At 45.5% G+C, this 127,766-nt stretch overlaps 2 protein-coding genes, 2 long non-coding RNA genes and 1 pseudogene across 6 annotated transcripts; 2 read left to right on the top strand and 3 right to left on the bottom strand.

Moving 5' to 3' along the window:
• Positions 1–25,268: 25,268 nt before the first annotated feature.
• Positions 25,269–38,709, bottom strand: LOC146759780 (uncharacterized; annotated as a pseudogene).
• A 19,110-nt stretch (positions 38,710–57,819) lies between these two features.
• LOC146759779 (uncharacterized) lies at positions 57,820–62,852 on the bottom strand. The gene is made up of 7 exons (XR_014932048.1): positions 62,475–62,852; positions 61,171–61,329; positions 60,763–60,905; positions 60,082–60,280; positions 59,240–59,376; positions 58,653–58,991; positions 57,820–58,012 (listed from the first exon to the last, which is right to left on the bottom strand). It is a non-coding gene; the product is annotated as an uncharacterized LOC146759779 (long non-coding RNA).
• Positions 62,853–62,858: 6 nt separating this feature from the next.
• On the bottom strand, positions 62,859–72,817 carry LOC146759778 (maternal embryonic leucine zipper kinase-like). 3 transcript variants are annotated; one of them, XR_014932046.1, is made up of 7 exons: positions 72,623–72,817; positions 70,723–70,882; positions 70,257–70,363; positions 69,684–69,811; positions 65,161–65,319; positions 64,242–64,462; positions 62,859–63,720 (listed from the first exon to the last, which is right to left on the bottom strand). XR_014932046.1 is itself a non-coding variant. In XM_085509656.1 (4 exons), exons 1-4 carry the CDS (start codon positions 69,846–69,848, stop codon positions 63,663–63,665), a joined length of 603 nt encoding a protein of 200 aa, XP_085365782.1. In that variant the 5' UTR covers positions 69,849–70,227; the 3' UTR covers positions 62,859–63,662. The 3 variants fall into 3 exon arrangements, 1 of the variants encoding a protein (XP_085365782.1); XR_014932047.1 differs by having other exon boundaries at positions 69,684–69,808; XM_085509656.1 differs by lacking the exons at positions 70,257–70,363; positions 70,723–70,882; positions 72,623–72,817 and having other exon boundaries at positions 69,684–70,227.
• A 37,376-nt stretch (positions 72,818–110,193) lies between these two features.
• Positions 110,194–112,526, top strand: LOC146759777 (uncharacterized). Its single transcript, XM_085509872.1, has 2 exons — positions 110,194–110,455; positions 112,221–112,526. The coding sequence occupies exons 1-2, from the start codon at positions 110,423–110,425 to the stop codon at positions 112,524–112,526; spliced, it is 339 nt and encodes a 112-aa protein (XP_085365998.1). The 5' UTR covers positions 110,194–110,422.
• A 2,026-nt stretch (positions 112,527–114,552) lies between these two features.
• Positions 114,553–118,582, top strand: LOC146759776 (uncharacterized). The gene is made up of 2 exons (XR_014932045.1): positions 114,553–114,742; positions 117,181–118,582. It is a non-coding gene; the product is annotated as an uncharacterized LOC146759776 (long non-coding RNA).
• Positions 118,583–127,766: the final 9,184 nt, after the last annotated feature.

The raw sequence follows: 127,766 nt of genomic DNA, 5'->3' as shown, positions 1-127,766 counted from the left end.
CCCAAACTCTCTCACTTTCCAAACTCTCATCATTACAAAAACTACTAACATCCTATTTCAGTTTCACCTCCTTCTCTCCAGGTGTCCAGTGCTAACACTGGGATTTCAGTTTTCCTACATCTCTGCACATGAAGGCTATTCTCACTTCCATTGCCCCCTCCTCCCCACCTCCCCCCTTTGCTGCTTACAGCAACAGTCTCCATACCCGGCTCTCTCTCACTCCAAGAGTTCTTGCAAGGGGGGGGGAAACAATACAGGGAGTTGCTCTCATACCAGCACACATAAACTCACTTTCTCTTTAACACTTTTTCCTTTGTACACGATTTCTCTATTTGTACCTTCAGTCACACTTCCACACACCCTCAATTATACTTTCTGTATACCAATAGCAATTACACTTTCTTATACCATCAAAGCAGTTTGTCCCATTCCCTTCAAAACCCACGTATCAAACAGTACAATTTTTCAGTTTCCACAAACTAAAATTCCACAATCTTCCACAAACTAAACAATTACCCTTCAGGTACTGAAAGGCTGCAATGAGGTCACCCCACAACCTTCTCTTCTCCAGGCTGAACAAACCCAACTCCCTCAGCCTGTCCTCATAGGGGAGGTGCTCCAGCCCCATGATCATCTTCCTGTCCCTCCTCTGGACCCTTTCCAAAATCTCCATGTCTTTCTTGTACTGAGGGCTCCACACCTGGACACGGTACAACAGATGGGGCCTCACAAGAGCTGAGTAGAGAGGGACAATCACCTCCCTATCCCTGCTGACCACCCCTCTCCTGATGGAGCCCAGGATCCCATTTGCTTTCCGGGCTTCCAGAGCGCCCTGCTGGCTCATGTTAAGTTTCTCATCTATCGGGACCCCTAGGTCTATCTCTGCCGAGCTGCTCTCAAGGACAACTCCTCCCAGCCTGTACAGGTGCCTGGGGTTCTTCCGGCCCAAGTGCAAAACCTTGCACTTTGCCGTGTTGAACCTCATTAGGTTCACCCGAGCCCAGCTTTCCAGCCTGTCAAGGTCCCTCTGAATGGCATCCGTTCCCTCCACCGTATCGACCACACCACTCAGCTTAGTGTCGTCAGCAAACTTGCTGAGGGTGCACGCCATTCCCTCATCGATGTCATTAATAAAGATGTTAAAGAGCACCGGTCCCAAGACAGACCCTTGAGGGACGCTGCTCGTTACCGGCCTCCACCTGGACATAGAGCCATTGACCACCACCCTCTGTCTGCGGCCTTTCAAGCAATTGCTTATCCATCAAGTTGTCCACCCATCAAATCCACTTCCCTCCAATTTGGAGATGAGGATGTGGTGGGAGACCATGTCAAAGGCCTTGCTCAGGTCAGGTAACTGACATCAGTCACCTTCCCTTTGTCCACCAACATTGTCACTCTTTCATAGAAGGCCACAATATTAGGTAAGTATGACCTTCCCCTGCTGAAGCCGTGCTGGCTGTCTCGGATCACATGCTCATTCTTTATGTGATTGAGCATGTTGTCCAGCAGGATCTGTTTCATGATCTTCCCAGGCACAGAGGTGAGACTCACCAGCCTGTAGTTCCTTGGGTCCTCCCTGCTCCCCTTCTTATATATGGGAGTGACGTGACCCATCCAGCTGCAGCTCAGCACAATGCTGCCATGCCATGTGCAGGGTGCCTTCCATCCAGCTGCAGCTCAGCCCAGTGCTGCCATGACTAGTGCAGGGTGCCCTCATTCTGCAGATCAACCCAATGCTGCCTTGCCATTTGCCATGTTCCCACCCTCTACAGCCCAGCCAATGCTGCCATGCCATGTGCAGGGTGCCCCCCATTCAGCTGCATCTAGACCGAATGCAGCCATAACTTGTGCAAGGTGACTTCAGTCTGCAGCTCAGACAAATGCTGCCATACCATATTCATTGTACCATCCAGATGCAGCTGAACCCAATGCTGCCATGACTTGTGCAGGATGCCCTCCATCCATCTGCATCTCAGTCCAATGCTGTCAAACCATGCGTAGGGCACACTCCAGATGCAGCTCAACTCAATGCTGCCATGCCATGTGCAAGGTGCATTGCAGCTGCAGCTCAACAAAAATGTGCCATGTCATGTGAAGGGTACCCTCCAGATACAGGTCAACCCAATGCTGCCATGCCATGTGTAGGGTGCACTCCAGCTGCAGCTCAAACCAATGCTGCCATGCCATTGGCATGGTGCCCTCCTTCCAGCTGCAGATCAACCCAATAGTGCCATGTCATGTGCAGGGTGATCTCCATCCAGATGCAGCAAAACCCAATGCTGCCATGCCATATGCCGGGTGCCCTCCAGATGCTGCTCAACCCAATATTGTCATGCCATGGGCATTGTGAACTCCATCCAGATGCAGCTCAAACTAAGGCTGCCATGACATGTGCAAGGTGCCTTCCATCAAACTGCAGGTCAGTCCAATGCTGCCATGCCATTTGCAGGATGCTCTCCAGATGCAGATCGACCCAATGCTGTCTTGCCTTGTTCAGGGTGTCATCCAGATGCAGCTCAACCCAATGCTGCCATGCCATGTTCAGGGTGCCCTCCAGATTCAGGTCAACACAATGCTGCCATAAATAGTGCAGGGTGCCATGCACATGCAGCTCAATCCAATGCTGCCATGCCATGCGCAGGGTGCCCTCCATCCAGCTGCAGCTCGGCGTAATGCTACCATGCTGTGTGCAGGGTTCCCGCCCTTTGCAGCTCAACCCAATGCTGCCGTGCCATATGTATGGTGCCATCAAGCTGCAGCTCAATCCAATGCTGCTATGCCATGTGCAGGGTGCCCTCCGGATGTTGCTCAACCTACTGTTACCATGCCATGGACATTATGAACTCCACCCAGATGCAGCTCAAACCAGGGCTTTTATGCCATGTGCAGGGTGCCTTCCATCAAGCTGCAGGTCAGTCCAATGCTGCCATGCCAAGCGAAGGGTGCCCTCCAGATACAGGTCAACACAATGCTGCCGTGACTAGAGCAGGGTGCCCTCCCTTTGAAGCTCAATCCAATGCTGCCATAGCATGTGCAGGGTGCCCTACCTCTGCAGATTAACCCAATACTGCCATGGCATGTACAGGGTGCCCTCCGTCTGCAGCAAAACCAATGATGCCATGTCATTTGCAGGGTGCCCTCCATCCAGCTGCAGCTCAACCAAACGCTCCCATGCCATGTGCAGGGAGCCCTCCAGTGGCAGAACAACCCAATGCTGCCATGCCATGTGCAGGGTGCCTTCCATCCAGCTGCAGCTCAATCCAATGCTTCCATGCCACGTTCAGGGTACCCTCCCTCCTTCTACAGCTCAACGCAATGCTACCAGGCCATGTGCAGGGTGCCCTCCAGCTGCAGCTCCACCCAATGCTGCTTTGCCATATGCAGGGTGCCACACCCAGGTGCATCTCATCCCAATGCTGCCATGCCATGTGCGGGGTGCCCTCCATCCAGCTTCAGCTCAGCCTAAGGCTGCCATGCCATGTGCACTGTGCCCTCCAGTTGCAGCTCAACCCAATGCTGCCATTTCTTGTGTAGGATTCCCTCCATCAACATGCAGCTCAACCCAATGCTGCCATGCCATGTGCAGGGTGACCTCCAGATGCAGCTCAACCCAATGCTGCCATGCCATGTGCAGGGTGACCTCCCTTTGGAGCTCAGCCCAATGCTACTATGCCATGTGCAGGGTGAACTCCATGCAGCTGCTGCTCAGCCTAATACTGCTATGCCATTTGCAGGGTGCCTTCCAGTTGCAGCTCTGCCCAATGATGCCATGCCATGTGCAGGGTGCCCTACCTCTGCACCTCAACCCAATGCTGCCGTGCCATGTGCAGGGTGCTCTCCAGATGCTGCTCAACCTACTGTTTCCATTCCATGATCATTGTGAACTGCATCCAGATGCAGCTCAAACCAAGGCTATTATGCCATGTGCAAGTTGCCCTCCATCCAGCAGTTCTTCCTAAAGCTGCCGTGCCATGTTCAGGGTGCCATCGATGCAGCTCAAGCTCAACCCAATGCTGCCATGTGATGGGCAGGGTGCCCTCCAGGTGCAGCTCAATCCAATGCTGCTATGCCATGTGCAGGGTGCCCTCCATCCATATGCAGGTCAACCCAATGCTGCCATGCCATGTGCATGGTAACCTCCATCAACATGCAGCTCAACCCAATGCTGCCATGCCATTTTCAGGGTGCCCTCCAGATGCAGGTCAACCCAATGCTGCCATAACTAGTGCAGGATGTCATGCACATGCAGCTCAATCCAATGCTGCCATGCCATTGGTAGGGTGCCATCCTTCGAGTGGCAACTCAGCCTAATACTGCCATGCCATGGGCAGGGTGCCCTCCCATTGCAGCTCAACCCAATGCTGCCATGCCATGTGCAGGGTACCCTCCATCCAGCTGCAGCTCGTCATAATGCTGCCATGCCGTGTGCAGGGTGCCTGCCTTCTGCACCTCAACCCAGTGCTGTCATGCCATGTGCAGGTTGCCGTCCATCAACATGCAGCTCAACCCAAAGCTGCCATGCCATGTGCAGGGTGCCCTCCAGATGCTGCTCAACCTACTGTTGCTATGCCATGGACATCATGAACTTCATCCAGATGCACCTCAAACCAAGGCTTTTATGCCATGTGCAGGGTGCCTTCCATCAAGCTGCAGGTCAGTCTAATGCTGCCATACCATGTGCAGTGTGCCCTCCCTTCTGCAGCTCAACTCAATGTTGCCATGCCATATTCAGGGTGCTTTCCAGCTGCAGCTCAACTCAAAACTGCCATGCTGTGGGTAGGCTGCCCTCCTGAAGCTCAACAAAATGCTGCCATGCCATGTGCAGGGTGCCCTCCATCCAGCTACATCTCAGCCCCATGATGCTGTTACAGTGTGCTTTAAATAGTAGTAGCTATCTAGTACAAAGACTACTTTGGTCTCTTGTGTGTGTGATAAAAGCAGAGATGAGACAAACGTCCCATTTCTTCTGCAAAGGCTCAAGATAGAAAGGGATAAAAAAAAATTTGTATAAAAATATAACTGCAGATTTCCCCTTCTTAGAAGGACCTCCCACTGACTATATCATTGTCCGTCTCATGTAGGATATTGGATTCAGGATCTATAGCAGTGAGCTGTGTTAGTATTGAATCTCATTTGATGTAATAAACCTTCCTTCTCCCTTACCCGCTTGGTCTTTCCAGTCCTTTTCATATGGTTGTAGCCCCCCCATAGTTCTGACCATAGAAGGATGCATAATTCACTGCCCTCTCTGTGGCAACATGGGGACCTACATGTGCTATAGGAAATGCAGATGTTTGTTTTGCAAATACAGCTCCTTCTTCCCCCCCATTATGCACGTATGTCGTATGGCCCATTTTATATGTTTGCTATTTGCTTGCTGTTGTTCTCCATAGGTGGACCCATTTACAGTGAACTTTTTCATCAATAAATATTTCTATTGAGCAGACTTAAGATCTGGAATTATTTCAGGGTTTTTTTTAGTGTACGAAATACAGGTTTGGAAATAAGCTCTCTCAAAATGGGAGAGAAGAAAACGGGGGAAAGGATTTAATCTGTAGTGGAAAAGTGCATCATGAATGGTTGTCAGTGGACATTTTCAAGGCTGTAGGAAAAGGAGGACGTTAAAGCAGAGAGTAGAGTTTCAAATCTTGCAGAATTAACTGTGTAGCAAAATCAGTGCTTCAGGAAGAGGGAGCTTTCAGAACCTGTCTTTAATTTTCACATGGGAGCTTTTCTTGCAGGATGCGATGAGGGCTGGCGTGTCTCTTGGAATGTATACGGATAGCAAACTCGGTGTCTATGGGCTCCAATTTCCCCAAAAGAATTTAAATAAACCTTTCTCAAGCCAATCCGAGCTAACAGTACAGTAAGAAAATGTGCTCTGTGTCTATATGGAGCTTGGAAAAAATGGAATTTTTCTCTGATGTGTCAGGCAAAGCTGGCTTCAGTGAGTGTGCAGATGTGAGATTTTGCTTCAAGAACTGGAAAAGACTGAGGCTTGACTGCAGGCAGTAGGCAAACCAGCAACCCTTTTCAGTTTGTTTTAAGCATATGATGTGTGTAGGTCTGAAGGATATTAAGTTGATAAGAATTTTATGGCAATGGGGTGCCTGGTGAGTTCTGGGTTCTAGCTGCAGAAAGAGCTGTATTGTGAATGCAACTCCCAGTTTTACAGCAGAGGCTCCATGAGATCAAGCCAAAAGGAATGTCCTCACCAGAAGCCAATTAAAGCCTGTTGTAACGAGGAGATCCAAAGATATTATATTAATCTGTAAAGTATGGTAACTAATGGAGCAACTTGAAGATAATATGCCGTGGCCATGGGAATTAGGGTAGCCAAATCCTCTACATCAATGCCATCAATATACACCAAGAGAGGTTCTAAAATTCACCTGCCTCTGCTGTAGGTTACCGACTCAGAGGAAGCAATGAAAACTTGGATCCCAGTAATTTCCAGCACAGTTTTTCAGACCATTGAAGTACTATTATTCCTACTCGAGGAGATTTGTGGACAAAAGCACCAAATCCCATCCCCAAACACAGTAATTGTATTTTGAGTGCCTCCTTCAGTCTCTTATCAATCCCTTTGCCTTCATAAGGGGTGTGCATTTCTTGATCCTGAAAGATGCAGTGTCTCCTAAAGCACTGCCCAGCTGTGCCAGGCAGTGGGAAAGGTGAGAACTGTTGTTTTGAATTGTAAAATCACCCTATTCATAATGCATGAAAGGACCTGTGCCACCGCATAGTGTTTCAGTCCTCCTGCAGCTCTGGAAAATTGGACAACTTCATAGTCTTTTATGAAAATATAATGTATCTTTGCTGCCTTTTGAGTAGTAAATTATGAATTTGAAAGTGACAAATATTAGCAAGCTGCCTTTATTGCTAACAAAACCAAAAGAGAAAAGGAGTCTGCAGAGCCTTAAGCAGAATGTTTAATAACTTTTGTGATTACTGTTTCCCAGAGGTGATGTGTATAATATGTACTTTTCCTCTTTCATTTTATCAAAACACTTATGCTGGAGACCACTGTTGTGTCTCTGCATTCCTGAACTTCTTTGTCAATTAGGGGTTATAGAGGTTTGAGCAAGCACAGTAAAAGCAAAGCTGTGAAGGCTTCAGCATCCTTTAAAAGAGAGTTGCACTACTTCAGCTTGGCCCAAAATTATGTAAATAAGCAGTGAGGTGCTGAAAGTCTGCAGTAGCAGCTGTGACAGAAACATTTTGCAGATGGATGGTGAATAATAGTAGATCATGCCAAAACAGACTCCATCTTCGGGGTATTCAGGTAGAAGAAAATTCATTTTCGCTGATGGCTTTGGTATCTTGACATAGAGACATTCATAGGATTTTATATACAAATTGATTGTTGAATAAAATTTCAAGAGATAGCATTCTTAACTTCAAGTATAAAAGCAATATTTTTGGACTTAGCACACAGAGTGCAGTTGTAGTTGATGTGAAGGAAGAACAGAGGATGGGCAGCAGCATGTGTGCTCCTGGGACAAGCACTCAAGGAGCTCGCCAAGGCTGTGGTTCTCAAGTCAGTGATAACAGGATGAGGTTGCAAGATACATTTAGGATGATATCATGCAAACAAGGAACATTTCTTTTGAATGAAAACACCAGAGCTGGAGCGAAAGCTGAGTTCCCACTGAACTAAGGAATGGGTCCCACAGCTTCTAGACTGAATTACATCTATTTCTTTGCATCTGTTTTTGTAAATGCAGAAAGAACTGCTCAGAATGGTTTAACATCAAGGAACCAATGCTGCAGACTGTTATCCATGCTTGGATGAATGCTGGTCAAGGATGCGGATCAAATCACCAGCAACCATCTACTCTGCAAGGCCAAAGCCAACCATAAAGAACAGCTGCGCTATGGAGAAAAGGAGGAGTTTTCATCCTTTCATCAAGCTATCAGTTACAGAACACAAATGCAATTAAAGTAAGTATTAAAAGAGTGATCCTAACTTTTGGCATTGGTAAATAGCTCAGCTAAAGCAGTGCACATTTGCTGTTATTACGTAGGTTTGCTGCGAGGTGGGTTCTAGGCAGCATCTGGATCCAAAACTGGTTGGTTCCTTGTAACAAAGCTCAAGCTACAGTCAGACAAACGTATTGAAACCTAGTATGAGCTTTGCTGCCTGCAGTTTGGGGTGGGCTGTCTCCAGTTTCACTTCTCTTTAATATATGGAAAAGTATTCAAACTCTGAGTGTTGCTTTGAGGGTAATCTTCACCATTCCTAAAGACATCTCAAGTGCATTGAAGCACCTACACTTCCTGGTCTCCAGCTTGCTCCCTCTTTACTCTCATCCTGGCTTCTCTCCAGTCATGGCTTTGTACTGCACTTCATAGCACCTCTGAGTGAGAAAATGTATTCTAGCTTCCATCCTAAATCTGACTTCATCACCCTTTTTTTCCCCCTAAACTTCAGTTTTTTTCTGTTTTGGTTCTTGGGTTCCCTTAAACATATAGGAAGATAAGTGGAACATGTTGTCAGTCTAAAGGTTTTCTGCTCTTGGGTAAGGTGATACAGTTTTGCCCACTGACAACTTGTCTTATTGGTAACCTCATAGTTTGTGTAATCAGAAAGCATAGTATTAGCTTCACAGACTCAAAGCAGAGAACAGATGCCTGAGAAAGGGAGGTGGAAAGTCACTTGAACTGTTTTTATTACCGGCTGTAGAAAGCCCAGGAAGGTTCCAAATTTGGAGATGGGAAGTAAGACATGATGCTATTTTTATTTGCCTGCTGTCCTGAGAATAGAACAACCAGTGGAATGATGCCCCAAAGTCATTTCTGGTACAGATGTACTTATGTTGTTAAGATCTACTAAAAGCCTGGATTTTCAGTGCTTAAATTCAATTGAAAATATGCCTAGGGACTCAAACTGCACAGACTTGCTGAGAAGTTTGTTTTGAGGGAACTTCTTCGTGGGATGCTCTCTCATGGAGCAACCCCCAAAATATCTCATAATTTTAGGGCAAGGAATTGCTCTAAGTCATCACAGAAGCTCTTCGGCAGCACAGTTTGGTGCTGGTGATAAAATACACATAGCTTTTTCATCTTGAAATATTTGGTATTTTAAAAAAGAAGACAGTGTTATTTACTTCCCCCTTTGTCCCCCCCAGTGGATGGTGTTGCTTATGTGCTGTTGGCAGATGGGATGTGGATCATTTTAATTAGATTTTATTGGACTGTTATACGGCCCATAATTGTGATCATTACTCATTTTCACTGTGGTTCAGATAGATCCTCTATTTAGACATGATGATATTTTGATGAGACAAGACCCATGTAACTTGTTATGTTCGGGGCCAGTAGCCAAAGCAGTGGAATTGGGTGTTTTCACACCATAAAAATTAGAGTAGATTAATAAAGGACGTAATGGTCAATTTGTGTTTCTAATTGTGCTCAGACTGCGTATGCTATGAGCAGAGTGTCTCCTTGGGCTGCTGGGTTCTGCTGCAGGCTTTTGCAGCCAAAGGAAGGGAGATGTGGCAAGGGGACAGGGGTTAGAAGCAAGGTCTGAGCTGCGAATGGATCCATGATCCAACAGATGCTTTTGTGAGGCTGTGTCCTTTTCTCAGATAGGACTGTCTGCTTACCTCCACTCCATGGTCTCCTTATTGCTTGGTGATCAGAATCAGCTTTCGTCTCCTGGCTATCCAGAAGCACAACTGGCATTTTGGATGTAATACTTCTGGAGTATGGAGCTGCCTCTCCTTTTGTGCCCTGAGGAACGCTGGTCATACATTGGCAGGGATCATGGTTCAAGGATGTTGGAAGAAAGATGTAGGTTTTGACATCTTCTGACCTCAACTACACTGTGTTTGCAGATGTTTGTGTTGGAGAGTTGAAAGTATTGGGGACTGTGGGCTTTGGGGTGCAATATTAGCAGCAGCTGATGCACAGATGTTAACTGAACTGCAAATATCTCCATCCCAGTAACAAAATGGTGAATATAGTTCAGTAAAGCAATCAGCCACCTCCCTCCAGCTGCCTGGTTTGTGTGTAGAGCCTTTCTCTACTTTTACTTTATCTGTCTCCTCCTCCTTTTAAACAGGGGATGAAACAAAGCAGAATATTCCAACAAATGGATACAGCTGACTTAAAGATCACTTTATTAGCCATTATGCTCTTGTTTATGGTCAATGATTGTCTTACGCTTGAAAAATAAGTAGTGCTCCAAATAAAATGCTTCCTGTGAAGAGTCAGTTAGAAACTCAGTCGCTTCGTTCTGCCTAGTGGTAAATATTCTAATTTATTAATAAAATGCCTTTTTTTTCCTTCTTGGAATTGGATGAGCTCACCCTAGAACACTGTTTTTCTCTTTCATTTAGTTCTAATAGACTCCAAATCAATGTTACTGTATAGGATGAGAGAACCTTTCCTAACAAGAGAATAATAGTCACTAAATTCTGGTGTGAATTTTCACAGAATGAAAGCGTACTAAAATGGATGAAACATCATGTTTCATTTTCTCATGCTGATTTTTCAAGTGAATAATTGCGAGCCATGATTAATGTCACCCCAGAAATCTGGCATGCTTATTTGTGAACATATTAATGAGTCTAGTTTTATTATTATTCAACCAACTCTAATGCCTCAGTGTGAGCCTTACATTTCCCAGTGTTTCTATCCTTATCCTTACAGAACTTTTTTTCTTCTCATTGGTTTTGCAATCCAGATTTTAAAGGCAGTAACTTTTGGCTTTTCAGGACTTTTAACAGTCCCCTTTGTGCTGATGGTGCTATGGCAGAAACTGCTTTCCTTGTGCCATTTAATCTTAATGTATATATGTGGGATAGGCAAAATAATTACACTAAGAGCGCTGGATGAATCTTTTATTTGGTTCTTAAATGCTCAGATAAAGAACATTACTCATTAAAACTGAATCTGTTGGGTGGAAAATTCATGCACATTTTCGCTGCAAACCAACCAGGAAGCCTTTCCGAGTTGAATGTTTTAGGGGAGTGAAACATGCATTGGTTTTGCCCTTTGGTGTGTATACAGTTTGAATAGACAGTGATGTTTTTGTTCTCTTATCTCAAATACATGTTGGGAATCGGAAGGGTAGAGCAAAGGGGAACAAAGGTGATGTAAAAATGCAAAATAATTAGTCACACTCTATGGAGATGCGAACTTTGGATTCTTCAGCTTGGAAAAGGAATCTCTGCTGTTATAGAAGTGAATAAAAGCCTGAGCTGCCAGGAGGAAACATGTAGGGAGAACCTGATCATTGCGTTTCTCACAAGAGAAAATGAAAGACATCATAATGATTTATCAGGTTGCAAATTTAATATAAACAAAAGATGATACTTTTTTCATATGACATATGGTTATATTAAGGAGCTGTTTGCCATGCAGTAATGGGAGATGGAAGTTTGCCTGGGTTCCGGTATCCTGATACATGGGAATAATGTTACCACTAGATACTGAATATGTTGTTACGTATCTTGCTAAGGCTGCTTGACTTGCTCCTACTTTTTGTTTTTCCCAGGCTGGCTGCTGGTTGGAGGAAGGTCACAGAATCAGATGGGCTTTTAGCTGCCCCATTTCTGTCATTAATTGTAATGATTTCAGGAGGGATGTGAAAAGGATCCCCCAAGGCCTGACATCTCATTGATTTCCCCATCAGTGTACCAAAGGGTCCAAGAAGCAGTTATCTTGGAGGTTAACACCTTCAGGACTGCACTTGCTGCCACCTGGATGAGTTTGTTCCAGCAAAGCCCCGCTGAGGTCTTTGAGAAATACTTGCATGCAAGTCGCTGCAAAATCTGAGTTCATTTCTGCATTGCCAAGGATGAAAAGGGGAGCATGTCTCAGAATGGCAGAGAGGAAGGTAAGGAAGAGGGGACTGTCAGCAGCAAGAAAAGTCCTGCTTTACCTACCGAGAACAAATCGGACTAGGAAATATCTGGCAGAGTTCACAATAATTCAGACATTGTCCCAGACCTTAATTGCTGGCACAGGCAACCGTGTCTTTGGTAGGAGGGAGGTGGATCATGTCTGTGTGCTCCATCTGCTGCCTGCAGAGACGGGAACATTCCAGGCCAGGTGTTGCTGAGCATTGCTCTTGTCTAGCAGCAAGATAAGTTTAATTAAAGGGCTAATTATTCCCATTCTGGAACGGACCTATTCGTTGTACTTGCAATTGCTTTCTAACTCTCTTCCTCTGGTGTTCATGAATTATACATTTATCTTCCATTGTCACATTACTGACTTGTTTTGCTTAAGTCTTTGGTGTGTGTGAAAATTGGAAACAAAGGGAATTGGCGAGACTTGAGTTTAGGTGATACTTCATTGTATCACCTAATAATCACCTAATAATCACCTAATGTCATTCATGACATTTGTCAGCACAAAAAGGCACTTCATGCTGGCTTTCTAACTTTCTTGTGCAATAGGTATTTTACAGTTGTGGTAACGAAGGGCTCCTATCAGTGGGGAATTGGACCCAGATGTTTGTGTTCTGCTACAACTGTTAAGAGCATCAGGCAAAACTTTTCTTCCAGTTCAACAAGGAGTAACCCACTGATGTCCAAAGAGCTGCTGGATTTACTTCAGGAAGGCAGTCCACTGGAATATGTCTGATTTGAAGTGTTATTCTTTTACATTCAGTTTAAAGTCTTTAATGTAACCTATGCTTGCTTTCTTTGGCTCCGCGGGTCATGCAGAGCTTTGAATCTTTGCACTACTAGTAGCAGATGATAGTTTTCTCTGCCAAAATGTTACAGACTTGCTCATTAAGATGCTGTGTTCTTGTGGGTTACCTTCCTTTTGACATTTTTGGACATTACTCAAAAACAGCCAGTCTGGGTGAAACATTGGTTTAGAGCCATACCTTCCTCCTCACTCTTTGGAAACCTGCTGTCCTTTTGTAGGGTCCACAGAAAGGATGGTCATAGATCACCCTGTTGACAGTGCAGAGCTATTTGTTGGAAACAGGAGTAATTCAAGTCAAATCTATTCTGAAAAATGAGCAGCTTAATTGCATTTTCACTCTTTTCTACCATACAGTGAGGACTTTGGTTTCTGCACGTCCTGGAGGACTGGAAAGAGAGAGGGAATCTTCCTGTGCCTAGTTTTGTACCTATGACATCTTACATTAAACATAAATGACTACTTTTATCTAGAGCAGGAATTTTATTTCATGTCTTTTTAGGCCTTTTGTCAGTTAAAGCTTTGAACCAGGTCAAACCTACATGTGAGATTTTTCTCCCTCCACGTAGCCAAACTTCAAAAGACATGTTACTCACCCCATTTTAGTGTTCAAGGCTTGCATTAATTAACCACGAAAGGCATCTTCCATTCCTTTTCCTTTCTTTCTTTTCCCTGGAAGCAGTTTTTATCTTAATCATGGAGCCAGGAGAACCATCACTAGGATGGATAAGGATATACACACAGTGTCGGTAACCTGAATATAATCTCTGAATATTCCATGACTCTGTAATGTCTGTCATGCTGGGATTGAGCCCTGGTGCTGATGAACTGCCTGGGGCACTGTGTTGCAAATGCATTCTTTCACAAGATAAAGCAAAGCGGAGAAAACCATATAATGAATTCCAGTCATGTAACATTATGGACTAAGCAGAAGTGCCACTCCTTTACTAGGATAGTTGTAAGAAGACATTTTTGAAACCACATAGCTCAAATGATAGCAGCCACCAGCCAAAACCCCAAAATATTTCTGCATATGAAACAGGCACATGTGGAATACATGGAAAAGCTACGGACTGGTTTATAAACTATATTTGTAGAAAGACCATGAAATTGGAAAGTGATAGCATTGCAAAATATACTGCAAATATAGTTTTGTCAGAAAAACTAGAGGGAGGATTTGGATCTGAGTGTTGATCAGAAGAGCCACAGTGTGGGCAATTCTGCACAGCAATCTCTTCTCATATTTAATGCCATGGAAGGGAACAAGGGACATTCAGTGTCCTTTGTGAACAGACAGGATCTGCTCATTGACTCCGCTGTTAGTCCTTTTTCCCCTTACACAAGAGGAAAACTTGCAAGTACCCAAATTTTTTGCTAACTACTGAGGACAAAAGGGGATGAAAATAATCTGCAATCTCTTGAAACCTATGCAAGCTATCTAGGATATACAGCACTGTGACAGGGCATAACTAAGCTCTGAGATCTCCTGTCTAAGTTTTCAATGTAAATACGTCTAACATGCATCCCATAAGTACAATTGAAGGCTGGAGAGAGATAAAACCCCAAACCACAATTAAACATTTTTGCACCACGGGAAGACTGGAAGATGTAAAATGGTGGCAGTGGGGCTCAGACTTGGCAGTATTTATGTGAGGAGACATTGATTTGTTTCAGCTTGTGTTTTGAAAATACGGTGTTTCAGCAGAGGTTTATTGTTGATGCATTTGTTGTGAAACCAAAGAAAACGTACATGAAGTTCTTGTCAAAACCATCATGGGAAGGAAAAGGGCAGCCAAAAGTCGAGGAATGGGCGTTCAGGGGCTTGTCAGAGAAGTCAGATGTATTTGAATGTATGGGTCCGAGAGAATCCACCCAAAGGTGAATTTCAGACCTGTGGGTTTGAAGGAACAAGGTGAGAATCTGAAAAATCAGCATGGGTTTATGAAGGGCAAATCATGCTTGAGCAGCACAGCTGCCTTTGGTTAAGAAATAACTGAATGGGTATAGCACAGGACAAAGCGGCCCATCTTATTTATGGAACTAAAACCATAGCCTAGTGCTGGCAACAGTATGGAGCAGCAGGTGGGATCAGAGGGCCCTTCCAACCATCATTTCCTAGATTTTGTGGGTTGCTGAGCTGAAGCAAACGAGGAGCTGTGAAAACATTTGTATGACTTGGTATGGTACTCAGCTATTCAGTGCCATGAGGAGCTATTAGTTTTGGGAAGAGTTCTAGTATATACATTTCTGTAAGAAGAGAGGTTTGTTCCAAATGTTCATAGGAAAAACCAACCTTCTTTAATAGAATGCGGTCAGAGAAAGAGTTTATAATCAGGAAAGAAACCTGGCCTGTCATGGGTCAGCAAGGACCAAAAGCTAGGAACCCAGATTATTTATATTACCAGTGTCTTAAAATAATTTAAACTTCAGTCAGTTTTCAAAGCTTCCAAAAACATTAATCCACAACAATGTAGAACTCAGAGATCTCCAGCTTTCATTTCCACAGCCTGTGCCACTCAGGCTGAGCTGGGTGCAGAGAGGCCAGGGTGTGAGCAGGATGGATAAATGCTGCCCTTATCCACGCATCAGATCCTGCATGTAGAAATCCTTTGTATTCGTTATTCATGAATGCAATATGGCATGAGGATCCATGATCTTTATGGACAATGAATTCTGAACTCCCTGGGAGAGGAGAATATTTGCCTGTAGAAACCCGAGTCCAAGAACTGAACGTGCCCAGCTGGGGAAAGCACACACAGAAATAGTCTCTTGTTTCTGGCTGCAGCTCATACAGGCAGATCGCTTATTTACCTCATCTAAATATTTGACCTTTATGCTTTTTGGAAATTGTATTTTTTTTTCTTTTTCTTCTTAATTATGTGGAAGGAGCACCTCCTTTCAGTGCTCTGATGGACTTCTCTATAAATAGCCCCTCACATCCCAGAACTTCACAATGAAACCTGCAGCAAAGTCAGCATCCTGAGGACTTTTTAAGCCTGAGATGGGAACCACGTGGAGTTTAATCATTAATCACCAGCCTTTAATTAACAGCTCTGGGCTTTGAACAAAAGGTGCTTGCTGCAAGGCTGCTGAGGGGCCCTGAGCTCTTCTGTGCGCTTTCATTTGAGGGACCCAGTGGCATTCCTAAAGGGGGCTGTTGGAGTAACCTTCTCCTTGTGGGAAGGGGTCACGCTTCCCAAGAAGAGCAGATGTTTGTGGCCCAATCTCCATTTTCACAACTGCCCTGCTGGCAGGCTGGAGGTCTGAGATGGCTCAGTGCAGGGATGCTACCAGTTCCCTAAGCCCTACTTTGCTCTGGAAAGGACTTGAGCATCTCCAGAGCCTTGTTGCCTCCATCAGGTGAGGTGGGCTTTAACCAAAGGAAAGAGGAAAGTTGCTCCAGGCTTGGAAAATTTTATAGGGGAGTGTTCAAAATTGAGCACTTGGGAGAGAAAGAAAACATTGCTATAAAAGTTGACTCAGCCAATATTTTCTACATTCTTGCTGCTGTGATTGAAGATATTTGTTTTTAATATAGGTTTCTCCCATTTGTAGTCTGGCTTTCCTGTAGTAAAAACTAAAGGGCAGATCCTCAGCTGATATAAATTGGCTCCACTGAAGTTAATGGAGCCATGCTGGTTTGTACCAGCTGAGGGATCTGGCTTGTGCTGCAGTGCTCCATACCCCCATTATCCTGCCATGATTACGATACTAATTCAGTAAAATGGCTTCACAGTGTAATAAAACCAACCCAGAGCATGGAAGATGAAAGGACTCCCTTCTCCATTTGACCTGGTATTTTTCAACAGAATGTTTTCCCTTATTTTCTCTTTTGTTAGGAAATGCTCTAAACTTTTTGCTTGCTTTCTTGCTTTTTGGCTTCAGCACGAAGGCTGTGTGTGTGCAGAAAGCATGTGGCACATGCAGTGGTGTGATGGGTCAGGGCACAGTGTGCCTCGTGCAAGGGAACGAATTGGTTCTTCAAAGGGCAGGGCTGATCCTGCAGAGCAGCTAAAGCCCTGAGCTAACCTTGACTCCTGAAAAATGGGAGTTATCATACTCCAGGGCAGAGCATTGATCATTTTACTCATTCTCTGCCCTGTGTAGTTTTTCTTGATCTGCCTGTGGTGGAAGACGCAGCCCAAGAAGCTCAATAAAGCTGCATCCACTTCTGTCACAGGGGAAAAAGACATGTTGGTGGCTTTCCTCCTTGTGATCAGCTCTTCAGCTATAGCAGAAAGGTGAGCAGTGGGGAGCAGGACGAGCTGTGCTATCTGGTTGCTTGGAGCTGTTGAAAACCGAAGGGAATAAAGAGACACAGAGATCTGAATAAAGGCAGACAGATGCATGGCTGGATCCCTAGGATGAAATGTTTTGTTTGCCACAGCGCAGCTGAACTGCACAGAGGTTTTGTTCTGAACCAGGAGGGAGTTTCACAGGGATGTTGCTAAATGGAGGCAGTAAATTTAACTTTAAAGGGCCGTGAATGGAGGCTTTTGGCTAAAAGCTGAAGTGCTGTTACTTTTTACTGGGCCTGTTTAACTCCACTTGGAACAGGACAGTGTGTTTGTCTTATAAGGCTCCTGGAATGCTTGGCCTGTGTGTCCTGCTCCTGGCAGAGTAGCAACGAGCCATAAAGGTGAGTGTGTGCCAGCCTGGCCCTTCTGTGCTAAAGGAAATACAAACAGATCTCACCTGTGGCTTAGGGAGAGCTGTGGGTGTAAGTGCTGGGAGCAGGGCTGTGCCATGGCAGCACAGTTTTAACTGTCATAATAGCTAAAGGGTTCAAAGGCAGTCAAAATGTCCAATGTCCAGAATTGGCAGGTTTGCTTGAATCCTGCTCCCAGACCTGTGCTAATCCTCTAATATCATTGTAATAATCCTGATTCAAAGAAGGGTTTTCTTACCAGCTCATCATTTCGAAACAGTCTGAGCCTTCTTGTAGTATTATCCAATTTAAAACTGTTTAAACCTTCTGCTTCTTTTAGGGAAAAACATGCGTTTTGCACCAAAGTCTGCTCAGAAGCAGCAAAACCTCTCATGCTCATATCTATTAGTGTCTCGTTGCAAGCAATTTTAAAACATGCCCTGTGTTTGGATTGTGTTTGAGACTCGGTTATTTGTTGTGGGTTTAGCAGACTGCAATCACCCACTTAAGGTGGAACTTGGCCACCTTCATTCCTTTCCTCCCAATGCTAAGGAAGCATCCAAAATTCTTGTATTTGGCACAGGTTGGCAGTGGATGCTGTCCCAGACTGAGAGGACCATTCCTCATGTTGTGCGGTTGTGGTCTGAGTGTCTTGGCAGTGGGAAGCTCTGTTTACCAAGAAAGATGGACCCAAGCTGCCTGGCTGAGGGGACAGGAGCATGCACACAGGCCTTACCTGTGGGGTAAGTGCACCCTTTTCTTGCATTAATTGGAGAAAAGAATTAATGATCTGGAAAGCTCTGCAGAACACAGGTGTCTGTGTCCTTAACCAAGCATTGGTGGCCAAGTGATGGCTGTGCAGAGCCCAGGGAGCCTCTGTGCCCCCAGTGATTGAGCACTGTTCCTGAGAAGGGGAGGCAGAGCTGGAGCAGTGGGTGCGGGCAGCCATCACTAGACCTAATCAGGCAAGGAAAAGCTTTGGAGCATATGGACCCCAATGTGTGGTCCAAGTGCAACAGCTTGGTGAGTGTCCTGCAGGGAGACTTTTACTAGCGCTGCAACAATAATTCATCACTGCCTGAAGGCTTGATGGGTCTGGTACTCCTTGTCTTAATTGACCTCGGCTGGAGACCTGCGTTTCAGTCCAGCTTAGTCACAAAGGACTTGGTCTGTACCTGGGCCTTAAAGAGGATATTTATCAGAAAAATCATATGATTAATGGAACTGAGTGATGTTCGCTTGAGAGTGGATGGGAATTTAATTAACAGAGTAGGGATTTTGGCAGGTGTGAAGTGCTGAGATCGATGATGTCTGGGGGACAGAGCACCCCAAGCCCCACTGTTGTGCAGCCATAGGCTGGGAGCTCAGGGTGGGGGGCTGAGAGAAACACAGTGCCAGAGTCTGGGCTTGTATGTGGGTAACACATGGTGTGCAGCTTGTTAAGCCCTCACACCACAGTGCCCAAATTGCCATTGCTGCCAGCCCTCTCAGAAAGGGCAAGGATAAAAAGGAAGCTGATACCCCCAAGTAAATGGTGATGGAGGGGGAAGAACAAGTGAAGAAATAATCAGAAAACTCCCAAAGCTTACTTTCTTGCCTGCTTCTTTTTCCCCACTCTTTTTCTTTTTCCCTCCATGTCAACACCAAACAAGACAGGACTAAAATTAATGGGGAAAGCAGCAATTAGCAAATTAGGTTAGCGGTGTGTTGCAGTGTGCCATGGCTGCCAGGTGTGAGGGGCTCTGGCAGTATATTTATTAATGGCTGTCAGAAAAGTGACACTTTGATGAATGAAGCTGGGTAATCGGCACCCTCCGACAGCGAGCACTGAGAGGCCTCAACATGCTAAACTGCAAAATCAAACCTTTTTTAACCCCCATACAAAAATACAACAACAGAAATTGCTGCAAGAGGAGTGTGTTTTTCCATCGGGGCTGGAATTCATGTTCTCCCCTAAATACCTCCTTTCTGTAACTTGCTGGGAGGAGTTGTCAGCATGGAAGGTTTTCCCTTTCCTTCAAATATGGGCCTCAAGAGTTTATAAATGCAGGCAGCTTAAAAGTATGTTTTGTTTTGGGTATATATGGCAACCCTATTAAAGGCAAGGGTCCTGTGCTCGTGCTTTTTGGCCTTTGCCCTTTAAACATGATGGTATCAGTAATCTACAGACTGAGATGGTGTGTTAGGTATCGTTTTCTCTTGACTGGTGGTCAGCACTTCTCCTCATTAGTGCCACTGATGTGTGATGTCCAGGAGCCCACGCTGCCTACAGGAAGAGAGAAAATGCAACAATATGTAAGGTTAAATGTGTCAGATGAAACTTCACCTGCAGCACTGTTGCATACTGAAGTTTCCACTCTTGATAACCTCAGCTGTGGGCATCTCCCTTCTGATGAATGTGTGTGTGCTGCGGGACATCAGCTGCCGTGCTCCCAAGTGAGCATGGCTATATGGTATAATGGCAGGGTGCATTGCTGGTCACTTGGTGAATGGGAATTCAGAATTACTGGCCAACAAGATGTGAGTTTAGAAGTTCTCTTCAGGAAAAAAAGACCACAACAGAACTGTACTGAAGTTGTTGAGGAGATCAGCCCAGCTGCTGGGATAGCATCTGGATTAAAGATTGCTCTGCAAAATGCTGCACTATGTGAAATATTTCTTCCAAGTTTTCAGGCTTTGCATTGCACGCCGGAGGTAAGTTCTGTGCACTGCTTTGATAGCTCAGCACAAGGTTGCTCAAATCCCCCAATTCCATAGAGAAATTGAATACCTTTCTACAAAATCTTGGTTCTGGGTTTGGCCAGCTAAAAGGACTGTGTAAGTTTTGATTAAAAACATGAGAATCAATGTAAGTCATATCCCAGGCATTCATCTGGTCTTCTAGTTTGAAATGAAGCTGAGTGATCTGTGTGGAGTTACTTGCCAGGATCTGTGGGCTTGTTAAGTTTGAATTGGCTCTTGTAGCAGATCTGAAATTATTCTCTTATGCTTTAATAATTGTATTTAGTTTCCTAATTTGGCCGCTGAGTTTATCAAAAGATAATTGAACTTTTAAAAACATAATCTGATCGGGCTGTAGGAAATACTTTAAAATAAACTTCTTCTGAGACTTTGATCTGTTTTCACGCCCTCTCTCACGAAAGCAGCCTGTCTGCAGGGCTCCAACCTGCTGAGGTGCGTGTTCCTAAACCAGGCAGTTCTTGAGCAGAACCGGGTTGCTCCCTGTATGCAAAGGAAGCCAGCAGCTCCCTGCCAAGACAAACTCTGGCTGCATGGACTGCTCCTGGGTGCAGCCACCTGCCTGCATGCTCTGCCTGGGTGCAAAAATCCCCTTGTAAATGATTCCAGGGAGCAAGAGAAATGGCTCTCAAGTCACTTCAGTTTTTTGATACAACTAAAATTGTTACTTAAAGGTCAGAGTATTGTTTTCTTGTGCACTGAGAAGGGGATCAGTTGCCTTGCATGGAGCTGTGGGCTCAGTTCTCCTGGGCAGTTTGGGTTCCTTGCGAGCTGTGGTTTCAAGTGATGTGAGCTTTCCTGCCTTCTGCTGTTGGCTTCCGTCGAACAGGCATGTTTTCCCTTTTTGGTGAGACTTAACCCAATTCCTGAAGTTCTTATAAGCAGTTCCTGAGTTTTGGGGGTAATGGAGTGTGGTTCTCCAGTTTCAGTGATAGCATGTAGAAGTTTATGGGCCCACTGCAGGCCTGTAAACTCAGGTTTTCCAGGTCCTACATTAGCACATTAACTACTGGGCTGTTTTTCCTGCTCACCTACCTGACTTCCTTCCTGTTTTAAAAAGGATTTGCTGCTTTTCATGTTCTCCATTTTATGAATTTGCAAAGACTTCTGTCATTGTATAAGCATGCACCAAACAGTTTATTTTCACTTACTTCAGTGCTTATGGTTTATATTTACTTCCCATTGACTTGCTCAGGACTCAGCCCAGGGAAGACCTCTGACTTTCCTCTTGGTCTGTGACATGGCTGGGAGGCTCCCAGCCCAGCAAGCAATCACTGCACCAAAGCTCAAGGAGTAAGCAAATATGAATGATTGTCCAGGCTGAGCTTGTCTTGGTTTTTAAAGGGGAAACACTGCTTGAAGTTCCCTCTGTGAGTGCCAGGAGGGTGAAATCACCCACTGCTCACTGTGGCTCTGCTGCACAAATGGTCTCTAGGCACCTGCAGTGCTGCCCCTCACAGCTCTGTCCATCCCCTCCATATAGACATGAAGGTTTGTCCATGACTTGTTCCACCTGCACAAGCTATTTTCTGATTCCTTGTCACTGTCAGCTCAGTAGCGCTGTCATTTTCCAGATACGTGGTGTGTAATTAATGAGAATGTCATTTCCAGATTGTTTCAAAAACTAGATTCAGCATCTGAGAAATTATTTCACTCAGTGCCTTAAGATAGCTCGTTCATTCAGAAAGCTATCTTGGCTGCTTGATTTGAGGGGAGTTGTGGAGGGAAGCAGCTGTGCTTATATTATTAAGGACTGCCAGCTTTGAACTCTTCATGCAGATGCAAAGCATGGGTTCACGTGCTGCCAACCAGGCAGCTGGGTGACAGGGCAGGGGAGGGATGTGCCCAAATTGCATCAGCCCTGGCCATGACAGCCTCATGTCTGTGTGTTGTGAGGATGGTCTCCTTGTGGTGGTCTCTGGGGGCAGCAGTTGCATGCTGCAGGGCTGGAGGGATAGGAGGACACATTGTAAGTTGGCTTTGTCCACTCGCTGCCCCTGGGGGCTCACCAGGCTGGGCAGAGGTGTTGGCCAGGATATAAGTATTTTATTAGATCTATTATTTCTTTCATGGGGGCAATAAGTCTGCTTTACGTGAGACCTCGAGTGACTCTGTATGGAGCACAGAGATTGGTTTTAGCCACCTTTGCTCCCCAGGACATTGCTGTCCAAAGCACTGGAAGACTGTGCCCAGGTGCAGGCTCCAGTGATGCATGGCATATAGCCATGGCAAGGGCATCTCCCTTGGGTTCTTACTAAGAGCTGTGTTTGGGGCTCATTTAGGGTTATTCTCTGCCATTTTTCTCCTGAGCAAACATCTCCAACTGTGGCCTCTCCACTGAGGCTTATATTGCTCTATACTTTAATTTTATTTTGCTGTTTGTAAAATGAGGGGTGAAGGGAAGGACTTTGTCAGCAAATGCTTCTTTGCCTCCTTCCTGCCTCAGTGGGTTAAAGCAGCATTCCCCCAGCTGATAATGCCTTCAGGCATTCCAGCAATGCTTTGCTATGAGCTCTGCAATGCCCCTCATGTCCTACAGGCTGGCCAAGGCTTTGCCTCCGTGTGCTGGGGTGGGTTTGTGTTTCTACGTTTTATATGTTTAATTTTTATATATTTGAAAGTAATTATTGGAAAACAATGAAGTGGTTGCTTCCATCAATTTTCTGTGGTTATTTTATTCCCAATAATCTTCAGGTGCCTCTTGAATGGGTGAGATTTGCACAGAGCTAAGCGTGTGCATGTTTCCGTGTTTTCTGTGATATACGGAGCTCTGGTGCTGCAGCTGCCATTAGTGTTAATGGGCTAAAAACCCCCCACATCAAGCTGAGAATACACTCCTGCTAATTGTGTACCAGCAGTCCCCTGAGACCTCTGTGAGAATGATGCATCCGAGGATAGGCGCTTCCAATGGTAGGTTGCTTTGGGATAAATAAATAAGGGGCTAAAGTTAGACGCTGGGTCAGTGCCAGCATTATAACACAGGGAAATCGGCTAACGGCCATGCCAACCTTTATCCTCTTGGTCCTGGCCTGGTCCACTGCTGCACGGTACCATCTTCTGAGCCATACATCACTACTCAGCCTCACCTTGATGTATGATGCCCATAGATCCTTATAGCGGGAGTGCACTCTGATGTATTGCGCCAATACATCATGGACAGGGATCGCCCAAGTGATGTATTAGTGCCCTGAGAATGTATTACTCAAACGCTGGTATTGTTCAGGGATAAAGCCAAGCCAAGGAGTGGATTCAATTTAATTACAGCGCAGATGATAATCCAGAGCCAGCAGCACTTTGATGCTGAGATGCTGGCACCCTGTGGAAATATGAGTTGCGACTCTGGTGCTGTTGAGTCACATCGCAGTGTGCCATGAGAGGAGGTGCCGTATTTTAAGGGAATGGTCATTTTTCAGAGAAATATAGGTGGACCATTTCAAGAACTCCATGGAGAGCAATGTGGCTGCGTGTAAGAACTCCTGAGCAGCAGAGAAGGGACGTGGTGGTGCAGGTGAGACACGGGGACCTTTCTGGAAGGCTCTGAATCCAACCTGCTTGCAAATATTTCTGTTGTTTTTGGCAGAATGACATGATGAGAAATTTGGAGAGATGATTCTGTAGTTTCCTTGGATTGTCTTATATAGATGCCATAAAAAAAACACCTGGAGAAAAAACACTCAGGCCATTAAAAGCAGCCCTGATTATTAAGGGTGGGAAAACCACCTAATGATGCAGTCAAAAAAAGATGGAGAGCCAGGAGGAGGAAGATGGCAGCAGTATTTGGCTCATGTTCATCGTTCTATATCTATAAATGAGTGCATTTTCTAACAAAGGTAAATACAGTTTTGCAGATGAGACGCTTTCAGCACAAACAGATGAAGTGACTTGTGCAAGGTCACATAGTGAGCTGGTGGCAGGGCCTGGAAGAGAATCCAACTGATCTGACTCAGTTCTCCTCCGACATCCCTAATTTTGGATGCAGAATGGAGAAGGCTTAGTCTGCTGCACAGGAACAGTGGATGCTCCCAAGAAAGTGAGTTCCTTGCAGAGCTCCTCAGTTGTCCTTCCCTGCCATAGCCATACCTGCAGGTAAAGCAGCACAAATAGTTTTCTGTTAGTTGGCTGCTTAAAATACAAGAGAGAGGCAGTATTATTCAGGAATTCATACTCCTTCTTGCAGCTCCTGAGCTTTCTGAATTTGGAGAAGAGCATGTGGTGATTCTGAGTGTGTTCACAGAATCACAGAATGGGCTGGGGTTGAAAAGGCCCAAAATGCTCATCTAGTTTTAACCCCCCTGCTATGTGCAGGGTCGCCAAGCACCAGACCAGGCTGCCCAGAGCCACATCCAGCCTGGTCTTGATTGCCACAACCTCCTTGGGTTCCTTCAGGGCTCATCCTTATCGTGCTCCAGGACACACACCAATGTCCCCATCTATGTGTGACCTAGGAAGCTGTTGAGTCCTCCTCTGTTGTGTGGCCTCCTCCTGTGACTGGTTCATCACCACTTGTCAGCAGAGCCCGTGGTTCACAGTCATCCCTATCGCCCTGTGATAACCATAGTAAACATTTCTATAAACAGATTTTTCTCCTGTCCAAGTCATCTTGCTTACTCAGCTGTTTTATTTTTAATAGAAAGGCATGTTGATGCTAAGCAGATTTTTTTTTCTTCTTCTTCAAATCTCTATTAAACATAAAAAGATGCTGTGTCTGAATAAAAAGAAAAGGTGCCCATTAGATATTTTTAAAGCTTCCAAAAATAGTCTCAAGTCTGCGACAAAGATTATTGAGTGGGAATATTGCAGACAGTGGTTCTGCAATGGAGACAATCATGGCTCCATGCGCTTTTGGCTGGGAGCTACAAGGAGGGGGACTCGTAGGACAAAGACCTCAAAAGGAATGAGTTTACTGAGGGGCTGCTCTTTAGATGGTGAAACCACAGCACTGCACAAGTAGTTCTGCTGGTGATCTCATGTCTCTTTTCCCTTCTGGGTTTGCAACTGCCCTTTGAGGCTGGCATCTCATTGCTGGAATTCAGTCTTTGCTGGAGACCTGCAGCCCCACTGCGAGAAGCACTGCTGTGCAGTACAGGGGTGACAAGGGAAGGCAGTGAGTTCTCTGTCTGGAATTTCTGAGTATAAAGGCAGAAGGAAAATGGACTGCTGATTTTTGCCTTGTAAGCACAATTGATGTTTGACTTGAAAAAAAGTATAACTTGGGTTATTGTTTCTGCCGCTGCACCCTCGGGTCAGAGCACTGCCATATAAGCAGTTGGTTCAGAGCAAGAGGGGAGGCAGAAACTTGGAGGGGAAAGAAGCACATGGGAGTGGAGCTGTCCCAGCAGGGTTCCCAATGCTTTCTTTCTCTCCCATCGTGAAGGCTTTTGTTTCCTTACTTGTGGCAAATGCCAAATCTACCGCTTGTGCTTTAATGCCTGGTGAGAGGGGAGAGGTCTCCAGAGAAACCATGAAAATGGGGAAAGATAAACTGGTGATTATTGAAATGACAAAATATTGCATTGGTGAATGCTGAATGGCTTATATGGAGAAGAGAGCGTTGCAGAATGGAGGGAGCTCTTTTATTGTTTGCACTTAGGAAAAAAAAAAAAGGGATAGTAAATATTCGCCTGCATTGATCACACAGTGAGTAGTTTGCTGTGCCAAAGCAGCCTGCATCAGTGCTCAGGGTTAGTGCTTATTGCAGGTGAACTGCCCATGCAAATGGTGGGTAGTTTGGAGGAGCACAGGTAGTTTTCATCCTGTATGGGCAGACACGAAGGTTGGTTCTGGTGGGCTTTGTTGGCCCTCAAAGCAGAAAAGGAACAAAATGGGACTGAGCAGTGGATAAGGATTTGAGGCTCAGTTCTTATTTCTCCTGTAAATACCATGTATCCCCTCAATAAAACTGATTTATGGCTTTTAGCCATGGTTCCTCACCTGTAAAATTGGGATAAATACTTCCTTTGTGCCCCATTTATTTACATGGTCGTCTCTTCCTATCTAACACCGCGCTTGGTGCAGCGGGGCCTCCTTCCTTTCTCAGCACTCCATGTGGAATTTATATTGCAGCAATCCTTGTAACTATCAGCAAAAGAAAATTACTGCAGACAGGCCTGAGGTCCCAGTGCTTCAGCTCTGCTCTGATAGTGCTGCTGGCTGTGGTTTGGTGGCTGTCCCCTGCCCGTGGCTCTCAGCGTGTACCCACAGCTGTCAGTGTGAATGACAGATTAACAAATGCACAGTGGCTTTGTTCCTCACTGTGCTGCCCCAGTGCCACGCTGGGTCTGCAGTGCAGAGGGATGCATGGCATTGTCTCACCCACTAACACTCTGTCTGGTAACTGGCAAAAGCAATGCTTTTCACCCGTTGCAATGGGTGTGCTGTAGAAAATGAAGACCGTAGGGATGTGAGGGTCTTGTTTAATTTGTTTTATTTCTTAATCCAAGAGTAAGAGAATGCAAAACTTCCAAGCTGAAAGGCTTTGTGCTCTGCTTGCTCCAGGAGATATTAGTGAGGGATCAGCTGGGTTCACCAGTCTCCACAAGGTACCTTTGTTTATGGATGAGGCCGTGCAGTTGGGGATCAGAGGTTGTGCATAGCTGCTGTAGAGCACGCTGGGCTGCAAAAAGTCGGGCACCAGAGATTAATTTCTTGGTTTCTTAGAGCCAAGGTTTAATAGCAGACCTGGGGAGGACAGTGATTGAGCTCACAACCAGCAGAACCTATAGTTCAGGTCAAGTGAAAGGAAGGAGCTAAGAGACTCAGCATGCTGCTTGCAGGAGGAATTCTAATGGCTTCATGGTATGGGGTCTGCACAAGGCATACAGGAGCTAGTGCCCGGGCTGCACCATGAAGCCTGCACAGCCCCGACCCCCTGCTCACTGCCCTGCTCTCAGCTGGGCATGGAAAGAATAAATCTGGAAGGGAACAAGAGAAAACAGAAAACGCTGGCAGTTTTTCAGTAGGGAGAATGGTGTGTTTGAGCTGCAGTGGAGAGGGACAGCTTTTGGTTCTAACTTTTTGAGTTGCATACTTCAACAAACAGTGTAAATTTGGCAGGATGAAGGCTGGGTGACCTATTCTGGCTGGATCGAGGACTGATTCTGAAGCTGGGATTTAACTCAGCTCTGACATTTCATGCTGCTATTCCATTCCACTTCAGTTTCAAAGTTTTCAGACTTTTTTTTTTTTAAAGATGTGCCCTTTATGTAACTCATTTAATTGTGTCTAACTACACGGTGATTTTTTTCCCCTCCCTACCTTCACAAATGCGATTGGATATACATGTAGATCTTAACTTATAGCATATATTACAGTAGGGGCAAGAGAATCTGCCTTGAGCTTTCATATTTATCCTGAATAAGGCTGTACCAACTGGTTCTGCCTTAAATTCTCTACCTCAAAGTCTCCTGGTGTTCTGTTTTCTCAGGAAGGAAACAGGTTGCACTGAACGCAAACTGCGCGGCATGGATTTACTCGTTAGACACAGATGGGATTCCTCTATCAAAGTACTCTTGTGTTGTCTGCATTCATTACACTCACTAGAAAAGCTATTGACATGACAGCATTCTCCTGTTAGGTTTTTTCCTGCTCTTTTAGAAGTGCCTGTTGGGTTGCAGTGGCCTGAAAATGCAGTGACCAAGATTAGAGGTTTGGACCTTGAGAGCCACAGGAGAGGAGCTTTCAATGTCTTCTGTATTTGTTATGATCAATTCATAGTGACTTGAGTCTGCAAATGAAGACGTTCTTATGAAATGTTTTTGATTTTATGCATTTTGATTCTGGTATTAAGTAGTGTGAGAAAAGCAAATCAGTCTTTTTGTTTGGCTGCTGGTTTAACGTCCAGTTCACATTAGCAGGATGCAAGGAATCTGGATGCTTGTTTGGAAGCCACTTATGAGATGTTCAATTTCCTTCTATGGAAGGAAATACTGGAGAAGACTTCTAATCTTATGATTCAAAGCATGAATCAGTCCCCAGATTGGATCTGTGCCTGCAGCAGTAAAAGGGGCAGATTGTCACAGGGTTGCTGCTTTGTTCTTCTCTGGAGCACCCTGTACAGCTGCTATCAAAGGCAGAAGAGCAGCATCAATGGAACCTGCTCTGCTCAATGCAAGCTCTGAGTCTGGTGATTTTCAGCAGCATGTCATCTTAAATATATATATTTTTTCTTTTCTCTTTCTTTATTAGTTTCATGTTCCAGCTGACTTCCTCCAAGAGAGGAACATGCTTTCCCATCAGAACTACCTGAAACACCTGAGTTCATTGGGACTGGAAGAAAACTGTCTCAGAGACAAAGATACACAGCTTCCCTGGATTGCTGGCTACATGCCTGATCTGAGGTCTGTGGTCATTTACTTTGCAATGGATTTTTCACTTTTCATTTGCCTTGTATAGGTATCACCAAATGGTTTATGCTTTCTGCTTTGCACTGTCTTTTTTGGGGGGAAAAACTACACAACAGCTCTGCACACTCCTTGTGCTGATAATCCCTGATGTGGCTGAACTGAAACAACACCCAGCCTGTGCCACTTAGCTGCTGCTGGACAGGACAATGCAGTGATGGTGGTATTTGAGGGAATGATATTCTATCACAAAGGGAATTTGTTACAACCATAATTTTACCAACACAAACGCAGAGAACAGCACTGATCTGAAAAGCCAGAGCCCTGCCTGTGAGTGAGCACAATCTGCAGATGGAGAGAAGCAACTTTCTGATTTCACTGCTAAACTTCCCCTCCTCAAACCAAAACAGTTTAATCAGTCAGATTCCTGTTTAATGAGTTGCACTGCTGCCTCTAACCAGGACAGTATCTTAGATGATGGAAATAATGGTTTCAGTAAGACTTACTGTGATCTCATTACCCCATAGATGGCCTGTGTACGTTCTTCCCCTGCCTCTACCACTCACCTTCACAAGCAGGACCCCAAGTTTGAGACTGAACCCCTCTGGCTGTGTGAGCTGCCACATGAAGGTGCTTTCCTGCACACTGTCCTCTAGTTGCTGCCATCAAGCAGTTGGTAAAGTCTGCAGCTTGCGGACAACTTTTCTTGCCAACCATGCATTACAGAGGGCTAATTGTAAAAGTGGTGCACCTGCTGGCTCCCTTGGTGGCTGGAGCCAACAGGAAAAAAAAAAAAAAAAAAAAAAAAAAAGTAATAGTAATTTATTAATGATCAAGTCACAAATAGTAATGAAAACAATAGGAGCATCTGAAGGAAGCGCTGCCGGGGGCAGAGGTGCAGGTGCTCTGTGCCCTGAGCAGGCTTGTCGGCATTTTTATAAAGCTACTTTACAACCCTTATTAATTTCCTACTGCTTTCTGTGTACCCCCTGCCCCTTTGCAAATGTTTTGCCTGCACGACAGGCTCAGCATTTCTTGTTGTAGGTGATAAAATAGCTGTCACCCTGTGGAGGGAGAAAGGAGGCAAATAAAATAAAATCAAATAAAAATGTTAGGTCCAGGGAAACAAAGCAGAGGAAGCAAAGCATTTCGGAGCAAACAAATGAGTTCTAAGGGAGACGCTGAGTCGGCACAGGGAGAGCGATGATGGGAGCTGAGCTGAGGAATGGGGAAAGATTGGGGATAGCAAGAGCTGGAGGGCGAGGGTGGCTCTGCTGAAAGTGAGGCAGGGCTTTGTGCATGGCCCTGGGTTTCAAAGGAGACTGTATGTACAGCCAGCGCCATCCATGAGGAGTTTGGGATCTGAAAATCCCAGCCGTAGTCTGAATAACTGCACTGCATTGGCAAGGTGAGAATTTGTTTAAGTAAGGAGAACAGAAGGCATATGAGCAACACCAGTTCAGGTGACATCCCCATACCAGGTGTCTTAAGTAGACATGGTAGAGATTAAGTAGACATTAAGTAAAGATGGTCGTGCTGTATCTCAAAATACAGTTTCTATATCCATATCAGAATCCATGCTAGAGCTGATAGAAGGCAGATAGAGCAGACACCAACCAGCCCAGTGTTGTTCTTTGAGCCGTAGGTAGGGTCTGCAGTGCTCCTTAGGGGTATATCTGCTAATGTAATATAGCAGTTTAATTCAGCTTGCAACAAAATAAAGCTGAACTAAGTGGAAAACTCTAGAGCTGCGATGGCTTAATTGCTCATACATGAGTCTTTACTATGCAATTTGGAAACTTTAGGCCATGGGAACTTGCTTCTGTGTTCTTGAGCCCATGAACTGCCTTAGTCTGTGGGTCTAACAACAATCAGCTCATAAAATGCTGTGAGTGCAGATTTCAGAGGTCAGCCTGAGTCCGTACCCAATCCATGTGGCTCCTGTGCCCTGCATTCGGCGCTCCAACGAGGTCAGTGAGCTGTCGAGCACACAGTCAGTGCTCTTTAAGCTACTGTGAATCTACCCCTGCTTTCTCTTTTCCCTTTTCTCATTCTCTCCTTGCTCTCACACACCCCCAAATCACAAACCCTCACACCAATGCCAGAAGCCTCTGAGGCTGTCGTAAGCCTGCAGTTATCTGCATTAGGAATAAAGCTGCCATTTTTAAAGCTTTTATACTTTTTATTCTTAACTCCACAGGACCCAGGAATCTTTTCCTGAAGTTAATGTGAATTCAGGGGGTGCGTGTTTTAAGAACTGAGCTGGGTCCTGTAAAAAAGGTAAGAACCAGCAGTTGGCAATGCTAATTATTGCCCGGTGATTTGAGGGGACCTGCACAACGTGCTAACGTGCCTATGATGACACACAGCATGATACATGGGGAAAGGTGAAGGCAAGGCTCGTATATCCCCATAACACTGAAGGCATATTTCCCTCTCTAATAACTTACAAACAGTCACCATTTGCTGTCTGCAAAATTAAACTCTCATCTCCTCCAGCCTGCTGATCTGGTGCACAGATATAGGATTTTAAGCTTCTCTATTGAAAAATGTCCCTGCAAAGCTGTCCATCAGAACTCCCGCTGCTTTCCAGACAGTATTATTAATAAGTTCTTCCTATCAGAAATGGGACCCTTTTAGAGCTCAGATAAGGTTTTTTTCCCTGTTAACCAGCTGGGCTGCTTGGCTGTGGACAAATGCCATGATGAATGACGGGTCAAGGATGGAGCAGGCTGATTTCTCTCCGAGCCTGACCTTGTCTCTGGTGTGACATCTGAAATGACAGGTGCATTAAAAAGTTATTTATGTAGGGGAGCTGCGATGCATTGTACCCTTTGCAAGGTAGCACCCAGTTTTGCAAGAGTATTAGAATAAAGGCTGCCTCTGTGTCTGCTGCCTCTTGTACTGCTGGCTTTCTGTAAGCAGCTGCTGTGAAAGCAAGAGGAGAAGCACGGAGCGTTTTTTAGTGCACAGAGGATGCTCTGGAAACTGAAAGGCAAAAAAGGGAGCAGGGTCTGAGAGCAGCAGCAGCAGACAGCTTCCCAGCAAATCACCTGCGTGTCTGCAGATTACTTGCCTGGAACAGCAGTAATCAGCTCTGGAAATGCACCTGAAGGGTTCTGGGCTGTTGAAGGGCCAATGTTGTGGATAAAATGCAGCACTGAGGATTAAATGATTTCTACTGTTCAGCTCTTTATGGCCTCAGTGCACTTGTAAGACATTCTCTGTTGAATCTCAGACTCTTTGTGAGTAGTTGTGCTGTGGCTCCCTTCTGTCTTTACTGTTGCTGAAATTAAAGGGACACTTCTGGCTTTGTCCTTCTTCCTGTAGGACACATAAGTGGAACTGTAACCATCCTGTGAACAGTCACTTCATTCTGGGAGATGAATAGTTGCTGAATGGCAAGAGATCGCAGCCTAAATCTCCAGAAAAATGCATGCAAACCCTATCAGGTTTCTATTGTCATCTGCCTGACATTGTGCTCCAAGTAGGAAATAGGAAAGGCAATAGGAAAGCTGCCTGTGTTTTGAAATCCAGAGCTTTCTCTGGACAAATAACACACTTGCTGTTGCATGGCCAAATGAGGACACAACATCCTATGGCACAGATTAAGTTGTAGAGCAGGGTTCATGGAAGAGCCCATGTGCAGTGATTTCTGCATCCTTCTGAGTGCTGATCAGATTAATGAGGACCACAGAAACATTGGAAAACTGTCGTAGTGACACATCAGTATCCTGTTAGCTTCAACAGAATTACAGCATTTGATATCAGCTCTTCCTTCCTTGCTGTTTCTCCACCCCTCCAAAACACCCCCTGAAACACTTGCAGGAGAAATTGTAAATTTCTTATTTTGTATAATGGGACTGTTAGAAGAGCTGCATGTTGGTGTGTGTCCAACTCACATTAACTTCAGTTTTGGGCTGCAGCCATACTCGAGTGACTTTGCAAGTCTTTTCTGACTGTCCAATTAAAGTTGATGCGTGCAGTAAATCTGCAGTATCCAGACAGTATTTGATATCTCCATTTTGGATCAGTGGTTGGGTCTGGGAAGTGGATGAAGCTTGCCTGAAGGCAGCATCTGCAAGTTGTTTTTTTTTCATCAGAAAAATGAATGGTCTGGTATAATGAATGATTTTGTATAATATCAAAGAAAGAGAGTATCAGCTGTGCACATCATATGCAGTATTGATTGCAAGTACGCTCATTAATTTGTGTGGTACAGGAAATTCCAGCCAAGGTTAGGAGAGCTTTGCTCTGTAGTGGAGCTGTGACTCCTATTGCCTTCAAAGAGATTTGAATCAGGTTGCAAACAACCAAAATTCATACTTCAGTTATTTCGCTATAGAAGTGTGTTGTCACAGACGACTTTGTAGACTTCTGGTAGAACAGCAAGGAAAAATGGAAATGTCCTGTCCCTGTTTGAGCCTGCTTAAGGGTTTGATCTGTACAGTTTCGCTGCTCTGGGCAAATGTAGGATGCATGGTGGAACTCTGTTCTCATTGTAGCACAACAAAAGAGAGGAGCTGGGGAGGGGAGGGAGAAGGTATGTTTTCCACCATGGCCTGTTTAAAACATTATGAGCTACCTCTCTTCCATCATGAGTCGTGGTTTAAAGCTACTGCCCAGGGGCATAAAAATCAACTCCTAACAACTTCCAGTGGGACCACTATTCCATCAGTGCTCCCATCAAATGTTGACTCCATGATCAATATTCACCCTCTTTCTTCGTTAATCATCAGTCTTCATTCATTTCTTTGTAACTTCCTGCTGACAGGGGCACTGTTCATACAGCAGCTGGTAGGGAAAACAGAACGAGCTGAACTGCTGCACGCAAGCTGTGAAGGGAAAAAGCCACAACAGTGCATTGTGTCAGCTCAAAATGATTCCTACGGATGCAGCTTTTTCTTTTCTCCTTGCCCTATATGCTCAATTTTCAATAGACGTTGTGAGGCAGGACCTTCAAACAATCCGTGGTTACTATCGCACTGCTTTACCTTGAGTGCCATTGGCACTTGGTAATTTAGAGCAGGAACTCTGCTGATGAAGAGTGAACTGTCAGAATTTGGCTTGTCAAATAAAATCTGTGTACAATCCTAAAATAGACAGTTTTGCAATTAACGCTTGCACTGTGATTTGCCAACAGGAAGCCCACTCCCAGCTTTGCCACAGTCCTCCTGAAGACCTTGTGTGTGAGACCAAACCTCTTCCCCATTGCCCAGCCTATGAGCTGAGAAGAGCTGCTGATTTCTCTATCATTCTGACTCTTTGGGCAGCTAATATTGCCCTTCTGCAGCACAGGGATCCTGTCCAAGATGCTCAAGGGGTACAAGCTCTGCACCAAGGCAATACTATTCTGCACAGCCAAGGAAGTTACTTCTTCCTCCCACTAATTTATTCCCCAAAAAGCTGCAGTAGATGCTGCCACGTTTACAAGTACACAGATATTTGCTCTCAGTGCCAGTCAATGAATGCTGCAGCTATGCAGTGTGACTGGAACACCATTGAAGATAATTCCATTTACTTGTGTGAGGGGCCCAATAATTAAATTTGGACATTATTCCTTTAATTACTACAATTTCGGATCACGGTTAGTATTCTTCTAAACTGATGTGATTTCATGCTAAATGTAGGATGCAAGTCTGTCCTTGCTCAGACCCCTCAGCATTCTGGAGTAAGATCCTGCACTGTTGGTTTTTGCAGACCTACAATATGACGTAGCTCCTGGTGCAGGAAAAAAGCATTGGATGGTTCAAGCCTTGTGATACTTCACTGAGAAGCTGTGCTGTTTTTTTAAGCCCTGTGCTATGCTTGTTCTTCATGCTAAATGGTGTTTTGATCATTTGTATTATAATAATTCATACTAATTAATTTGTAATTCCTAAATTAAGTGCACATGGGTTTCAAGCAGAGAGGTTACACTCAGGTTAACTATTGATTTTGGTCTTTGCTGTGAAGAAATTTAGATCTCATGTCTGTCAGATTTAAGACAGCCATCTTGACATCTATTAAGAGAGAGATACAGTTAAGAATCAGATTTTGTGCCTGAAAATATGCTTGCCTGGTGACTTTTGGGATCTGTTCTGCACACAGTACTGCATTCCTTAAGGCACCAACTGCTATACGTGCTGCAGTGCCACTCAGCAGTGAATTGGTGCTCTTGCAGATGCTGATATTATTAATGTCTTCTCAAAGAAACTGTGATTTTAAGAAAATCCAAGTTGAGTAGAGTCTCTATGAAATAAACAGCTGTTTTAAATACATATGATGCTTTTGCACCCTGCGGAGTAATGCTTTAAACAACCACTTCCAAACTGCAAAGGAAAATAAGGTGTTTGATTTGTTTTCGCTTCTTTCCAGCACATTTTCTTTCAATGAATAGATAGAGATTTTAACAACTTAATCATTCTGGTGGACTTGGAAGGAATTTGGCTGGATGCTACTGGCAAACTCCTCAAACCTGAGGCTGGAGGTGCCACAGTCCGTGTGTTCTGGATCGAAGGGACAGAAGGCAGCTGCTCATGGTTATGGATAGCTGGACGTATAGAGTGCTCTGAGCATCAGGAACAGTTTCCAACCATGTAGAAAGAAGAGTTTCCTTGAACATGGTCACAATCTCATGTTGCTCTTGTGCCTATAGGAGTATGAATTCTGGAGTGGGGGGAAAGATAAGACTTTGCCGGGGAAGTAAATGTTCCCATTTGCAATAAGCACGATAGATTTTGCTTATTTCCTTTTCCCTCTATTCGATGGAGAGGAGTTCGATTACTTTTGGATACATTTTCTTTTGCATAAGCTTTTCATGCGCTGTGTTTTGAGTGATGTGACCACTAGAGAGCAGACTTAGCCTAGTAACAGGAGTTAATTAGTTCTTGGCCTCTTCATTTCCTCCTGTCCCCTTTCCCCTCCCCCTGAATACACAGGCAGAGGGGGTTTGGGTGGCTCTGAGCTTGCCTCCAACGCTGTGCAATCTTAGGCCTAATTAAAACGCCTCAGACGGCCTGAACCCCGCATTAAAATTTGATGAGGAATTGATCAGCTAAGCAAACAGGAAATTTAGCTGTGTGAGTGAAGGTAATGTTTGCTCAAATGTGTAATGAGGTCCATGGGGAATATTTATGGGGACCTCAGTGACAGTTTCAGCAGTTCCTTCTCCTTGAAGTCATCTTCCCTACCTGCCCTCTCTGTTATGAGGCTGTAGGCAGAAGGGAATCCAACACCGCGTCAGCCGGGCGGTGGAAAATGGTCTGTGTGTGGCTGCGATGGTGCCATGGAAAGGTCTGCAAGAGGAGCTGTGAAACTGCAACCTGACTTCTTTAAAAACATCAGTGGCTCCATAATGTAAGGAGTTGTGTAGCACAATTGCTGGTGGAACTCCTTGCAGCGTGTTAGAAAGCAAACCGGCCTCCTAAAAGGGTCAGGTGTTGTGTTACAGCAGATGCTACCTTTATCTCCATGGACTGCAGGATAAGCTATACATGCTGTCAGCACAGGTATTTGGAGGCAAGGCGGTACGTTCACAGGGTAGGGAGCAATGCCCTCCTCAGCACATCTTATCTATTTCTAATAATCAGTAAAAGTGTAAATGCCTTCTACTTGCAGCAAACAGATAAATTTACATGCTTCTTATTTATCACTACTCTGTCAAACATAAATCAGCATGAGAGAGTCTTAACCTAAGCTGTTACTGACGGGTAAGATCACCCTCACACCTGTATCTGCAAGTCACTGCTGTTGCCCTCAGCTCCTGGCAGAGGCTTTGCAAAGATGTAGGGCTCTGCATTCAGGGCTCACACAGGCCCCGAGCTGCAGATGTGCTCGTCCCAGCCGTAGGACTTCCTGTGGTTCCTTCTTGTACCACTCGTGGCTACTTTTGACTGGTTGCAATTAAAGTTGAAGCTGACACTGTAAGGACTTGGAGCGAAAAGCAGAAGGATGGGCAGCCAACAGTCTGTGCCCAGTGGAACAAAGTAGGAAGGAGATATGATGGGTGTCTTGGTGTGAGCCCTGCAGATGGGTGAACATGGTGGTTGCAAGCCAGTGCTTTGCTTTCTAATGCAGCCGAGCTGTTCAACCTTGTGGCTTATCTGGTCTGCACTGTGTGAAGATGAATTGTCATGGGCCACAATGAAGAGCCGAAAGGACCCCGTAATAAATGTAAAGGGAGCACTTTGCTACTGAAAGGGAAAGGGGGCCTCATAGAAACCAAAGCAAAGGGTACTTACAGATAGATTATTTTGAGGGGGCAGAGGGGGAACAAATCATCATATACAACATTATATATGGTTTATATAAGTAATACAATTTATTTAGTGTATTGTTTTAAATAAAAACTGGGAAAGATACAAGATCATAAAACTGTTGGGATACCAGACCTTGTATTTCTGAAAGAAATGCATTGGTCTGGTTTGGTGACAGTGGCTGCCATTCCCAGTACGGCCATGTTTGGTTGTTGTGAGTGACGGGTGTGCACTGGGGCCAAACTGAGATTCACTGCCATGATGGCAGGGGATGGCTGCAGGATGGGGTGGGTTGTTTGCAGGTTGGGATAGGAAAGGGAAGCTGCTTACAGTGACGGTGGGAGTTTCCGTCACTGAATGCAGCATGAGAAGTTGGCAGAGCTGTAGTATTTCTTCTGCCAATAAAATCCAGGTAGGTTTGCTTAGTCCAAAGCATGTGTGTGGTGGCTTTCGCTGTATACATCTTCTAGGTGTTGCAGCAACAGCAGGGATGGATTAGTGCAAGAGAGGGTGATTTTTCTTCCATTCTGGTGGCAAAAATCGAGGGGAGCTGTATGTCCCATTTCAGGTGCACTCTAATTTCTTGACAGTGCCCAGCACCCTGTGCACCCTGTGTGTGGCAGGAGGGCGATCCCAGCCCTGTGCTCGTGGTGGTGATGTTCAGCTCTTCGATCTCTCAGCCGCTGTTGGCTGTGCTCTGTGCAGTGTGCGTCTCTGTGGTACCGGCAGCCCTGTCCTGGGCACTGTGTGCTGAGCAAGGCTGATGAGCGGGGAGTGGAAGGATGAGCTGGAGCTGCCGGTATGTTGTCCAGCGCGGTGCAGGGCAGTGATGCTGAGCGAGAGCTGAGGCCAAGAGCTGTGCAGCGCCTCAGCCTCTCTCCCGGCCGCGCTTTCCGTCCCCGTTGCCGTTCCTTGCTGAGGTTGGGCCGCCCGCTCACACCTGGGGCCCGTCGTGGTGCCGCGCGTGGTCTCCGGCGGCCATCTGCCGCTCCTGGGCCACCCGCCTCAGCCATTCCCTGTCCTCTTCTTCGCGGGGTGGCTCCTCGAAGCGGCTGCGCTGGTTGGGGTCCCCGTGCCAGGAGTTGCTGCGCACCAGCGGGCGGGGGGGCCTGGAGGGGCTGCGCTGCGTGCGCCGTGCTGGGACGCTGCGGGAGCGATGGGCAGATCTTGATCTCGTCTGCCGCCGCTCCCTGGTGCGCTGCAGCCTTCCCCGGGGCCGGCGGGTCGGGGGGCGACCCGAGGGGCGCCAGCTGAGGCGCAGCATGCCGGTGATTAACCCCCGGCACAGGGGGCAGTTGGGCGTGTTGGCCGTCCAGTGCTGGATGCACTCCCTGCAGAAGATGTGCCTGCAGGGCAGAGCGCGGACGGCATCCTCCATGGGGCCCAGGCAGATGGGGCACGGCTCCTCGTGGGCCTCCGCCGGCCACGTCCACGTCTCCCTCCTCCTCCGGTTGGAAGCCGCCTCCCGGCTCATGGCTGCGGCTGCCCTGGCGCTGTGTGGCTCCAAGGATGGATTTGGGTGAAGCTGCCTCTTGCAGAGCAGTCAGCAGCCTCCAGGCCTCAGCGCCTGTCAGGTGTCCTACCTGTGGCAGACAGCTCGTGTGCCACCGGCAGGAGCTCTGAGCTCTGGGGATCCTCCAATGGGATCCTCAGTGACTCGCAGTCCTCTCGCAGGACTCTGATGTCTCTCGCACTGGCAAGGTCTCAGTGTCTCGTGCTCCCACAGGAGACGTTCACACCTCGAGAGTCGCCAGCAAGACTCAATGCGGGCTGGGCCCGCTGGCTATGGGTAGGCACCCGGCCCACTGTGAGGTCACGGGGCCACTGTGACCCTGCGCTGCCATCACAGACTGCACAGATAGGTGGAGGTTTGCTGTCCGGTGGTTGTGGTGTTGATATTTGTGGTGTTTTCCAGCCAGAGTCCACCCAAGGGCTTTCACTGGGACATTTTCACTAACAGTGAGAATAAATCATCTATTGAAGCTAGAAATGTAACAGATTTGTGGATGTTGTTGCTCAGTGCTGTAGCTGTGATCGTGCTGGTATTTGGTAGCAGTGCTAGCAAAGCAAATGCTATCATGGGTGTTTTTCAGCAGGAAGTGAAGGGGCAGTGCTTACCAAGAAGGGATCCCTGTCTTGGTGGGGAAAGAGCAGTCCAGCTTCTCTGTTTCTCTTGTCTCCTTAATCTCTCATCCCGCCCCTCCTCTGCACCTTCCAGGACTTTCACTCACATCCCAACCTTCTCTCTTCCCTTTTTGGATGGCTTTTAACATGACTTGGGTGGAGGGTTGTGAACATCAGACTCATGTTTATAGCTTGTTCTTATTGGAGTGTGTCGTACTACTTGGGAATATGAACTTTGATATTAAACTTCTGCCTCCTGCATATCAGTTGTTAGCCATCAGTTCTCCTGTCTTGTTTGTTGGTGGGTTGTGGGGGGAATATTTTCTTTCCTCTCCCTTTTCTGTCCAGTGTACTTTGGAAGCATCTCTTAGTCTGCAAGGCCCTTGCCAACGTTGCTTCCATGGGGCTTTTCTGCAGGGCTGCTTTCCTGCTGGTCATTCTTCACGTGCCCTGGTGCCTCAGGTTGTTCCTCTCCAAGGGCAGGACTTTGCCCTTCCCCTTGGTACAATCTTGAGATTCCCCTCAAGCCATTTCTTCAGCCCGTCCGGCTCCCTCCGGATGGCTGCACGGCCTTCTGCTGCATCAGCTGCTCCTCCCAGTTTGGGATCCTGCGTTGCCCTGTGAGGGTACGCTGTGTTCCATCACCCAGAGCATCCTTGGGGCTCTTCTATGGGACTGGACCCACTTTTGTCCCCTGTGAAGATGCCAACAGGGTGGCTGCAGTTCTCCCACATTCAGGCAGAGCAGCAGAGGTATAGAGATGTGAGGAGGAACAGATGAATCTGCTTTGCATTGGCTGCATGTTGCCTTGAGTCATTTTCCAGGTGCAGGTGAAGTTGCTTCATGGCACAGGTACTACTGTCCCCCAAACACCTACAGTTGCTGATGGCCCTGCTAGCGTGTAAACATCTCATGCTGCCATCTGAGTGTGGTCACTCAGCTTGCAGCCCTGTCTCTGAGCTTCGTTTCCCTTCCTCAGGATCTGGCCTCATGTCAGGAACTCGTGTTTCACTCCTCTATCTTGTACATGTGAATTGCTACATATTAACAGCCTGAGGCTTCAATATTCCAATCCCAACAGACTTTCCTGGTAACAATTCTAAGCACAACTGCATCTCTCTGTATTCTTGGGCTCATGTCATGGCTTAGGTTGGAAAGGACCTTAAAGCCCACTCACTTCCAGCCCTTTGCCATGGCCAGGGTTTCCGTGCAGCTGCTCAGGCATCACGGGCTCCATCCAACTTGGCCTTGGAAGCCTTTGGGGTTGGGGCACCCACACTTCTCTGGGCAGCAGTGCCAGGGTCTCACCGCCCTCTGAGTAAAGAAATTTCCCTTTGTGTAAAACCTGATTGTCCCTTGTTTTGCTTAAAAACCTTTCCACTTGTCCTGTCTCTGTCTGACAGTGGTAAATGTTGCTCTCCATCCTGTTAAGCTCCCTTTAAATACTGGTAGACTTAGAATCCAGAACCAAGAGGTGTGACATTTGCTTGTAAGCATATCTGTGTGCAGGCTGACTGCCTGCATGGGCAGGTGAGCCTTACAGGCAGTAATGAGCTGCTTGTTGGGGCAGAGTCACTGCCATGATGGCAGGGGATGGCTGCAGGATGGGCTGGGCTGTGTGGCTGTGGGTTGCAATGCAAAAGGGAAGCTGTTTACAGCAATGGTGCGAATTACTGTCACTGAATTGTCTGTGTGCTGCTGCACAAAGCCATGTGCACAACAAACCCGCTCTGTCTTCAGCATGGTGCTACACTGTGCCATTTCAGTGTGCGTATTTAATTCAAGAGTAGCTGTATTTAATTCCTGTCTGCAGCAGATTAGAAAAGTTGAGGCCTGGCAAACCAATCACACTGCAGCCTGCCTCTGGTGGGAGCTCCGGCCACCCGGCCTCGTTTGTTTGCACAGGGGAAGTGTTGTAGAAACCAAAAAGTGTGCTTGAAGTTGAATCTGATCATTTGTGTTGTAGCTGGGGGTCACATGTTGTCATCCAGCTTAATGTCCGTTACCAAACGTGCTGCTTCCAGCCTCGCTGACACTTTGGCTTATGAGATGTGGCATTGAACAAAACACTGGAATTGCTGGGAGCTGCCGACTGACTTGGGTTGGAAGGGACCCTGGGATGCCTGTTGTCTGTGGTGCCCCGTAGACTCGTGCACGTTCAGTCTTATCAGGTACCTGTGGCAGCCTCTGCTATGGCCGTGCCAAGTCCACCTCCCTGGCAGCCCCACACTGCCCTGCTTGCAGCAGCAGCCCCAGCAGGGCAACTGCAGGCAGAGAGCTGGCACCCAACACGGGGGCTCTGGGCATAGGGGAGAGATGGGCACCAGGGAAGGGTTCCTACTGGAGGAGTTGAGTCTGATGGTCTGATGGTGTTGAGATTAACCAACTCTAAGCAGGCCATTTTACATAGAGTGCTGGCACCCAGTTTGGTGTTATCCATCTGAGGGTTTGGAGTCTCAGTGTTCTGGGAGTAAAGTGCTGAAAAGCTGTGGCACCTGGGTGTCTAAATCGTTTTCTTTTTGACAGTCTTAGGCTGTTCTGTTCCTAGCCGTCAAAGTCACGGTGGTGGATCTGACTGGATGGAGTTGCATCACAAAGCAGGCGTCAGCCTAAGCAGCATTAGAGACCTGTTCAATATGTTCGTTTATCATTTGCAATGAAATGTCTTTGTACCTCACAGCAGTGGCAAGTCGTCAAAGTAGGGAGGAGAGATGATGGGTGTCTTGGTGTGAGCCCTGCAGATGGGTGAACATGGTGGTTGCAAGCCAGTGCTTTGCTTTCTAGTGCAACAGACCTGTTCAACCTTATGGCATATCTGGTTTGCACTGTGTGAAGATGAATTGTCATGGGCCACAATGAAGAGCTGAAAGGACCCCGTAATAAATGTAAAGGGAGCACTTTGCTACTGAAAGGGAAAGGGGGCCTCATAGAAACCAAAGCAAAGGGTAGTTACAGGTAGTTTATGTTGAGGGGGCAGAGGGGGAACAAATCATCATATACAACATTATATATGGTTTATATGAGTAATACAATTTATTTAGTTGTTTTTTTAAATAAAATCTGGGAAAGATATAAGATCATAAAACTGTTGGGATACCAGACTTTGTATTTCTGAAAGAAATGCATTGGTCTGGTTTGGTGACAGTGGTTGCCATTCTCAGTAAGGCCATTTTTGGTTGTTGTGAGTGACAGGTGTGCACTGGGGCCAAACTGAGATTCACTGCCATGATGGCAGGGGATGGCTGCAAATTTCACTTCTGCTCCATCATCGTTCTTAGTGACGTTCTTTATGATTAGGCTGTGAGTACTTTGGGTTCTCTTGATGATGCAGGTCTCGCTTTCCTGTAAGACTTTACTATTGGGTAGTATTGGGTTTAATACTGGGTGATAAGGAGGTTATCAGGAGTACCCAGCATGGGCTCACCAAGGGGAGGTCGTGCTCGACCAACCTGGTGGCCTTTTATGAAGAAGTCACTAGCTGGGTGGACAGGGGGAGGGCGGTAGATGTAGTCTACCTTGATTTCAGTAAGGCTTTGGATACTGTCCCCCATGACATCCTTATAACAAAGCTGAGGAAGTATGGGATAGATGAGCGTACAGTGAAGTGGGTCGAGAATGGGCTGACTGGCAGAGTGCAGAGGGTTGTTGTTGGCGGTGCGGTGTCTGGCTGGAGGCCTGTAACAAGCGCCGTCCCCCAGGGGTCTGTGCTGGGTCCGGTCTTGTTCAACATCTTCATCAACGACCTTGATGGGGGATAGTGACCACCGTCAGCAAGTTTGCTGATGACACGAAGTTGGGAAGATTGGCTGACACACCTGAAGGCTGTGCTGCCATTCAGCGAGACCTGGACAGGCTGGAGAGCTGGGCAGTAAGAAACCGGATGAGGTTTAACAAAAGCAAGTGTAGAGTCTTGCACCTGGGTAGAAATAATTGCATGCACCGGTACAGGCTGGGGGAAGAGCTGCTGGAGAGGAGCTCTGCTGAGAGGGACCTGGGCGTCCTGGTGGACGACAGATTGACCATGAGCCAGCAGTGTGCCCTTGTAGCCAAAAAAGCCAATGGCATACTGGGGTGCATTAAAAAGAGTGTGTCCAGCAGGTCGAAGGAGGTGATCCTCCCCCTCTACTCTGCTCTGGTGAGGCCTCATCTGGAATATTGTTTCCAGTTCTGGGCTCCCCAGTACAAAAAGACAGGGATCTCTTAGAAAGAGTCCAGCAGAGGGCCACTAAAATGGTGAAGGGCCTGGAGCATCTCCCCTGTGAGGAGAGACTAAGCAAACTGGGTCTGTTTAGCCTTGAGAAAAGAAGGCTGAGAGGGGACCTGATCCAGGTCTATAAATATTTGAGGTGTGGGGGGCAAAGTGTTGAGGCCAGACTCTTTTCAGCAGTGTGTGGAGACGGGACAAGGGGAAACAGACAGAAACTGGACCATAGGAAGTTCTGCACTAATGTGTGCAATAACTTCTTTATGGTGAGAGTGACAGAGCACTGGAACAGGCTGCCCAGGGTGGTTGTGGAATCTCCTTCTCTGGAGATATTCAAGACCTGCCTGGATGCCGAGCTGTGCGACGTGGTGTAGGGAACCTGCTTTGGCAGGGGGGTTGGACTCAATGGTCTCTGGAGGTCCCTTCCAACCCCTACAATTCTGTGATTCTGTGAATATCATGGGGTGGTTTGGATGGGGAAAGACTACTGTTTTGAATGACCTTTTGTCAGGTCATGTCCTGGGATTCCTAGGATCCTCAAAATGCAGCACTGCTTCTGTCACTGAAAAATGGGGCCCTGTGTGGCACGGAGGGAGGGTCCATGAGTCCCTGGCCCACCTGACTGAGTATTTCCATGGTCTTAGCAAAGACATACTTACAACTTGAGAATGACAGTTAGCTGCGTTCATGGTGGCATGGCCACTGCTGATGGCCTTGAACTGTCTGAACATAACTGAAGAGGCTCAGGCTGATGCAAATCAGCTATTGAATGATAGTGTTGAAAAACTGGAAAGACAGGTGGCAGTTTTGATGGGGAAAAAACCTAATTCAATCATTCTCCTATGGAAGATCAGTAACATCTCTCTGGAAGACCATGAGGACCCTGTACAAGGAAATCTGTATAAAATGGACTCTGTAAATGAAGGCACTAAAAGGTCAGATTTTGAGGTTTCATTTGGACTAGATCTATTTGAGATCTGACTGATTGTAACCCAAAAATGAAAAAAAAAATTAAAAAAAAATGCAGGATAGGCTGGTGGGAGTGCCCTGACCAGTGTCCACCCCCCAAACCCTGCTGCCCATAATACAGCAGCTGAACTGTTGGATATAGTACAGTGGTTTAGACAGAAACCAAGAGAGCATGCCAGCATAGCTGCTCTGGTTATGGGACATGGAGGCAGAAAGTGCTGTGGTGTATGGACTGGAAATTTCAAAACTGACATCCATTACTACTCACCCTGCCCTCAGGCAAAGACTGTATGCTCTGTCCAACATAATGAGGATAGCCATTTGATCAGTGAATGATTTATGGCTGTGTGTCATATAACATGGCCAAATAAGAATGACATACCATTAAATATCAGCCTGTGGTCCTCTATGGAGGACTAACAAAATTATATTAGAGAATTAGGCATGAAAGAGGCAATCTATGAAGATGATTTTGAGAGCCCAGTCAATAAATTTTTCATCAGGAACGAGGGATCTCATCCTACAGCCATCACCTTTACATCAGGATGGGTCTATGTTATCCATACTGAACCCCCCAGTGGCCCTCAGGTGCTGTAATACAACAGGCTGCCCAATTGATGAGGAGACAAGAGTGCCTATGGCCAGATGCAGGCTCTGAATGGTGGTGGAAAGGTCAGAGAACCATCTGCTGCCATGACTTAGGCGTCCAGCCCCTAAGGTAATCCAGTCTGGACCCATTAGGGTCTTGAGACAACCAATGTTTAAAGACCAGATTAGAGCAGGAGTTCAGTTTAAAAAGATCGATGGACAGCATAATCAGGAAAAAATATCTGTTAAACAGGCCCAAGCACTGAGTATTTATAGTCCAACCTTTTCAGCCAAACTAGATGTGAATGTAACTCAAGAAGGGTCTGGATGGGGGCTCTGGCAGAGCCAGAGTTCTTTGTGAACCCCTGTGAGGTTTTGGTCACAGGTTTGGCATGGAGCAGAATAAAGATACATCACAGTTGAAAAGCATTTATTGGCTACCTATTATACACTACAGGTGGTAGAACCAGTAACTCAGATTTCAGAGGTTATCGTTAAACAACAAGGCCAGTCCAGGGGTGGGTAAAAGATCTAACACACATCTCTATGATGGGGGTGGCCCAATGACAAGCAGTGGTGCGCTCAGTTGTTCTGCTTGCCTGCTCCTCAAGGAGTTAAGAGAAATCTATGCCTGCTGCGTGTTCGAGTGCATGCGCGATGCCATGTGGAGGGCTTATCACAATAAAGATTGGCGGATTTGCTGCGTAGACCGGTCAGAACTCAGATCTGCGTTGTGCTTCCTGCGGCACCAAACGCCCAACAGTGGCAGTTCCGTGTATTGGCCAGCAGGTGGCAGCAGAGACCACGGAAAGAACGTCTGCGGGACAGACCCTGGGGATCCGTTCTCTTTTGATTATAGGGGAAGAACACAAAGATGGAAGAGGAGGGAAGGGGGAAAAAAAAAGAAAAAAAGAAAAAATCAAACCACAGCAAACAAATAAAAACTTCTCCAAACGTAGCAAACGTGAATCTCTGTCAATAAATAAATGAGTAATTGAATTGATGTCTGTTTCCCCTCTCCCCCGCTCCCCCCAACTTCCGAGATGAAAAAACACCTGTTATCAATTGGACAGATGCACACAGTGAAGCCAGGGATGGTCTGAAACGCAAAGCAGCTGAGCAGCTTTTAGAAGAAAACAGAGTAGTAACAACTTCTGTACCTACATTCACCACTCTGAGATCCTGTCTGGGTCACCCAAGGCTTGTAAATAACCACTGGGTCGGTTCTGATGTCAAGTGATTTGTTGTCAGTTCTCTCATGGTTCTCCGGTCAGTTCTCCGGTGCCAGGATCTGCCACAGGGCATTCTGACCACGGGCATCATGTTTCTACGCTGCCGCCTGCATTTAACAGGCAATGGGACTGCCCAGCATGTGCAAGGCAGCACCTCTTTCACACCACCAGAATGTTTAAGGCTGTTGGGATTGTTGTTAGCGTCCCATTAACACTGGGGCTAGAGATACCCTTAGGATTGACATTACTATTAGCATTACTTTGATGGTGCCCTATCTGGGTCATTTCCAGGGGATGTCAGGAGTAAGGCACAGTGTCAGGAGAAAAAGAACAGACTCTGTTACTTTATAAAAGTGATAATAGAGAGAGTTCATTGGAAAAAATACAACTCTTAAATAATACAAAGCATGCTTCTGATTGGATGCAGGCATCATCTAGGCTCTGATTAATATTACTCTTAAGGTAAAGATTATTGTTACCATAATGATTGTTTTTGGATTATGATCAGGGTTAAGGTTCCTTTTGCTACAAACTTCTAGCATCATTTTTGTTGTTACATTTGGAGTTAGAGATGATTTTAGAATCAGGGTAAGGGTTAGGATTAGAGTTACATTGCGGGTTAATGCTGTTATCTTTACAGCTCCTGTGAGGCTTGGGGTCTGGGTCAGGTGTTTAAAAATGAAATGAAAAAAGCATAAAAAAAATATATTGAAAGCTTCAGATTTCCTTAATCTTTGTGGGAATCATATATTGTGCAACTCAGATCTACCTCTTTATGCAGTGACTGCCTGTAAATTTGCTAGAGCCCAATATAATATGGCCTTGTGCTTTCCACTAACTCACCTTCATTTCATTTTCATTACATTTGCTTGGTAGTCAGATTTTGGTGTGTGGATATTTTAAAACAATCTAACTGACATTGGCAAAAAATTAAAAATAATAAAAAAATGCACGACAGCATCAATTGTATCAATTTTTATAGATAAGATAAAGAAGAGCAGTTTCCCTTAGTTTTCTGTGCCTCTTTACTTTCTTACCCTCTCCCCTTGTGTGAGAAACTCTCAAAGTCAAAGATTTCTAGTTAGGCAAAGATGGCAGCGATAGCAGCAGTGCTTATTCATTACTGCAATACTGCGCGCACATCCCCTGTTGGCAAGGGAGAAACTGCACACCAGACAGTGACATTAATTCTGTTCTATGCCCTAAACCCAATGCAGGTGATGCTCTCATGGCTCTCATTGGTTGAGCATCTCAGGCTCACAGACTCCTCCAGACTGTTGCTAGGATTCATTTCCATATAAGGTCAATTACCAACCTCTTGTTTTTAGGTCTGCCTTGTACTTTTCTGCGGACAGAGAAGGGCAATGTTTCCAAAAGTCAGTACATTCATTCTGTCCTGTGCTGGGCTCTACCCACCCTGTGTATTTATCTTGTGCTTGTCTCAATTCTCCCCATGTCAGAATGCCCCCAGTCTGAACTTAATTCTGTTCAGCAACTTTCTTGGTGGAAAAACTACTTAACACAGCTGTTTTACAAGAGGGTTATACATTCAGTTAGGGCCTACACTATGTACTGAAAATACTGGAAACCTCCACTGCAAAAACACAATCTACCTCTCCCATCTGTGCAGCCTTGCAGACCCAGAGCATGCCAGGTTATTTCTGCTTTCATAGCATTTCCATGCTGTAGGGTGAGCAAAAGGTTCTGCTGCTTGATTCTTCTGCAAGAGCTGCCTACCGGCAAATGGTTGCAGGGATGGAGGATGTGACAGAAAGCATTTGTCTCCACAAGAGCAGAGTTACATTCAGTGCAGAGTGTGAGAGTCAGGTTGGTGTGGAAAAGCACTGACACGCTGGGGATGATGCAGTGCTCACATGTCTAACACTCACAGACATTACTGTCAGAAGGATGGTGCTGTGTTGTGCTTCTACCTTTGGCAGCCCCTGGAGAAATGCTGTGGCACACAGAACACCTTTGTATTGCACTGACTGCTGCCATGCAGCATGGATTTAACACACCAAATCCAGAGGAGCATGACTGCATCTAACTTCCCTGAGAAAAACTACTGTAGCTGAAGAGATGAGGAGGCAGCTGCTCATCTGCATAACAAGCAGCACTGCCAGACACTGGGCCAGGTGAGCACCTCCTGCTGCAGCGTGATGATGACAGGGCTGGAGATGATCTGCAAAGCCATCTTAAAAGTGGGAGACATGAGTCAACATGGCAGGAGGACAGAGGTGTTAGGGAGCAGCCAAGGCATCAAAGAGTATCAGAAGGCTTTGAAAAGTATCACAAAGCAACAGCCAGGAAGACTGGGATTATCATGAGCAGCAACCTGGATGCTAGAGATTATTTGCTCCCATACAAAATGTCTTGCTGCAGACATCCCAAAGTCAGGCAAAATGAGAACCCAGAGCTCTGCCTGCATGAACCCCACAGCCAGAGTGTTGCAAGCTGAGCTGCCTTGCTGTTTGTTGCATTCATCCCAATCCCTGTGAATGAAGACTCGGAATGCAGCCAAGGTGATGACTGAGCATGAGAGTGACTTTATTCAATAAAAGACAGGAGGACTTGAGAGGTCAAGGGTGAAGATGGGACTCCTCTTGTCAAGATGAGAGTGGCTCAGAGCTGGTGCTGCTGCCTGGTGCCTGGGACTGGCAGCCTGACTCTAAGTCCCCATCTAAGATGCTCAGCTTCACCTCACTGATGCTGCCCTGCTCCTGCATGGTGGTGCTGCTGTTGGGGCACTCGGGCTGTGCTTGGGATGGGCAGCACTGCAAAGGCGCTGGGTCACAATCCAGGCAGGTGACTGTGGTGTCTGGCAGGCTCAGGTCAGGAGCTTCAGCAGAGCCAGGAGATATGAGAGCATGAACGTGGATGAGCCGCTCGTGTCCATCACTGTTACCATGTGGAAGGCTGTCATCCGAATTGCAGCGATTCGTGCTTAATAAGAACTCTCCATTGATGGAAACACACTGCACATCACTACTTGGTTTGGATCTTTGGGGTTGACAAGGGCTCGAATCACCTAGGAAGGCATAGAAACACAAGGGTTAGTGTCAAACATTTGCAAGTTGAATCATGAAAGGGGTTGTTGATACTTGGTAATAAAGTGGCGGCAGGAAGAAGCAAATAGGCTTCAAGCAACAGAGCCACTGTCTTGAAAGTGATCCTCATTCAGGTCCAGCTCGTGTGTTGTTTCACTGTAATCTGCTTCTTTGGGTCTACCTAGTGGGCAGCAGCACTCGAGCTGTTACTGATATCATTGAAAAGAACTGGAGACAATTGTTCTATTCCTAAGAGCTTCAAGGTGTCTAGAAGCACAAATAGAAACCAGCAGTATTTCATCACTTCACCAAAAGGAAGGTCAAACACCTGAGCTGTGAAGAGCAGTTACAGAACCTATGCATAAGATCACACCAGGCATAGTTTGTTCTAACAACAGTTATGGCACATAGTCCATTTCCTTCAATATTCCCAAAATGAAATGATGTGGAGCATTACAGGGAAAGAAACACTGCACACAGACACTATGACCCTGATTATACTCAAGCAGCAAACTTAAAGCAAGTCAGAGTTTTTGATTCCAGGATATTTCAGGACCTATCATGTGTGAAATTCAGTTACACAACAGTGCCGAGGTGCCTGCGTTTCAAGCAACTTTCAGATCACAGCCATGTAAAATAAAAACAAATTCAGTGCAGAAATAGCAATCCTGTACCTTAATACTCATGAGATTATCCATTTTTTACAGCACTCTGACTAAGTTCTAAAACTTGCTCATCCCAGTTCACTTCAGCAAGTTCCACCAATTCAAGCAACGCAGTTCTGAGATCCTGTGTATGTTGTGCAGATAGAATTGAACAGTGCAGAAATAATCTCTGACAGCTTTAATAGCTCCGTTCTGCTTACAAACTCTCAGTCCAAAACTATTCTCAGTTTTAAGGAAATGAACACCTGAAGCAGTTGGATCATCTGCCATTTGCCGCATTCTGCTTCTTGGCATCATGATTAGCACAAAGGGTTTTCTGCTGTCCTGCAGAGATGGACAAAGTCCTGCTTACAAATGGACCAAGTTTCAGTGTACAGCAGAGTTTGTACCAGATTAAAAAGCCACGTCATTCAATTCATGTGCTCAGGTTGTTATGCACTCCCAAAGGAAACAGAACTAACTGTTGGATTCTGAAGGCAATCTGTGGGGTCCTACATTTCCTCCTGATTCTGGAAGAGGAAATTCTAATAGCAAATGCAGAACTTTGATCTTTGTAGACATGAGAAGAGCTGGCATTTAGGAACATTCATTTCAGGGAAATCAAATGATGTGTCTATATTTTTACTACAGATAGTATAGGGAGCAGTCAGTTGAAGAACCAGATACAAAAAATCCAGCCCATTGGCAAGAAAATACTTCTCCTTAAATTCTGTATGCTATCATGGTACAGAATTAGGCTACAGTGCCACATAGGCCAACCAAGCGTAGAACCAAATCCACAAAATACTGGTAGACAAAGCAGCAAAAACAGGGACAATATTCAGCAGACAGGCCTTTCTACCCACAGCTCAGCATGTTCTGCCATCCGAAAAGCAAGGCCTCTTGTCAAGCTCAGCTATTTCCCTTCTCAGTGTATTCTAGCACCACTGATACCCACTGGTATCCTCCTGTAGAGTGCCATCATATTGTCATCATCCAAAGGAAAAACCCACACAGCAGAGCATACAGCACTACACCCATGCTCCAAATATCCACCTGAAAAACAAAAAGACAAGCTTACAAACCTGAAGCACCTCAAATGGCTTCCTGACAGACTGGATTGTCTGCCCTTGCCAAAGCCCACATATAGCCCATGAAAAGCTGGCTCTTTCCCTCAGGAAAAAAAGCCTTATCGTCCCAGAGAAAGCATATAACCCTCATTCAATTGCCCTTCCACTCAGCTTAGAGCACTACTAAAACCAGCATCTTCACCTTAGCTCATCACACTGCTGCAGTTCCTTTTACAAGGATTTCACTGGCAAAAATTAAATCAAAGCCATCACAAGGGATTTAGCACAGTTACGTGTTACTGGCTACGAGAGCTGTCAGCACAGTCACCTGTCTGGCTTTGCTGCTGTTCTATTTATGTAGAGGCACAACAAGGTTCAAACACCTCACGGTGTAATTCTCACTTTGACTGTAAAGAAAAAGGAGGCTTGAAAAGCAGTGTGTGGAAAACAAAGAAACAAGAATTAGAACAACAGTGGGGCCATGGCACTTGTAGGAATTGCTCCGCCTTTAACAGCGATTCAAGAAGGATGAGGGCATTCCAAACCAAACCAGTTTGGACAGATTAACAACTGCAAGTAGTGGGTTCCAAAATTACAGACATGAAATCAAAGCTGGAAAAACTCTTCACATTTTCATCTCTCAATTTTTAGTACATTCTGCATTACAGTGCAAACAACTCTTCACATACAACTTGGAAGCTAAAGACAAGTCTGACAAAACAGACTGCACAGAAATGATGGATAATTAACAGAGCAAATTGCTCTTTCAAAAACTTAGTAATAGAAAGAGATCTCTGAAGTTGCTGTTTTGTAGAGCCCCAAAGCAGTCGCTTGAGGCAGTTCAGGATTAGCCTGAGACAAACCAGCCAGCTGTGTGAACTGAGACCAATTGCACTTTTCTAGTCTGTGGCCACTGACAGCTTCTGAGAGCTACCAAGCAATGCAACCTAGCAGAATTCAGAAGGGAAACCAAGAGAGCCTGCCTGAGCTCCACTGCCTTTAAATGCTCTGTGGAGAGGGAAGGGAAAGAGGGGAAAACAAACACCGCTCTACATCCCTCTGAGCCAATAGACACTTTGCCCTGGATTAGCTCTGGTGCTGCATAAGCTGGGCTTCCTCAACATGTGTTCAGGCGGTAATCAAGGCCTGCCTGGAATAACACAAAAACTAGAGAGAAATGTTTGCTTTAACAGAGTTTATGTCTTCTGATCATAACACTTCAGAAGCCTCAGAGGCTTCTTCTCCTGTGTATATTTTCATTCATCTTATATTTTGCTTTCATTCAATGTGACCTCTCTAGGCAAATATTGTCTAACACCATGAGTATCACATAAATGTGCAGATCTCAAGCTGCTCACTTATCTAGTACCCTTGGCATGATGCTTTATTTTCCTCAGCTATTCATCTAGATTGTGCCTGTTGATTGTGCAACAACAGCCTGTTGGTCTCGATTACCTGTGAGAGGCTCTAAATTTGGCCAGGAAAAATCATTTGAGGATAAGTAATTATCTGGGACTCAGTAAGTCTTCCCATGCTTTCATAACAGCCGAGATACACACACACACAAACTCATGGAACCCCACTGCTTTGCACAATCCTGTGCACACTCACATGTGTCATGCACTGATTTCCCAGCCAGTCCTCGTAGGGTCTCTTACTTAGGACGGGAGTGCAGGGGAGCAGCCAGAAGCTGTTTGCATTCCCTGCTGTCTGCTGGGCAGCTTTGCTGGAGATGCTTGGGTTGCTTTGTTTTTCCCTGGGAGGTGGGAAGGAGCTTTGGGTTGGAGGCACATCCCGTGCCAGAGCATCTCGATGGCACGTGTGGGGCACTGATCTGCAGCAGAGGAAGGGGAGGAGGTCCCAGCACAGCTCTGCACCATGCTCTGCCACACTGGGCAGCTTGTTCCTGGCTCAGCAGCACCATCAGACAAGAAGCAGGGAAGGAAATCAAGGATGGGGGGTACTATCAAACGCAGTTAGTGCATGCCTGTGCAGGACAAACAGACCCAGATCTTGTGGGTTGTTCCTGCTTTTGTAGCATTCGTGTGCTGTAGCTTAGCAAAAGGTTCTGCTGCTTGAATCTTCTTCTGCAAGAGCCACCTACCAGTAAATGTCTGCGGGGATGGAGGATGTGACAGAAAGCATTTGTCTCCACGACAGCGTAGTTACACTTGGTCTAGAGAGTGTGAGAGGCAGGCAGCACTGCCTGATGTTGGTCAGGGCGAGCTCCTCCTGCCGCAGCACGATGATGGCAGGGCTGGAGATGATCTGCAGGGACAGCTCACAGGTGGGAGCCAGGAATGGACACGGCGGGAGGACAGAGGTGTTAGGGAGCAGCTACGGCATCAAAGAGCATCAAAAGGCCCTGAAAAGCATCACAGAGCTACAGCCGGGAAGCTTGAGGTTTTCATGAGCAGCATCCAGGATGCTAGAGACTATTTTCTGCCATACACAACGGCAGCAGAGCTCTCGCTGCAGGCATCCCAAAGTCAGGCAAAATGGGAACACACCCAGAGCTCGGCCGCGCAAACCCCACAGCCAGAGTGTTGTAAGCTGAGCTGCCTTGATGTTTCTTGCACTCATCCCAATCTCTGCGAATGAAAACTCGGAATTCAGTCAAGGTGTTGATTGAGCACGAGCGTGCCTTTATTCAATAGGAGAAAGGAGGGGGTGTGAGGTCTGGAGGAAAGATGGGACTCATCCTCTCTTGTAATCATGAGAGCTGCTCAGAGACCGTGCTGTTGCCCAGAGCCTGGGACTCGTGTCCTGATTCTGTGCCCCCCTGCGAGATGCTCAGCTTCTCCTCGGTGATGCTGACCTGAGCCTGCATGGTGGTGCTGCTGTCGGGGCACTCGGGCTGTGCTTGGGCTGGGCTGCACTGCAGAGACATTGAGTCCAGGCTGGTGCCTGAGGAGTCTGGCAGGCTCAGGTCAGCAGCTTCAGTATGGATGGGATGAATGAGCGCTTCAACGATGATGACATTCTTCTCTTGATAGCTGATGTTATACGGAAGGCTTTCATCTGAACTGCAGCATCCTGTGCTTAGTAACAACTCTTCATTGATGGAAGATGCGTCATCGTAACATGCCCTGTGTCTTGGGGATATACAAGGGCTCGGGTCACCTAGGAAGGAGTAGATGTACAGCGGTTAGTGTCGAACGTTCGCAAGATGAACCATGGAGATTCTTGCCATTTGGCTATGTAGTGGTGGTGGGCAGAAGCAAATAGGCTTCTAGCAACAGTGTCACTGTCTTGAAAGTGATCCACGTGCAGGTCCAGCTCTTGTGTTGACAAGAGACTCATTTGGGAAAGACAGGTGTCAACTGAAGATGTCAGGCATGGACTTGAACGCCAGAAGGAGGTACAAGCCCACTGAAAGCATGAATTCTACCTGTGTTGCTGACAAGCAGTGTTTTGTAAGCTGGATTTGCACCCTTACCTGCCAGGACCAAGACTTCAGCTTCAGAGGGCTCCCTGGCACTGCTCTGCAGTCGGCGTTTGGCCACAGGGGATGGTTTGCCCAGGCAGAAGCAGGAACACCAACTGCCAGCTGCTGACTCTGCCCTCTTACTGGGAGAACTCATTCTGCAGAGAAAACAGAGCATGCTGTCAGATGTGGTGCAGGGTGAGGGAAGAGCTGCACCGAGCCCTGGCCAAAAGTTGCCTGTTCCGGGCATTGCCTGCTTTCTGCTGAAACACAGCTTAGAAACGCCCTCTGTTTCAAACAGCAGAGGATGCTTCCATTCCTACAGCTCAGCCCTCAAGTCCTGTTGGCTAAATACCTCTCAACGATGTCAAGCAAGGACATGGATCCGGAGAATGTCGGAGGCTCAGGCTGCTTCGCTCTCCCGGGGCTGGCCTTCACCAGGGAACGAAGGCGGTTGATGAGCTTGCCCCATTTCTTTGGCTCTGTGCAACAAAACAAAGAAACCAGTTCATTTCAGGCCTGGCTCGGTTGGACGAAGCTGAGCGCAACGCATTCGACAGAGCATGTAACAACGGGAAGAACATTCCCAACAAGGGCACGCAAGAATGGATTTTCCCCATCCCTGGAGGTGCCCAAGGAGCTTAATGCAGTTCTCTTTCTAAGCTTGCTGAACTTGGGCATAAACAAACCCACTGAAAGTAGCGTTCTGACCCTATTTGACTAACTTGCGTTGTCAAATGTAAATTAAGCACCTGGCTTTGGCAATGAATTGAGGAGGGAATAGGGAACTTTTCCGCTGATGAGTTCCATGCACTCACCAGGGAAAAGCCCAACCTGTAATTAGAACAAAAAGACAGGTGAGCATTAGCCCGAGCCCAGAGCCAAAGGGAAGGTCCACTGACAGTGACACAGGGCAACTGTTTGCATCCAGCAGCCATCCTGTGCAGGCAGAGCAGCTCCAAGCTGAGATTCCCAACTCTACTGAAGTTGTGCTCTCTAGTCAAAAACGTGTGTCTACCTCAAAGCCACGCTTGCCTCTCCCCCAGGGGCTCAGCCTGTTGATATGTCCTCATATCAACAATGCTCACCAGATCTCCGACCTGCAAGAGATTGAAACATCAATCCCAGATTCAGCAAATCTGGTAGGAAAACAAAGCAGAAAGGACTGCCCTCTTCTATGCACAACAACAAGGAACGCCTGGAACTGCTTACCTCCAGAGAGAGCTCATCTGGCCCCTGGGCAACGTGGCTCTTAATAACATGGGCTGCCGCAATCGCTGGTACGTTTAAAGATGACAAAGCACGCACCAGCTGCGGCTTCTGCATGTTATCAGCCAGCAAAACAGAGCACAGGCCGTGGTCAGGAGCTGAGGACAAACCAGGAGGATTTCAAGGTGAGGAGCACGTCTGCAGAGAAAGCTGCAGCAAATGCGCTCCGTCCTTATCAGGAGCACTTCAGAAGGAGTTGCACGTCTCATAGCTCTGGAGCAGCACTTCTTCCCCACCCTTCACTACTCCAAGCAGCTCCAACAAACTTCTCAGAAGAAATCCAGGCCAGCACAGACCTGGCAGACCAGAACCAAGTGCAGCTTGTGTGACGGCAGTGCCCACTCCTTGCTTCCACCCTGCTCCAGCAGGTTAAGGAGTCTGAGCCTCACTGGCCTTTGACAGCTCAAGACTTTCAGCACCTCATGCCGACATTTCTCACTAAGATACACCTCACGCATTGAATTCTCTTCTCACTACCTCCTCCCAGTCCTCCCCTAGGAACAGAAACCATTCAGATTCTACAGCAAACTACAGCATCTACCCTGCAAGAGCACACTGAACCACCTGCAACAATGAAACATGGTTTTGGAGAGTGGGTCTGAAAACACACCTTTAGACAGCTGTCTCCCTGTAGCCAAATAGAAACCAAGCAGCAAAAGAAGAGTCCAGCCTGAAACATGCCCATGCTACTAGCCCAGGTTTTTCACAGTCAATGCAGAATCCATCCTGTTCTTGAGGTAACAAATGACCAGTGGGTCTCCCCTTGCTCCACCCCTTCTCCTTCAAAGCCAGAAAAAGAAAGAAAAAACAAGCAGAAGAAACCCAGACGTACCTTTCCACACACAAAGCAGAAAGTGGAACAGCAGTTGTCTCCTTCCTGAGACATGGTGGGGAGCATCCCAGAGGAAGCCCAAGTTCTTTGCTTCTCTCCACAGGGACTTCAAGCACTCTTGGCAAGAGCTGCTTTTGTTCTTTCTTCAACTGCTTCCATCACCAGAATCTCCTTTGGAAAAGGAACCCTAGAGAAAGAATCAGCAAATGAAAAAGAATGAGCAATAACCACTTTCCCAGCTTTCTTCTGACATGCGATTAAGACTCTTGACTCGGGCAAGGTCTTAAAATCAGCTGGTTACAAGAACTGTCCCAAAATATATCCAGCTTCTGTACAGCTGCCGTTATTTCTGACAGCAAGTGTAATCACAGAATCATAGAATGGCCCGGGTTGGAAGGGACCTCAAGGATCATGAAGATCAATCACCTCCCTGTCCCTGCTGGCCATCCCCTCTTCTGATGGAGCCCAGGGGACCATTCGCTCTCTGAGCTGCAAGAGCACGCTGATGGCTCACGTTCTGTTTTTCATCCACCAGGACCCCCAGGTCCTTCTCTGCGGGGCTTCTCTTAAGGACTGCTCCTCCCAGGCTGTAGAAATGCCTGGGATTCCTCCAGCCCAAGTGCAAAACCTTGCACTTTGCTGTGTTCAACCTCATTAGATTCACCTAGGCCAAACTCTCGGTTGAGCTCCCTCTGAATGGCATCCCTTCCTTCCACTGCGTCAGCCGCACCACTCAGCAAACAGCAGAGGGTGCACTCCATTGCATCATTGGTATCACTGATAACCATGTAAAAAAGCACTGGTCCCAAGACAGATTCCTGGATGACACCACTTGTTATCGGCCTCCACCTGGACATCGAACCACGAATCACCACCCTCTGTCTGTGGCCTTTCAACCAATCCCTTATCCACCAGGTGGTCCACCTGTCAAATCCACATCCCTCCAGTTTAGAGATAAGGATGTGGTGGAGGGCCATGTCAAAGATCTTGCTCAAGTCCAGGTCAATGACATCTGTTCCTTCCTTTTGTCCACAAATGCCATCACTCCATCATAGAAGGCCACCAGACTGGTTCGGCATGGCCTTCCCCTGCTAAAGCCACGCTGGCTGTCTTGGATCACATGCTCATTCCTTATGTGATCAAGCATGTCTTTGAGGCGGATCTGTTCTTCACCATCTTCATCACAGTTACACATTTGAATCAAATAATTGGTGTTCCTGTCACGAAGAAAACCTCTTTGTCTTCTACTCCTGCTGCACTTCTGTGCTTTCACCAGAAGCAAAGGGAGAGGCCACCTCCTAGATCCAAATTTTAAGAAACCAACACCCAATAGGTGTCATCTGAAGTAAAATAGCAGAGAAATTAAGATGACTCTTCTGCATCCAGCTTGGATCACTCCCTCACTCAGGCACACCACCATCAGATCAAGGAGATGCTGCCTTCAGCTTTGAGACTGTATGGGAAATCACAGCTTGAACCTCTGATTAATCAGCTGAGGCAAGTGTTGGGTCAGCTGCGGGAGCACAGGTGAGAGTAATCTAGCTGTGCTCCCAGAAGGGGTGGACCTTGACTCCACCTCCTCTGAGACCTCATTTAAAGGCTGACCACCACTGAGGCAGCATCTCTTGGAGATTGCTCCCCAGTTGAAACTGCCTCAGCTTTCTGGTCAAGGTATCGATATTGGTGAGTTTTCCTTTGCTAACAACCTTTGACTATTTACCACCATCTTGGTTAACATCTTTTTATTAGCCACCCTTCCAGAGACCATAAGGGTTTGGGCTTCCAAACTCTCAGCAAGCATTTGGATCAGCCAGCTTCCTGCTGGGGAGCCCCCTGCATCACTGCTGCCTCCTTTCGTACTGGACCTGCAGATGCTTCAGAGCTCATTAGCATGGACTTCCTTCCTCCCCTCAGCAGCTGCTCCTGCACTCACCTTCATTCCTACTCAGATACCGGCCGCTTCCAGCACCAGCTGACCTGCAAGACACAGAAAGGAAAGGTGGGAGTCATGCAAACGCACAAGCCCAAGGCTGCGTCACCACCACGTATGGCAGCCTCGGGAAGTCAGCTGCAACTACAGCCTTTGTCAGAATGGAAACAGGAATCGTCAATTCAGTGTGACTTCTGAACTCATTGCCACCATCAGAAACAGGCACTGAAATCGCTCACTTCACTGCAGCTGGTTACCTCCAAATTCTTTTACTTTTAGGAAAATGCGGACACGGAATTGAAGGACACTAGAAAAGTGACATCTACTTCCCCGTAGGTGGTTAAACTTGGAAGCAGGACTTGAGCAAGAAAAGCTTCTCAGCTCAGAATCACAGAATTATCAAGGTTGGAAAAGACCTAGAAGATCATCTGGTCCAACCATTGCCAATACTTCCCGGATAAATCATATTCCATACATCACATCCAAACGTTTCTTGAACACTCCCATTGTCGGTGACTCCACCACCTCCCTGGGCAGTTCATTCCAGTGCCTGACTACCCTTTCTGAGAAGTAATATTTATTAATGTCCAGCCTGAATCTTCCCTGGCGCAGCTTAAAACCATTCCCTCTAGTTCTATCACTGATTACTTGAGAGAAGAGGCCAACCCCCAGCTCACTACAACCTACCTTCAGGAAGTTATAGAGAGTTATAAGGTTTCCCCTGAGCCTTTTCTTCTCCATGCTGAACAATCCTAGTTCCCTCAGCTGCTCCTCGTAAGTTTTGTGCTCCAGACCACTCACTACCTTCGTAGCTGAAGACGTTCCAGAACCGCAAGGTTTTCTTGCATGGAGGGGCTCAAAACTGAATAGGTCAGACCTCCTTCTCTCCATCATTGCTGTCACGTGGAAGGCTGTCCTTGAAACTGCAGTGACTCATGCATCCTAACTGCACTCCATTGATGGAAGCACACCAGGCATCATCGCTACTTGCCGGTGGGTTCCTGTGCTGGCAAGGGATAGATTCACCTGAAAGAGTAGATACACAGCAGTTAGTGTAAACTTTCACTATCCAAGGAGGCAAAGGCTTGGTGCTGCCTGTCAAGCAGGTTTCAAGCAGCTTGCGAGACTCATTTGGGAAAGACAGGAGTCAACCAAAGATGTCAGGCACGGGCTCGAATGCAGGAATACAGAAAGAGGTACAAGCCCACTGAAAGCATGAATTCTACCTGTGTTGCTGACAAGCAGCTTTTTGAAAGCTGGATTTTCACCCTTACCTGTCAGGACCACGACTTCTGCTTCCCTGGCACTGCTCTGCAGTTGGCATTTGGCCACAGGGGATGGTTTGCCCAGGAATAAGCAGGAACGCCAACTGCCAGCTGGTGATTCCTTCCTCTTTCTGGGAGAACATGGTCTGGAGAGAGAAAACAGCATGTTGTCAGTCGTGGTGCAGGGTGAGTGACAAGCTGCACCGAGCCCTTGATGACAGTTGCCTGCTCCTGGCAATGCCTGGTTTCTGCTGAAACACAGCTTAGAAAAGCCCTCTGTTTCAAAGATTCATTCAGAGATGCTTCCATTCCTACAGCTTAGCCCCCAAAAGTCCTGCTGGCTACATTCCTCTCAACCATTTTGAGCAAGATGCAGAGCATGTGAGCAAAGGCTCAGCAGCAGGAAAGGACAGGAGCTGGCAGGCGTAACTGCTTTCTGAGGAACTGGGCAGCCATAAGGGAAGCTCAAAAGCATCTCTGACTCTTACGTTAACACCTCCTCGGCCTCAGCTCACTGCCATCTTTAATTTCTAGTGCCAGCAAGTCTGACCAACAGCTCTTCTTACAGGAGAAGTGCAATTGGTTTCAGGTGCGTGGCCCTGAAATCTGGAAAACCCCAGCGTTTCCAGGTACAGGCAGCACAGACCAAGATAGACACTAGCGTGGCTTTCTGCATCTTGTGACTGCCTGCCCAACCAGGAAGGAAATGCACCCTTGTGTGGCTCCTCTGAGCCAGTAGGGCAACTGTTTTTTAGTTGAGTGCTTGGAGATACAATGGACAAAAAATAAACCAATAGAAATCACCTGAACAATGATGATAGGGGCTGGAAAGGGAATTCCTCTTTCTTTACCTTTCAGATGGAAAATCAATGATTGCGTCGAAGTTCCTCAGTACAGCTGCAGGCCCTTCCTCCACTTGTATCTTGCTGCTCTGTGTTGCAACAGGAGAGCTGCTCTGGCCTCTCCTCTCAGCCTGTGCCTCCTGCACGGTGAGCAGCTTTGTGGATGGAGAGACCCACACAGACTTGGGCCCAGGCAGAGAACTGTGCCCTGCAAGGGAAAAACACAGGTGAGACGGCAGAGGAAGCAACAGCACAGCCATCCCAGTACTGCATATCTCTCAGAATTGCTCATCCGAGCCACTGGAAGTAGAGGAGCTCAAAATAACCATGTGCTCAGTGGTATGCTCGTGGCAAAGGACACAGCCACAATTAAGAGCAGCTCACTGTATCAAAAACAGGCAAACAAAAATCCTAGAAAAACTAGGGGGCTGGGATTCCAGAAAGCTTTGCTGCCACATTTCAATCAAGCTTCACCTGCTGGCAAAAAATCTTAACAGCAGTGATGGTTTTCTCCAAGTAAGGCTTGTGTTTTGACACACTAAGGATCCAGGAATGGGGCACCATATTCTAACCTAAGCCCAGAAGCCTGCTGTCTCCTCGACAGTAATAGAATTTTCAAAGGTCTTGGAGAAGACCTGGATTGGATCAAGGTGCCAGATCAAGATCAAGCTAATGGAGGAAGACACTCACCTGCTCACTCTCCCACGACTGGTGTGGATTCGGAGCAGAAGATGACATCTGTGTGGCTGATGAGGAATTCCACCACAGCTGACTGAGTCTGCAGCTCCATGCAGGCAGCTTCAATGGCGCAGGAAGATTGGCTCTGCTGGGATCTGAAGAAAAGGCAGATCTTACAAGTCATTTCCCCAAGGTCATTTCCCCAAGTCTGAATTTCTGTAGCCAAAAACTGTCAGGTTGGGCTCTGGAGACTTCCGCAGTGGGCAAACAGCGATGCCACTGACGAAATTATCCTGGATCATCAGGGACACAGCAGTCCCAGCTAAACAAGTGAGTAGAAACTGTCATCTAGAAATTGTGCCCCTGGGGTTGGGGGAGAGCAGAACTAAGCATCGTGTTGAAATGGAAAAAGAAGTTTACCTTAAGAGGTTTGGAGCCCACTCTATCGCTAAGTTCTTCACGTGCATGTTTATCACCGAGCAGATCCCAGCCAGAGACACCAAGTGTCTTATTAAGTCCCATGGGGACAGTGCACTGGTGGTCAGCACTGAGGCAGACTTGATGACTTCCAAGAGGCATCTGGGGAACACAGAATCACAGAATGACCCGGGTTGGAAGGGACCTCAAGGATCATGAAGCTCCATTCCCTGCCTGGCAGGGCCACCTATCTTCCACATTTACTAGGCTGCCCAGGGCCACATCTAACCTGGCCTTGAACACCTCTACAGATGGGGGATCCACAACGTACCTGGGCAGCCTGTTCCAGGACCTCAGCACTCTCCTAGTAAAGAATCTCCCCCTACCACCCAACGTAAATCTTCCGTCTTTCAAATTAAAACCATTTCCCCTTGTCTTGCTATTATCAGCCCTTTCAAAGAGTTAACACCCCTCCTGATTATACACACAGCCTGTGCCATCAAGGCCAAGCAGTGCAAGCTCTGGGGGGCTTTACAGCCTGATTGCGCAGTGCAGCTCCTCGCAGCAGGCATTTGACTCCAAGTCCCCTTTGCTATTAACCCCATACTATCAATAGCAGGGGAACAGCAAAGGAAAGGGAATTCTCACAACCATTGTGAATAGCTTAAATAAGCACCTCCTGGCACCACCACAAGTGCCATCAAGTGAGAGGCAGGATGTGGCAAAGACGTGACTCATGGGGCTAACAGAAAGAAGACCTCAGAGCTGGGGCAATGCTGCAACCACTAGCCAGGACGCCCAGGGAACAGGTACGTGTCATTTCCAAGACACTGCCCTGAGCTTACCAAGAATTTGGCATAGAGATGCTTAGTCAGCAGAGGGCTCGGGAGCTCCCTGAAATACATCTTGCACAGGGAGCTCACGCTGTGAATGTCTCAGACACTGAGCTCGGGAACCTGCTCTGAATCGAATTCAAGGCTGCAGAGAAGGACACAGAATTGGGCAGAGGGCTTTGGGAAAGACGAAAACAAGTCCAAAGCCACACAAAATACAGTCAAGAAAAGGAAGGACCTCTGCAGAGCCTTCCATATGGTCTCACATCACAGCGAGAAGCAGGAGAGCTCTTGTGGCACAAAGCTTGGGGCAGGAGAAATCAAGGCTGCCTCTAAGATAGTGCTTGCAAAGAGACTTGTGCTCTAGATACCTCATACCTTCAGTGTTCTTCTTTGGACACATCTCAGGATTTCAGTGTCCTTCTTGCAGTGAGGGGCCAAGAACTGAACACAAAACTCAAGGTGAGGACTCACCAGTGCCAAGCATAGGGAGATGATTGATTCCCTGCTCCTGCGGTCTCCAACCTTCTGCATTCCAATTCCAATCTAAACCATTCCTGCTATGGTATTACTTGAATCCTCATTTAAGGCTGGACCTCAACAGGTCAACACATCAGAAATAACACAGTGTGCATCTGGAAGACGTGTCTCAAAGCCCAGAAAATCCAACTCAAAATCAAACTCTACCCTTGGTACATTTACATCACGCTCTTTACCTTGTGTGTGAGCAATACTTGCTCTTTTCAGATGGTACTATGAGCATGTGGCATCCCAAACACATAGTTAGCATCTGTCCATATCATTAAGGCTCTCGTCAAGGCAGTTATTTCAGCCTTCTGAGGGGTAGTCCCCACGGCTGATGGTTGTGCTTCCATTCCCTGCTCAGTAGCAGTTACTGCATGTCCTGCCTTAAAGCCTCCTTGTCTCACAAAACTGCAGCTGCTGGTAAACCAGGCGTCTTCTGCATCTTCTAAGGGTTCGTCCTTCAGCTCCGAACGACCGGCTGCAATGTGCAGCTTCAGTTGTTTCAAAGCAGTGATGTCATCCTGGTTCTCCACCAGGGGAGTTCCGCTAAGGAAAGATACTGGGCTGGCAATAGTAGTTACAATTATTTCTATATCACCCTGCTCCACCAGGATGGCCTGGTATTTCGGGAATCTTTGGGGTGAGAGCCAATGTCCACCTTTTGCCTCCAATACAGTAAACACTGCATGAGATATTAAAACTGGTATTCTTTGGCCCACTGTAGATTTATAGGCTTCCTGAATATTGAGCACCAGTGCACCCTCGCTATCCCTTACTCACTTCAAGCTGTTTCAAGTTTACCATCAGTCCGTAGCTGTGTATCCATGGTCGGCACCCTCCTGTCATTCCTGGCAACGTATGGAGTTCCTTGGCAGTTTGCAGCTCAGGGGTTGAGCAGATGGCTTCTTTCTTGGCAGTCCTTAAGGTTCAAAGTCCAGCTGTCATCTCCTATCCCAAATATGTCACTTGCTGCTGAGTTAGTTGTGCTTTCTGTCAACCAAGAAACTCAGCAAACTCTCAGTGTATTGTACACAGTCCTTTTGTTTTGGTGGCACCCACGTGCTCCAGTAAAGTTCCACCCTAGGATGGAGGATCCCAGGTCTCAGGCTCACGAGTTGACCAGTTCTCAACAATCATTCAGCTGTTCTCACAACCCTGGGTAACACTGTCCAGGTTCACTGAGTCTCTTCTTACTCTGTTAGGGAGAACAGATACACACAAGTACTCGTATGCTATCATGAGGAATTCAGTAGGTTACATTTAATATAGAAGCATGTTGCAATCAAAAGCACGCTTAAATAAAAGCATACCCTTTTCTTTCACTCAAAATAATAGACCAGAAAAAAATAAAAACAAAACCCTCATCATGAATGTTAAAGAAATTATCTACTAGATCTCGATGGGAAGTAGAAGCACATGCTAGATTTAGGAGCACAGCACTTGTCTCATTATCTGAATGCATCTCAAGGCATGATCCTTGTGAAACTGTGAGAACTTCTATCATTAATAGACGAGTACCGTGCCCTGATAGATGGTTAAACTGCTTGCAGTGCACTGTTAGATGTACAGGCTGGTGGCTGTATGTGCTGTGACCAAATAAACCCCACACAGAAATCTTTCAGAATATCAGGACCTACAAGGATTGCATTCATATTTAAAGTAAAAAATTCCTAAGCTACACATGTTCTAGGTTTTCATTTGTTAGATACAACATACCTTTGGAAGTAGGCGCCTGAAAGGGTATGCCTTCTACTTGCTTCTCTGTCTGACTCTTTGAAAAGAGCAGGAGCAGGAAATGCAAAGGGCAGCTCATTTCTTAACGCTGACTCTGCATCAACATTCTCTGTGTTTGCACGCTGCTTAGATGCCACTTTTCTTGTCACTGGAGTTGACAGTGTGAATTCCATATCACCCAGTTGAGTATCATGCCTCGAATGCTGCCAGAGATGGAACAAAAGGTTTTCTGATCACAGCCGGAGAAGTTACTGTCAAAGAAATTCTAACAGCTGAGAAGGTCAGACACAATGCTTATAAAAACATCATACACTACTTGTCTATTGAACAAAAGAGTTAAAACCTCTGATTCTTTCCTAGAATAAGTGCGTTTCTTATAGACTCTCAAATGCCATTTTTTATTTGTTCATGTCAATTCCCCATTTACGATTAACCCTCACCAGCTTATCTAAACATAAATATGAATTATCACTTGGTTTAGTTAAAAATTTGAATAATATCACAGTGGATTTTTTTGCACAACACAGTAAGATTGAATTTCTTTCGGTACCTTTCAACCTCTGCCTACCTCCAGCCTAACTCCAGAATCTTATTAACTGTGCCTCATCGCTTCCCATTGTGTTTTAAAATCCTCACTGACTCCTTTACTTGTTCCCTTGCTTGCTGTTTCTGTGCAAACCAAACACTGGAGTTAGGGATCACGTCAAACCAACCATGGCCTACAGGTAGAAGGCAACAAAATTTATGCTTAACATACTTCTTTGCTCAATCTGTATCTCCCTTTGGTCAAGGTACACTAGATACTTAAATATGGAGTAAGCACTAGATACAATGAGAAGCAGATTTCTGGATTAAGTGCTGTATTTTTTCTGTAAGAAACTAGCACTACATCTTCACACACCTGCTTTGTTCTCTGAGTATTTAGATCGAGTGGAGATTCTTCAAACACTGAAGCTACATCAGAAAATTCCATGGATCCAAACACATCTGGCACATGGCTGCAGTCTGGCACATCTTCATATGTCAGAGCCTTTTCAGACTGAAATGTTCCATTGAGATTCTTTTGCAGAATTAAAAGGAAGATTTCATCAGAAGATTTCATCACTAAAATCTAAATAAGATTGCTTTGCAAGTTCCAAACTATGGCTAACAGCTAATGGAAGTCCACAGGCCAGCAGCACAAACTTTTATATTATGTTCTTAATACTGTAATTGTGGGTTTGACATTCATATCAAGAGCAGAAGGGAAATTACTCTTAGAGCTTCAAGTCATCTTTCACAGCCTGTGTCAACAAAAGCAGCACCTCACAGCCTTTGGTTTGAAGACCCAGACCACAAGGCAGCTAATGATTTTACACAGAAATCCAGAGTTCAAGTCATTGTTTACTTTAGGGCTGCAATTCTACCGAAAGCCTTCAAGTTCATCACACTGAATTATCACTGGCACCACACATAACTCCACGTTACATATGTGATCACAAGCAACCTGGCAACTTCAGACAATTCCAAAGCACTCCACGTGTACTTGGCTACTAAAGTACAGAGAAAGGAATTAACATCAGAAATAGCTGCAGTCAAAACCATCTAAGAATCCAAGTCTCCAGGAAACAAGGAAAGCAAATCCTCTCCAGGACTGTGTTCTAAAAGGAAACAGATCAGAAAGGTGAGTTCTTCCCCCCTTTGACCACCCACTCATGTAACATCCATGTCATTTCTAAGTATGCTGCCCAGACCAAGACTGAGGATGCTTCAGAAGAAGACCTTCCCTGCTAAGCCAAACAGAACAAGTAAGGTACCAAAATATGTAGAGCCAAACGAGGAAAGGTGCTCTAAGAAGGTAAGCATCACAAGAGACCAACAGGAATGCTTACACAATCCAAACAATGCACAATGTCTGTTCCACAAGCTGCCAAGAGGAATATGTGCAGTACTCACAGCGCACCATGTACATTGCTTACTGCAGTCAAACTACTTCGTAGGACCAGCCCAACTTACTAAAACATTTTAATGAGCAGTCCGAACTGTCTGGATCAGCACGGTTCACTTGGAGGGGACCTTCATAGATAAACCTGAAGAGGTGAGGCGACTGCACTATCTAAACCTTAAAGCATATAGGACCTTAAAGCATAAGCTTAAAGCATAGAAGCATGACCAGCAGGTCAAGGGAGGTGGTGCTGCCCCTCCACACTCCTCTCATTGAAACCCCATCTGGAGCACTGCACGCAGTTCTGGAGCCCTCAACACAAGAAGGACTTGGAGATGTTCAGGCAGGTCCAGAGGAGGGCCATGAAGGTGATCAGAGAGGGCTGAAAGCACCTCTACTATGTGCACAGGCTGAGAGAGATGGGGCTCTTCAGCCTGGAGAAGACTCCAAGGAGACCTTAGAGTGGCCTTCCAGTATCTGAAGAGGGCCTACAGGGAAGGCTGGGGAGGGACTTTTTATAAGGGCAGGTAGCAACAGAATGAGGGGAAATGGCATTACATGGGAAGAAGGTAGATTAGGATTGGATATTAGGAAGAAATGCTTTACTGTGGGTGTGGTGAGACACTGGAGCAGGTTGCCCAGCAAGGCTCCAATATGATTGCTTTGCAAGTTCCAAACTATGGCTAACAGCTAATGGAAGTCACAGAATCACAGAATCACAGAATCGTAGGGGTTGGAAGGGACCTCTAGAGATCATCGAGTCCAACCCCTCTGCCAAAGCAGGCTCCCTACACCATGTCACACAGGTAGGTGTCCAGGCGGGTCTTAAATATCTCCAGAGAAGGAGACTCCACCACCTCCCTGGGCAGCCTGTTCCAGTGCTCCGTCACCCTCACTGTAAAGAAGTTCTTCCGCACATTTGTGCGGAACTTCCTATGCTGTACTTTCATCCCATTACCCCTAGTCCTATCCCCACGCACTACTGAAAAGAGACCAGACTCACCACTATGGCTCCCACACCTCAGGTATTTATAAACCTTGATCAAGTCCCCTCTCAGCCTTCTTTTCTCAAGGCTAAACATATGCAGTTCCCTAAGTCTCTCCTCATTGGGGAGATGCTCCAGGCCCTTCACCATCTTAGTGGCCCTCCGCTGGACTCTTTCCAAGAGATCCCTGTCTTTTTGTACTGGGGAGCCCAGAACTGGAAACAATATTCCAGATGAGGCCTCACCACGGCAGAGTAGAGGGGGAGGATCACCTCCTTCGACCTGCTGGACACGCTCTTTTTAATACACCCCAGTATGCCATTGGCTTTTTTGGCTACAAGGGCACACTGCTGGCTCATGGTTAATCTGTTGTCCACCAGGACGCCCAGGTCCCTCTTAGCAGAGCTCCTCTCCAGCAGCTCTTCCCCCAGCCTGTACTGGTGCATGCAATTATTTCTACCCAGGTGCAAGACTCTACACTTGCTTTTGTTAAACCTCATCCGGTTTCTTACTGCCCAGTCCTCAGTCCAGCAGAAAAAACTTTTATATTATGTTCTTAATATTCTAATTGTGGATTTGACGTTCATATCAAGAGCAGAAGGGAAATTACTCTTAGAGCTCAAGTCATCTTTCACAGCCTGTGTCAACAAGAGCAGCACCTCATAGCCTTTGGTTTGAAGAGCCGGACCACAAGCTAGGTAATGATTTTACACAGAATTCCAGAGTTCATGTCATTGTTTATGTTAGGGCTGCAATTCTACTGAAAGCCTTCCAGTTCATCATACTTCATTATCAATGGCACCACAGATACCTCACAAAGAAGCATTATGACATCACAAAGGGGCATTATGATGTCAGAAAGGGCATTATGACATCACAAAGGAGCATTATGACATCACAAAGGGGCATTATGACGTCACAAAGGAGCATTATGACATCGCAAAGAAGCATTATGACATCACAAAGGGGCATTATGACGTCAGAAAGGGCATTATGACATCACAAAGGAGCATTATGACATCACAAAGGAGCATTATGACGTCACAAAGGAGCATTGTGACATCACAAAGGGCATTACGATGTCAGAAAGGGCATTACGTCGTCACAAAGGGCATTATGACGTCACAAAGAAGCATTATGACATCACAATTTGGAATTATGACATCAGAAAGGCTCATTATGACATCAGAAAGGGGCATTATGACGTCAGAAAGGGCTGTTATGACGTCAGAAAGGGGTGTTATGACATCACAAAGGGGTGTTATGACGTCACAAAGGGGCATTATCACGTCACAAAGGGGCATTATCTCGTCACAAAGGGGCATTATGATGTCTCAAATGGCATTATGATGTCACAAAGGGCATTATGACGTCACAAAGGGGCATTAAGACTAAGAGTAAAGGTTGGAACAGCTTGTAGAATAGACCAATCTTCATCACTTCATCCTCCCATAAGAAAAGAGCAGCTGTAAAAAAGGACACAACTTGCAGGCTTCTACCTCCTTACCTTTCACTTCTAGAATTCTAAAACTAACTGAGAAGTATTAATACGCTGAGTATGGCCTAAGTAAGGCATATTTTCTATTCATTCTACTCCCAATCTCTTGGCCTCTTCATCTTGTACAACACTTTGCCACAGAACTGGGCAGTTCTGGGACACACAGCAGCAGAGGGGATTGTCTTAATCACCTTCCTCCCTATCTCTTTCTCTGCTCTTCAGAACATCCCATGCCTGCTTTCAGCTTCTGCTCACTGACACAGATCAGGTGATGAGGTGCGCAAAGATGAACAAAATCTATACAGAAGTTCCTTAGTAAAAATATTCCACAGCCACATTTTCACCTCGCTACCACTACATTAAAAAGGAGAATCCAATTAGTGGTGTGGATCATTGATGTTGTTCCAGGGGGAACTGTGGCTGTTCCATGCCCACAGGGTAGAAGACAGACAGTCTTCCTCTAAGCCACATAAACAGCTGCTTAGTGCTCCCAAAGCGAATATCAGCTCTTCTGTTGAAACAAAGTGTCAAATTTAGGCTAGAAAGAACCGAGGAACTGAAGGAACAAAAAGGGTCCTTGAACACCAGTCCCATGGTTGCAAGTCACTATGCAAACATATTGAACCCAAAAGAACATCTGTCCTGCAGGCAACCAAAACCTGAGTTCCTTTTACTTAAGACCCACTGTGAAACATCAAAACACATAAACATGTGATAGTCAAACCACTGGCTGCCTTTTCATGACACAGAACAGTACTCCTGGCTTCCTGATGGAAGGTTGGGAACATGCAGCCAAAGGGACAGGATCAAAGGCCTCCCTGAAATCTAGAAAGACTACATCCTTTTCCTTCATACACTGAGTCGGTGGCCTTATCATAGAACAAGATTTGATGACCAAGACCGGTTGCACACATGCTCCCTCACCGATGTTTAGGCCACCAGACTGTTTACCCAGGCAGAGCTTCAGCACACAGAGGCATTTTGACCTGAACCTTGTGCTGAACTCTAAAACTTACCCCCAGGCTTCCTGACTGTGTGGTACTGGCACGTCCTGTTTGGGATGGAATTCTCAAGGGAATGTGCTTGCCACGAGCCTTCTTAGACTGAAGCAAGAGATAGGTTGCCACAACTGGTCGTAATTCTGCTAGAAAACAAGAGGATGTAGATCTCTTCAGAAACATTGTCAGTACAAAGAAAATTTCTGCATGTCTGCCATATTTTCCCCTTGATGTGCAACCTTCACGTCTGATCACATTAGGGTAGTTTCAGGCCTCAGCTGATTCACACAATATGTCTGAGATAAAGAAGCAGACTATTCTCATTTTTGCTTGAAAGTTAGTGTATTGTACAATTGCTGGAAGTGAAAACTAAAGCTGGTGCCAGAATCTCTCTACTGAAGTGAATGGCAAAGCTCCTACTAATTCAGTTTGCACAGCATTTCAGCTGGACTCCCATTTCTGGGGGCAAGTTCCAGCCCAGCTCCAAGGAGCATCGACATTCAGCTGGATTTTCAGCAGCTTTTTGACTACTATGAGAACTGTGGGTACAATGCTTGACAGACTCAGTGTAGTATAATAAGCTTGAATTACTTATCAGGCATTAGAAGTCCTTTGAGTTAAGACTGTGAAAATATCACAGACGTGAACGGAAGAACGTTTTTCCCTTGTAGGTCGATTGTTCTCTTTATTCCCTGTACCTAAAAAAGAAGTAACAGTGACTCCACAAACGATCTCGCCTAGATAAAACTTATATTTTATATCTAGTCTTACTAAGGTTATATGGAAATCTTAACAACCCTTCAAATTCTACCACTTTCTATTTAATAGAAAGACAACTCAATTGCAAGAGACAACTTTCAGATTCAGTTTAATGCCAGAGTACCCATCATGTTTTAAATCTCTTCTACACCTTGGAATGTCATTATTGACATTTATACAGCATCTCTAGCAGCACTCAGTTCAGCTTTTCCCATTTATTTTCAAAAGTTACTGGAATTAATTCATTTTCTGAAGTATTTGTGAACTGTAATTCCCCAAATTTGCTTGGTTGTCCTACCTGACGTGTTGATATTTTCCACCTATTAGTGAAATATTTCAAAGCAGGGAGTTAAGCCAGCATGTGACATCTGCTGTTCATCCATCAGTTTCTGTTTTGAGTCTGCCTGGACTTCCAGAGATTCATAAGGATTTCAGCATGGTAGAATATAACAGAAAGGCTGAGAAAACACAATTAAAGGAGAAAAAAGGAATAAATGTGAACTTCAGAAATGTAGTTATTAGGTAGACTATGAAGTTCTGCAGTGGTACCTTACCTCTGAAAGGTGTGAAATATTTCATGTTTGAGAATAAGTGAGTGTTAGAGTCTGTTCATACAGTAAGGTTATTTACTGTAGTAGCGGGCTTAAATACAGAGAATTACTGACATACGTTTATTACGTCTGACGTTAATGCTGATCTACTCTCTCTTCTCTTGTTGTGAAACACAGAAAGCTGTTACACAGTCTTCATCAAGGTGTCCCAGCTGCACGAATAAGACCTATACTGAGGAAACAGCTTTCAAGTCATCTCACAGCCCAATCTCACCGTGGTAGTGTTCTGCTGTGCAGCAGTCAATAATTAGCCATGATTTCAGATGTTTTTTAAATAGTTAGTGTTATGGCTACATATTACAAGGAGTAAACAGGAAGAGTCATCCAACTTCAGCAACTAGTCCCTCTGTGGCAACAGGTCCTGAGTTCTGAATTCAAGTACAAAAGCCTGTCAGCAGATGAGACCTTTTACTAGAGCAGAAGTGACGCTTCTATCTCTTCTTGATTCCTAGTTCCATGGCGTGCACAGCATGCTGTGCTGCATGCACAGCACAGCTGTTCTTCAGAGCAACAGTGGCACCCAGTGACCAACAGCAGCCATTGTCTGCAAATACACAGCAACTTCCCAGGATCTGCAGCAACAATCTCCCCACACACTCCACTTCACACAGACACTATGACCCTGATTAGACTCAAGCAGCAGACTTAAAACAAGTCAGAGTTTTAGATTACAGAATATTTCAGGATCTATAATGTGTGAAATTCAGTTACACAACAGTGCCTAGGTGACGGCATTTCAAGCAACGTTTAGATCACAGCCATGTAAAATAGAAACAAATTCAGTGCAGAAATAGCAAGCCTGTACCTTAATACCCATGAGATTATCCATTTTTTACTGCATTCTGACTAAGTTCTAAAACTTGCTCATCCCATTTCACTTCAACAAGTTCCACCAGTTCACGCAACGCAGTTCTGAGATCCTGTGTATGTTAGGCAGATAGAATTGAACAGTGCAGGAATAATCTCTGACAGCTTTAAGAGCTCCATTCTGCTTACAAACTCTCAGTCCAAAACTATTCACAGTTTTAAGGCAATGAACACCTGAAGCAGTTGGATCATCTGCCATTTGCTGCATTCTGCTTCTTGGCATCATGATTAGCACAAAGGGTTTTCTGCTGTCCTGCAGAGATGGACAAAGTCCTGCTTACAAATGGACCAAGTTTCAGATTAACAACTGCAAGTAGTGGGTTCCAAAATTCCAGACATGAAATCAAAGCTGGAAAAACTCTTTGCATTTACATCTCTCAATTTTTAGTACATTGTGCATTACAACGGAAACAATTCTTCACATACAACTTGGAAGCTAAAGACAAGTCTGACAAAACAGACTGCACAGAAATGATGGATAATTAACAGAGCAAATTGCTCTTTCAAAAACTTAGTAATAGAAAGAGATCTCTGAAGCTGCTGTTTTGTAGAGCCCCAAAGCAGTCGCTTGAGGCAGTTCAGGATTAGCCTGAGACAAACCAGCCAGCTGTGTGAACTGAGACCAATTGCACTTTTCTAGTCTGTGGCCACTGACAGCTTCTGAGAGCTACCAAGCAATGCAACCTAGCAGAATTCAGAAGGGAAACCAAGAGAGCCTACCTGAGCTCCACTGCCTTTAAATGCTCTGTGGAGAGGGAAGGGAAAGAGGGGAAAACAAACACCACTCTACATCCCTCTGAGCCAATAGACGCTTTGCCCTGGATTAGCTCTGGTGCTGCATAAGCTGGGCTTCCTCAACATGTGTTCAGGCGGTAATCAAGGCCTGCCTGGAATAACACAAAAAATAGAGAGAAATGTTTGCTTTAACAGAGTTTATGTCTTCTGGTCATAACACTTCAGAAGCCTCAGAGGCTTCTTCTCCTGTGGATATTTTCATTCATCTTAGATTTTGCTTTCATTCAATGTGACCTCTCTAGGCAAATATTGTCTAACACCATGAGTATCACATAAATGTGCAGATCTCAAGCTGCTCACTTATCTAGTACCCTTCGCATGATGCTTTATTTTCCTCAGCTGATCATCTAGATTGTGCCTGTTGATTGTGCAACAACAGCCTGTTGGTCTCGATTACCTGTGAGAGGCTCTAACTTTGGCCAGGAAAAATCATTTGAGGATAAGTAATTATCTGGGACTCAGTAAGTCTTCCCATGCTTTCATAACAGCCGAGATACACACACACACAAACTCATGGAACCCCACCGCTTTGCACAATCCTGTGCACACTCACGTGTGTCATGCAGTGATTTCCCAGCCAGTCCTCGTAGGGTCTCTTACTTAGGATGGGAGTGCAGGGGAGCAGCCAGAAGCTGTTTGCATTCCCTGCTGTCTGCTGGGCAGCTTTGCTGGAGATGCTTGGGTTGCTTTGTTTTTCCTTGGGAGGTGGGAAGGAGCTTTGGGTTGGAGGCACATCCCGTGCCAGAGCATCCCAATGGCACGTGTGGGGCACTGATCTGCAGCAGAGGAAGGGGAGGAGGTCCCAGCACAGCTCTGCACCATGCTCTGCCACACTGGGCAGCTTGTTCCTGGCTCAGCAGCGTCATCAGACAAGAAGCAGGGAAGGAAATCAAGGATGGGGGGTACTATCAAACGCAGTTAGTGCATGCCTGTGCAAGACAAACAGACCCAGAGCTTGCAGGTTGTTCCTGCTTTTGTAGCATTTGTGTGCTGTAGCTGAGCAAAAGGTTCTGCTGCTTGAATCTTCTTCTGCAAGAGCCGACTACCGGTAAATGTCTGCGGGGATGTACTCGGTGTGCACGTCTGAAGCCATTTGAGAACCTAGTCGTTCTTGCTGCAGGACCCCTGTCTTCTGTTAAAAGCTGAACGGTCCCCAGAGCACCTGTTTCCATCAGCTACCACCATCCAAAGCAGCCAGCCTTCTTACAGTCACCTGGCCCAAACATCCCTTTTGCTCTACACTTGATTCATGAAAGAGATGGGAGCTTGGCACGCACACCATCCTTCCAACAGCACATCCCAGCAGCAAGGGATCACAGCACTGGCACAGCTGAAACAAAGAGGGTGTGTGAGTTTCCTGTTAGCACTCAGTGTGAACAAATCTACCACTGAGCAACACCGTGAGCCCCCACTCACCTCAGCACAGGTCAACCTGTAACCCCAGCCTTCCCCTATCCATGTGCAAACGCACACCCATTCACCACCCTGCCTGCTTTGCACACCCCCATGCACACTCTGCATCGTGTGCCCTCCTTTGCATTCACAGACATGTGCCAACCACCCCTGGGAACACGTACGTGCCTACACCTTCCACAAACACCCCTTTGTGTACACCTGTGTGCAACCCAACTCCTCAGCACACGCACGCGTTTGTGCCACCCTGTCCACGCACTCACCACGTGCCCTCCAGCACCCAAGGATTGCAGAGATGCTCCAGACTGTGCCAGAGATGGAATCTCAGAGTGCTGGGACATTATTGATCACTAAGGAAAACACTTGGAAGCATATTCAATCTGCAGAAGCTGTAATTACTGGGCACAGTTAGCTTTCCTATGGCTCAGCTGGAGGAGGCGGGTGCTCTCATACATCTGAGACACTCGCACAATGTTGGGATCATTCTGATGGAAACTATGTCTTCAGATATCATGGTTAAAACCATCCAAGATGATCATGCAGAGCCTTAGCTCTTGAGCAGCACTTCTTCCCCACCCTTCACTACTCCAAGCAGCTCCAACAAACTTCTCAGAAGAAATCCAGGCCAGCACAGACCTGGCAGACCAGAACCAAGTGCAGCTGGTGGGACGGCAGTGCCCACTCCTTGCTTCCACCCTGCTCCAGCAGGTTAAGGAGTCTGAGCCTCACTGGCCTTTGACAGCTCAAGACTTTCAGCACCTCATGCCGACATTTCTCACTAAGATACACCTCACGCATTGAATTCTCTTCTCACTACCTCCTCCCAGTCCTCCCCTAGGAACAGAAACCATTCAGATTCTACAGCAAACACATCTACCCTGCAAGAGCACACTGAACCACCTGCAACAATGAAACATGGTTTTGGAGAGTGGGTTTGAAAACACACCTTTAGACAGCTGTCTCCCTGTAGCCAAAAGGAAACCAAGCAGCCAAAGAAGAGTCCAGCCTGAAACATGCCCATGCTACTAGCCCAGGTTTTTCACAGTCAATGCAGAATCCATCCTGTTCTTGAGGTAACAAATGACCAGTGAGTCTCCCTTTGCTCCACCCCTTCTCCTTCAAAGCCCGAAAAAGAAAGAATAAACAAGCAGAAGAAACCCAGATGTACCTTTCCACACACAGAGCAGAAAGTGGAACAGCAGTTGTCTCCTTCCTGAGACATGGTGGGGAGCATCCCAGAGGAAGCCCAAGTTCTTTGCTTCTCTCCACAGGGACTTCAAGCACTCTTGGCAAGAGCTGCTTTTGTTCTTTCTTCAATTGCTTCCATCACCAGAATCTCCTTTGGAAAAGGAACCCTAGAGAAAGAATCAGCAAATGAAAAAGAATGAGCAATAGCCACTTTACCAGCTTTCTTCTGACACTCAATTTAAACTCTTGACTCAGGCAAGGTCTTAAAATCAGCTGGTTACAAGAACTGTCCCAAAATATATCCAGCTTCTGTACAGCTGCCGTTATTTCTGACAGCGAGTGTAATCACAGAATCATAGATTGGCCTGGGTTGGAAGGGACCTCAAGGATCATGAAGATCAATCACCTCCCTGTCCCTGCTGGCCATCCCCTCTTCTGATGGAGCCCAGGGGACCATTTGCTCTCTGAGCTGCAAGAGCACGCTGATGGCTCACGTTCTGTTTTTCATCCACCAGGACCCCCAGGTCCTTCTCTGCGGGGCTTCTCTTAAGGACTGCTCCTCCCAGGCTGTACAGATGCCTGGGATTCCTCCAGCCCAAGTGCAAAACCTTGCACTTTGCTGTGTTCAACCTCATTAGATTCACCTAGGCCAACCTCTCGGTTGAGCTCCCTCTGAATGGCATCCCTTCCTTCCACTGCATCAGCCGCACCACTCAGCAAACAGCAGAGGGTGCACTCCATTGCATCATTGGTGTCTCTGATAACCATGTAAAAAAGCACTGGTCCCAAGACAGACTCCTGGATGACACCACTTGTTATCGGCCTCCACCTGGACATCAAACCATGAATCACCACCCTCTGTCCTCTACAAAACCTCTTTGTCTTCTACTCCTGCTGCAGCTGCAATGGCTGCACCAGCATGACTCACGTTTGACAATCCTCCAGCTCTGGCCTAGCCATGCACAGCAGCAGTCCGTCTCCCTCCCAGCTCACTCACCAGTGTGCTGCTGTGCCCCAAATTCAGTGCAGCAGCACTGAGAGCAGGCAGCACCCATCACCCTCCTCTAACTCTCTCTGCCAGCTGCGATGAGGACTGACACAGCACACCCACCCCAGCCCAGCTTTTCTGCTGAGACACCTCCCAGCAACCACCCAGCACCAATCCCAGTTGCTGCAAGCTGTCTGAGAGCCTGCTGGAGTGCACTGACAATAACTTTGTGGGCCAAGCATTAAGCACACAGAAGGGAAGCATTACTGGACATGGTGCACAGCAGGGGTTAAGACTGGAGGTGGTCAGGGCTGTAGTGACCATGCCCTCCTAGAGTTCCTCATCTCAAGGAATGCGGGCCTGGCAAAAAGCAAAGTCAGGACCCTGAGCTTCAGGAGAGTCAGCTGCAGGCTGTTCAAAGAATTCTTGCATGAGAGACACTGGAAAACTGTTTTTAGGGGTAAAGGAATGGAAAAGAGATGGTAACTTTCTCAGAAAACCTTTCTCAGAGCTGGAGCTCTGAGCTCCATCCCGACCACACGAAACACAGCAGAGGAGGCAGGAAAGCAGCATGGCTGAACCTGCTGGTTACAGGGAGCAACAAGAAGGAAATGGAGAAACAGCAGAAATGGAGACATGCAGCCTGGTCGCTTTGGTGGCCTTCTACAGTGGAGTGACAGCATCAGTAGGGAAAGGAAAAGCAACTGACATCACTCAGCCAGACTTTTGCAAGGCCTTCGATGTTGAGCAAGTTTCCTGTTAGAGCTCAGTGTGAACAAATCTACCACTGAGCAACACCCTGAGCCCCCACTCACCTCAGCAGAGGAAAGCCTGCACCCCAGCCTTCCGCCTATTCTGCTCCATTGATGGAAGCACACCGGGCATCATTGCTACTCACCCGACCAATGATGATAGGGGCAGAAAAGGGAATTCCTCTTTACCTTTCAGATGAAAAATTGATGACTGTGTGGAATCTTCCCAGTACAGCTGCGGGGCCTTCCTTTACTTGTATCCTGCTGCTCCGTGTCACAGTGGGAGAGCTGCTCTGGCCTCTCCTCTCAGCCTGTGCCTCCTGCAGTGTGAGCAGCTTTGTGGATAGAGGAGACACCCACACAGACTTGGGCCTGGAGAGAGAACTGTGCCCTACAACATAGAATAGCCCTTGGTACATTTACATCATGCTCTTTTCCTTGTGTGTGAGCAATCCTTGCTCTTTTCAGATGGTACTATGAGCGTGTGACACCCCAAACACATATTTAGCATCTGTCCATATCATTAAGGCTCTCGTCAAGGCAGTTATTTCAGCCTTCTGAGGGGTAGTCCCCACGGCTGATGGTTGTGCTTCCATTCCCTGCTCAGTAGCAGTTACTGCATGTCCTGCCTTAAAGCCTCCTTGTCTCACAAAACTGCAGCTGCTGGTAAACCAGGCGTCTTCTGCATCTTCTAAGGGTTCGTCCTTCAGCTCCGACCGACTGGATGTAATGTGCAGCATCAGTTGTTTCAAAGCAGTGATGTCATCCTGGTTCTCCACCAGGGGAGTTCCGCTAAGGAAAGATACTGGGTTGGCAATAGTAGTTACAATTATTTCTATATCACCCTGCTCTACCAGGATGGCCTGGTATTTCGGGAATCTTTGGGGTGAAAGCCAATGTCCCCCTTTTGCCTCCAATACAGTAAACACTGCATGAGATATTAAAACTGGTATCCTTTGGCCCAGTGTAGATTGATGGGCTACTTGAATATTGAGCACCAGTGCATCCTGGATATCCCTTACTCACTTCAAGCTGTTTCAAGTTTACCATCAGTCCGTAGCTGTGTATCCATGGTCGGCACCCTCCTGTCATTCCTGGCAACGTATGGAGTTCCTTGGCAGTTTGCAGCTCAGGGGTTGAGCAGATGGCTTCTTTCTTGGCAGTCCTTAAGGTTCAAAGTCCAGCTGTCATCTCCTATCCCAAATACGTCACTTGCTGCTGAGTTATTTGTGCTTTCTGTCAACCAAGAAACTCAGCATACTCTCAGTCTATTGTACACAGTCCTTTTGTTGCTGTGGCACCCACGTGCTCCAGTAAAGTTCCACCCTAGGATGGAGGATGCCAGGTCTCAGGCTCACGAGTTGACCAGTTCTCAACAATCATTCAGCTGTTCTCACAACCCTGGGTAACACTGTCCAGGTTCACTGAGTCTCTTCTCCCTCTATTAGGGAGAACAGATACACACAAGTACTCGTATGCTATCATGAGGAATCCAGTAGGTTACATTTAATTTAGAAGCATGATGCAATCAAAAGCTCGCTTAAATAAAAGCATACCCTTTTCTTTCACTCAAAATAATAGCCCAGAAAAAAATATAAACAAAACAAAACCCTCATCATAATTGTTAAAGAAATTATCTACTAGATCTTGATGGAGAGTGGAGACACATGCTAGTTTTAGGAACACAGCGCTTATCTCATTATCTGAATGCATCTCAAGGCATGCTCCTTGTGAAACTGTGAGAACTTCTATCATTAACAGACGTGTACCGTGCCCTGATATATGGTTAAACCGCTTGCAGTACACTGTCAGATGTACAGGCTGGCAGCTGTATGTGCTGTGACCAAATAAACCCCACACTGAAACCTTTCAGAATTTTAGGACCTACAAGGATTGCATTCATATTTAAAGTAAAAAATTCCTAAGCTACACATGTTCTAGGTTTCCATTTGTTAGATACAACATACCTTTGGAAGTAGGCGCCTGAAAGGATATGCCTTCTACTTGCTTCTCTGTCTGGCTCTTCGAAAAGAAGGCCTTTGGAGCAGGAAATGCAAAGGGCAGCTCATTTCTTAACGCTGACTCTGCATCAACATTCTCTGTGTTTGCACGCTGCTTAGATGCCACTTTTCTTGTCACTGGAGTTGACAGTGTGAATTCCATATCACCCAGTTGAGTATCATGCCTCAAATGCTGCCAGAGACGGAACAAAAGGTTTTCTGATCACAGCCGGAGAAGTTACTGTCAAAGAAATTCTAACAGCTGAGAAGGTCAGACACAATGCTTATAAAAATATCATACATTATTTGGCTATTGAACAAAACAGTTGAAAACTCTGATTCTCTCCTAGAATAAGTTCGTTTCTTATAGACTGTCAAACGCCATTTTTTGATTTGTTCATCTCAATTCTCCATTGAGGATTAACCCTCACCAGCTTATCTAAACATAAATATGAATTATCACTTGGTTTAGTTAAAAATTTGAATAATATCACAGTGGATTTTTTTGCACAACACAGTAAGATTGAATTTCTTTCGGTACCTTTCAACCTCTGCCTACCTCCAGCCTAACTCCAGAATCTTATTAACTGTGCCTTATCTCTTCCCATTGTGTTTTAAAATCCTCACTGACTCCTTTACTTGTTCCCTTGCTTGCTGTTTCTGTGCAAACCAAACACTGGAGTTAGGGATCACGTCAAACCAACCATGGCCTACAGGTAGAAGGCAACAAAATTTATGCTTAACATACTTCTTTGCTCTATCTTCATCTTCCTTTGGTCAAGGTACACTAGATACTTAAATATGGAGGAAGCACTAAATACAATGAGAAGCAGATTTCTAGATTAAGAGCTGTATTTTTTCTGTAAGAAACTAGCTGTACATCTTCACACACCTGCTTTGTTTTCTGAGTATTTAGATCGAGTGGAGATTCTTCAAACACTGAAGCTACATCAGAAAATTCCATGGATCCAAACGCATCTGGCACATGGCCGCAGTCTGGCACATCTTCATATGCCAGAGCCTTTTCAGACAGAAATGTTCCATCGAGATTCTTTTGCAGAATTAGAAGGAGGATTTCATCCGAAGATTTCACCACTAAAGTCTAAATAAGATTGCTTTGCAAGTTCCAAACTATGGCTAACAGCTAATAGAAGTCCACAGGCCAGCAGCACAAACTTTTATATTATGTTCTTAATATTCTAATTGTTGATATGACGTTCCTATCAAGAGCAGAAGGGAAATTACTCTTAGAGCTCAAGTCATCTTTCACAGCCTGTGTCAACAAGAGCAGCACCTCACAGCCTTTGGTTTGAAGACCCGGACCACAAGCTAGCTAATGATTTTACACAGAAATCCAGAGTTCAAGTCACTGTTTACATTAGGGCTGCAATTCTACCGAAAGCCTTCAAGTTCATCACACTTAATTATCACTGGCACCACACATAACTCCACGTTACATATGTGATCACACGCAACCTGGCAACTTCAGACAATTTCCAAAGCACTCCACTTGCACTTGGCTACTAAAGTACAGAAAAAGGAATTAACATCAGAAATAGCTGCAGTCAAAACCATCTAAGAATCCAAGTCTCCAGGAAACAAGGAAAGCAAATCCTCTCCAGGACTGTGTTCTAAAAGGAAACAGATCAGAAAGGTGATTTCTTCCCCCCTTTGACCACCCACTCATGTAACGTCCATGTCATTTCTAAGTATGCTGCCCAGACCAAGACTGAGGATGCTTCAGAAGAAGACCTTCCCTGCTAAGCCAAACAGAACAAGTAAGGTAGCAAAATATGTAGAGCCAAACGAGGAAAGGTGCTCTAAGAAGGTAAGCATCACAAGAGACCAACAGGAATGCTTACACAATCCAAACAATGCACAATTTCTGTTCCACAAGCTGCCAAGAGGAATGTGTGCAGTACTCACAGCGCACCATGTACATTGCTTACTGCAGTCATACTGCTTCGTAGGACCAGCCCAACTTACTAAAACATTTTAATGAGCAGTCCGAACTGTCTGGATCAGCACGGTTCACTTGGAAGGGACCTTCACAGATAAACCTGAAGAGGTGAGGCGACTGCACTATCTAAACCTTAAAGCATATAGGACCTTAAAGCATAAGCTTAAAGCACAGAAGCATGACCAGCAGGTCAAGGGAGGTGGTGCTGCCCCTCCACACTCCTCTCATTGAAACCCTATCTGGAGCACTGCACGCAGTTCTGGAGCCCTCAACACAAGAAGGACTTGGAGATGTTCAGGCAGGTCCAGAGGAGGGCCATGAAGGTGATCAGAGAGGGCTGAAAGCACCTCTACTATGTGCACAGGCTGAGAGAGATGGGGCTCTTCAGCCTGGAGAAGACTCCAAGGAGACCTTAGAGTGGCCTTCCAGTATCTGAAGAGGGCCTACAGGGAAGGCTGGGGAGGGACTTTTCATAAGGGCAGGTAGCAACAGAATGAGGGGAAATGGCTTTACGTGGGAAGAAGGTAGATTAGGTTTGGATATTAGGAAGAAATGCTTTACTGTGGGTGTGGTGAGACACTGGAGCAGGTTGCCCAGCAAGGCTCCAATATGATTGCTTTGCAAGTTCCAAACTATGGCTAACAGCTAATGGAAGTCCTCAGTCCAGCAGCACAAACTTTTATATTATCTTCTTAATATTCTAATTGTGGATTTGACGTTCATATAAAGAGCAGAATGGAAATTACTCTTAGAGCTCAAGTCATCTTTCACAGCCTGTGTCAACAAGAGCAGCACCTCACAGCCTTTGGTTTGAAGACCTGGACCACAAGCTAGCTAATGATTTTACACAGAATTCCAGAGTTCAAGTCATTGTTTATGTTAGGGCTGCAATTCTACTGAAAGCCTTCCAGTTCATCACACTTCATTATCAATGGCACCACAGATACCTCACAAAGAAGAATTATGACACCACAAAGGGGTATTATGACGTCAGAAAGGGCATTATGACATCACAAAGGGCATTATAAATCACAAAGGAGCATTATGACATCACAAAGGAGCATTATGACGTCTCAAAGAGCATTATGACGTCACAAAGGACATTATGACGTCACAAAGTAGCATTATGACATCACAAAGAAGTATTATGACATCACAAAGGGGAATAATGACGTCAAAAAGGGTCATTATGACGTCTGAAAGGGGCATTATGACGTCACAAAGGGGTGTTATAACATCACAAAGGGGTATTGTGACATCACAAAAGAGCATTAAGACATCACAAAGGGGCATTAAGACGTCACGAAGGGGCATTATGACATCACAAAGGAGCCTTATGACGTCTCAAATGGCATTATGACATCACAAAGGGCATTATGACGTCACAAAGGGGCATTAAGACATCACAGTGGGTCATTATGACGTCAGAAAGGGGCATTATGACATCAGAAAGGTGCATTATGATGTCACAAGGGGGTGTTATGATGTCACAAAGGGGCATTATGACGTCACAAAGGGGTGCTGGGAAAAGATCTCTGTGTGGAGATTGCTTCTACTAGAGGTAGTTCTATAAGACTGTTATATAGAGCTGTGCAGGGGCTGTAAATCTGTCTGCAGAGGGTGATGATCAGTTCCGAGTGTCTGCAGTCAATGCTCATGGACAGAGCCCATCCAACCTGGCCTTGAATGCCTGCAGGCCTTGAATGGGGCATCCACAACCTCCTTGGGCAACCTGTTCCAGTGCGTCACCACCCTCTGAGCAAAAAACATCTACCTAAGATCCAACCTATACCTCCCCAGTCTCAGTTTTAAACCATTCCCCCTTGTCCTATCATTATCCACCCTCATAAACAGCCATTCCCCCTCCTGTTTATACGCTCCCTTCAAGTACTGAAAGGCCACAAGGAGGTCTCCCCACAGCCTTCCATTCTCCAGGCTAAACAAGCCCAGATCCCTCCACCTTTCCTCATAGGAGAGCTGCTCCAGCCCTCTGATCATCACAGTGGCCCTCCTCTGGACCCCCCCCAACAGCTCCACATCCTTCCCAGGCCTGGACACAGTGCTGCAAATAGGGCCTCACAAGAGCTGAGCAGGAGGGGACAATCACCTCCCTCTCCTGCTGGCCACCCCTTTTTCAGTGCAGCTCAGAATACACATGGATCTATCTTTTCCATACGGATATTCCCATCTGTGTACATATATATACCACACCTACACCCCCACAATCTGCTACAACTCCATAGAATTTTCAAGGTTGGAAAAGACCTGGATGATCTTATGATCTTATGATCTCAGATCTTATGATCTGGATGATCTTATGATCATCCAGTCCAACCATCACCAATACTTCCCAGTTAAATCACATCCCTCAACACAACACCCAAACTTTTTGTGAACTTCCCAGGGTCGGTGACTCTACATGAGAGAAAAGGGCACACAGATAAGGGATTCTGCATTTGCTATTAGCAGAGGTGGGATGAGACCGAGCACTGCCCCAGCTCCTGGGATAACGCAGAAGGGCTGAGACCTTCCAGCTGCTTCCACCCAGGGTCTCACAGCAAAGCCGACCCTGCAGGAGTCTGCATCATTCTTTGCATGGCATTGCTAAGAGGAAGATCCCCCCCCTACCCTTGGCTCTACACTCCAGCTGCTGTCTGCCATCTGTAAAGCCACCACAGCTCTCCTACTGGAGTTCCCATCTGCACAGTGACAGCTTGGTTTCTTCTTACTGTCAAAGCAGCCACAGCCTCAGTGCTTCTAAAATCTCCCCTTTTCAGCTGATTTCCTCTTTCTAGTGGCTGGGCAATTCCTCCCTCTCACAGTCATCCCTCTGCCCCACTCTGTGCCCACAGACCCACAGAGGGCACACAGAGCCAGCCCTGTCCCAGCAGCTGCTGCTTCACATCTGACAGTCTCAGGAGCTGAGATCCAGGCCGAGACAGCAATGCCCAGACATGGTTTGTAGGACGTTTGTGAGAGGAAATAGGGAGGTTTGTGATTAAACCTGCCCCCTAAGGAGGAAGGCAATGCTGCCTGCAGCCCCAGCAGGCATTACAAAACATCCCCATTTACAGGAGGGTTTTAAATAACACAATTCAGGAACTACAACTGCACAAATTCCCGCATGCCCTGCAATAACTTTGGGAATGGACAAGGTTCTACCACCTGTGCAATGCCATAGAAATAACAACCATCCACCTGTAAACCTCCATCCTCTCCCCTGCTGCACAAAGGGAAGCTCAACAGCAGTGCACAAATGTCCCAGCAATGTCTGAGCACTGCTCTGTGCATCCCAACCTGCTCATCCCATCCACTCCTGGCTGGGCAGCAGGATTGGGGTGGCACATTGCAATGGGCACAGAGGAACATGGAAGCCCCACACATGTGAGGAAGGGGCTGGCTGTGCTCCACACTCACGTTATCAGACGTGATTTGCCCTTCTGTGGGGAGCCTCTGCTCTTTCCCAGCTCATCCTCCAGCGTCTGGGACTCCAGGATCTCATTCAGGCTGTTGTTGGCTGCGGGGCAGCTCCATGAAGAGCCGCCCCTCCACCGACCGGCACACAACAGCCGCTCCCGCGCACTGCGGCTCAGCCAATCGGAGCCGGCGGAGCTGCCGCTGCCCGATGGGACCCCCCCCCCTCCACATATTGACCCCCAGACGAGGAAGAGGAGGAGGAGAGCGACGAGGAGCTGCCGCAGGAGCTGACGTTGGGGCGGGGGGGCAACGCGGGGGGGGGTCGGCAGTGGGGGGTGGAGGAGGGGGTGGGGCCGCGTTACCCCCGGACCCCGTGGACCCCCCCCCCCAGCCAAAGTGCTGCTCTACGACTCCCGCGGGCTCTTTGTGCAGCCGCTGCCCTCCAGTTATAGGACACCCCCCCCCCCCTATATTGCGCTTTGCTCACCCCCACCCCCCAACTCCGGAACCCCCCCCCACTCACCACATCACCCCCTACCCCCCCGGGTGGGGTGATGGGGGTGGGGTCGACGATTTGCCGTAAGCCGCGCCGGGATCGTGTGACAAACCCCCCCCCCCATCAAGCTGTCGGGGGGGTGGGCTCAGCCGTAAGGATAAAGCGGGGGGGTTAATGACGGGGGGGGGGGCAGCGCTATAGGGAACGCAACTAATCTAAGCCCCCCCCCCCCCCATTAACACCCCATTGTGTGTGGGGGTGGTGGGGGTGGGGCACACAATAACCCCCCCAAAGGCCAAACAGCCCCAACCCCCCCCCTCAAAGCCGCTGCCTTACGCTGTGCCCCCCTTGCATGAAGGGGCCCCCCCCATCGATTGAGCCCCCCCCAATCCCATCTATAGTTGAGAGCTATGCTTTTTGTAACCCCCCCTTTTTAAAGCCCGACCCCCCCCCCAATGTTGTGCACGTTGTGCTGCCCCCCATGAGCCCCTGACCCCCCCCCTTAAAAGATGGGGTGTGGGGGGGTGGTCTCGGACCCCCCCTCCTTTAAACGATGGGGTGGGGGGGGGATTGTCACTGCCCCCCCCCCCCCCCCACCAAAATGGACACCCCCCTTTTAAGGGCTGGGGGGGGGGGGTGAAGGTGGTCTCGGCCCCCCCCCCATTAAAACGGACCCCCCACCCCTTTAAAGGATGGGTGGGGGTCGGATACGGCCCCCCCCCGGTGCTGTGTGTGTATGTGGCCCCCTCCCTGTTTTGCCCCCCCCCCGTGTCGGAGTGTGCTGGGAAAGGATCTCTGTGTGGAGATTGCTTCTACTAGAGGTAGTTCTATGAGACTGTTATATAGAGCTGTGCAGGGGCTGTAAATCTGTCTGCAGAGGCTGATGATCAGTTCCAAGTGTCTGCAGTCAATGCGCATGGACAGAGCCCGTCTCTGGAATTCCCAGGGAGCGTGAACCTTGGTAAGCACAAAAACCCCATGAGCAGCTGTGTTAGTTCCCTAAAGATGTTTCCTTTGACTTTAAGGATAGTAGTGCATTAACACACCAAAGGCTTTCCTTTATTATTAGTTCTCCTATCTCCTATCAACCTCCAGCTACCACTAAAGTGATACAAGTTCTGTTTCTGTGACAGAGACATGAATATCCTTATCTTTTGATATCTCACATGTGCAAGAGGCAGAACTTTCTGTAACAGACCTTAAGCACAGAACTGCTTCTTCCAGCACTCATGCAGAGGGAGAAGTAGAAATGTACCTATGATTTAATCTTCCATTTCTAATTGAGATACCAGACTTTCATCTAAAGAGCATTAAGACATCCATGTTGTTCTTCCTCAGACCCAGTCCTGGCTGTGAAATCCCCCTAACAACTGGTGAAGCTGTACCTGGAGGGGATGCCATGTTTACTATTGACCTTACAACAACATGTTGCGGCACTTGGTACCTCAGTGGTAAAGTCTTACAGGAAAGAGAGACCTGCATCATCAAGAGAACCCAAATTACTCACAGCCTAATGATAAAGAACGTCACCAAGAACGATGATGGAGCAGAAGTGAAATTTGTTGCCAAAAATGTTGATGTCAGCACCAAGATGAGAGTGAGAGGTATTTGCTTTGATCCTTCTCCTTTCCTCTTACAGTTAAGGCATAGTTGCTGTGATCTGATGATTAGAACTGGGGCTGCAGGCATTCACTGACTGTACCAAATACCTGAAACTGCATCACCTGGACTGACGTGAGTCCTGGTAATGACCTAAACATGATAGCACTGAGTGTAGGGTAAGCCAATCTACCCAGCTGCTTGGTATCTGAACCAGATTGCTTCATGCCAGCTGATGAATGTCTGCAGTTCACAGCTATTGGCCAGTGCATTCAGTCAGCAGGTTTACCACTGCATCACCATAGAGCAGTACTTTCAGCTCCAGGTTCAGACAGCCTTTCTGATTGCACTGGAATAGTTTAGAAGTAGGGGAGCAATCATTCCAATAATATCTCTATCAATCAGCTTTGCATGACAAAGTAGAACAAATAAACATTCATTATGGGAGGACTTGTTTGTCATTGGGTGGAAACCTCTGCAGAAGCATGTTTAGAGCATTATTAATCAGTAGAAGGAGATGTTTGGTTGATTTTTACTTAGTAAATCCGGCAAGAAGACCAAATGAAATATCTTGAATTGCTCAGCACTGACACAATGATGAGTGCAGGAACAGAAGGTGATACTTTTTCAGAGATGTTGCAGCAAACACTGACCACGTTAGCCTGATATCAATTGAACTAACGAGGCCTTTGCTCCTGACAGGTGCTGCAGTGAGATTTACCAAGAAGAGCAAAGATGTAGAAAAGATCTCCGCTCGGCTGCGTGAGGAAGCCAAACTGCAGGCTGAGCTTTCAGACACAGGCGCTACTGTGGAGTGGATGAAGGATGGGAAGGAGCTCAAGGCCAGTGAAAATTATGAACTGCACATTGTGGGGAAGAAACACACCCTGAAAATTCACAGCGTCTCAGTGGATGATGCTGGAAGATGTCAGTGCATCTGTGAGGGGGATAAAATGCTCTATCAGCTTTCAGTGAAAGGTATGTGACAGTCTGGGCTGTCCTCTTCCGGCCCAGGGCCAGCAGACTGCATTCACCTGACTCCCCGACAGTCCAGCTGTTGTCAGACAGCATCTGGGGTGTTTTTAGTGGCTGTTTTGACACACTGGCCAATCTGCTTTGTAGAGCCATTTGATTTCTGTGTTCTGTCCTGTGATTCGTCCCTAAGATATAGAGGAAATCAAGGGAAAGATAGGAAAAAGAGCATCCCAGCCTTCCTGTTCTTCTCTCAGGGTGGCCACGAGAGATGATGTAAACAGCTCTTTTTGTAGCAGTGATCCCAAATGTAGAAGAGACCTGTGAAGAGTCACAGGGATGTTTACTTAGCTGTCATTCCATGGTGGGCTTTTTCTGACACAGATGGAGAGAGAAACTGAACTTTCCCACGCAGGTCTGTGTTTTGCTGCAGGGTGTAGGTCTGATCTCTGAGATCCACACGCTGGGCCTTGATTGCAATAAATGAGAGCCCTTTGTTTGCTCCAGTGGAAGACTTTCCATTTCTGCAGTACCCTCTGCAGATGACACAAATGCAAATGAACCTTCTTCCCAGCAACAATTGGCTTTTTTTTTTTTAACACTGAGTATGCATGAGGCTCTTCATCATATTCTGCTGGCTTGTCACCCTTGTTGATCCATGGAGAAACAACAAAGCCCTAGAGTAGTGTATGGACTTTGGCATTGGAGAGCTTACTTAATTGCCTCTTCTCAAAGAACAAACTCCAGAGAGGCATGGAGACAGCTCCAAACAGAATTGAATAATGGGACTAAATTGATGGAGAGCAAAACTTCCTGCCAAGGCTTGTCATCTAGTCTTAATTTTGCTTTTCTTCTCTTTGTCATGTTAGCATAATATCTCATACTGGCAGGTCTGCCCCCAGAATTAACTGAATTAGCTGATGGACGTTTCCATGTGCTTTGCATCATTACTATCAAATGAGTAATCAATGCTGTTATTTTAAAATCTGTGTTGACAAGCTGTAAGACAAACAACTGCTGTTGGTAGCTTGGTTACTGCAGAATTAGCTTTCGTGTATCTCATAGATAGGGAAGAGACCCTTAAGGGTCAGCTAGTTGGACTCCCCTGCAATGAACAGGGGCACCGCAGCTCCATCAGGTGCTCTGAGCCCTGTCCAGCCTGACTTTGAACATCCTCAGGCTCACCAATCTTACACCTATGCCACACACTCGCAGTATTTCACCATTCAGCATCGCCACTTGTATCTTCTCTTGCTGTAAATCAGAGCTAGCTGGTAAATCATCTGCTGTGCGGGTCAGCTGTGTCTCTCCCATGGGCATCACGTGGCTGCTGGGAGGCTGTGAAGAGCTGCAGCCAGAGGTGTGTCACCCGCTGGGCCTCGTGCCCAAAGGAGCCCACAGGAAAGTGTTGTTGCAGTTTGTCATGCACTGCACTGCCATGAGACTTGACGTGCCAGACATCCTCTGACACGTGACCTCCTGCATCCAGGCAGGACATCTGAGACGTCTCCTTCAGCCTGACGTGGCTGCAGTTTCACACTGGTTTTACTAACGAAGGAGAAGGCACGTGGATGAAACTCTTTTCCTGCTCTTCCTTCCAGACCTTTCAACCTGTGATCCATGCTGGTGGAAAAACAGAGATCTCAGCAACATCCATCCTTTTCAGGGAGGTTGGGAAGAGGAGATGGTGTTATCCCATAAAGGGAGGTGGGGAACTCGCACAGGCTGCCCAGGGAGGTGGTGGGATCCCTGGAGGTGTTGAGGAACTGTGGAGATGTGGCCCTGATGGATGTTATCAGGGGACATGGTGGGGTGGGTTGGGGTTGGAATCAAAGGAGGACCCCCATGTATTTCATCAGGAAGCACTACTGGTAATAAGACCTTTGGAGCAAATCCTGGTAGGGCCACGCTCAGCTGCTCCAGTCTGGAGGCTGTTCCTCCTTACTGCAGTATCTGCAGTGAAAACCAGCAGCTGCTTTTGTGTGGTTGGGCTCACATCCAGCAGTGGTGACGGGACTACAATGATAAGAGACAGTTCCTGAAAAAATGAATGAAATTTGACTGTATGATAGGATGGAGTTAAATGTATTGACAGGATCTCAGCCATCCCAGTGTCCATCAGCTGGCTCTCGAGCTGCTAAGAGACAGGTGTTCTGTATAACGTTGTTGAATTTGTATTATACATGCGTGTTCTTGGAACTTCAGAACAAACGCATGCATAATCCAGACATTGATTTCAGCAGCTCTGACTGTGCTGTCTCAACAGACCCAACTCAGTTGTGTGTGCTGTTTTGAAATGATTTGTTAACAAGAAGTTGGAAAACAAACTCCATTACCTGGAGTAAAATAGGACCGTGGACTTAGGCTTAAACCTTTGGCTAAGACAGTGGTGAGATTTTGAATCTTTGAAGTCAATTATTCCACTGTGTGTTAATAGGGGCCAGTTTCATCATCTAACTTTTGCGCTCCAATTAATTTCCATAAAGGAATTCTGTTTTTCTTTTCAGTCCTAAGTGATATCTCCATCTTTTAGGCTCGATTTGTTTGCCAGGGGGTTACAATGCAGTAATTGAACACCCTCCATTGATTTCCTTCTAGTTTGCTTGTTCCAATTCTTTCCTCAGTTTTCCTATTTTAGACATTTTCTTGAAGCCTTGAGCTTCTTCCTTTGGCTCTGTCCCCTGTAGAGTGTATGTCCTTCAACTTCTGGTGATAAGGTAATCTGGTACGTGGTTTATAAAAGCTGCCAATTTGCCAGCATCTGAATTAGAATCTAGCAATTGGAACTAGGATTAAACGTGCACGTTTGATCTTATGATAAATGAATGCCTCATGGTCACCAATGTCCCTGCAGTTCTTTACCATCATACATATTTTGAGTGTCCATATTTTGTTTCAGCACTGGCAAACTTCGTAATCAAAGAGACAACTGGAGGAGTAATCAGGGCCGTTGCTGGAAAACAAGCTGAATTTGTTTCTGAGACCTCTGAAGCCAGTGTCATGGTGAAGTGGTACAAAAATGGCAAAGAAATCACAACCAGTAAGAAATTCACAATGGAAGATAAAGGGAAACTGCATAAGCTTGTGGCTTCAGCTGTAACGAAAGAAGACGAGGGAACATCTGCAAAATTGGAGATGACACTCTGATTTTTGATTGGAAAGTCTCAGGTAAGTTTGTGAGGCAAACATAGGATCACAATCCATGTAAAGCACTTAAGACTTAATTCATTTTATTTGTCCAACGCTGTGGGTTTCCAGTATTTAGGACAAAGATTGCATAGCTCTATTGAAGCAATTCTGACCTTCCTGTTGTCCCTATGCAAATCCACAGTATGAGCAAATAATGTAACTGTGTTGTGATGAATTCAAGACAGCCTTAGCTCCAGCTGGGGCTGGAGTCACGACTTGAGCCCTGACATCTGGGCCTCATTCATCTAGTTCATGTATTGCCTCAGCACTTACATCATCTTTAAACCTATGACTGAAATGGTCCTAAGTTATTAGCATGGGAATCCTGTCTCCTCTTTGGACAAATTAAACTCCGTATTTGGAGAGTTCAGTGTCTCCTGCTGTACCCGAAAGACATTGTGATCTCTGAGGTGTCTCCCTGAGGTGCTGTAAGCACAGCCATTAGCTCATAGTGCAAGTAAAGCACTGTTAGGTCAAGCCTGGAGGAGTAATGCTTGTCACTGACATATTCCTGTTCAGGGTGCAGCTGGAGGGTAAAATAACACAAGAAATTGTCATTGATATTCAATATCTGTGAAATTCAGCTGGTTGCATTCACAGAACCTGGCGTTAAGATCTGTTTTCTGGTTTCTATCTTGAGCCAATTTTCCATAACCCAGTCCTCATTTATGAACTGAAGCTCTACTGAAAGCCTTTCGCTGTGTATGCTCATGCTGCAGTGCAGCGCTTGTGACCTTTAACAGCACATTCACGTTCCTCTGATCACAGGATCTTTAAGGTTGATTAATACCCTCTAGTCCGACTGCTCACCCATCACCACCATGATGCTCACCATCAGCTAGCTAAAAACTCAGCAGAGATGATAGATCAAGCACAACACTGGATTTGGGATGGCTAGAGATTCCTAAGATACTGAAGGATTGCTTGCAGGTGGTGTTGGCTCAGGTATTCACCCTGCATCCCACCTGCTGTTCTGTTTGGTTGAGAATCATGCATTCTGCAATTTCACTTTGTAATTCAAAGATCCTGGCTTTATCTGTTGAAAAACTGATCTAAAACAAGCCAAGAAGACTCCGTTGGAACTGGTTGATGCAGAACAAAGGCATTCCCAAAGGACAAGTTGCACTGTTTGATGAACATTATTGGATGCGAGCTAAGCTAAGATTTAAAAAGTTCTGGGGCTGTCTCTGAGCATCAAATCCAGAGGAAGCCTGCATGATTCCCTGAGAATGGATACCTCCTACTTTGGTGTAGGGTGAAGGGAACACTAGCAGTAACTCCTATCACAAAATGTCACATGGCTCAGACAAAATGCCATCAAGAGGGCTTAATTAGGAGCACCAAATGGTCACAAGATGGTCTTAGGGCAGGGAAGTAATCTATCTATGTGATATTGATTGATGCTATTAGTTCTTAACAGCTTGACTCTAGAGGGACTGTTCTTCTTTGGTCACCTAGTTTTAAAAGAATAGATGTCTCCTGTCTATTACAATTTTTAACGCATTATTTGTTCACTGATGCCATAAATGTGCCTGGCATAGTAATTGGCCTTGGTATATTCAGTGACTGAAAGCAACAGTTGTTGCTCTAAGAAATGCAGTACTAAGCTAGGTCTGCCTGTAGCTGACAGCCATCAGCTTGCTCCTCAGGCAGGTTCTGTCTGGAGGAATGAAGGGCATGAAATACTGATGTGCTCATCAAACGCTGCTTGTTAGCTTAGAGACAAGGTGTTGAATAGGTTTGTTCATGTATTGCAAACACGTTACTTAGCTGCCTTCATTTTAGCTTCAGAAGAACATGTGCAGAATACAGAATTGATTAAAAGAAATAAGAACTGTCTGCATAGAACTTACTCTTTCCTTACACAGGAGAATCAAGCAGATGTTTGTATGTGAGTACCTCCAGAGGTGAAACTCGATCACCCAAATGTAATGAGCAGAGACATTACAATCAGTTCTAACTGTATCTTCATGCTGTGCTGAATAAGCCTGAGTCAGGATGTAAACCACTTTCTCTTTTTTTCTTCAGATGAAGCCATTAATTCTGTCAACAAGCCCAAAACGACTCCAGAAATATCAGTCAGTCCTTCTGAAGACCTGGAGCTGGTGTGTGAGGTGTCAGCTGCAAGCGGAGCTGTCGTATGGAAGAAAGATCAAACAGAGGTGAAGCAGGACCAGAGGACAACTATCATCTCCCAGGGGACGCACCGCAAACTCATGGTCAAAAATGTGACCCTGAAAGACCAAGGGAGCTACAGCTGTGAAACAAAAGATGACAAAGCAACATTCCAGGTGAAAGTCAGAGGTGAGAAAATGCTTGAAATCCCAGAGATAAAGGAATGCTTCATTTTGTGTGTCTTGCATTTGGAGGATCAACTGACAGCCTCTCTGGTGCAAAACATTTTGGCTATAGGACTTTCTTGGTCATCTAGTGTCATAGCAACACTTTTCTACATGTGCTTTTCCATCCAGGAATGAATTACTGCAACAAACAATAGGCAAGGAGGGTAACTTGTGCAGCTCTTGTAGTCATCTGGTGTCTGCAGGGTTACAGTGCAAGAGCACACCAGGCATGCAAGGAGTGAGAAAAGGGGAGGTGTTTGAAGAGATCTGGTTACAAAATTTGAATGACACAATGAGGTGGAAAATGCCAATAATCAGACTCGTAAATGGCCTGGGTTGCAAAGCTCCACAGTGCTCATCCAGTTCCAAACCCCTCCTATGTGCAGGGTTGCCAACCAGCTGCCCAGGCTGCCCAGAACCACATCGAGCCTGGCCTTGAATGCCTGCAGGGATGGAGCATCCACAGTCTTTTTGGGCAACCGGTTCTAGAGGGCCGTTCCCTTCTGATTTACTGGAAATGTAGAGAGACATCAGAAGAAAAAAAGATAAGGGAGGAGGTTCAGCAGTGCATGCAGGTGTTCTAAATCTCATGTCCAAATCTGCTATCAGACTGCGAAATGTTTAGCTTTGTGATATGATGTGATATGATATGAAATGAAATGATATCCTTATCATTTCCCAAGGCAAAATAGAGGGGAAAGTATTTTCCTGTCTTAATGAGGTATCACAATGCTCCCTGTGAAGGGCAAGTATAGTGAAAACGGGGAACTGGAGTAAGCTCTGCAGCAGACTACAGCAAAACGGTGTGACTGTTGTGATGTCCCTGCAGAGAAAGAAGACGTGTTTACAAACAAGGACAAGGTAGAAAAGGAGGTGAAGGCTGTACTGACTCAAAATGCCACGCTGAGCTGCGAGGTGGCCCAGGAGAAGACGGAGGTGAAGTGGTACAAGGAGGGGAAACTGATCACCTTGAGCAAGAAGTTCAAGGTGGAGTCAGAGGGCAAACAGCGTCGGCTGGTGGTGAGCCAGGTGGAGAAGAAAGGTGCAGGGGAGTACAGCTGCGAGGCTGCTGGCCAGAAACTCACCTTCAAGATTCATGTAACTGGTAGGAAACACATTTTGGTTGATATTCTTTGATTATTCCATAATCTGGCTGTGGAAACGTCTGTGTGAATGTGTCTTGATTCTGCCATGAAACTGTTTTGGGGAGGATGAAAAGAAATGCTTACAAACGTGCAGCTAAAATGATTATTTGTTTTTAACAGTGTTTCATCCAGCTCTTCCCCTACAACTACTTTATCATCAGCTGTCCATGGATGTCCAACTGTGATTTGTACAATGTGCAACACTGCTCTACCAGTTGATATTTCAACAGTAGTAGTTACAGTTCTCTACTGTGGCTGCACTGAGGTTTGGTTGTCGGTGTCCTAAGAACTTTTAGTCAGAGGCATTGCACTTGCCTTTGGCTTGTTGAATCCCACGTTGATGAGCATTCATTCCATGTTCTGTAAATGTAATGACCAGTCATGAATCCATTGATACCTTTCTAATTGTACGTTTCTTATTAGTCTGAGGGTTTAGAAAGAGGCAGATCTCTCACTCCAGCTGCAGTAGAGATTGCTCTGGTGTCAGTATATTTTGCACAAGATCTGGTAAATTTTAACTTAGACTCCAGATAGCCATGGGCACATCAGCTGCATTCTGAGTGACCATTAGTGAGCTGGCTGATGACGAGGGTTTGTCTTCTGTTTTATTTGTAGCTGCACTCTGCTGGTTTTTGCTCGTAAGTCAGCTTGTTCTCTGTTAACTTTACAGTTCTTGTCTTGTATTCTGAGCTGATCAGGACAGGGAATCTGTTTTCTCCTCTTCTTTCTTATGGCAGTGAACACATTGGAGCTTAATCCTGGTCAAGGTTTGGCATTTGATCAGCTATGTGGAGGAGCAACTGTACTGGGAGTCTACTGCCTTTCTGCTCACACAGACCTGGTGTCCTTGCAGGGCATAGCTTGCGTTCTGTTCCCTTGTAAAGGTTTCAGTCTTTGCTCTCTCCATCTTGGGGCATTCTGCTCCTTCAGTCCCTGGTGTGCAATATATCTCTGCTCCTGTAGTAGACAGTTTTGCTGCTGCCTGTGGTGTAGACTCTAAACCATCAGCTCTTACTGTTCCCACACCACGTGGATGTGATTCTGGGGCCTTTGGATCTGTTCCGTGAGTTGTGTAGCTCATGCTTTTGGCTCAGGAAACTGGCAGTTTCAGCAAAGAGTGGATTACAGACAGGGTAGATTTGGGAGGTATCTGTCAGAGAAAATGAAATATGAACAATGACAGAAAGACTATGGCAACAGCTGGAATCAACCAAGTTAATCCTCAGCAGCCAAAGCCAGCCCACGTCTTATTGCAGAGGTATAGGGAGAAAACACAGCAATGTAGTGCTTTTACACTTGAATTTTGCTAGCTGAGGGCTATTATTAGCTGTTTGCCTCAGAAACCAAAGGTTTTCTGTTCTCTTTCAGACCGGATGAGCTCATGGCTGCACAGGGTAATGTAATACCTCCTCCTCTGCCATACGTGGAGAGTGCTTGCCTAGCTACCGTTGCTGTATTTCTCATGTGTACCACTGTAACATGACGTGCAAGTCCAGCCCTCACTGCAAAATGATGTGGTGTGAAAGTCAGGAGGGATTATGAGTACTCTTGGAGTGGTTGGCTCTTTCACCACAGAAATCCTCATCTTACTAGCTTCTCCCAAAGTGCAATGGCTTTCTGAGTCTTAATTTCTCCTCTTACCATTGCACTCAGAAAGATTTTCAGGGTTCCTCTACCCCAGGGTTCCACTGGTAGCACAGAACAATCCCATTTTAAGGACATGTTGAATGTTAGGTGCTGAGTGTTGAGCATTACGGGATGCAGATTAGACCTTCTTGCTTAAAAGAAACAAGTGCTGCACACCTTGGAAATCTATAGAAAACTAGTGTAAAAAGGGCTGATTCTGCCATCTAATTATCTCACTATTTGTGGTGCACGCTGAAATCCTTATTTGAAGTGGGCCAAAGCTCCATTGCATTTGTGAGAAGTTTTGCATCACCTGGTTGGTCTAGGCCATGTTTGTTGTCTTGCTAATAAGCAAGCCTTCTGATCTTCATCAAATCATTGCAGTTGGAAAAGACCACAAAGATCCCCACATCCAGCCTCACCCCATCCCACCATGCACACTGCCCACGTCCCTCAGTGCCACATCTCCATGGTTATTGAACACTTCCAGGGATGGTGACCCCACCACCTCCCTGCAAAGCTGTGCCACCACATCACCATTCCTCTTCAGAAGAAGTTTTTCTTAACATCCAACTTGAACCTCCCCTGAAAATCATCAGTCAGAACAGGGGCTGTTGAAGGTGGGCGGAGAGAATGATGCTTCTACAGTCAATACAAGCAGGGAGATCAAATGTAGAGTGTATCAACTGCATTCTTGCATTGGCTTGCTGCCCTGCTCCCTCGCCTTCAGTGGACTGCAGTGCTGGTGGTAGAGCTGTGGTGTGAATCCTGGGATTGCACGTACTGCAACGGTCAGCAGCACAGCAACTTGAGCTGAACTTACCCTCCTGGGCAGCTGCTGCCACTCAGAATTCAGACAGCATGCAGAGGAGAAAGTCATGAAGGAAGGGAAAGGGATGGCAGCAGAAGGCTTCACAGAGTGACAGCGGGGAGGAAGGAGATAGGGGACAGGTCCTGGAAGGGTTTGCCATGACTGCTGGGGAGCAGGAGCCTTCCCGGTCACCTGAGCTGGGTATGCCTGAATATGCTTGCATGAATGATCTGAATGAGTGGTCTTCCATGTCTCCACTGCAAATAAAAGGCAATGTCAATCCCCCTCACACCTGCTAGTCCTGCATTCATGCTTGGAGCCTCTGTCTTGGTATCAACATCAGGACTGTGGGATCTTTCCTGGGACCCAAACAAGCATCGGAAGCTTATTCAAAATTGCTCTGCTGTTAGAAGCTGGCTAGCACTAGAGAAGTCCATGATGTAAGTGCGTCAGAAATATTCTGCACTTCTACAGCCTTTTGTAGGGCAAACCATGGAATAGAAGTGGAAGCCCATTTATTTAGGGTTTATCTGTTCTCCCACGCCTCAAATAGGAACTAGCATGAATGCTCTCAGCAACCAGTTGTTGGTAAAAGGAGAATCAGATAAAACAGTCATTAAAGTAATCCATAAAAGATTCAACATATCAATCGATCCCACTTAGCAAAGTGATTAACTGAATCACCTTAACTGAAGTGTGTATGCCTAACTAATTACACTTGCTATCTTTCTGATGCTAACTCCATTTGTTGACACAAAGGGTAAGGTGGGCTTTAAACACTTTCTTCTATATGTGTTAGGTATTAAGAGGAGATGACCTCAGCCAGTTCTCTGAAGAATCAGGGGTTGCTGAGAGTAGAAAACCATGCTTTATGCATAAAACCGAGCTACAAAACCTAATGTAGGCCAAATATTCACCATATTAAAAGCTATATCATTACCATAGGGTAGAGTCAAAAGATGGTTTTCTGCTCTTAAATTTCTATGGTTTCCTGATTTTGAGGTCTTCATAATTGAGCTGTACTTGGCTGATATCCAGTGTAGAGTGGAGCAATATCAAAAAGACAGACAGATGAAGATCTGTCATTGTCTTCATTAGAAGAAATCTGAAAATTAGGAGTCCAAGCTGATAGTAAAGACTACCCAGAGGGATGGGATGACCATAGGGACTGTGCTGAGGATGCATTATAATGTGTGATAAACACTGTGAAGCAGAGTTTCTCCAGGAAATGGTCCAATACAACATAGAAGCAACTTTTAATGTCTTCTAGTCACAAGCTGTTCATATCTAATGTATATTTTACCCAATGTTTTCCAGTTCCAGAAGCAGAGGATGCCTTTATCAACAAGGAGAAGGTGCAGAAGGAGGTGAAGGCTGCACCAACAGAAAATGCCACGCTGAGCTGCGAGGTGACCCAGGAGAAGACGGAGGTGAAGTGGTACAAGGAGGGGAAACTGATCACCTCGAGCAAGAAGTTCAGGGTGGAGTCAGAGGGCAAACAGCGTCGGCTGGTGGTGAGCCAGGTGGAGAAGAAAGATGCAGGGGAGTACAGCTGCGAGGCTGCTGGCCAGAAACTCACCTTCAAGATTCATGTTACAGGTGAGAGACATTGTTTTGACTGTATTGAACCCCCCAACAAAGAAGGAGGGGAAATTTAAGTGGTTTGACACATTCAACCCCAGCATTCAGTGATGTAGACGGTGCTTAAATTCTGTTTAATTTGTGTACATTCCTGTTTGCCTTCTGAAGCTATTAACACAGAGGACTTGGGTAGCCTCAGCTTAAGACAGGCTGGAAATAATTGGGGAATTTCCCTGGGGATCTCAAGTAGATGCAATGATAGCAAAATGAGAAGTCAATAATTACAGGGGAAATTAAAGGTTATTAAAGATATCTTCAGAGCACAAGCACACCCCTGCAAATGCTTCTTCCTAAATAGTCTCAGAGACAGCATTTGGTCACAATGCTAGAAGGCGGCACTGGTGGTTTCTATTAAATTAAAGAAACCTGGAACTAAAAAGGTTTTCCCGTATTTTCTTTTGTTTTCTTCTCTATAGCAGGTACAAAAGAAATGCTTAAAAATAGAAAGGCTTCAAGCTGGTGCTTTTCTTTCCAGAAATGGAGGAAGACAGGCGTTCTATTTATTAGGAGAGTCTGAAAGAAAGTGGAAAAAGGCTTTTTACCAGGGTCTATAGCAACATAAGAAGGAGCAATGGTTTCAAAAGTGAAGAGGGTAGACTCAGTTTGGACATGAGAAAAGTTCTTTATGATGAGGGTGGTGATACACTGGAACAGATTGTCCGGTGAAGGTTGTGGGTGACTCATCATTGGAGTGTCCAAGGCCAGGCTGGATGGGGACCCTGGGCAGCCTCATTTAGTGAATGATGTCCCTGACCATGACAAGAGGTTGGACTGGATGATCTTTAAAGCTTCCTTCTACACCCAAACCGTTCTATGATTCCATAGGGGAAACCATTTTATTACTGCCTCTGAAAACTCAGGAGATATTAGAACTTTTTTCAGAAATAAGTAGGTGAGAAAAATACATTTCCTCACTATGACTTAATCACAAACAGAATTTAACCTTGACCCTCACCTGGCTTTTGCTGGCAAAGCAACTTACAGCTGTCAGCTTGTTTGGACAATTTAATGCCTGTCCCCTTGTATGAAACAGACTTTTCAATGACTGCGTATGCTGGTGTGCTGCTGGACAGTGGGGAAAGGGGTGTTTTTTAATTTTTGAAGATTTTGGAACATGATACTGGTGGAAATGAAAACAAGTTTAGGGCTATCTAAGCTGTTTTGGTCTGGCAGGGAGGAAGTTCTTCACTGGCAATTGATATAGTTCAGATGTTGGCATTCAGTTCATAGCACTGTCAGGAAATGTGAGTGGGAAAGCTGTCCTCAACGGTACAGTCCAAAGACTAATTTGGGCATTTGGGGAATGCTGTGTAGAAAAGATTCATGTCTTAAATTTGCCCGTTTGCCTTAAATTCCAGAAGAAGAAAATGCCTTTATCAACAAGCAGAAGGTGCAGAAGGAGATGAAGGCTGCACCAACAGAAAATGCCACGCTGAGCTGCGAGGTGGCCCAGGAGAAGACGGAGGTGAAGTGGTACAAGGAGGGGAAACTGATCACCTGGAGCAAGAAGTTCAGGGTGGAGTCAGAGGGCAAACAGCGTCGGCTGGTGGTGAGCCAGGTGGAGAAGAAAGATGCAGGGGAGTACAGCTGCGAGGCTGCTGGCCAGAAACTCACCTTCAAGATTCATGTCACAGGTAAGACAGGTGTTGTCTGAAATACAGCAGAGAACAGTAAAGTAAAATCTAGTTTCTATTATACAGTGATCCAGGTGCAGTAGTCTGTGCTGAGGTTTTTTCCCTATACTTGACTGCCTGGGTTTGTAGAAAGTATTTGGTTTTAGTATGGCACAAAGACCTTTTTCAGTCTGTCTGTAGAATAATAATTACTGATATATGTACAATGGAAGCAATATTCAAGATATTATTCAAATCTCTCCTGTGCCTGAGATCCCAAACTGTAATTCCTGTTCACCGAAACATTTGACTAAGCTAAGTATGTGCAGTGAGGCTGGAGTGCATGTTCTACGTGCAGCCTTTCGTGGCAGGAGAAGCAGGAACTTCTCCTAGTAGTACACTGCCTTTTTACTATGCCTTTATGTTGGAGGCTGCATCTGGATAGGTGAGTCTGCTACTCACAGTAAGAGACCTGGTAGAGCTGACTATTCCCAGAGCCCAAAGTAAGATAGATATCTGCAAATCACACACAAAGAACAAAGGACTGTGTTGGTGAGCATATTTCCTTTGTGCCTTTGACAGTCACAGGTGTGGCAATGGTAGAGGCCATGAGGAGTCTGTTCAGGAAGCCAGGAGTACTGTTCTGGGTCATGAAAAGGCAGCCAGTGGTTTGACTATCACATGTTTATGTGTTTTGATGTTTCACAGTGGGTCTTAAGTAAAAGGAACTCAGGTTTTGGTTGCCTGCAGGTCAGATGTTCTTTTGGGTTCAATATGTTTGCATAGTGACTTGCAACCATGGGACTGGTGTTCAAGGACCCTCTTGGTTCCTTCAGTTCCTAGGTTCTTTCTTGCCTAGATTTGACACTTTGTTTCAACAGAAGAGCTGATATTCTCTAGTGAAGGCTATTAGTTTGGGCACAAGTGGTAACCTAAACCTGTTCCAACCTGTACATACAAACCTGCAAGATGGTCTCATTTCAGTCCTTCTGTTTTTCTTTTCTTCCCTCAGAGCCAAAACCTGTGTTTATAAACCAGGAGCAGGTGCAGAAAGAGGTGAGTGCTGCCCTGGCAGCAAGTGCCTCCCTCAGCTTTGAAGTAGCACAGGATCCAACCGAAGTAAAGTGGTTCAAGGATGGAAGACTGCTTGCCTCCTCCAGAAAGTTCAGAATGGAATCTGTGGGCAAAACACGGCGTCTGGTTGGAGCAGCTGGAGAAGAAAGATGCTGGAGAATATATCTGCGAGGCTGCTGGCCAGAAGATGACTTTCGAGCTGGAAACAACTGGTGAGCATTCAGAAATTCTCAGCCAGGATTTTGTAGCCTTGTTGTGAACTGGGTTTTAGGGTGAAATCTCAGTTTTCTTTGCACCTGACAGTGTGAGAATTTGCTCTGGCACTTTGTGCACCTCCCCGGTGCTCAGCTGTTCCTTCCCTTACTTGGGGATAACGTCATTTATTCAAGGTGATGTCCAAACGGGCTTGTTAACAGTCCTCTGCAGTGCTTTAAGCTGTCATATGTCAGCCAGAATTTATGCATGTTCTATAGCCATTCCTACATGTTGAAAACACTGCACTGTGCTTAAGCTTCAGCATATGTTCCAGTAAGTACAGTTCCATTAATTCTAGGGAATTGGGTGAATTAAGCATAGATGTGAAGGCTCCCTTTGCTGAGTGCAGAGATGGAAGGACTAATGTAGATTTGACTTGATATTTTCCCTTCTAGGATGGGAAGGAGCTCCGTCAAAGTAAAAAAGTGGGCATTACTCCCCAGGGAAATAAGAGAAGTCTCATTATTCACAGGTGGTGAACTCTCATTTTCTCTCTCAGTCTGCAGCCAGGTTGGGTTGCTGTTTCAGTACTGGCTGTTTTATGCAGGAACTCTGCTCCTGAGGTTAATCTAAGTTGTATCCAGGCCCTTCAGAAGGAAAGGGAAATAGCAGCACAGAAATATGGTCTGATTCTGACATAAAGAAGTGCAGACCTGGAGAGTTAAAAGGGATTGTGTGATGTTCAAGGGATTTTGAAGCAAAGATGTCCCCTAGGTAAGATTTGTGGCTGACATTCCCCATACACTGTGGGCACACAAGCTAAGGAGAGACTAGTGATGAGCATGCAGAGAAGCCAATGATTCAGACAGGTTTGTAGTGACACGACATTGTAGAGTTCTGTCTAGTTCTCCTTGGCATAGTTTGGAAAATAAAGATGAGGTGATGGTGGTAAGCAATATGGCTTCCTCAAGGTCAAGCCATGCCTGACAAACTTGGTGGCCTTTCATGATGGAGTAACAGCATCAGTGGATAATGGGAGAGCAACTGACATCATCTACTTGGACTTGTGCAGAGCATTTGATCCCGTCCTGCATGACATCCTGGTCACCAAACTGGAGAAAAATGGTTTTGATGGATGGACCAGTTGCAGGATAGGGAACTGTCTGGATGGTCACACTCAGAGAGCTGCAGTCAATAGCTCAGTGTCCAGATGGAGGGTGGTGTTGGGACCAGTGTTATTTAACATTTTTGTAGGCAACATGGAGAGTGGAATCAAATGCAGCCTCAGCAAGTTTGCAGATGACACCAAGCTGAGCGGTGCTGTTGATGTGCTAGAGGGAAGGGATGCTACCCAGAGGGACCTGGACAGGCTGGAGAGGTGGGCCCTTGGCAGCCTCATGAACTTGAGTGTGGCCAAGTACAAGGCCCTGCACCTGGGTCAGGGCAATCCCAAGCACAGGCACAGGCTTAGAGGAGAATGATTTGAGAGAAGCCTTGACCCTGAGGAGAAGAGTTGGTGTGGAGGGAGGTGTCCCTGCCTATAGCAGGGGGACTGGAACTAAATGACCTTAAAGATTCAGTCAGTTCTATTGTTTTTCTACCCTTAATTTTGCTTGAAATGTTTTAGAATAAATGAGGTTCTGGTTTCCATGAAAACTGTTTGCAGGGAGCTCCACTGTAGCTAGTAAGTCTGTCTTTAAGTTCAAGGGCAATAATGCATTGACTGTGTTGAAGAGAGAAATGACTCAGGAATGGATGATGGTTTAGAATAAAACATAATCCTACTTATTTTCTATGCAAATATGTGTAAGGAAAAGATGCTGCACTCAGTTCTGGAAATACCCTGACAAATATATTTCTAGTGTTTCACAGCTGGAGATATCAAGATTGTTAAACCACTGGAAGATGTGGAAGTGAATGAATATGGGAGTGCATCTTTTGTCTGTGAGATTTCACAAGATGAGGTTCAGACCCAGTGGTACAAAGATGACAACAAGCTGAAGGCTGATGACAACATCAGAATGCGGCAAGATGGTAGGGTGTAAGAGGGGGATCTTTCTCCTGAGTGGGGGGTGGGTTGGAGATAAGCATATAAGACATCTGAAATGAAGTGAAGAGGGTTCAGAAGGGAGTTCCCCTTTTGTTTTGGGACTGAGGTTAGGGTGGAACAAGTGACATGGTGGGATGCTTAGTGTGGGAAGTGTGATGCTATCCCACCATCCCACACTGCCGGGAGCAGGTAGGAAATGAGTGCAGTTATTTCCAAAGTGGGGGTGAACAGGGCAGTCAGTTCACCTCTCCAAAGAGGTTTTGTCTGACAGTGAGTGTGATCCTTCTGTATCAGGTACTTTGAAGGTGACGACGCCCACATTTGGTCAGTCCTTGTAGAAGCCATGTTTAGATTCTGCTTTGGTGGGGATGTGGACGTGGGGGAATGGGTGGTTTCATTGACATGAGAGAACAGGCAGTGATGCTGTGAAACCAGATGGATGATGCTCAGCCTGGCCATGTGCCTCAGAGCTCTTTGCTCAAGGAAGCCAAGTGTAGTTGTGGGTTTGCTCTCAAGAGCACAGTTTGGTAGGGATGAGTTGGAGGTTGGACTAGATGACCTTAGTGGTCTTTTCCAGCCTTAGTGACTCTGTGGTTCTCTGCTTCAGGAAAGAGCTACTCGCTTACTTGCACACGTGTCCAAGTCAAGGATGCAGCAGAAATCAAATCTGTAGCAGAAATGGCAGAATCTCGTGCCCATCTTACAGTTAAAGGTAATTATGCTTCTCATGACAATTTTGATTAAATTATCTTATGTTATAAATGAGCTAACATCCTTTGCTTTAATGTCAAGGAAGTTAAACACCACCAGGACCTTTCACAGAAATAAAAACTCCTACCTACCTACCTTTCTACCCACAAAATATCCAGCTTCTCTTTTGGAATTTACTTTTGCTAAGTAAAACAGATTATTTTCTTAGGAGGTTGATTTTCTACGTTTAGACTTCAGATTTGTGTTTGAACGTTGAGGGATAAAAAACGTAGCTTGACTTTTTCTTCATTTTCTCTTGCTGTTTGAAAAGAGCACAGGGTTTTGTTTTTTTTTTTAATATATACAATGTTAGGGTATATATATGATGTTAAGTGTGATAAAGAAAAGGGAGACATTTGAGTTAGCACACTACTCAAGAGTTCAGTCCCCAGCTTTGCCACTGTTACAATTATAAGGGCAAGAACTTCCTGGAAAATGAATTTCTCCTAAGTAGAGTCATTACATTTGAGCTACAGAGACCTTTACTAGGAGAAAACTTGTTGTTCAGAGCTATGTTGCTGTATTTAACCAAAGTAATTGTCAATGTCCGTGTTTCATTGAACCTCTATTCCATTTCGTTATGTGAGGAGTTTGATATTGGGATGGGAAGGTCATGGTTTGATTTAGATGTTGGACTGGGAATCAGAAGATCTGGGCTCTTTTCAGGTTGTCAGTCTTATTGTCTGACTTCTTAACAACATTCTTTTCTTTCTATTATTTTTTAATGATGTTTCAAGGCATTCTGAGCTGATAGGTGTAGTGTTCATGTGCAGTAATGCTGACGTGAATAAGTAGGGTGATAATGTAAGGGTTTTTTACATTCCTTCTAAATCTCTGCTTTCTCTTGTTCCATCCTTCTTAAAGAGCAATCCATTAATCTAGTAAAGGAGCTGTGTGATGACTATGTGACTGAGCCTGAAGAAGACAAATTTGAATGCGAGATATCCATTCCTTCTGTGAAACCTCCCAAGTGGTATTCCTACGTGGGGAAGTCTTACAGGCTGGCAGAAACTTGATTATGCAGCAAGAAGGCACCATCCACCAGCTGACCATACCGAAAACCACCACTGATATGACAAGCACCATTCAGTTCTCAATTGGCAAATCCAAATCCACAGCCAATCTGCTTGTCAGAGGTAACATATCCAGGCTTGGTTTACATCATGAAGATGAAGAATTAATTAACGTACAGCCTTCCTTCACTGGGGTCTTTGAAATATTGTGTGTGTGTCTGGAGGGTCTGCTCCATTTCCAGTTCAAAGTCGTTGGACACTAAATGAGACAGCTGTATCTCAGTAAAAGATCTGTTTGAATAGCTGTGATGTGCTTACTATTCAGATCTACAGAGCTGAGGTTTTGTCCTTGGCTATACCAAAGAAGTCAAATCAGGTGAAATTAATTGTATTTCTGAACTAGACAAGTTTAAGTTTGGTAGCACCTAAATTTGATGCAGTTTGTCATTGATTTCACCTGAAAGAAACTTCCAGGCTTTTTATCTGCTGTTGTCCCCAGCATAAGAGTCTCCATTCACACCCTAAAGTACTTGTTATATTTTCAACTCACTCTTATTTGAATAAAAGCCTCAACAATTGGGAGCAATTTAATAAGCACAGAACAAGAGGTGGACCTTGCATTTGGTAGATAATATACAGTATTACTTTATAGAAATGTAGTCAATGGCATTCCCTATAGACAATCGTTTGTTTTATCTTTAGAGTCGTTCAAAGAACCATTGTGAACTTGACATTAATTGGAATGGAATACACGCAAGAGACTTTCCTCTTCTTCCAATTGTCCTCATCCTTTCTTCTCTTCCACCCCTGCTTTGCAGATTACCATATACAAATCACCAGGAAGTTGGAGGACAAGACAGCTTTGGAACATCATTCTGTCATCCTGTCCTGTGACTTCAGGCCTTCTCCAAAGGTTGTGAAATGGTTCAAGGGCCACACACCCATCGAGCCCTCTGAGAAGTACAAGATCAAGAGGGATAAGCATTCAGCAGAGCTCATGATTCTGAAGCTGAAGCCCGATGATGCTGGTGTGTACAAGTGCAAGGCAGGAACTGCAGAGACTGAGGCCACGCTGACAGCTGAAGGTATGAGCAGGGAGGGTGGCCTCTTCCATGTCCTATTTCACCTCAGATTTCTCTTCTTGAGGTTGATTTCTGCCGTTCTCTCCTGCTAACTTTATAAATGTATTATCTTCACTGAGAAGATTACACAAAGATCATCTAGTCCAACCATTCTACCACATCCCAGTATGATTTATAGTAACAGTGGTAACAGTTCACCTTGTTTCCCCACAGCCCGCAATGTAGAAGTAACGAAGCACCTGCAGGATGTGGAAATTGAAGAGAGCTCTGCTGTCTTCTCCTGCGAGCTGTCCCATGATGACGAGGACGTGGAATGGTTCCTGAATGGCAACCTCCTTTACACCAACAATTACAATGACATCAAGAACGTTGGCAATTGCTGCACACTGACAATGAAGCAGGTTAAGCCTGAGGATGCTGGCACAGTGACAGTGGAGTCAGACAAGGTGTCAGAAAGTGCGTGCCTGAAGTTGATAGGTGGGTCTGATCACACCCCTCCTGGATGTAAGAGATGCTAAGGAGCACCAGTTCATTCTATTGTGCAGCAATCCTGCTTCTAAAGCTCACCTCTCTGGGGTGAAAAGTCATCAGAGGCTTTCTTCCAGTGGAAGGTTCCATTGCAGCAGATATCAACGAAGGAGGATGGTTTTGGTGTCCTGCCAAAGCATTCCATTGCTTTTTATCATCATTTTACTTAACACAAGAAGAGTTACAAGAGCAATTTCTTTTACTGCTTCAGTAACATGCAGTGTCAGTGCTGTTGTCTCCAAGGATTTATGACTGCAGGGAGAGATCATTCAGTGTGTGTTTTGCCTCTGGGATGACTAATGACCAGGCTGTGAGCAACCTGATCTAGCTGTGAATGTCCCTTTTTATTGCAGGGGAGCTGGGCTAGATGGCCTTTAAGGGTCTCTTCCAATTCTAAGGGTACTGTGATTCTAATCTGCTCTCCCCAGCAATTAAGCTCTTTTACTCTATGCGCTCAGAGTTTGAAGGATTTCCTCTTTCTCCTTTCTTTTGCATTTGGTGGAAGTTTTTTCCCTAGTATAAACATCTGATGTGTGAAGTAGAAGATAGATAAAAGGAGTCAATAAAACAGGAAAATCAAAAGTGTTCAGCAGCTTATCCTCTTAATCCTGTGGCCTGCTGTATGAGCTCTGCTCCATGTGAGGGCAATGCCAGCTCTCCAGCTTTAGAAGAGCTGCATCCCAATTACTTCATATGATATCAGTCCCACCCAAGGCAATGCAGGCTGTCCCTCCTATTCCCTGTATTCTCCTACTGATTAGTTCAGAATTCCATAAAGTGCATTCAGTCAACACACATGAAACCGCTTTATGTTCTATATTGGTGTCGTCAGTGCTGGTAAAGATTTATTTATCCCTCTTTAAAAATCTGAAAGCAACTGGAAATGTCTCAACTTCTGTATCACATTGTTCTGTTTTGCCCTTTTAATTGCAGAGAAGCCTGCTGTCTTCGTGAAGTCCTTGGATGATGTTTTTGGTGAGGAGCGGGGTGTGATTAAATTGAAATGCGAAGTCTCTAAAGAGAAGGTCAAACCAGTGTGGAAGAAGGACGGTGTTCTGCTCACTTCTGGCAACAAGTATGAGCTGGTACAGTCTGGGAAGACCCTATATCCCCTTATCCATGACTTCGAGAAGTCAGATGCAGGTTTCTATACCTGTGATATTGGCAGTGATGTTGCCAAATCAAAGGTCGGCATTCAGGGTAAGTACTGTGGAAAGTAAAGGAGTGCTGAAAGCACATTCAGTGTGGTCACTATGTCTTACACCTATTCCCCCACGAGCCTTAATAGTTTCTACAATAGAAGTGTATTACTGCAATTTAGCACAGTGATGTCTGGAAAATTCCCATTGCTTTTGATGTAAATGTATCTCATTTTGCCATGAAAATCACCAAACACATCAAGAATGTCCTGGAAATATTTCCTTTCTAAACATCCCTAAAATGGAGAAATGGTTTGAACACCAGTAGGGGTAGGATGGTAACAAATTAGCTAATAGAAACATTTAATTTCTTGTCATAGGCAAAACCCTTTTTCTCACGCAGCATCCTAGAGTTGTCCTCTCTGTTAGGTTGTTCCCTCTGTAGCTCATTGAATCTTCATTCTGCTCCATTGACTGAGCTGCTCTAATTGTAGTTCTTCCAGAGCAAAGCCAAGAGATTCACGTCTCTTTTTTTTTTTTATAGCTTTCTGGTAATTCTGAGTGGAGAATGTCTTAGAGAATACATCAGTGAGGAACGCAGCCATGTTCTGCAAATCCTGAGTTAAAACACCAGTACTGCTACTCATGTCAGTCACAAATGCCTTTTCTCCATATAAACCTCATACTAACGTATCTCTTACCTTCCAGAGCTGAATAGTGGCATTACCAAACGGCTGAAAACCACTGAAATCCAGGAGGGAGAAGATTGTACTTTTGAATGCATTCTGTCCCATGAAAGCATTGATGAGTTCAACTGGACACTGAATGGAAGCAGAGTGGAAAATGGTGGGCGATTTAAAGCTTCTAACGTGAGTCGGAAATATACTCTCATTATCAAAAGTGTGACTCCTACTGACGCTGGGGAAGTCGTTTTTACTGCCCGTGGTCTAACCTCCAAAGCCTCTCTGTCTGTGAAAGGTAATGAGATGGGAGAGATTCTGGGGTCTGATTCCTTCAACTGTCTTCTGATAAGATTGTCGTGAGAGCTAACTCATAATATGGTTAAAGTGAATAGCAACCTTCTACTTGAACCTCGAAGCACTGAGAATTTCTCTTAAAAATAAGTAAAAGGACAAAACATTTTACACAAATGTGAGAACTACCCAAAGCACTGGGGTAGTGTTGGCAATGGTCATCTCACTACAGCTTGTTCCATTAACAGTAAATCAGGAATGATCTGTTGAGGGAACTGTGGGAGCAAATATCCTCTAAGTATAAGCTGAAGGGATGGCCTTCACATCATCTAGCTGTACAACAAATTCCTATCTAGAACATGTGCATCTGAGAGCATCATCCGAGGCTCCCAGTGTGATGAGTGGAGAGAAGAAAGAGGCAGTTTTCAGACATGGTTCATCATCCTCAATTGGGTAGATTTAAGAGAGAATAAATGCTGCCTGGAATTCTATTGTCTGTACTTTGCAGATTACTGCTGGCTGTAGGATGGCGTCTGTTGCAAGTGCCTCTCTAACTTATCTCCAGCATGTAGATGCATGTATTTTGAGAGAGGCATCCTACCCTAAGTGTATGTTACTCAAAAAGCATGTTTTCTTCCAGGAAAACCTACTGAGGTTTCAAAACAGCTGGAGGATAAGACAGCAGCAGCAGGGCAGGACATCAGCCTGAGCTGTGAGCTGTCAAAACCGGATTTGAACATCAGGTGGTACAAGGATGGCAAAGCAATCAGAAAAAGCCAGAAGTACGACTTGCAGCAGGAGGGAACTGGGGCCATTCTGATCATCCATGACTCTACTGCCAAGGACAGTGGGGAGTACCCCTGTGAGACAGAGGACTCCATAACAAAAGCCAGGGTCACTGTGCAAGGTGAGTTGAAAAGCACACTGGGGATGGCATGTAGAGAAGTCGAGGTAAATATCTGCAGCCTGTGGGTGATGTTTTTCTCTTCTGTTTCCTTGAGCAGGATCAATTCTTAGTTTTCAGAAAATATGATAGATTAAAATCTTTTCCTTAAAATAATCTGGAAACTGAATGATTCTCCAGTGTGATGTGGATCTGGGCAGCCTGGTCTGGTGGTTGGTGACCCCTTGGAGGGGGTTTGAAACTAGATGATCTTTGAGGTCCTTTTCTACTCAGGCCACTCTATGATTCTGTGATCATTCTATGATTCTATGATCTTGGGTGTTAGTGAGCCAAGAAAAGATGGCAATCTGAATTAGTCTATATTGAATATGTGTAATCAAAACTATATGCAGTTGATCAGATGAGATCCTACCAGCGCATGTATAATGGTATTGAACTTTCCAGATATCTACTGGAATTATCAAACCTATGTAAATGGGTGGACTCTGTGGTCTTCTTAGACTCTTTGCATCTCTATGTGATATTCTGAAATGAGGGCAGAGGAGATTCAGGACACCTCTGTATGCTTGGGACTTGTTGTGGTAACAAATCCCTTTGTCCTACACCCTCATCCTTTTTTTTCCCTTCCAGAAAAACCTAATTACTTTATCAAGGAACTTTCAGATGTGAAAATTGAAGAAAGTGGAAGTGCACTTTTTACATGTCAGAGCGAGAAAGCCGCATCCTTCGTCATATGGAGGAAAGGCATTGCTGAGCTCAGGCCTGGCAGGAAATACAAGAGGGCACAGAAAGGACGAGACCTGCAGCTGTGCATAAAAAATCTGGAGAAAAGTGACAGTGACATGTACACCTGTGACATTGGTGATGCCCAGTCCAGAGCCAAGCTGGTTCTACAAGGTATGTGTGAGAGCCATATGACTGCGCATCCTGTTTCTCCACTACCAAGACATTATCCTGGTAGAATTTGTACATTTATGGCAGGTCTTTGGGGCTGCAGCTGTCTGGCCTGAATAGCGGTTCACAAGCCATGCACAGAGCAAGCTGCACGGAAAGGGAAAGAACTACCGACTAGAGCAGTGCCATTGAGAACTTTATGTATCATTTAAAAACCAAAAATGCTGATGTACGGTGAGGCTGGTGACCCAGAAATCAGTGTGAACTTTCTATCTCTGACCTTTCTGAGTTACAAATAGTCCTCCGGAGTTCTAGGCAAAAATTCCCTTATGCTGCATTCTGGGTAGTTGTCACGGTTTAAACAAAAATCTACCTGTGTCCGTGACAGGGGGGCCAAAGGCAAGTGAGGTGCTAGAAGGAGCTGAACCTCTGTCCCAACTACTTCAGAAGCAGCCCAAACCCCCTCATACATGGCTAAGATCTCCTTCTCAGTTGGAGTGTAGCACTCCTCAGACCCTTTATATGCTCGACTCCAAAGTCCCGGGGGTTGGCCTTGGGTTTCTCCTAAAGCTCTTTGCCACAAACTCCAAGTGGGACCTTTCTCTCCAGCAGCAGTGTAGAGGATGTTCTTTACATCCTGTCCTGTCCGTACTGGCCCCAAGGCCACGGCATGGGCTATCTCTTGTTTTCTCTGCTCAAAAGCCTGCTGCTGCTCAGGACCCCATGAGAAATTATTCTTCTTCCGTGTTACCTGATAGAGGGGGCTCACTATGTGGCTGTAGTTTGGGACATGCATTCTCCAAAAGCTTACTACTCCCAGAAAAGATTGGGTCTCTGTCTTGTTGGTGGGAGGATACATAGCAGTGATTTTTTCAATCACATCTGCTGGGATGTGTCGATGCCCATCTTGCCATTTTACACCTAAGAACTGGATTTCCTGGGCAGACCCCTTCACCTTACTGCGCTTAATGGCAAAACCAGCTTGCAAAAGAATTTGGATTATCTGTTTTCTTTTCTTGAAAATCTCTGCTGCTGTATGGCCCCACACGACAATATCATCAATATACTGCAAGTGTTCGGGAGCAGTAAAATTATTCATGCTGTATATGACGTTATCATGTGGAATACTGATAGCAAAATTACAAAATTATTAAACCATGACACCCTGGTATTTTTCTTTTTTTTTCTTAAATATTTTCCTTTTTTTTTTCTTAAATATTTTCCTTTTTACTATTGAAATGTTATGGGCACATCTTACAGCAACACAAGGCTGTTTACAAAGAAGTGCATGCTGTGTTGCTGTATGATGAGCAAGATACATCTATTCTTCATCTAGCAGGAATAGTTGCTGAGCCTTAAGAACAGTTTCAGAAAGCTTTGGGAATTTGGGCGTTTTCCTTGTTTCTGCAACACAAAATGAAAATTTACGCTGTATACAAAGAAAAGGGGAGTCCGAACTTGTACGTTAAATTTGAAGGAGATCAATCTGGGGTAATATTTAAAAAAAACAAAAAACAAAAAAAAAAAAAGGGAGTGTGGTCATCAAATATTATAAAATATATTAGCTGTTACTAGAATGCCACTTATCTTCCCCCCATACGAATCACTGTCATGTTGTATGTGAATTTGTGAGGTGGGTTTTGAAGCTGAAATTAAAAACTTCTTGTATGGCTGTCTTCATAGTGGCTATCCAGACTATGTGTAGAAATAACAGCTATTATGTAGTCAGCTATTCACCAGTTTTAACTGATTATAAATTACGTTTCAGGGTGGAGAACATAGCATAGTGCCTGACACCTGTGTTGATCCTGAGGGCATTCTTGATTCTGTGCATTATGATGTCATGGATATCAAAGAGCAAGCTGAGGCAGCACATAGTTCCATTGTATCCCTGGGGGATCCGAAGGAAGATACTGGCTGGTTTGAAAAGCAGCTGGAGATAACTAACTTTGAACTGATGGAGACCAAAGAAGAGCTAACAGAGAAAAACACCAAACTACTTAAAACTGAAGAAGAGCTGATGCAGAAGAACAAAGGTGAGTTATGCAATGTGAAAGGTAGAAGACAGAAATAGTTCATTAATCTAAAAGAGAAATAACCAGTCTGAGTAGGAATTAGAGGAGATGTTCTACCTTTGGAACCATAGCCTGTAGATAAGTGATAGTTTGTTCCTTGTGTATATTCAGGTTCAGCAATTCCACGGTTTTTGGTTATTTCTTTTCTTTTTTCCCCCCCTCTCCTTTAAACTGCAACTAGCAGCTTTACGCTTTCGTAAGTATGGGGTTAAATGTCTATATCTTGATTTTTACTTTTATATTGTAATCTCTACTCTTCTTTATGTCTTGTTGATGCAATGTTTTCGTTCCAAGAAATATAGAAAACTTTTGAATCACTCCCAATAAGTGAAGACCACATGCAAATTAATTAATCTGTTCAAAAGCTACCTAAACATTAGAATATCTGGAAAAATTGATTACTTAATAATCTATTGGCTACTTATGTAATACAACCTTTTCTGTGTGTTACAGACTTTGAAATGCAGGTGATTAAATTGGATGAGTCTGTTGAGCAACTTAAAGAAGCAACTGAGGTAACTTTATCAAGAAGATGTTGTGTAAAATTGTTTTAATACCAACTTGTGGTAGCTTAAAATGCTGTTCCAGTAGGCTCCATTAATAGATTTCTTACCGAGCTTAGCTTAACTGAATTTGCCTTTAATGCATTGTGTAATTCAGCTACTTAACACTCCATTAGAAACTGATGACTGAATTTTTTTTATTTTTTATTTCCAATCTCAATCAAGGTGCAGAAAGATGACATTATTACAGAGCTACAAGACTTAAAATCTCATTTAGAAGAAAAAGTAAAAGATTATGTGAGTTTTACACATCTCCGTATCCTTATACAAAAAAAGGAAAACACTAATTCTATGCTTGTAATCAACACATTTTTGGAAAACTGATTTTCTGTATGTAGCTGGTACTCGCTTGAAATTGTAAACAATTCAAATTTATCTGAAGGTAGTTGTTGTTAACACAAACAACAAAAATATCAGTGTGTTCCACTAACTCCTGCCTCACACTCCTACATCAGAAGAAGAGCAACAGTAAAAGTATGTTGAGTAGAGTTGGAAGTACGAGTATGAATGGTCAGGATATCTCCACGTTCTATGCAGTCCATAAAACTTTATCCTGACTAATGTACTGTGAGCTACTGAATATGTGAAGACTAGCTTGATTAAGTATGTGTGCATACCACTTCTGGTGGTTTTTGTTCATTTTTTGATGTTTGGTAGCCTGAAGTAGCTCTGAAAACATTTATAGTTAATTCTGTCACTCAGATCTCTAACCTTGTAAGCTTAGCAACTTGACCCTTCTTAGTCTTTGACTGTCTGCATCACTGCAACTTAGTATTTCCATGGTATTAAAGCTGACTGTGATGAGTAGTCATGTCCTCACCTATTACTTCTTCCAAGAACAAAGCTCCAACTCTATCTGTGAGATTGTGTGGCCTGAACACTTCTGAGGCTTTTCTTTTCATAAGCTACTAAAGATGAATAATCAGTCCTTGGCAGTGCCAGCATGGCTTAACAATCGTCATCTTGTAAGTAAGGAAGCTTCACTTGTGGTCAAGGACACAATCTAAAATATGCGTGACAGAGCTGACTAAGCTTTAAGGTTGGATTATATCTGTCACGATGAAAGTGATTTTAGCAGCTTAGCAGAAGTGTGATGTGATGAACTTCTATGAGAGCTGACCATTTGCTCTTTGACCATGTTTGTAATTTTGTTGACTTCTTGGAAACAGGAAATTCTTTGATAAACTGGTAAACACTTGATTGTGTGCAAGTCTTTTACTTTGTAACCTGCTAGGCTCTTGCTTTCCCTTGTATACTCTACCGAGTATTGCACTTGTCATTATCTGAAGGTGTACTTGTTCTGTCTGCTATTGAAATTTGTAACTGATGTCTATAGAGTCACTGGGTAAATATTTTAGCTGTATGGTTTTGTGTAAATATTTGCCTACAGAAGATTACTGAGACTTAAGTGCTCCTTTTGTTAAGCTTCAATGTAACTGATCTTATATCAATACAGGAAAAGACTACCTACCATTTAACTACCATTAAAGCAGAACCGGCAGAAGAGAACACTAATAAAGGAACTGAAAGCAGCCAATTTTCAGTGCTTTCAGTTAAAGCACTGAAACAAGAGAAAACTGAGTTGGAAGTGGGAAGAAAGCGCAGTACTGATGAAGATAAGCCTACTGTGGAAGAGCCACCTCCAAAGAAAGGTACAGTTTCTTCCATCGTTGAACAGGGTGTCTTCCAAAACAATAAATTGCTTCCTATTCCGGATAGGAAGCAAAAGGCTGTGAAGCGCGTACCTTATGGAATAAGGAGAAAAGCCACTGTGTTAAACTGTAAATAGAAGTAACTGTTATGTAAATATCCCTTTTTCAGAAGGTCCTATGCTGTTCATTTTTGAATGCTTAAGAATAAAAGTTTTTTGCACTATTTTTTTCCTTTTTGCTGCTTTTTCCTCATCTGTTGATGAACTTGCAGATTTGGTAATAGTTTTAAAGCAGTTTCTTTAGGATTGTTTCAACTGCTGTTGCTGATCTTCTGAGTAGCATCAGCTGCTCAAGTGCTTTTTTTGTTTGTTTGTTTTGTTTTTCCTGAAGCAACTATCAAAATTGTTGACGACCTGCTAATTGCTCGCTCATGGGCAATATTTGAGCAAAATGGTTTGGATAAGCTCTGATGCATTTAACTTCACTTCTGGGCACAGCTGAGCATCAGTGTTCCTAGAATTACGGAAGGCATATACAATGTAGAAGGGAAAATCTAAAACTTAGCTGTAGTCCCTTCCTTTCTTGTATTCCTCTTGCAAAATATGTGCAAGGGAGAAAGTCAAGGTCTTCTTTGGATGAGATGCTGTTCTTGGATGATTTGTCCCTGCTGCCTTTATTTGGCATAAATATTGAATCCTAATGTGACCACTGAATGGCATCACATATAAGCATCTTACCAGAGACTGAGGGAGGGATGTGGACTCCTCCATACTCCAAATAGTAGTGGGTTTGTTCTAATCATATGACCAAAGCTCTCATTTAAAAATTAATGACAGCAATGCTCCACATAGGAATTAAAATGGGTAGCTGATAGTCACAATGTCAGCATGAAGTTTTCTGTTAAGAAGTACTGAGTATTCAATCATGTTAAAATTTTCTTCTATTTGTGAGTATTAATAGCATCCAATTTCAAAAACTGCTTAATATATATTCTTTAGCTATGTTAAATATACACAGTAGAACAATGAGCACAGGTATGTTGTGCTGGTTCTTTTGTAGAATTAGTTATATAAGTAGCACGAGCAAAAGTGTTTTAGGAGATGCTAGGTTATCTCAGCTTCAAGTTCAGGGTATTTACACCATTCTCTGAGCTTTTAGGTCTTGTTTCCTATGCTCTGTAATAATGCTTTTTCCCTACTTCCTGTGTAAGGAGCTTCTAGACTGAACATTACACATCTTCTCCCTAGTCTTATTTATCTTGCTTTAGTGCTTGCTTGTTGTTTTCAGCATAAAGTGTTTAGATTACTTATAAATCATATTCCCCTCACTAGTGTTGCTGGGAGCAGCAATCAAAACCAAAACCTGGTTCGGGGTGGAATATGCCACTGCTGTTTCTTCATTATGACTTTTAAATCAGTTGAGGGCTGTATATAAAACTCCTTAGATGAGTTAAGAGGCTGTTTCCATGCAGTACATGTGAATCTGTATGTAATGCAGGCTGCATGTGGGCGCTATAAAATTCTGCATTTCTGTAGTTGTAGTAATAAAAGGACTGTACAAGTATCACTATGGAATATATTGTTGTGGTGACCCAATCCCTAGTAAGTCTTGACTTATATTTATTTTTTTTAATACTTAAAGTATGCATATTATGGAATGGACATAACTGGATTCTAAAGCAATGATGAAATACAGCAGAAGTTGCTTTTGATAGAAAGAAAATGCTTGTGATTTTAGCTAATTGCTCACCAGTTAAAGAAAAAGCAGCCCCAAGCTAATGGAATATTTATGGAAACTTGAATCTGCAAATTTGTACAACTTTATGAGTGAACTTTTTATGCAAAAGAGTAAGTGTGGACAGAAGTAGGAATCCTCATATTTTGTTTAGAGATCAACTGAATAAGAGAGACAGATATCAACACTTAAGTGATCAACTTGTCCAGGGTTTTATCTTTCTTTTGAAAGTAAGAGGACTGTGAGTTGGAATGAAATTTCTTAGAGAACTGTTTATCTACCATTTAGATGTAGATGGAGTGATTCCTGGCTGCCTTATAGGGATTGCTGAAGCACGGAAGATAGAAAGAATATAGCTGTGAATTATCTATCTCGTTCCCATGTTTCTTAAATGTAATTAGATTTTCTACTGGTGTGGAGTGGAAGGTTTGAGTAGTGCCATGGTAAAAGTGTTCTTCCAGACTGAAAACCTTTTGCTGTGAATTCTGTATAGAAATCTGAGGCACCTGATTACGTGTCCAGAGAACTTTAATTCCTTCACTAGTATCAAATACTATGTGATGTGAGGGCATGGCTTGCATATTATGACAGTTTTTCACTTAGAAGTTGCTACTTGGTGTTGTGAACTGCTATGTAATAATGATTTTAATCAATCTGAGCTACATTCCTTTTCCCTTTTTTTTGTTTGTTTGTTTGTTTTACAGTAGTTGTAAATGAGAGAAAGAAAAAGAACACTGTAGAGCAAAAGAAAATTGAACACATGAAGCAAAAGTGCTCCGCGTACCGAAAGGAAGTACTAGCACTGAGGGAAAGAACTGAAATCTTGGAACATCATTTAGCTGTGCTTGAAGAACAATGCAGAAGAGAAAAAAATAAAAAAGAAGATTTCAGTAAGCAGGTAACAAGCCTGCGTATTGAGCTTTCTTTTTCTGAAGAAACAGCTGATGCCCTCCATGAACAAATTCTGCAGGGTCAAGCTGACTATCGGGAAATTGCTTCTGAACTGGATGAACAGAAATCTATAAATCTGACACTTGAAAACAAAAATGCCTAACTAACTAACAACATAGAAGTTGCCAAAGAATGTATAATTGATAAAGTGTCACAAGTAAAAGAAATGCGGACCAAATTAGATGAATTATACAAATGTCACTTAGAGTTTCACGCCATCGGTACTGACTTTGTCAGTGTAAAGGATTCCTCAGACTGTGAAAAAGATGAGCCAGGGACATCTCAAATTAGTTCTGCATGCATTCAGTCACAGACTTCTTCCATCTCAGATCTTGTGCAGGACCTCTCCTTTAACTATAGTCTTGAAAGGATTTGGGAAGTATGCAGAAGTATTGTTGATGTTTCCTCAGAAAAAAGTCAGCACATCAAAGCACTGCTTCAAGACAATGAAAACCTAAAGGCGGGACTGAATAATGCTGAAAATCATAATCGTCATTCAGAGAGTTAGGACGCTCCTTCCTGCTAAACAGAGAAACAGAGAGAGAGGGAAAGCCAATCTGTTAGCTGTTTACGAGCTTCATACACAAAAGAAACAGCACACTAGCTCATGCAAAATGTTAGTCATTAGAAACTGAACAGCACTCCTTGCCCCAGCTTAGCAGTTGTGTGGATTCCCAAACCCACAGCTCCATGGTGCTGTTTGTTCAGACCCAGAGTGTCTACAGGTAGAGCCAACCATCTGCCTAGAAAGTCAAAGGGGGTCAAGTGACCAGGACAGGCACAACTGACATCAGCACCCCCATGCAGTGTTTGAAGGAAAAGCAAAAGTGCAAAGAAACCGAGCAAATTCAAACCAATGTGTCCTTTGAGAAATGGGTGCACCGTGGGAAAACGCCACAGCAGACAATCCCACAACAAAATGGGCATCATTGAACGAAGAAAGAGGCTGAAGTGAGTCACCTACATGCCACTTCTGCACATTCCACCCCAAACCTGGTTTGCACCAACAGCAGAAATCAGTGGGTTTTGGATCACTTGTAATACTAAGCAAGAGAAGTAATACTTGCATTCTGTGATTCCTCCTCCATATCCAACTACAGTCTTCTCAAAATTCAGAATTTATACAAACTTATAAATAAATGCATCACTCATAAAGCCAGATGTCTGTATTACTTTTTCTTTATCACTCTCCTTTCTGGCAAGTGCAGGTGACCAGCAAGCTGTGGATTTGATTCTCAATATGGAAGCTGGCACAGATTTGGGGACCAAGTTCCAGTGGGAGAAAATGTAGAGCAAGCAGTGGAGGTGGAAACTCAAAAAAGAAAGTAGCTTGTCAGCATGAACACTCCAGAAACAGGGCAGCAGTCAACACCTCCTTGCAAGACACCGATCTGCTTCCCTGCTCCATCAGGCTCCATGCCAGCCCAGTACAGCACTGCTCCTGGACACAGCAATCATTTCACCAAGACTCAGCTCAGCTACCACCATCACACAGTGGGACCGGCAGCCTCCAGCAGTCCCTTCAACCCAACCTGTTCTGTGATCCTGTGATCTGTGACCACGGGTGAAAAACAACTGCAGCTGCATCTGAGGCTGCCCCAGGACTGACTCAAACACACTGACATGGCAGGGGCAGAAAAGAGTTCATTTACAAAGTGAAAGCAAAATGTCTAACGGAAGAGACCAATGCTCAGCCTTTCCATTCTGAGCACTGTCCAGCTGACACGGCGCACTGCACCGCTGTGCCAGCATGGCTCCTGCTTGGAATGGCTGCTTACTGTGCCCCATCAAGGAAAAACTGCAGGAAAGATAACTTCAGTTTCACAGTCCTGACGTTGGTGTTACCAGTCCCCAGAGTAGTTCAGAATATCCTCAGGGTTGCTATAAATTTTCAGTGCTGACTACAGCCCTTTGGAGTGACTTTCATACACCCACGTCCTTCTGGTCCAGGGGGACTCTGAGCACTTGGTTAGTTCCACCTCATGTTGTGAGGAAAACAGCAAAAGCCTCTATAAGGGCTTGCAGTAGCCAAAACCTGGATCAGAATGCTCCTCCTGTAAGACCTTAAAGCTTAGAAAATGTAACAGAACTACTAGGTTTGCCATCATTGCAAGGTGGCAACAGCCCTCTTTGTAGGCTGAGGGTGCAGAACTCACTGCCTCAGCCAAAGTCAGATGTGCATTCTGACAGTTACTGGTGACACGCATTTCCTGCCCTGCTTAGAAAAGAGGTGTATTTTGTGCTCATATAGAAAGTGCTCAAGAAACGTGTAGATGCGGTAGGCAGGGCATGGTTTAGAAGGGAAATATTGGTGGTAGGTGGACACTTGGATCATTGGGGATCTTTTCCAACCTTGGTGATTTGATGATTCTAATTTAAAGGAGAAAAGACAACTTTTTAAAGTAATCTGGAAGGTGAAGTGCAAATGTCCAATCACACAGGGATGATCCCGGTTTGGAATCCAGCCTCTGCCCCTTCTGCTTTGGGTGCATGAGCTCCTTCCTGATGTAGCAGCTTGCTGGCTCCCTCTGCACCAGCCAAGGGAAGTGTGCCATGTGAGTGAATCTAATGCAGATGTCAGTACACAAAGAGGGCAAATAGGCCAGCACAGAACCTTTCAGCATCACACCACGACCACCCAACAGCAACCTCCAGAACTATGATTAACAAATAGCAGTAGGATTTACCTTTTCCTCCATGACTGGCGATGACTGCAGCGACAAACGTAACAGCCAAAACAGAGCAGCAATTGCACAAAAAGCAAGACAAAAAAAAAAAACAACAAAAAAACACAACAACAACTATTAGAGAATGAAGGTCATGCAAACATGCAGCCCTATCAGAGACAGCGAATGCATGCACTTTTATTCATACTACTTGGAGGTGTGCACTGTACCCATTCCCCTCCTCAGATGGCAGCAGACACACACACCCCTCAGCAGTTCTTGCACCATCTTCTCTCAAGTGACAAGGAAGCACCCTTGGTGCATTTACAGCCTTATGCAAATATGTATTTACACAGTCTACCATATAGAACACACCCAAGCACATCCACAGGAGAAGGTAACCAAATGCACTCACAAACATGTAGGAAGACATTGAGAGATTACACCCATATCCCCCCCAAAACACATCAGTGTACCAACTCACAAGTGCTGGTGTTCACCCACACGCAGCTGTGCAGACACAGGACCACACAACCCTCAAAGGCACAAACATACACAAATACAGCACACATGAACAGCCCAAAGCTTGAAATGAAGGAAAACGACCCACTTCCCAGCTGCTGTTCCTACAGATTCAGATGGAGGCCTGGCAAGGGCTGTGACAGACACAGCGAGCTGCTCTTTCTTCCCATTCTTCCAGGAACTAGCAACACGTTACATGGAATAGCATCCCTCCAACACAGAGACAATCCTCAGTGCAAGGTTTGTCCTTCATACCAGAGAACGGGGTGTGGGGGGGCAACCAGCCTAACACACTCCAACCATTACAGCTGTGATCAGGATTGGTTTGGGGCAGAGGAAAACAGAAACAACCTATTGAGGGAGCTGTCAGGAACACACACTCTCACAATCCTAACAACCTACTGGTTCTTTTCACCCCATATCTTCTCTTTCCATACCCATCATGCCTGCCTCCATTCACCTACAGAGGCCACCATCCAGCTTCTGCTCTTCTTTCCTTGTATAGATTTCTATATTTTTCCACTGGTCTGCTAGAAAAGCATTACCTTCAGATGGGAAAGGGTTACACTGTATTCTGTAATCAGTTTTATTTTTCTAAGCCACTCTCTGACATGACACCAATTTACTGCTCTGCAGAAAACACAGCACTGAGAACTTACTATATGGAAAGAACTCAGCCAGATCAGAATGTTCCTATTCCAGTTCCTTTTAGATCCGCTACAGATTTGTGCTGTCCTTCAGAGTTTGTGCAGGAGAAAGCCTAGATAAGTCTCTCTGCCTCTGGAGTTTAGGGTATAACTGCTTCAAACTGCTATATTGCTGCCCCTGAAACACTGCTGGATATTCTCCATGGCAGGAGAGCTGAGCTGCTCTCTGCAGAACAAAAGAAACAGGACCACACACTGACACTTGGCTTCCTGCAATGCTGCACCCTGCCAGCTCAGCAATTCCCAGCTCCCCCTGTTCCCAGCTGAGACATGGAGATGGCAACAAGACAGAAACGCACACATCAGCACAGCTGTTCTTCCTACAAACATTCATACCTTTCAGGTAGGTGGGAGAGGTGAGTTGGACTGAACAAAGACCTAATCCACCCTGTTTCTCCTTCACCATGGGTGTGCCTAAGAGCTTGTACAGAGACATCTGACAGCAGAGGCACACAGCCCAGCAGAAGTCTCAAACATGGATGTTCTGCAGTTACAGAGCCCATTTTCCTTCAGCATCCTCCCTTCCTTCTAACACAATGTTACGTTACCAACAGCTGTGAACAAAACTCCCGTTCCCCCCAGCAGCCTGTGTGCACACCAGTAAGGCACCAGCACAGAACCAGAGGCTGACCCCCAAACCTTCCCCTCACAGCACGATGCTCGGGCAGGAGGCCAAGCACTGGCTGGGGAAGGAACATCACGTCTGCAAGGAATCGGGGAGCAGTTTGTGTCTCTCTTGCTCTCTCCTCTGCTGTTTTACAATACACAACCAAAACCTTGATGATCTGAATTCCTTCCCAGGCACTCCAACCCAGCAAAAGGAAGCCACAGCTTCCAGAGAGCTTATATTGTTTATTTCAAGACCTGACACTTCCTTCCACTTTCTTTATCCCAAACCTAATGGACACACTAGTATTTAAATGTTACGGATCTAAACAGAAGGTACTAAAATAACCTTATTTTTATAAAATAGGAAGAATATTTCTTCTTTTCTTCATTTGAAATTATCTTTTTATATGTGGTTTTAATAGAGTGGTTTTATATACTGCACTTCATTTCCTGCTACTGCCATTCCTTTAAACAGAGGCTGGCTCTGATCACTTTGGTGCTATGAAAACAGAGGGGAAAAAAACAAAGCACTTTCATGGGCATAAGTAGATCTATTGAGTGACTGACTCAGATAAATCTTCCCTTAAGAAACTGGGGAAGAAGTTACATAAAGGCTAATGCGTTTAACTACTCCAGTTTCGCTGTCTATCACACATGCACACAGACACACACAAATGAACACTCTCTTCCATCCCCATCCATTTTATGGATCAGTCTTATACATGATACCTGAGAACACAAACGTTGCTTTCCAGAAGACGTCCATCTGCAGCAGCACAATGAAGTCTAAGCTTTGTAACAGAACACAAAAAACTCCTCTCTGTCAAACCTTAGAGAACTTATCCACAACTCACCCTCAACCCATTACAAAAAGCTTCAGGTACAATCCATGCCCACAGGGAAAGATCCTTTGGTTTCTTTCTCTTGCAAATATGCACTCATTTGATAAGTTCCTGGATGGCAAACATTATATGGAGAGGTTATGGCCCTACCTTCTCCCAGGTACACTGCCCTCAGTTTGATTATTTCCCACAACCTGCTGCATCTTGGATCGTTCGATGTGTTCCACATAGGTCTGGATCATCTGAGAAGAGGAAAAAATACGTGAGGCAAACAGAATAAAACAAAAGACTCCATTGGACTCCATGATCATTATGGGTCCCTTCCAACTTGGGATATTCTGTGATTTCTGTTTTTTGAATATTGTTTTCCAGCATTTACTTCCAATTCCTTAAAATTTCTTTTAAAAAGTGCTATCTGATGTTCAGACAGAACCTCCCGTGTTCCGGTTTGCACCCTCTGATTCTTGTTCTGGCACTGGGCACCACTGAAAAGAGCATGGCTTCATCCTCCTTGCACCCTCCCTTCAGATAATGTTGATGCTCTCAAGTTTCTGAAGCTCTAGTCACTGTCAGGATGAAAAACCCAATTCTCTGATGTGGTTTTATGGGTAAGCTAAGAGTTTGTTTATTTGGAAGGAATCAGGCAACAGCTTACCTCTGTGTGACGCTGATGTAAAGCATTATACTCTTTCTTCATTTCTGATTCACGCTCCTCCAGCCATGAAACTGCCAAGAAAAGATTCCACCCATCAGCTAACATACAGATCTAGACATGCTCCATGCAAGAGAAACAATGAAACCTGCACTACACTAGTGTGGATATGTCGCACCCTGTAGATTGCTCTGATTTTTATACCAAAGAAAGGGACAGCCACAGATTTCAGGCTTTCCACAAACTACATTAAAACAAACAAGAAAAAACAGCACATGAAGAATATCTGCAAGTATATGCTCATGGAAAGCAAACTACATAATCGTATCTGGTGCACAGCTTTGCTTACTCTGATCTGCATAGTTTTTGGTCTTCAGCTCCAACTGTCGAGTCTGAAATTCAAGGTGTTCCACTTGGATTTGTAGCTCTTTCTTCTGCTGTTCCAGGGCATCTTCAAACTCTATGAACTTCTGTACAGGGAAAAACCAGAGAAGGAAGCAAGGATGAGGAACAGACCTAAACGTATTTGACTTTTCCTCTTCTCTCCTCCTATACTATGTGTGCGTATATATACATATATATATGTACACACACAAAAAAAGCAAGAGATAAGAATTTCTATGTGCTTTAAGTTAAAACAGCATTTACTCAAGCTAGAAATACTTATCTTCTAAAATAAAGTAAAAGATGTACTTTGTGTATCATTAAGATATAATCTGCTGGCCAATGCAAGTTATGTAAACCAACACGGTTCCATCATCTTCAACAACACCTTTATCATGCTAGGCTGAATTTGGATTCCTGTTAGTTTTATGTCAGAAAAGCCAAATTCTGTGTCTACGGTCACGCATTTAGAAGTGCCTACGTCAGAAATCTCCTTCAGACATCAGAAAGTTCCCACTATTAATGATGTTGCATCTAAATTTTGCAGGAAACATACAAGCCTTGTGGAAAACCAACCCACAACCGTCACACCTCACAGTCTCCTTTGCAATCCACTTCCCACATCTCAGACCAGAGGTTTTTTCAGGCACACATCAGAGAAGGGGTAGAGAGTTACACGGTAAAAACCAGAGCAACTTTGACAGGTGATTCTATAAGGATGGCACATTCAGCTCCAGAGCTGCTAAGAAAAACTTGAGTCTTACTTTTTCAGTTCTGTAAGTTGAGTTATGCCTCAATTGGTGCAGAATGGAAGCAGTGAGTGATGAGACCTCACAGCAAGAAAATCCCGGCCAGTCTTCTCTGGGCATCAGTAAAAAAGAAAAAGTTCTAACCAAGACAGCCACACTGAGCAACAGGCCTAAAGAAGCCATTTCACTTGGTTTGGACTGGTTGAAGCTATGCTAAGAAAAGCAGTATTTCCCTCTGCCCCCTCTCAGGGTTTGCTGGAAGCACTCCATGCTAATGCTCTGTTGACAAACTTCCAATTACAGCCCAGCGCTAAATCCCTCTCCCTTCTCACTTGCTTGGCTTTCACTCTTGTGCAGCTCTCCTGGCACAAGGTGCCCATCTCTTCCCAGCTCCCCACCCAGGCGTGTGCCACCCAGCCAGGCAGGAATTGTGCTTGGAGTAGCAATAAACTTTAACTGACTCTAAGGAAAACATTCACAGAACTCTCAACAGTAAAACAGGAAGCAAAAGAAAGCAGGAGACCAATTTTATTCCCACTATGTAGGTCAACTTTAATAGGATTCCTGGATTTGCTACCGTTGCTTTGGTTTAGTTTAGTGAAACCGATTGGAAGATTAAACATTCCACACTAAGGCTCTTCTTAGTCCTGTCTGTCTTGCAGCCTCAAAGTACTCAAACAAACTGCAAACTAGCAATGAGCCGACCACGTGGAGAAGAAACAGAGACAGCAGCATTAAAAATTAATGCCACTCTAAGTGTTCTCAGGGAAGAAGAGCATCTCAGGTGAGTGCACTGCAGCAATATCCTGCTCCATCTCCTACGGAGATCGAACACCAGCTCTGGGCACAGGGACCCAACGGCTCCTCACTCTGTCTGGCTCCAAAACGCTTCTTGGCTGTTCCTCCATCAGAATCTCCCAGCCAGTGTCTCCCCCTGCATCAGAAAGTCAAGACAAGCAAATAAAGTGGGTGCCGTGGGAGTGGCCACCCAGCAAGCATGGGGACATGGAGGCACTGTTCTCTAAGGAACTGAGAGAGACCTGAAACCCAGCTGCCCTGGTCCTTATGGGTGACTTCAACATTGCAGATGTTAACTGACAGTAACACACAGCTATCTATTTTCCACACATATGTTTACAAACTGCACCAGAACAGAAGGAAGGGATGCCATGGAGCCTGGACAGGCTCAAGAAGTGAGGCCTCAGGAACAGGTAATTCAAATGATGTTGAAGGGAAAATCTTCCTTTCTTTTCTACCCCACTACAATGAAATCAATGGGTGAACTGGAAGAACAAAGAGCCCACTCCCACTTGTCCTGGGAGAGCAAAGCCAAGCACAGCATTACTATTTTTTCCAATCCCTTCATACTTGCTTTCAAAGGATAATTTTCCAGCAGTTATAGGAGCCAGATATATTTTAAACAGTTAGTAATGATGGAACATGATGCTGCTGTACACATACAAATTAGTCTTGCTGGAGCCTCTCCCTGGATTTCAAGCAGGATCGCTGGTCTCTAACATCTCAGGATAAGGTTACAACCAGCACCATGGTTCACACGCTCATCGTTAAATGGAAAACAACGAGCACAAAATCATCTTAAGTGAAAGAACGAGTATTCCTCTGCAAAGCAGCGGTACACTGGAGATGGCTGAGCTTCCTGCATTACTGGCTTTCAGAGGAAGAAAATGACTAAAAATAGTAGCATGCGGTCAGAAACCATCATATCATATTAACAATAAATCAGGCAGAGTGAGCTAGGTGTGCATATATGCAGAAATCTTATTATAAGGTCTTAATCTGGGCTGGCTGGCAGCACGTATTACATGCTGACGGGAACAGCAGCAGCTCAGCCGTCACCTTACCCTGCGGCTGGGCAGAGAGCAGCGCTGGGATGCACTGCCCGGGAGAACAGGGAGGATGCACAGCTGGATGCACAGCTGGACGCACAGCTGGACGCACAGCTGGATGCACAGCTGGACGCACAGGTGCCTGTGAGGAGGGGGCTGTCTGCAGGGCAGGAAGGACTCACACCGCATTCCACTCCCCACCTGCAGGAAGGCTGTCAGCCAGGGAGCCAATGCAGGCTGTGCAGCCTCCAACTCACAATTTGGGGCAGTAATTAACTGGCAATTCGGGAAGTTACGTTGACAGTATTCTGTCTTAGGAGGCCAAGACAAAGAAATAGGGCAGAACCCACTGGTGGCAGGACGCAGTACTGCCTGGTGGGCAGATGCTTTGAGCTACACCCCACGCTCAAATCTTTGCTATCCTCCCCAAAGAGAAACACTCCTCTGAAGGAACACCTCCACCTGCACAGGAGCACACAGCCTCAGTGAAATAACATCCCCTTGACAACTGCAGCCCTTAAGGGCTTTTGCTTCTCTTGCTAATTTCAAGGATTCACAAGCACATCTTTTATGTGTTAGCTACTTTATAGTTGTAGATTGGTCTTCAAATGCTTCTGTGAAATCAAATGCTGTTATTTTGGCATATATCAATAAAAGCATCTCCTGGATTCCTATTCCAAGGGATCTGAGCCTTTTTTTGAAGAATGAGATGCTCTGCCCTTTAAATGCTCTCCATGAAGCAGGCCTGGTGCTATGGCAGAGCCAGGGCAGGCAGATGGGCTCTTCTCAGCCCTGACACAGCTCTGCCCCTGCACACCATGGATCACTGTAGAGGAGCACAAAGGGAGCACGGGCAGCTAACAGAGCTCTTCAAGGCAGCCTTGTGGTAAGTGGGGCTGACAGGGCAGGAGGTGCTACTCGAGTGCAGCAGATGAGACCGGACTGGGAGATGCCACTCATGAAGAGAATCAAAACATCACACAGGAGGAACGAAGCGATGCTGATGGTCAGAGAGGAGCTGGGACTGGGCAAGGGCATGCAAACATCGTGACTGCAATGAGAAGACTTGAGAGAAGGGAGCTGAGCACAAAGCAAAGATGAGCCCCAGGTCAGCTGCAACACAGTGTGAGGAGACAGACAGACGTGCTGCCATCTCCAGCCAACAGGATGTCACACAGGTGAACACGCAGGGTGATCACACCAGATAAATCCTACCATTGTCATTTTGAACAGTGCAACACTCCAATTCATGCTGAAGCCTTCCAGGAAAGCCACCTGCTATTGCAGCCCCACACGCACAGGGATCAAACCAGGCACAGCCAAGTGTCACCCAAACCAGCTGCACACAGATCCCTCCATGG

Source organism: Coturnix japonica, chromosome 9 (genome assembly GCF_054131305.1).
Source record: "Coturnix japonica strain WE chromosome 9, WE-NBRP24, whole genome shotgun sequence".
Lineage (NCBI taxonomy): Eukaryota > Metazoa > Chordata > Aves > Galliformes > Phasianidae > Coturnix > Coturnix japonica.
The sequence above is the reverse complement of the archived record's forward strand: the minus strand, read 5'-3'. Positions and strand labels throughout refer to the sequence as shown.

Coding starts and splice junctions, on each gene's coding strand:
- LOC146759778 (XM_085509656.1), bottom strand. CDS start 69,848: ATGTTTCTGAAGAGATCTACATCCTCTTGTTTTCTAGCAGAATTACGA. Junction 65,320..69,683: donor CACAGTCAGGAAGCCTGGGG/GTAAGTTTTAGA, acceptor ATTCTGCAAAAG/AATCTCAATGGAACATTTCA. Junction 64,463..65,160: donor ATACTCAGAGAACAAAGCAG/GTGTGTGAAGAT, acceptor CATCTCTGGCAG/CATTCGAGGCATGATACTCA.
- LOC146759777 (XM_085509872.1), top strand. CDS start 110,423: ATGCCCAGTCCAGAGCCAAGCTGGTTCTACAAG. Junction 110,456..112,220: donor AGCCAAGCTGGTTCTACAAG/GTATGTGTGAGA, acceptor ATTACGTTTCAG/GGTGGAGAACATAGCATAGT.